The 144,179-nt window shown below is 47.3% G+C and overlaps 3 long non-coding RNA genes across 4 annotated transcripts; all 3 read left to right on the plus strand.

Annotated features, from left to right (window-relative positions):
• The first annotated feature begins 21,415 nt into the window (after positions 1–21,415).
• LOC107317840 lies at positions 21,416–47,353 on the plus strand. 2 transcript variants are annotated; one of them, XR_001557055.2, is made up of 5 exons: positions 21,418–21,875; positions 31,601–31,722; positions 37,324–37,412; positions 41,573–41,717; positions 45,146–47,353. It is a non-coding gene; the product is annotated as an uncharacterized LOC107317840 (long non-coding RNA). The 2 variants fall into 2 exon arrangements; XR_001557054.2 differs by having other exon boundaries at positions 21,416–21,875; positions 41,573–47,353.
• Positions 47,354–50,741: 3,388 nt separating this feature from the next.
• LOC116653854 lies at positions 50,742–55,216 on the plus strand. The gene is made up of 2 exons (XR_004308422.1): positions 50,742–52,384; positions 52,680–55,216. It is a non-coding gene; the product is annotated as an uncharacterized LOC116653854 (long non-coding RNA).
• Positions 55,217–71,454: 16,238 nt separating this feature from the next.
• LOC107317836 lies at positions 71,455–80,587 on the plus strand. The gene is made up of 4 exons (XR_001557053.2): positions 71,455–73,314; positions 78,491–78,584; positions 78,705–78,811; positions 79,412–80,587. It is a non-coding gene; the product is annotated as an uncharacterized LOC107317836 (long non-coding RNA).
• The last annotated feature ends 63,592 nt before the right edge of the window (positions 80,588–144,179 follow it).

Below are 144,179 nucleotides of genomic sequence, written 5' to 3' on the forward strand. Positions count from 1 at the left end.
GTTTTGTGTAGACCCAAGATGCAAAAGCTTGGAAGCTGCTGTGCTTAATTCCCACCCTTTAGACTGAGGTCTATGACAAAAGCCGGCCTCAGCATAGCTGTGCCACTACCAAAAGGCAGAAATCTGTTCTCTGAAGACATTTAGGTGATCCTTCCTAAGGCTCCAGTTTGAGGATGGGACAGTAAAGCATCCAAACAGAAGATCCCAACAACAAGAGGTCAGATTCACCAAAACTGCAGCCATGGTGGGAAGGATATATAGGGAATGAGAGCAAATGTGCGCCCAATTTGATGGACCAGGTTAAAAGAGGTTTATTGGTTGGCCTTTGCAAGATGGGCAAATCATGGGCCCCTCTTAAAAACTTGTAACTTAACCTATTTTTTCCTTAAATCTGGAGCAAAAAGAAAAAGGATCCAAAGCAATTTTCCCAAATCCCAACTTCAGGCACATGTATATATAATTAAGTAAAAAACTGCTGCGGTTTAGATAAGAACTCCTTGCTTTATCAAATCCAATTTACTTGGTTCCTATTCCACGTACAGGCTCAACAGATTAGGTAAGGTGGTATTTAAAAGGAAAGGAATAAAAAAGTCCAGCTATTGAAATAAGATGTGATTTGATTAGCAGAACCAAGGCTGAAAGCAGAGATCGAATGGGCTATAAACAATTTAAGGCTTGGGAGGAAGCCAGCACTGGCTGGGTATTCATTTATGGTCTGGTGTGCTTGCTATGTAATCCACTAGCAAAAATCAAGCAAGAACGGAGAAAATTGCTGGGTAGAGTAATCTTTCACACTGAGAGGTCATCATGTCACCTTCAAAGATTTCTGAGCATCTCTATGTCCATCTAACACTGAGTATGTACTTAAAATACTGAAATACTGGAGCTGGATATTTCTTCAGCCATCCTACTCGGCCACGTACGTGTGTATTTTATTCATCTTACTTAAATCCTGTTCTTTTCATTGCATTTGCATCCAGGTGAATTGTAGGAGATACAGCTGTATGTGAACTATCAACACGCTTCATGATGCCATGGTTTAAGTATGACTTTAAAGGAATGCTTGCAATCATCTGGATCATCCAGTCATTGGATGGAGCTACCTGGTCTAGCGCCAGACCTGGAGGATGGTGGCCTTGCTGTGGCAAGGGGGTTGAACCTTGGTGATCCTTGGGGTCCCTTCCAACCCAAGCCATTCTATGATCTGCTTGCTTCCTTCATTGACCTATTCCTGCAGTGTTGTTTTTCATGCTGTTGCAGAGTTTACTCAAATTTTTTATGGAGGATTTTTCTGGGTGCATGAACAGACTGCAGTGCTCTTTTGAGGTTTCCTGTGCTGCTGACTGGATAGGCATGCTAGGGGCTCTTACGAGAACCAGTATTTTCTTACAGCACTGTTTCTGGGAATTGACTGTTTATATAGCTTGCATTAAAGGAAAGTAAGAGCTTCTGAGAAAAAAGGCTGGGAGGTGAAAGTTGGATGTACTCTGAGGCTGGGAAATCAGGCCAGCACTCCCTCCCCAGGCTTTTTGGATGCTGAGTAGTGGGACTTCATTCCCCCATTTAACTCAGGGTAAATTAGGTGGGATAAATACTGAAGCTGTCTGCAGGACCTTCGTGCTGAATATCACTCATGTCGTTCTTCTTTTCCTTCATTTTGGGGCAATATTGGAGTGGAAGGGGTTACGTTTATCTTTTTAAAGTGTCTGCTTTTAAAAACATTTTGGTTGTCAAAGGGAATGTTGTTTCCCAAGTGCTTTTTTTTTCTGGCGATGGTTTTGCTTACCAGCACCTCCAGATGTGAGATACCAAAATCCTTTGCAGAGCAGAACTCCTGTTTGCTTGAATGCTTTTGATCCCCTTTGTAAATCTGTCTGGACAGTCATTTTTTTCCACTGTTCTTTATTTTCTACCCTGATTTCTAACCTGTCTTCTAATTTGTTTTATGTTCCTGTCCTTCCCTGGTGATGGCAACACCTCCTAATATAGCTTGGTCTGCCAATTCTATTATTTGCTCTTTACTTCTTTTTCCAGCTCGTTAATATAGAGGTGACAAAAGATGGGTCTCTACCAGTGATCTCTGCCGAACCCCACCAGGTACATCTCCCCAAGCTGACAAGCTGCTGTTTATCATTTTGCTTGGTTTATTGTTCCTTACCCTCTTTCTGAGGCACGCAGCATCTCTCATGTCCAAGCAGATTTGAACAGGTGCCTCAGAACGATCTTTCACGGGTTGCTGCATCAAATGTCTTTCTGAACTTGAAATACAGTTTTCTACTCAGTTTGGCTCCGAGATGGGGTAGGCAGGGAGAGGGGTTGGCAGGGGCAAGCAGCGTTTCTCTGCTATATCCCAGTCACAGAGAACAGGCTGTGCAGTTAGGGTGATAGCTGGGGACACAGACAGGAGATGCAGTGTGGAGGCCATTGAGCAAGCAAAGCAAGGAGCAGAGGTTATACTGCAGTGCTGTTCACCCATCTCATCCCACCAGAGAGCTTCCTTTTGTGAGGGAACTGCTCTCTGACCACCTCGTGTCTTGCTGGGCCCTCTCAGGGTGTGATGAGGTGAGAGAAAGGCCATGTATTTCCTACATCCAGCCTCAGAAAGAAGCATGCCTTGACTTTCCTGCTTCTCCTTTGCTGGGATGAGGTTTGGGCATTGCAGTTCCTCAGCCTGGCCCTCCTCAGACCTATCAGGATATCCCAATGTGACTGTGCTCCCTTTGCTCATAGGTTGGCACAGGCAGGATTTACCTTTTGGCATCAGATTCTTTCTCCCTCCTCCCTAATTGGTTCTGTTAATTTATTGCGGACAGGAGCTTGTTCTGCCAAGTACTAATTGCAAAGGTTATTGTTTCTGCCCTTTTTAAAGCGCGACAGGAAAATCTTCAGTTCCATCCCATGAAGAACAGAACATAACAAAAAAAAGCCAAAAGTTTTTTGGGCTGGATGTAGACTCCTCCCATGCAGTGTTTGCACTGCAGAGCGTGTGCTGCTTTGCCACAGCCTTCCTGTTACAAGGAGGATGAACAGATGGCTGAAGCACCTCACCTATGAGGATGGACTGAGGGATTTGGGCTTGTTCAGCTTGGGGAAGAGAAGACTCTGGGGAGACATCACTGTGGCCTTTCAATAGTGAAGAGAGCTTACAGTCAGGAGGACCAACTTTTTACATGATCTGGTAGTGACAGGACAAGAGTGCAAGGCTTTAAATTAAAAGCAAGGAGGTTTAGGTTAGATGTTAGGAAGAAGTATTTTACTCAGGGAGTAGTGAGGCCCTGGCACAGGCTGTGGATGCCCCATGTCTGAAGGCATGCAGGGCCAGGTTGGATGGGACCCTGGGCAGCCTGATCTAGTGGGTGGCAACCCAGCCCATAGCATAGGGGTTGGAACTAGAAGACCTTTAAGATCCCCTCCAGCCTAAGCCACTCTGTGATCATTCCCTGGATGCTGGTGTTGTTTGAGTTGTTCTTGGATTAGCTGAGTTGGCCACAGTCTTTTCCTGGTGGAGGGACATAGACACACTTCACCCTTTGGAACCACTCTGGAAGAGTTTTCCTCTTTTTCCTGGCTAGAAAACCTGGGCTCCTTGGGTGAAGTGAGCTTTCTCCAAAGCCAGGCATTTACCCAACATGTGAAAAGGGAAACAGTTTCTTCTTCTCTGCCTCTTCTCCAGAGCTGCCATTTGCTGCCAGAGCTTCAGCATCTGCCTGGATTTTAGGATGGGCAGAAGCCATCTAGCCCAAGCGCCTGGCATTGCACTACTGCTGCTGAAGGTGACAACCCCCTCTGGCAAAGCCCGGAGCCTTTCGAGAGGATTCCTATAACGCTGTAAAACTTGGCTTGGAAAACTTGGCTCTCCATGCTGGAAAACTGAATGTTGAAACCCTTGAGGCTACAGCTGAGGAGTTCTTCCTCCTTTGCTTGACAGTAGGTATTCAGAGCATGCACAAGGCTGTGCTTCCCTCGTGTTTTGTGTGGTGTCTGTCCCTGGTGGTTCTGTATTTGCTAGCCCAGGCTTTGTTCCCACTGCAATATTTATTCTGGCTTGTTTCCTGTTTATCACATATCATGGCTGGAGTTTGTTTTTGTTCAGCAGCTCAGAAGCCTTTGGAAATTAGTGTTTATAAACAGAGGGATGTTTGGGATTGCATTTGGATCCACAGTAAGTCGCCAAACGGCAATGTTGTTTTATGCCGCTTACGGATGTGACTTTGTACTGTTTCTTTTCTACTATGCCCTCTGTCCCAATATCCTTCTCATTTGATCTGCTCTCCTGTATAAAGCTCAGACTCTCCCTTTAGTGCTGCCTTGCTGCTGGCACTCCCCACCCCCTCACTGGGTAGATGTGCTCATGGTAGCAGGTTAATGAAATATTTGGGCAGCATTTAGTTTCCTCCGCACAACAAGCCTGGGTGGCATCAGTGGGCAGCACTTCTGAGTGAAGGAAGCACAGTTATAATCTAGATTCTAAGGAAAGAAGGGTATATATCATATTTAAAGGAGATTTTGAGCTTACAATATGAGGGAGAATTATACTTTATGTCGTAACTTTAATAGCAGAGGAGCTGTATCTCAAAGTGCTTTACGAAGGGATGAGGCAGATAGTGATAGTTCAAGCAACGTGTAGGAAAATGTGCCAGCCATATGCGTAGCTGTATATTCACATGCAGTCTTGGAAATAATTTATTTTTATTGAAGGGATGAATTTGCCAGAACGTCAAGGCTGTCTTCTGCACTTTTGAAGAAGTGCCACGTTGTCTTTAATCTACAAAGGCTGGTGACAGGAGGGCCTGCCTCACCAGCTATCTCCTTCTCTTTCCAAACTGTTCCTGCATGTTGGTGAATGGGGGCCAGGCTCAACATCAGCATGTGTGTGAATGAAGGTTCACTTTTTCCTGTCAGGCTTCTTTCATGCTGTCCATCCTTTCTTCTGCTGAGCCTCACAAACTTCAAGGCCAGGCTGGATGGGGCTGTGAGCAACTTGGGCTATGGGAGGTGTTACCTACCTATAGCAGGGGTTTGGAACTAGGTGATCTAAAAGGTCCTTTCCAACCTAAACCATTCTATGATTTTATGAAACTCACATATGTGTTTTCTTCCTCAATCTTGGCTGGGTTTCCCTGTCCCTTGCGATGTGTTCTTTCCTTAGGCTTAATACAAACACCTGGCCAGGATGAAAGTTTGATCCTACGAGAGCCAAGCAATGCAGCAGCTCCATCTCATTGGCCAGAAGATAAGCACTGCATGTGCAGAACTTCCAGATGTCCCAGGACTTGTCCCAGGACTCTTCATACGTCCTCCAAAAGCCAGTTGTAAGGGAAGGGCTGCTCCATGCGATGCATTGAACGCGTTTCGTTTTGTGGGCCTCAAATTGAGCAAAAAAGTTTGTAGGCCAAAAATTGTATCGCAAGTAAATCTTTCTTACTTATCCAATTTGTGCAATATCCTATTATAGGGAAAAACAACTGTTATCTGCCTCGTAAAGGTTAATGTAATAATAAGCAGATGCTGACTTCTATTGAGACAAACACGATGATTTATTGACCCAAGAGGTAAATATGCAGTGAAGCAAGGCAGGGTCAATACTTATCATGAGGAGAATAAATTCTTATGTTTTTGTTTGTTTGTTTTTCTATGATATGGAAACCATTACAAAATGGTCACCACTGAAATGTCATCTGCTTTTGTGGTTACCATTTGCAAGAAGGCAGCTCAGCGTGGTAGACGACTACCAGGTGCTTCACCTTGTACTTTCAGATGAAAAAGACCATTTAAAAACATTCCCTTTTGATGCTTTTAAATACTTAAGAGAGTGTTATTAAGAGCATAAATACCTTCCTGAAGGCAAAAAAAAAAAAACCAAAAACCAACCCACCCAAACACAATAACAACCAGTCTCAAGGGTTATAGTGGTTTTCAGTGGCTGGGTATATTTTTTTGGGTAACTGTTGTAATTTTATTGTGTTTTATTTTATTAGAGAAGCATTCAGCTTCCAATTTATAAACCTGACAACTTTCAACCAAATTGGAGATTTTCTGTACACGTATTCATTTTGATTGCAAAGCCATTTTTCATTTAAGAAACGCTTCAACATAGAAATGTCAAGCATCTCTTGTAGTTACCATGGATAAAGACAGGCTCTGAATGTTGGCACCTGCTTCAGTGCTCTGTTCCCTGAGCAGGATTATCTTTTTCAGACATCAAAATCAAGGGGAAAGGGTATAGCACTGTTGTCGTCACCACATCAAGGCCCCTAAATCATCCCGTGGGGAGATACTGGAAGAGTTCGTGCTGTTGAGAAACGTTGGACAGATTGAGTAGCATGAGGAACCTCCTGGCAAGAGAGCTTTGATGTGTCCTGAAAGAGCAATACGTTCACATAGTTTTTATCTCTTTTTCCCCAGGGCTGTCAGAGCAAGGCTGCAGGATGTGGGCTCTGACCTTCACACCCTGCTCTCTCCTGTTCTCACTGGTGCTGTGTGATGAGGGGAGGCTCCTGCAGCAGCTGCCCTGGGGTAAAGCATCACGATTTGTTCCTGTCTCTGCCTTCAAGGTCTGTACCATTCCACGTGGCTGTTTCTCTAGGAGAAAGCACGTGTTCAACAGTGTGAACTGCCTCCACAGAGCTGCAGCCTGGCTGAGTGATGCAGTCCTTCACCTCTCCTCTTGGAGAACAGAAGGGACAGAAATGCACTGACAACTAGGGGCATCCCATCCTGGCTTTGCTGCTGTAACGAGCCCCTTTGCTTCTGTCAGAAGGGTTTTACATAGAAGATAGGCTGTGTTTGCCTGGGATGTGAAGAGTGACATCCCTTTACAAGCAAAGATGAGCTGTTTAGCCTGCCAGGCAGTGTGCTTGGAAGCTCCACTGCTTCCTCAGGATGTCCACTAAATGTCATCCTACAAGATGGCACCAACCAGCTGCTCCCACCTGGGTGGGAAACATGAGTCACTGTGTGCTCTGCCGACCCTATTTGCAGCAAGGGGCACTGGTGTTGTGAATGGGAGAGACCTTAAATGCAGTTAGAGAAGGGAGGGAGAGGAATTGCACCATCCGTTATCCAACTTGAGCAAAGTGACGTGAACATGGATATTATTTTAGAAAGTTTATCTCTTTAGTATCTATGGTGACAAGATGCTTATCAGAGTAAGACAGACTCACAGGCTGTCTGCTCCTTGTTATCTCAGTGTAGGATGACAGTATAAGTATCACGTCTAGAAATGTTATCTATCCTTTATTATTTCACTTGTGAGGGGCTAACAGGAGTGTTATCAGGGTGTTTACAATCAAAACACGTGCAGCTCAAGTGATAAAAAGGAGAACAGCCATCCGATCTCCAAGGATATGAAGACAATACAGCCTTCAGCAGGAGGAGATGGATCTTACTGGAAATGGTTTGTTGGGCTGGGAATGGACAAGCAAGCCCGTGTGATTGCTCACATCATAAGCCTGAGAGATGGGATGGGGGAGAAGCATGCGTACGAGCGCACATCCTCTCACAGAAAATGAGAAGGTGATCGTATCAACAGCTCTCTCAGCTGAAAGAGAAATATTTTCCTATAGTTTTGTTATGATTTTCCTGTACTTTCCTCTCTCTTGGAGCGGTAATGTGGCCGTCAGGACCAGCAAGTGCTGTAGAGTTGCTTGGAGTGAGTCAGAAGCTAAGAAAGCTTAGCCAGGCTTGGAGGATAGAGAGCGGAGAGCAGACAGCTGCTAAGGTTGCTTATCAGGGGTTTCCGTTAGATTAGCACAATGCTGGCCCAAGCTTCTGCTTAGTAAGGAATCAATTTCAGGGTTAGCGGTGACTATAAACCTTATCCTAGATCTCCTTAGGGTCAGGGAGGCTAAATCCCTTGTGGATGGAGGTGTGCAAAGATCTCCCAGACATCAGATTCTCATTAGTTTACGGCGTGAGCAAACCAGGTGCTCAGTGGTATCAAATTCTGATTCTCTTACTTGGCATGAATGATCCTCAGTTGATAAAGATAGGGCTGGACTGTGCAACACTCCATCCAAACCCAGATCTTACTCTTTGTGTTCTTGGATAGATAGACTTCATTGGATGTTTTCTTCTTCAGTTGCAATTAAAGTCTCCACTCTCCTAAGATATCACAGTTCTCTTAAGCCAAGCAGAGTGCTTTCATCCCACAAGATAACATGGAGTATCTTTTGGGGGGGTCATAGATGGGGGCCAGGCATGGTGAGGTGCAATGGGTGGGCACATTGTGGCCTTCTGGTGGCAAACCCACCTCTGAACATCTCTTCCTAACTGTAAAGCTGGCTTCCAACAGGAGGTAGGTAGCTTCTTTGGGCAGGGGGTAGGGAAAGAACACAAACATCTCACCCGCAGCATAGTTCTGCATTAGCCTGACTGCATAGCTCCGTATTTATCTTGAGCTGAGTATCGCATAGAGAGAACTGCTTTCAACCTGTCTAACTGTGTCCCCCATCACTCTCTAATGGCTGTCAACTGCAGGTAACCCTTCTTCACCTGTGGAAACTGGCAGCAACACCTCAGGCTCGTTTTTGAGGAATTATCTCTGGTTGTGATACACGGTGCATTATTCTTTCTTTCAGTTGAACCCCTAGCTTAGCAGGGCCAGTGGGGCTGTTTTGTATGGTAATATATGACCCATCGCTCCTCTCCTGCCCTTCGTCTCTCACACCTTTAATTGCACTTGTGTTTCTGAAGCATATGGAATTCATTATTCAGCAAGCAAGGTCCTTTGCAATATCAGCCTTAATTAACTGTTCCCCTCTGCATTTTCTTGCTCTTATCCTCTCCAAATCTACACACCAAGACAGGCTGATGGCCCCCCACATGCATCAGTGCCGGCCAGTGAGCCATGACCAGATAAGAAGAAATGGAATTCCTTATCTCTTTTTTTTCCTTCTTCTTCTTTCTTAAAATACATGCACACACTAACCTGGAAAAGGTCAAGGTTACTGGGAAGGGAGAAGGCACTTCAAGACAACAAAACCCCCTTCTCTTTCAAGTCTCCATAGTAACTCGATGGAGCATCATGGGATGTCAGGATGAGAGAGGCCTATTCTTTTCGCGCAACACTCTTTCCACTTCATTAGACTCTTTATCAAGTATCTCTGCTCTGGGCTGAGTATATTTTTTTGTGTCAGGGAGCAGTGCAGATGACTCAAAAGCACACTGACCTTTTCAGTGGGACCCGGGAGTTCCTTGTGGGAGCTGCATCCTCTTCCCTTGCCTTCCTCCCCCACAGCCCCTTGCCTCCAGTTCGCATGACCTCTCTCTGCCTGGCCTTCTCATCAAAACCCCATGGCTGGGGAGGGATGAAGGGCTTCTTTAAAAGGAGAAAGGGGAAAAAAAAATAATAATAAAGAGAGCAGAGTATGAGAATGTCCTTTGCTGGCACTGGAGGTGTCAAGACCCTGGTTGTCAGAGCTGTGCATCTGTGGGGAAGATTAATGACTCTTCTCAGAGAAAAATCCAAATAAGATAGGAGAGAATAAATGCCAAGTGACTGTGGGGAGGATGAAGGGAAGAGTGAGGAAGGAGCAAGGGAGTGTGACGGGGCAGAGGTATGCCTCAGTCTCGGAAGTGCTTTAATTCCCCATGGAAGAACAAGTTAGCATAGGAACGCTCTTTAGATTTCTCCCCGTGGTCTTGAAGGGCCGTGTCTGTCTGTGTGCATCGGGGTGTGAGCATGCTTATAAAGAGCTGGTTGTACTGAGGCACCAATGCTGTGTGTTTTTATCTTTACTTCCTTGGAAAAATACCCACCGTAGAGAAGTCTTTTGTTTTAAGCTTCTCACCACGTTAGCCCTGTTTCATCCTCTAGATATCCTGAATTGCTTTGCAAATCAATGCGCTGCTTGTTCTTGGGAAACTTCAATGCCTGTTTTATGCTGGGCAGTAGCAAACAGCACAGCTCGGAAGGAATAAAGGGGCTGCAACTGTGCTGTGGTTGTGGGATTGCACTTGAGCTGCAGGCCCTTAGACCTGACCTTCTTGAGATACCGAGGTGCTGTAAACTGCCTTCAGCTTTTAAGATGATCCTTTGGATTCTTACTTCTTCTAGGGAGCCATTCTGTGATGGTTTGCAGCTTAATTTGAACAGACTTCACGCTTTGAGAGCCCAGCTGAGCTTCTCACCATAACAGCACATGGTGTGAAACTCCGTATGTTGGAAGCCGCGTGCATTGGACGAGGAGAGGGACTTGTTAGCGTGGATGACTGACAAGGCCAAAGTCATTTAACCAAGTGTTTGTAAAGAGCCTTGAACCTGGACATGCTTAGACTGTGCGCTCCATGCTAGATGATTTACATGGGTGATTTTAGGAGGAAAAACTGTAGAAGAAAAAGCTTTGCACGTACAGTAGGAATCAGGGTTATGAATATCCCAGTCCAACTGCTTCGATCCTCAGAGGAGTAATTCTGAAGTGGGAAATCCCATTAACTCATAATAGGGCTCTTAAGTAGTTCCCTATGATGAATTTGTAGCACTCTGCAAGTCTCATAATTCCCAATATACAGATGAGGAAACTGAGGTTAAGTGACTTACCCAAGGTCACGTAGGAAATCAATAACCACTGCAGCCCGCTCCGGCAGCACCTCTCACTGACTGTGAGTGGCTCTGAATTGGGCAATGATTTGTGTTGAAAGGGGCCTCAAAGATCACCTGGTTCCAGCCCCTGCCATGGGTTGGTGGCCACCCACGACATCAGGCTGCCCAGGGTCACATCCAGCCTGGCCTTGGGCACCTCCAGGATGGGGCACCCACGCTTCTCTGAGCAAACTGAATGGTGATAATTGTCCCCAGTGCTTGATGTCTGAACCTTGTATCATGTCATAGTCCTAAAGAATGACCCAGGGTCTCAGGGGAGGCTTGGCCATGCAGAGCTGGATGGCTGGGACTCTCCCATCAGAGAGCAACGCTGCTTTGCTGTTCCTGGCAGATGGGCATCCTCTTGTTCTCAGGATCCTCAAATATGGATGCTCTGTAGTCTCCTGCTGTCCCAGTTTATCCCAGTGCCCTCTGCCATCTGTCACAGCACTGTTGCTTTCCCCGTGGCATGGCAGGCAGGAGCCCGAATCCCACACGCTCCATCTGTGTCAGGTGCTCTGGCTGTGCTCAGCAGTGTGTTTCTTGTGATCTGAAGCTTATGTCTGAAAACACAGGCAGAGCGCGTCTGTGGCAGGTGTGTAGTATTGGGGGTGGGATCCTCTCTCCTATGATGGCAGGAAATTGCCTCATGCAGGACCTCTCTGCTATGGTGAGTGTGAGAGCCTCTGCCAGCACCTGTGCTGTCAGCCCGTGCTCCCTCATGCCTACTGCTGATTGAGCTCACTGCTCGTGTTCCAGCTTCTCTGCTTTCATCTCAGGTTTGCAGGGGAATACACTGCTAACATAGGGGTGTTCCAGTGCACACAGGATCGGTGTGTTCAATGCAAGCTGCCTTACCGTGTGTGGTGGGTCCTGCAGTCCCTGGTGCTTCCCAAGATCCAGCCTGGGACTCCTCACAGTAACACTGACCATCACCTATGGGCTTTCCCTATTGCTTGTTGCTCTTTCCTGAACTAGCAGCTGGTGTGACCCAGCAATGAGACGTGCAAGACTGGGTGCAGACACCCAGCATCACTCAGGTCTTCTGCAGGAGTTTTTCTTTGTCCAGCTTCCCAGTTCTTTTCCTATAGTTTTCCTTCAGCTAATTCATACCTATTTGAATTGCTGATTTCACCCATACTGTTACTGTGGCTCAGTGCTAATGATCTGTCTCTATTTCCTTCCCAGGTAGTAAAGCACAGAAATACTCTGGAGCCTGCTGTGTGAATGAGCAAGTGCTGGGATTAACCTGCTGCCCAACAGCTTGCTGTATTTTCTTAGTGCTTCCTGCAGCCGCCAGTCTGACAAGCCTCTGAAGGCTGAGGGATGTGGTTAGTGATAAGGTGTTGTTCTCAATGCCCACTTCACTTTGAGGCCTCATGAGGACAGCATGCCAATTCTTGTATGTCTCCGTTTTCTTATCAGCATCTTTATATGTATTTGTTGCTTGCCCTCGGTCCTCTTTGACTCAACCTGCTGAGAAGGGAGGATGCTGAGGAGCATGCAGGTGGAGCAGGAAGCTCGGGGCTATCTGCCATAACCCAACCCAAAGACCACTCTGCTCCACAGCTGGTGCTCCAGCCACCTGCATTGCCAGCGCTGAGCTCCAGCTCCATAACCCAGTGGCTGTGAGCAGTTTCCTGAGCTCACATAGGGCAAAGATCTCAGCACTCCATGCAAAAGTGGGGTGAGTGGTCTGGGAGAGGTGTGACCATGTAGACCTCCCCTGTTTTGCAACACATGGCAGAGCACTGGTGTCTCAGGGACAGTTGTAGCTCAGGGGATATTTTGTACTGCAAACTGCAGCTTTAAAAAAGCACTCAATGTTGGTTCAAGGTTTCCTTCCCAAAGCCTTACGGACTGAATATATTTGCTGTGTCCTTCTTTATTTGCAGGTTTAAGGCAAGACTGACTTGTTCTGCTGATTATTCTGACTGCGGGTATTAGCTGTTCCTTTGAATGAGGAATGACTTAGGCCCCCACTCGCTGCTGCTGCACGGTTTGATTTCACCTTCATTCGTATTATGGCAGTTCTGAGAGAGCTTCTTGTTTTATAGAGCAGCTGTGTTGTCTTAATGCAGCTGTAATGTGTGTTTGTCCAGGCGTTGCCTTTGGGGGACAGCAGGACTAGGAAGATGTTTTATTAGATCATTCACAAGTCCTAATAATCTCTGAGTCTCTGTAATATCTCTGGATGTCAGCTGTGCTGCTTTCTCTGTGTGGTATGAGGTTGTAACCTGAAGATGGGAAATTGCTTGTGTATGATCCCATATTGGTTTCACATCGGTTTTAGCTCTCCCCTCCTGGCTGTTTCGGCAGTCGAAGAGGAGTTAGTCCTTGTATGCAAAATCTTAAGCCACGTGTTGGGAGCTCATGCATGGAGCAGAGCAGCGGCATCAGAGGGGATCCAGATCAGTTGGAGCTCTGCTTATGTGACTCACTGGTGGCACTGAACACCTTCTCCTGCAGGCTGGATCCCAGACAGTGTTCCCATCCTTGCACCTCCAACCTCAGTGGCCCAGGTGGTGGTAAGTCTGCAGCTTCCTTGGTTCCACAAAGTGTTTTGTGCATGACATGTTGCCAGAGCTAGAGTTTGTCGAACCCTTTTGCTCATATTTCCACAGGCAGTTGTGTTTGGATGAGAGCTCTCTGACCAGTGGTGGACTTGCTCTGTGGCATACAAATCTACTCCTTGCTGGGCTCCATTGCCTCACAGCTTACCCAGTGCTGGGGGACTTTTCTAGACCAGAAACGTCTATTTTGTTCATTACTTTGTGTTGTTTTTCCTTTTTAAATGTAGCACATCCCCTCTATATATTGCCGCTGTAATGTTCTGCTGCATTGCCTTTCTCTCACCAAGTTCTTTCTTCTTCAAACGCCATTCTCTTTGCTTCTCATTGCTTGTGCATCTGCTGTGTGTTCATTTGCTGCAGCTTTTGCATCACATCTTCATGGATGAAGCAATACTTCAGGCTCACGTAGTAGCTTTTGCACTACCTGTGCCACTTAGTGGTTCAGTCTCTGTAGTTCCCCTTGGCATTCAGCTTACTGTCTTCATGGCATTGTCACTGGTAGAGTCATTTTAACTCGGGTCTATTTCATTTCATCTTTGCCTCCTTCCTCACAGAGCACCAGGGAGATCACTGCTGTCCAGCACAGTCTCTGATGTTATTCTTTACCACTTCTTTGCCTGCTTGTTTGTGTGAACTGCTGGTTTCAAAAAGCTCAGCCTAAAAATGGATGGCTGCCATCGCCCTTGGCTGTTCCAATCTGAGTTGATAGTATACATGTGCAGCACTGCTTTGTCCAAGCAGCTCCTTGCCTTATGCTGTTTTTACCATGTTTGGTGTAATGGTCATTTTGTTCCCCTGTTACTCCCTCAGGGAATTTCCTGCTGCTTGTTCACCTATTGGGTTTGTAGACACTGGGCATTAAGGAGCCGTGAACACCCTGGAGTAGGGAATGGATAGGAGTCATATAGACATGCCCCTAAATGGTGAAAGCCCCATAACAGTTGTGATTCGGCCCTAGGAATGATAAAAGGCCTGGGCAAGAGGATGGAGATCTATGGAGACACATGGGCCTGTGCAGCTCGGACTTGGGGGCATTTTTGGGGGTCTTCACTTCAGGTTTTTGCCTCTTTTCTGCCTATTGTACACCAAGCAGATCAATACCTCTTTTGAGGTTTTCTTCCTGCGGTGGGCTCTTAATGCTGTTTAGCAACAGAAAGACAAATATCACATTCTGTCTACAAGGGCTGTGGTGACACCGTTTCAGGTTTCTAGGGGTCAAAAATGGCTTTGTGGAGCCTACAGGATTTGACATCTTTTGTTCCCCCCTCCCTCCCCCCCCCCACCTCCTCAGCTTGCTGCTGACATAAACACAGGCTCTTGCAGCACAACACAGCCTTTCCCCTCTGCTGTTGCTTTTTCTCCTTTATCCAGCCCCTCTTGTAATTGCCTTTTTTACTGTAGTGAGTTAAGAGTGCTCTGTGGCTGAACACAGCCCCTTTCAAAGCCACCTGCTTAGGGATGGGGTTCAGGACTACTGTCGTGATTGTGGTTTCCTCTCTTTGTTTGGGTGTTCTGCCTTGCCACATTCATCTTTCTGCTTTGGCTTACCTACAGGAGCCAGCTCTCTTCTGACTCTGAGTTCAGTCTCCGAAGATAAAAGAAGAGAAAGTCAGGACAGAAAGACATTCAGCCTTTCTTCCTTCCTCCACACCTGCTGTTCTCACTCGTCAAGCACTTCCTAAGGGTAGAGTTCTCCAAGTTCCTAGTCATTACCCTTTATGTAAGCATAATATAGTACTGTAACACTCCCTATGGGGAAGCTATCTATTGTAGCAATCTGTAAAACAAAGGCTGGATTGATCCTTCTCCCATTGCTCCCCCAAAAAAGCTGCACGCTGTTCCTCAAATGGGAAGCCTGAAAGCCTGAAAGCCTTCATCAGAGGGTAATTCATTTTTACACGACGTTTTTACACTCAAGCAAAACTGAAAGCAAGGCATAATTTGAAGCAGCTAAGCTAGCTGTTAGAGCAGAATCACACAAATAAAATGCCTACGACGATGTAGTTGAATATATTGCAGTTAAAAAAATGACAGTGTACAAGGAACAAGAAAAACTAGACAGATGAATGTGAGTTAGTGAGGAGCAGACTTCCAAAGCAGGGAATGAGGATGTGAACCATTATATGCAGAGGAATCCGACAAGGAGTACACAATACTGTACCTTAACAAAGCAGGTTCTCCTGCCTCCAGAGGGGGACAGAGAGGCCTGGCTCCCACTTATGTCCATCCCGCAGCTGTACGAGATGTTATAAGTTGTTTTCAGTGATGTGAGGTTGAAATTTCATCTGTTCTGACCTGGAGAGGGAGAACCCTTACAGCAATTATAGCCCAGATGTTTCGGTAACAGAGTTACAGACCAGTCTTGGTTGGGTGTATTACCTGAATTGTAAAGTTCTCTGGCAGTAGTTGAAATGCACAACCTCTTGATAAGCTGGCACATGCTTTGTAAAAGGTGAAATTGATTTGATAGGTCCTGTAAGTACCACATGATGATTCTTAGGTTGGTGGTATAAAAGTGAAGGAAATGCATTCTTTTATTCCAGGTTTGGACACAAACAAGAGCAACAACTGATCAGGGCATGGAAATGATGAGGCACGTCCTGTTCATCAACTTCTGTGCCATTTATTGTTGGCTAAGACTGAGCACACATAGATGGTTACTGTGGTTTAGCTGGGCCATTGTAACTTGTTGTCTAGGTGAACCATCCTCTCCTTCTCCCCTTCATTCTCTAATAAATACTTGGATTTTTCTCGAAGGCTTTTTGAAGGCTTCATCACGCCCAAGGGCTTTTGCTTCTACTTTGTTGTCTCCTATCTTCAAAAGTGATTCTGCATCCAGCACAACTTGTTTGCTGTGAGATGTTGCAGTGCCTGCTCTGTCTGAGATGCTGCTCTGTACAGCAGTTCCTAAGAAGAGCTGTGTTGTTTTTTTTCTCCCCTTTCCTATCATTAACTTTAGTTTATCCATAACAAGTGCTCTGTCTGCTGTAAATGTTAGTTGAAGCCTTACCGAGTGGATAATGTTTTACAGTCATCTCTATCAGCACTTTTTGGTCTCCAGTGATGCTTATGGATGCCTTTCCTCTCGTCTCCTCTAGCAATATTTTACTTGCTGGCCATTTGCTCTGTGACAGTTTCCTTCTGGTTTTTGGAAGTGATTTTCAGCGAATTGACTTGGGAGTTAATACTGACCTGTTTCTTCAGCCTCAACAGCTGCTTGTACCTTGGCTCATCCTGATTTGGAAACCAACACTGTAATGACTTTTCTGTCAACCTTTTGCAGTCAATATTCTTGGCCATACGTCATTCTTTCCTGGAATAAGCTGCCATGTGATGTTCTGCAAGCAAGCTGAAACGTGCATCCAGCCCAGTGGTTCGTTTGGGTCCTAATGGGGGGATTCTTGTGATCCAGCTGTAGAGATAAGATGCGTGGCACAGCTCTGCCTTCCTCCCAGCAGAGGACAGGCATGGATAAGGCCTCACCCTACAGGGCCAGCTTGGGACAGCACTAGCTACGAACCCATGTCCTCTTAACTCCGGAGCGTTCCTAGGGGACCACTTCACCTTCTGCAGAATGATTTAGTAGGATGTGCGGGGTACAGAACACGATTCCAGTGTGTTATTTATTACTTCTGCAGTATCTTCCATGCTGCTTTCCTCGGTGTCATGTTGATTCTCTGGGGACAGAGGAAACAAAGGAGAGAAGGCGCTCGCAGGAGTGATAAAACAGGAGTATGACTAATATCTCCTCTCTCTCTCCGCAGAGGTGGGTTTTTTTTTCCACAGATCAAAAATCAATTAAAGGTGAATTTCACTGGGAACTCTTTAAACAATGTAATATTTCATCAGAGATTATTCCGTGTGTTTAGTGCGAGCTGTGCAGCTGCTGCTGGGGAAGGTGTGCTTGTTGTCCCTCCCCACATCCCAGCAGAGAAATGAGGCTGAAGGAATGGGCTTTGTAATGGGATGGCAATCCCTGTTGGATTATTGCTCCAAAGGAGATGGAAACTGAAGAAACCAATAGGCCGGATTCTGACAAGAGAGCGAAATAGGGACTGTGAGATGAACAGATTTGTTTTGTTTTCCCACCCCTCCTCGAGCTGTCTGCCTTGCTGTCTAGCACAAGCCTCTGCCTCATGTTGCACCCTGGCCCTGCTTCTGTCATTTGCAAGCTCTCTCCTGGGTTCTTGGGTATGTGCCCCCTATCTGAGCTCCATAGTGCTGGGTAGGAACACCAGTAGGCTCCTGGGTTCCTCATGGTGTCAGCTTTGGACTCAGCACTCTTGCCTGAGGGCCTGGGATGCTGGAGCAGCAGGGTTTGTTCTGCTCCACTGCAAACTCCCCCTCTTAGCCATTCATCCTCCTTGGAATTTGCCCTTTTCAGGATCCATCTGCTACATGATGCATCTTTCCTTATTCCACCTGATTACTGATTCCTATTTGGGTATCACTGGCTTTGCAGAGACTCAAGGAGTCAAGATTTGAAGGGAGAGGTAACATCGGTTACTAGAACAAGTGTGACATCACCGTGGTGGGGGTAGGAGATGAACTATGGGATGCCCAGAGCCCACTTCAGATTTTCTCACAGACTTGATGTAGTGTTTCTTTCCATATCCAGGAGGATGGCTGCCTTCCTCACCTGAACAGGTGCTGCATGTGAAGATGCTCCATTTCCCTGTGGACTTCACCTCTTCTAACACCGACACAGCTACAGCAGCACAACTGCAGCTCTCTCCTCTCTCTCACTGGATGCCAGTTAGACTTGGATTCGAGTAGTAAGGACCACCTGTACCACTGTGTCTGTCTTCCTCTCTCTGCACCTTGCTTTTCTGCCATCACTTGGCTACTCTGCATGCTTTTCCTTCCAGGTAGTTCCCCCCTTCTCCAGCAGAGCTGTAGGTTTAGCTTTGTCAGGATGATGACAGGACCCAGTAAAAACAGTTTGCTTTTAAAAACGAATGGGGAAAATAAAAATAAAATCAACGTGGCAGAAACCCAGTGGCCATAATTGCTTTCCTAGAGGTCAGGAAGAAGAAGCAAGAAGTTTTGATACTTCCCTTGAGTACTCTCTTGGGCTCCAATTATTTTCATCTCAGGATGTTTTCTGTGACAGATAAGAATTGTCTGTCTCTAATCCTCACTGGCTCTCCCTTCCAAGTGCTTGCCCAGCCTTACTCTGAACTCCCTTAAGCTTTCTGCACCCAAATCATCTTGCAAGCATCTGCTGCCTGTTACCCAGTGAGCCATCTCCTTTTGCTTGCTGGGGACCTGCTTCTCATTACTTTCCTCTGATACTCCAAGTCTGTGGGCTGGACGAGCTGGTTAACAGGAAATCCCCACCCATCCCTGCAGTTGATTTAGGATTTTTCAGACCTCTGTTTAATCCTCCTGATGCTCCTCCTTGCTGTGCTGAAACATCCCCACCCATTGGCTGTTCCTCATATGGAAGCTGTTCCAGACCTTACTCTCTACTTGTTGCAATACAGTGAAGCTTTCCCAGCTGTATTCCTGCTGCTTTGCACCAATGCAGCTCTGTGATGACACAACCCATGTAGCTACCTGGCTGCATAAAGGAAGTTTACAGGCACATTGTGTTGTTGGAGCAGCCAGAATTAGCTGCACGTTTAGGAGAAGCCGGCCCTTATTTGCAAAGGCTTCATTTTGTGATCCTTTCCAGCAAAACTGCAATTATTTTGAATCCTGAAAGAGGACTCTGCAGCTTCCAATTACAATTCTGGCTGCATCCGATTTGAATGTCATTTGCTATTTAGGGAACATTTGAAAATGCATTTTAGGAGGTGTCTTTCATTTCATTTATAGAGGCTAACATTACTTCTAATGCTAAAGGAAATTAAAAAGTACTTCCTGCTTAGAATCAATTAGTTTTAATGAAAAAAAAAAAAGAAAAAAAAAAAAAGGATAAAATAAAAGGGTTGCTGTATGGTGGCCACATGGCAGCTTCTCCACTGAGAGAAGAAATCAAAGCAGCAATGCCAGGGTTGTGCCTGCGCTGCTTTGCAAGTTCAGCTGCACCCAGAGCTGCTTGGTAAGTTTCTGTTGGCTTTTGAAACAGGAGACATGAGCAATTGCTGCAAACCAAGCCAGTGCTCATAGAATGATAGAATGGCCTGGGTTGAATAGGCCCACAGTTCTCATCCAGTTTCAACCCCCTGCTGTGTGCAGGGTTGCCAACCACCAGACCAGGCTGCCCAGAGCCACATCCAGCCTGGCCTTGAATGCCTGCAGGGATGGGGCATCCACAGCCTCCTTGGGCAACCTGTTCCAGTCATTAGCTGCCAGCTGATGTGTCGGCAGGTAATTGAGCTCAGATGGGTTGATGAGGTCATGCACCATTTTCTGACTTCACCTGTCAGAAATTCAGCAAAATCTGAGGGGTAATGGCTGAAGAGACTTTGCTTTGGGTGCTGTTGTGGTAGGATCAGGGACCTTCTGGTTAATCCAGCCACATGCATTTGATTCAGATCAGATGTTGTCATATTGTTTCACCTTTCTTAGATTATCCAGATCTCTCATTGCGTGGATTTATATTGGCTGAGGGGAAGGAGCTGACCTGACACAAAGCTTGCTGTGATATGAGACAAAAAAAAGCCTTATGTTGTGCCGGGAAGGGTGAGGCTGCAGACTAGGAAGAATTTCATAAAGCAGTGAGGTAGGTGGGGAATCACCCTTGAGTTGTCCCAGAGCTGTGGGGACATGGCACTGAGGGACGTGGGCAGTGGGCACGGTGGGGTGGGCTGGGGATGCACTTGGGGATCTGACGAGTCTTTTCTGTCCTTAATGATTCAGTGGTTCTATGGCTTGAGTGGGTTTAGGCCACCATGAGAATCTGAACTGGGTCAGCATCATGTTCCCAAGTGAGGAACAGAACTCATAGTACCATCAAACAATGCCTAAGTGTGCTTTCTTGTGCCTGTGTTTGTAATTGCTCCTTCCTAAGTGGAAATATGCACAAGCAGATTAAAGAAGCGGTTTAGTGGCTTCTAGCATTTAGTCAAGTGACTGTTGGCTTTTTTTCAAGGGTTCACCAAACTGCTGAAAAGCAGGTTGTTACGTGTTAGTCTGGAGCCCTTTTGTTCAGCTTTAGATGTTTTTATTCTCTTTGGGGCATCTACTGAAAGAACAAGAAGCAAATAACTCAAGGTTGCATCACATAGAGATTTCACATTGAGAATGAGAGTGCTACGTTTTGGCTTTTTGGGGAGCACAAGTGTGGTGCTTTGCCCCCCCCCTTTCAAGTCAAGTACCAGTTTAAAGGCAAAGAAAGTAAAAGGAAAAACCCCTCAGTTATAATCCTGCTGAAAGCAAACACTCCATTGCAGTCTTCCTCGTGTGCATGTGGGGAGAGGTGATGGGGGGAGGCTGGCTCAGTAGGGTGCAAGAGAAGCTGTTGCATGTGACAGCTGTTGGTTGTGTGGCTTGACACTCATCCCACACTCACGTGGCATCAGCAAGGATAAGGAGACACAGGGATGTAAACAAAACTGTAAATAATTGATCATAATTGAACTTGCTCATCCAATCCACTTCTACCTGATCGCGCAGCAGAAGTACTTTTATTATTTAAATTTAAGATGCACGTCTTAAAGGAATAAAGTAGAACATATGTTTAATATCCATGAAGTATTCCTAACCTGGTTTGCAGCTCAGAATCCCCAAAGCTTCTTGACTAGGAAACTCCATTCTTAACTGTACGTGCTGGACCTTTGCCTTGATTTGGTTGATGTTTTTAAACTGAGAAAGAAAGCCATGTGTTATGTACAATGGATTTTGCAGGCAGAGAATTTAATAAGGGGGATTCATTACGTTTTGTTCGATGGTGCTGTTATCCATATGCCACTTTTCAAAGCCTGTGTGCTTCCTGAAAGCAGCTCAGCGTGCTTTTGTAGGCTTGTCTGGTGTTTTGATTTTGCTTGAAAATGGAGGGCAGAGTGATGGTTATTTATGATACTTAGCTCTGACTTGTAGTACTGAAGTGTTCATTTGGGAATAGATGCACGAACCGAAATGATGTCCATTTTCACTCCAGAGTGACCGATCACTTAAAGCTCTCACAAGTGCATCCGTGTGTGGTTAAAATGAGCTGAAATCTGGAGCTCTGTGGAGGTGATTAGAAAGATTTAATCAGGCACTGCATTATGTTACATCATCCTGGTGCTGATATCTGAACCTGAGAGATGAGAGTCTGGGCTGCCCAGCAGCAGTGGGGATCGGGGATGGGGTGGGATGCAGGGAGAGAAGCACTTGCTTGGACCAAGAACAAGTGAGCCCAGTGTGGGAAGATGAGCCTTTTCCCATGATGGATTGAGCCATGGAGTGTGCTGCAACCTGGCATCCTGGCTGGAACGTCCGCTTAACCCTGGGGGTTGCTGCTCATTTCTGTGTTCAGGCCTTCCTTCCCTCTTGCTTGTTTAAACATGGATAATCTCCTTGGTACAATGGGTATTTGTTGTTGGACTTAGCAGTAAAGCTCCTGCAAAGCTCGGGGTGAAGGCAGGGAGCAGCTGGCAACGTGTTCCTCTGAGGGCTTCTGCTCTTGTCCCCGCTCACCTCTTCATCTCATCCCTTTCTTTGCACTGCTGTCTCTTGGTTCTCCTCATTGCTCTCCCTTGTCACGTCTGTGTTCCAGGTACCTGCTGTCCAAACTGCATGGTTCCTTGCTGTGACACCAGACCCTCACGGGGCATCCCTGCCCAAAGCAGGTATGAGGTAGGACAGATGCAACCAGCAAAATACCCCTCCCTTTTTTGTTTCAGACTTCTGAAGTCAAAATGGGTGGCAAATCCTATTTCTGCTCATTCTTTCTAGACCCCCAGGGAAAGTGCTTCACCCTCTCCATCACAGGGAACTTCTCAGAGCGATGTGGCTGAAGCTAAGCTCCCTCCTACATAAAAGCACAGAGCTCCCACGAGCGCTGTCTTCTATTGCACATTCTAGCCTCAGGTGGCACATGCCCCTCTCTGCAAGCAGGGCTGCCCAGAGACATGAGTCAACACAGGGCAAGCCTGAGCTGCCATGCTGCACATTCACACTGCCTTGAGTCAGGTCAACGTTAAATATGACCACAGACAGCTCGCTGAAAGATTTAAGCGCATCAGCTCTTGCCGGCCATGCAGGTGAATGAAGGCTTCCCTCCCTCCCTGGCTCTCCATAGAGACCAGCTCCCCGCTGCCTGGCTTGCCAGCCAGCCACACGCTAATTGGGGCTGTCATCAAAAGAAATGAGTTTCCAGGCGAGCTGAGTTCAAGCAGGTCTGGATCTGAAGTGTGCAGCTGCCCATTCCCTTTTGTCTCCCTTCCCCTTCTGTCTTTCTTTTTCTTCCCTCTCCCCTGTTTCTTTTTGATTTTATTACTGTTTGTTTTTGTATGTTGAGGTTACTCATGTAAATGTGCTCCCTGAGCAGAAGCAGTGGAGCGAGGCGTCTGCAGGAGCACATAGGCAATGCAGGGCTCTGCTAACCAGACTGAGGGGTTAAGGCTGGGGATGGGATTGTGATTTTGGGCATGGAGTATCCAGCCCCCAGAAAAGGCTGGGGAGGAGAAGGTGATGGAGTGGCATCAGGTACGGGGTGAAGACCTCACATAACTGTGTGCTTAGAGGGCGATGGAGCTGCTGACAGTGCCAGGAGCCATCAGTGCCATGCACAGCCATGCTCAGATGAGGATGCATCCATGTGCCATAGGAATCCCCTTCCACTTTGCACCTCCAAATCCCTCCAGGTAATCTCTGCCTGCTCACTTGAGGATGCTGTGCCCCCCATCAGGGCAGTTTGACCCTTCAGTCAGGAGAGGGCTTCTCTTTGGCCTCTCAGTTGGTCCTCAAAGAATCAGACCTGAGCATCAATCTTTTGTACCATTCTGGTCAAACAAGTCACGTTCCCTCACTGTGCAGGCAGTACCGCTAATGGAGCTGGGCTCAGGATGGATTTTTTCCCTATTTCATCTTATATTGTTAGGCATTAACTGCAGGGCTCTGCTGCTGCCCGGAGTGACCAGGACGGATTATTCCTCTTTCAGACTCCCTTCTCAGTGCAGTGCAAATGTAATTTTTGTCCTCAGAGCATTCCCAGTTTTAACAGCGCTCTTATCACTCAGTTGTCTCATTCTGTCACAGCTACAGTAAGAGTGGAAGTGTGATGAGACTTTTTGTGGCATGCCCATAAGAAATTCAGGCGTTCTTCATTTCCAGCCATTAGCTATATGTCCATTCTGAGGGCAGTGCTCCAGCTATGAGGGCTGGGATTGAGCTGCAGAGGGTGGGCTAGAAAGACAAGGGTGGATCCCACCATGGTCAATATGGGGCTACTTTCACTTAGTCCTGTGCTGAAAGCTGTGCAATGCATTGAGAGAGAGGGGACAGAGCAAAGCCTGGGCTCTTCTGCTGCCTGGCACCAGCTGATGGGAAATGAGCGATGGCACCGCTAACTCAGACCTGTAAATGTTACCTTTCTCTTGTGACTGCTTTACCCTGTGTGTCACCACACTAGGATTGGGCACGACTGGCAGCATCTCTCCAAAGCCCAGTTCTGCAGGGGAGGGCAAACAGAGCACTGCTTCTCCCATCGTGGGGCGTTTCTTCTGGCGAACAAAATTCATGCTTGGGGAGGTCATGGAGCCAAATGCCACCAGTGGGTTCCATAAAGGCTTGGATGATTTTATGGCCAATAATAACGTTTGTAGTTATACATGCTACAGTAAGATAAGGCTAATCAATTCTCATGCTTCAGGTCAGCCGCTGATTGCTGCAGGGGTCAGGAAGGAATTATTTCCTCCCCATTTAGTTTTATTTAATTGGCCAGATGCATTAAGAACCTTTTAATTATTATCTTTTTTTTTTCCTCTTCCCTCCTCTGAATCATATGGAATTAAGCACTTCCAGAGACGATGTTCTGCACTGGTAGGGCACCACTGCTCGTCTCGTAGGTCAAACTCTGCCTGTATTAATAATCCTTTTAATGCTGGGGTTTTTGCAGGAAGCCAGAAGGGAGTTTGGACTCCCAAAGAGGACGTTTTCTGAGAGCTTCCTGATAACTCAGAGGAAAATACATTCGTTTCTTATAAACAAATGCTTTATGTGGGACATGCTCACAGTTTGGATGGGAATTTTCCACCCCTGTGCTGGTGACACAGGTGTGACAACTGCTGTGAAAAAAAAAAAAAAAAAAGGAAAGGGGGAAAAAAAATAATAATCCAACTGAGGGCAAATCCAGATTGAAGAGCTTTGTTTTGAATTGAGTCAAATTGTTTGCTTTCAGTGAACCAAAGCCTGCAGCTCGGAGCGAATGCAACGCTAGAGAGCTTCTGCCAGAAGTGATTTGGGGGAACTGTAATTGAGATGCTCTGTTCCTTGGCGTGAGCTGTCTTATTAGGGTGAGCTCATCTTCACTGCACTCCGCTGTCCTACCCTCACCCATTATGGAAAACACAGCTTTGTAGGAGCTCACGCTGTTCACGTCTAGCTCTGAAATAACTTTGCACCATCCTAATGAAGGTAAAACCAAGCTTTTCTTCTTTTCCCAGTGAAGCTCGCTCCATCAGCTGCTGGCTGTGCCGGTGGGTTGCAACCTACCTTCAGGCCAGCCCTGGGCTTGTTCAGAATCCCCACTCTGTTTTAGCAGGGAAGAAGATGGATGCAGTCCATCAGAACCAAAAGTCAGAAAGGCTTTGCCTCTTTAGATGAAGCCTGCAAAAGAGTTTTTTATTTCACAGGCTATTCAATGAAAACCTGCTTTTTTTCAGGGAGTAGTGCTGTTAAAAAATTCATTTTCTCCTTTAATTAAAAAGATGAGAAAAAAAAGTAATCTGGGTTGTTTGAAATATTCTCTTTCAAACTATAAGTTCCAATTGCTCTCTAGGGCTTCCAGGTGAGCTCAAGTTATCCGTTTCAGACTAACTCACTGTGATGTTTGCGATCAGATTTCTTTCCTGGTATCTTTTTGTTTCACTTTTGGGGCAGATTTTAGGATTTGATGAAGTTTTGCCTGATTTTTGGGGAGGCAAATGGTTGCAAGATTTGACTTTCCCAAGGAGTAGTAAGGACAGAAAGGGCTGCATGCAGCTGAAAATATCAGTGATTTGAGCAGGCAGGAGAGCACTGCAAGGGCATTGATGCTCTGAGCTGATGGCAAGACCTGCTGGGCTGCCACGCTCCAGCAGTCTGCAGAGGGACGCGTCCTGCTGTCCCTCTGAGTCTGAGTGTGCCACAGCATTCAGTGTGCTCCTGGCTGGGACACAGCCCTGAGCCAGGCTGGCCCGTTGCTCACAGGACGGGTTGGGAGGTTCACCTTCACAACCTCAGTCTGTACCCAGTGAGAGATGGTGATATATCAAGGGTTATTCATTAGGCTGATTGTAAAATGTGGGTGTGAATTGCTCCCTTCTTTCTCCATTTGTACCTTCTTGCCTTCCGCAATCAATTAGCTGCAGCCTGTCAATATTTCAGCCTTTTCAATGCCAAGGTGGTAGTGATATTGTTCGTGCACTGAGCTGCAACGTACAGACCTAGAAATCATTACTGCCCTTGCTTTAATGTAGGTTGGAAAGAGTGGGGTTCACCCGCAGCTCCATGAAAAATGCAAGAGAAATAAATCATGCATTGCTTTATTGCTTTCAGCAGTGGTTTGCAACCTGCTGAACTGAGGGGGCTGAGGGGGGTGTGAATGTTTGCACCCCTCAGACACCCAATGGGGCTTTTCGAGTGATGCTACCTCAGTTTCATCCCCCATAGCCTCAGCTCTGTCCCATCTTTGAATGTGAAGTTTGAGTTATAGCCACGCTCCCTCTCAAGGAGCTGCACTGTAGAGAGGGAGACACACACCTGTTCTCCCCATTGGAAAGATATCTGCTGTTATTGTTTAAATGCTGAAGCTTTAAAAATGCAAACCAGTTCTTCGTTCTGCTACCACATACCACGCTGTACAAATGGGAGAAGCAACGTGACTAGAAATTGCAGGCAAATTCAGTATTTTCTCTAATTCTTTCCATAACTTGATTTACTTTTGAAATACTCTGTGGATGCGTCGCCCGTTTACCATCTCTTTGCATCACTATCACTTTTTTCTGCCTTGGCTGATGAAGCTCATTCATCATTCCTTTTCATTTGCTGCGGACAAATGCAGTTGCTCTTAGTAGCAGCTTGCTTGAGAAAGGAACGTCTGGTAAAACGGTGAAACAGAGTAAGAGATTTACAGGGAAAAGGCAGAAATAGTGTCAAACTGAAGAAAGCCGTCTGGTGACACTAAGCTTGCTGCCAGCATGCTGGGACTGCTTGGTGGCTTTCCTGAGAGCTCTTGGGGAGAGGGAGGCAGGGAAAACTCTTGCAGTCTGTGTGGGCAACCAATGTGGGATTCCTGCACCTGCTGTAGTTTTAAGAGAAGCTGCTCTTGCTTCAGACCCTTCAAATGTGTTCATCCTGTGGATGCTGGGGCAGGTGGGTGCAGGAGTGGTCAAGCAGTCTTGCCCCTGTAGGACTCAGAGTAGGCGTGACAACTGGGATACCCACAAGCTGCTGCTCATCTCTTGGAGTCCATCCATATGTGCCTGGAGTCCATCAAAGCTGTATTTTTCTTAAGATGCTCCAGTAGCTGCTGCTGTTCCTTAGGACAGTGGAGTGCCACAGAGCTGCCTGCCTGCAGCAAAGGCTGCCCAGGGACTCTAGTTTGATTGCATTTAATTTTGCCGTGCAAATAACCTAAAAAGGCTGAAATAAGTGCTTCAGAGATGACATCTTGATTGTAAGGCAGAACTGGGGGGCTGCCTTGGATGAATGTTTCCTGAGCGTTTTCTTTGGCAGTCATCATCCCAAAGGCTGGTCTCGGAGGAGGGTCACAGATGAGAGTTATTAGCAGAGGTTTTTACGAATGTGAGACTCGCACTCGAATTTCAATTCAGATAAAATATGCCAATTGAAGTGTATCTTCCAGTGTCACTTTGTGCGGAGAGAGATTTTATTAACACCGATTGCATGGAAACAGAGGTCAGCTGTGCTGCCCTCGTGGAGATAAAAAGACATTAATGCATTTAGGCTGTGACAGCGAGGAGCGGCTGGTTTTATTTTACGTTCCTTTTGACTTCAGTGGGAGTTTTGCGTGAGCAGTGCAGGGCTTCTGGACCTGAGTTCAGTGACAGCGTGCTGGTGGAAATACCTGGGGAGAGGATGTGGAGGAGCAGCCTGCTGTCAGCACGTTGGTGGCAAGATTTGAGTGGCTCCAGCTGCTGCAGCATGGATTAATGGTATGGATGTTGGAAGACTGGGAGTGGATGAGACCTGAGGATGGTAAGGTGAGCTCAGGCGGGTATGGTGCAGATGCTCACCACGTTCTCATCTCAGTGCTGTTTCAGAGGGCTGGAAATGTGCAGCGGTGTTCTCCCACCGTTCAGCCACCAGCCTCAACCCCCTAAAAGCCCGAGGTATTGAAGCTCTGCTGCACGCGTGGCTCCCGCTTGCTGCAGCCAGCTGTGATGATGGATGTATCTCTCAGTCCTCGGCAGGAATTGTACAACACCTCATGACTGCGCTGCCCGATCGATTAGTACATCTCCTTCCATCAAGCAGACTATTTTGTCTGAGCCTCGAGCTGCCTCTCCGAGCTGTGGGCTCCCACCTGGAGGCACGCTTTGCGTCGACCGCCTCCCTGCTGGAGTGGTTGGGATTTCCTCCTGTAAAAGCTTTTTTCGTCACCTCATTAGAAGCTTTCTGATAAATAGGCTGTTAGACATTTTTCTTTTTGATATAAAGGTCAACATCCTCTGATAGACTTGAGGATTTTAAGATAAGTGGAGGAAATGGCATTGGCAGGCTGATTTTGATAATGATGCTAATCTGGATGTCTGATCTTTGATAATGATACTAACCCTTCGGTGCACTGCTCATATCTCTGCAAATGTAGCTGGTATCTGTTTTGGCAGAACCAATACCTACTAGTGCACATTATCTTTACTGCAGCCTTTTCCTCGTCTGTTGGCTGCCGTAGAAGATGCGCGCGATGAAGCTTGAATAGCTTTCAGAACAAATTCAATCAGAGCAAGCGTTTTTGTCTAAACGTGGTTACAACCTCCTGAGTCAGCTTTCTCAAACCTGTTACAAGCCTGCTAATTAATTAATAACAATTAATTAGTCATTGGAAAACATGAGAAGCAGTTCAGTGCAGGGCTGCCCTGCATCATCCCGGGCAATGATTTCGAAGTACCTTTCATGCATTGTGTGTCAGAGGAGGTTTCTGTTAGGGGACAGTGGAAATGAACTGTTAGAACTGGGGAGCTTTGCCTGTCCTTCAGTCCCAGCGGCTGCAGTTCCTGGGATGCAGAGATGGGGGTTTAGACCTTCTCGGGCTATCTCATGAGAATGCTGAGGCTTACGTTACCCTTGTCTACACCCTTGGGATTGTCTCCTTGGTTAATTGCCTAATTGGTTTGAGTTGTTCATTTGTAATTGTGCTGCCGTGGTCACTAATGCATGGAGAAACATCCCGCCTGTGTTGTCCTCTCTTTGGTTTGACATTGGCTTGGGTGTTTCTATTTTCTCAAGGGCTTTGTGCCCAGCATTAGAACATAGTTCGCCTGGGTCTGCTTTCTCCCCTGTGTGATTTTGGTGTCTCCGTGCATTGCTACATGCATCCTGCAGACCCCATAGCCATTATCCTCTGTATCTGCATCGCTCTGCCTCAAGCCAAGGGCACATAGATGCTGGATTTCTTTTACAAGGTGACAAAGTGACTTTCTGGTGTCTGAGCCAAAACACTGGAATAAATGCTTTTCCTGTCTCCTACCACACTATGCTCTGAAATCCCAGTAGAAGCGACTTGTTTCTGGGCCTGTTGCTGCGGGGATTTGTCTGTCCTAGCAGAAGATAGTCTGCTTTCTCTGTGTTTGCTAGGCTTTTGCAATTGCTTGCTCCCTGCAGGGAGAGGTATAAAACTCCTACCAGGTGACATTTGCAGAAAGAAATCAATTGTTTATCAACATCCCCGGGATCAATAAATGCAGTGTTAGGTGCAACTGTCTCTATCAGAGCTCAGCCTTGCTTGCTAAGTTGGCAAAGAGCAGATCTTAGAGACTCCGGGCATGCAGCCTTAAGTGAAGCAGTGCCCACTCACACATCTTATGATGCCCTAAGGATTCCTCGCTATATCTGACATGCCCCCATGCCCATCTTATTTTTCCCCTCGCTGATTTTCTTGTCAACATGGCTTAGCCTGGAAGAGAGAGGGTGGACAAGGACCTCATACGAGGCTTAGGTTCCCAGTGGAGGGCCCTGTGTGCCCAGCATTCCTGCTTCAGAGCTTCCTCATCTAACCTTATATTTGCATCCTCCTCCTGCCCACCATATGGCCAGGATGCCCTCTTACAGCAGACACCTCTTGGGCTGGAAGAGTTAACATTGGCAGCTCACAGACACGCCAGAGAGTTACATCATGTTGCTGTGGAAACTAACTTTCTGAAATCACAGTGATGTATGGTAAAGCTTTGGGTCAGCGGGTAATAAATTCTGTTTAAAAAGTGATTTTTTCCCCATCTGCTGATGTAAACATCATTAAGAGAAATGACGGCTGAGAGATGGATTTCTTTTTATATCAATTTTCAGACAAAGAAAATAATTTTTTTAGCAATAATAATAATAAAAAAAAAAGTTGCCAAGGAGCAGAGAGTGCCATAAATAACGAAATAAAGAAAAAACACTGGTGATGGAACAGAAATTTTCCCTGGTGATTGGTTTACAGCTTTGTGTGATTTAATGGAAACTTGCAGTTACCTGCAGTGTGTGGTGCAGCCCAGCTACCTCCATGGAGACCCTTCCTCAGCCATGCAAATGCTGGGGATGCAGTGTGGGTGAGTATTCTCAGCATCCCAGCTTCTCTGCTCACTGTCTGGTTGGCCTGCTCTGCTTGCTGGCATTACAAGCAGCAGCCTAAACCTTGAGCCTGGAGAACTCCAGATCACTGCAATGCAATTCTTCTGTGCTGTGCATTTCCTTGGCCTGCCTGTTGCCACTGAGGGGCATGTTTCCTACCTGCTGCACTGTCAGGGCCTGCCCTGCTGCTGCTGGGATACTCTGTTTTATTATTATTATTATTATTATTGTTTTCTTGGTTTTGTTTCCACCCTTCAGAAGCCAGGAGGGTCTGGAACAAGGCAGAGAAACTTGCTCTGTTTAGACAAAGCAGTGTGACAGTCCCACCTAACAGCGGCTATGCTACTGGGAATGCAGACAAAGGTGTCACTGTGATTAATGGGGTAATTAATAAGCAATTAATGTGCTTTAGAGCATGGCTCTGCCTTTTATTCCAGTCACCCACTAAGCACTGCTCCGCTCTCTCTGACGACTGTCAGAGTGCAGAGCAGCTTGGGCTGATGAAGATGATGCCCGCAGACTTCAGTGCCTCCAAGAGCACCTTCGTGCCACTGCATTGGCACAGCAGGGAGTCTGCCTTGGAGAGAAGGAAAGGAGGTTTCTGTTGGTGCTTTTTGGATTGGTTTTGGAATGCCCTTGATACAAATGCTCTGAAGTTTCCTCCTCTAGTAGCTTCTCTGTTCATATCCCCAAGCTCAGCTGCAGATACCCCAGCTGGCACCCCAAGCCCATGCTGCTCTGATCTACAGGTCCCCCACTCAGCCTGTGCCTTTACATCTCCTCTCACAGTCAGCCCAGGGCTCTGTTGAGCCTGGGTAGGTTCTCTCAGTCATATGAAACCCCATCAAGGTCCTGTGTTAATGGCTGGAGCTGAGCAAGGAGCGTATTTTCCATTTCCTGGCAAAACTACTGAGTTTAATTTAAATGCTTTTTTGTATTTTTCTTTTTTTTTCTCTGAAATGTCCCCGTGAAACCATTAAAAGTTGTTTACATATTTTGAGTCGATCTTGGCATTTTGAAAACAATCGGAATATGAAAGCAACTTCTAAGTGAAAAGTTGTGTTTAAATGAAAATCAAAGCATCGCGTGCCCTCAGAATAATGAAACACGATGTTTTGATGTTATCAGAACACCTGGGTCACCAGTTCATGTGGAAGCAGGAGAACATTGATACTGAAGTGTTCTGGCAAAGCATTTTTATGTCAGAAATCAGCACTTTCTGGATGGGAGATCCCCAGGCAGCTCTGGCAGCAGCCAAACCTGGCCTGCTGGTGCGGTGCCATCCCTTCAACTCCCCATCCCCAAAGCCTGTGCTCTGTGAGCCGTCACCAAGGCTGATAATTAATCAGCAAAGTGACCCCATAGAGAAAGAGGGAAGATGGTAGCACAAAAATAATGTTAGCAAGCAGCGGTACAGCCAAGGAGGGGAACGTGGCTCACTGAAGCACCCAAGGATATTAGAGAGTATGAATGTTATATTGTAGTGTAGTGAAAAAGAAATGAATGTGATAAAACATGTTGACCAGGTCCAGGCGCGCACGTGGCCTTTGAACCCTCTGATGTGCTCTTCTGTTTGTAGGCACTCATCTGAGCACTGCATCCAGGAGCACAGGTTGCACCTCGCCCTGCTTTTGAAGGCTTTGACTGGTGTGAGACCTGCTCAGGAATGGCTGGAAGGAATTCAGGGACAGAGGCGATAAGGTAAGGCAGCTCTGACACGGTAGAGATGAGAAATTTTGCACTTTGTCATAGGCTAATGGAAACAATAGCAGGAATGGAAGCTGACTGGTTGCTTTTTAAAAGCAGAGAAAATAAAATGATGCATGAAATGGCAAGAAGCATCCTCGCCTGAAGACCAGTGCACGTGTCATTTGAGCTCGGTGTCTCGGTCATCATAGTCAGCTAGGCTGCCTCCAGTTATGAAGAGCCAGTGCAACTCCATGTGCTGCTCTGATGGCTATTTCTTGGCAGATAGAGGTGCTTAGTTGGGACAACAGGGTGGTGACGCACTGGAACAGGTTGCCCAAGGAGGCTGTGGATGCCCCATCCCTGCAGGCATTCAAGGCCAGGCTGGATGTGGCTCTGGGCAGCCTGGGCTGCTGGTTGGTGACCCTGCACATGGCAGGAGGTTGGAACTGGATGATCATTGTGGTCCTTTTCAACCCAGGCCATTCTATGATTCTATGAAAATGTTCTTCTCAAGCATTTGGCTGAATTCAGTGTGGTTCGGACATGTTTATCAGCATGGAGAACATGGGGCCCCAGGCCCATGGCATTCCAGGGGGCTCTGATATTTTAATGTCCACTTTCATTCAGCCCATGCATCTACCAACACAGCTTGCCCGCTGTAACCAACGTGTTCATGTCATCATTTACCACTCTTCCAATATTTGTGTCAACTGTGATCTTTTCTGGCAGCAAGCTCGTGTTTTGCCTTCCAGACAGCAGAGAGAAACCTCCCAACTCTGCAAAAATCTCAGCACCAGGCTGAGAACAGAGATCCTGCTGCCGTGGAGGCTTCTCTGCTTGGGAAGAGCCAGGATTAATAGTCAGGTCCCCCAGTTCTTCCACCTCCTTCTTGGCAGCATTGATGAGAGGGCAAGAGTTCTTTCTGCCAATGCTGTGAAAGCCATTGTATACTATCGATATTTTTAAATCAGGACTCCCCATTCCCCTCTGTGTCTTGCTATGGATGCCCATCCAATGCATGCCCACCCAATGGAAGGGGCTGGATGTGACACGCTCAATGACACCTCTTCACTGCAGGAACAACTTGACTTTTATTGCCAGTGCCGAGACCATCTACAAACATAGATTTAGCATCAGCCTCCAGGCTTAAGATACAGCTGTTGTATTTATTTATTTTTTTTTCTTTGTTCTTTTATTTATTTCTCTTCCCTCTCTCCTTTGCACTAATGCAATGCTTATTTAGGAACCGCAGCCATCTGTGTCTGCTATGGATGGCACTGTTAAATTTGCTATTGCTTTCTTTCCCCTGGTTTGATGAGACTCTCAGTGCATAGAAAATTTCCCCGAACGGTGGAGACTTTCTTTGATTGCTTTTTTGATTCCTTCTGTAAGAGATTGTTCACAGTGCTCTTTCTGTCCCAGAAAAAAAGGTCAGCAGCGGGGAGAGCTGAAGATCCTGCCTTACATTGGGTTAATGAGGTGAATTTATGAAGAGCTGGCCAGACAAGAAGGCTGGTGATATTAGATGAGAGGTGGCGGTTTTATCTGCAAATAAAAAGGGAGGGGAGGAGGAAGGGCTGGGACCAGCGCCCTTCCTGTTCCTCCGAGCAGCTTGTGGCTGATGGTGAGACAGCTCACATGGGAGTTGGGATGGCTGCTGTACTCCAGGGAATTTTCAGTGTTTTTCAAGTGGAAAAATTCTGCCTCGACAGATGGACGAGGCCCTATCCCAAGTTAACAATCTGGCGATCAACGCGCGCAGCGGGAGGCTCAGGCACAGCTCCGTTCCAGCCAGGCAGAGCAATGATGGGTGTGTGGTTTCGCCATCAGGCACTTGGCTATTTTTGTCAGGCGAGGCAGAAGCTGATTTCTTCCTGTTTTGTCGCTGAGTTACTTTGCAAATGGCTTGTGTGCGCCCTTGTGAGAGGAGGTAAATCTTAAAAATATCTACGGAGAGAAGCAAAAACATCTCTCATTTAGGTGAGGCACTGTAAAGAACACTGCTCTGGACGGAGCTGCCTGTCCTGCAAGTTATTTGCATTCTAAGACCCTTCTCTTTGATTTTGTTTAGCTTTTCTCAGTTAGCTATTCCTTTAAGCCTTTCTCCGTGGAACCACAGCTCCACTTTGCAGCCCAGGCCCTCTGCCTTGCTAGCAGCCCACTTGTACTATGATTCCTAGTGCCCAGGCATCAGTCGCTGGCATGAAGTGCTGCTTTTTGGTTTGTAGGAGTTGAGAAGCTGGGACTTTTCTGACCATAAACCCTTTGGATGATTGTGTTTGAGTACCACGTTCATTCCTTGACCCCTGTCCATGCTCCTCCTTCAAAGCAGGCTGTCCATATGCAGGATATGTGAAAGGGCCTTGCTACTATCCCCCCTATACCCCTCCACGGAGTACAAGGAGTTGTTTGAAATGGCGATAATTAACCCAGTTCAAAACCACAACAGGGACTGCTGCAGTAATGTGGTGGTGTAGGCGGAGAAGTTCCAGATGTCAGAACTGTTGGTTTAATTCTATGGGGATCTCCAAGTTACAGGCTCACTGGAAGCTTGTCAGCTGTTCCCCTGCTTCTTCGGGTGGCTCTCCATCCTTCCAGAGCATGTGATCCTTTCCTAGGGCTACCAACATGCGTCCTTAGAACTACTCCCTGAGATTCACTGCCAGGGTGTCATGGAACCCATGGCACATTCAGCTCCTGCACTGGCAATGTGGATGTGTACCTGCAGTGCTGAAGGTGTGTACTAACACCACTAATGCTCAGGAGCTTTGCAGTATGGTTTCGCAGCTGTCAGCATGATGAATGGATGTTATGTTGTATTTCCTGCTTTATCAAATACTAATTATGTATATGATAATTTTAAGCATCACAGTTACCTTTGGCTCATTTGGTTTTCAGTTTCCAGAGACATAATATTTCAACACCCCCACTCCCGTTCTTGAAATTCTGCTTTGATTGCTTCTCTTTGCCTTTTGCTTAAGGTTCCCTGCTCTGATGGGTCAGTGTATTGATCCTGCACTTTGATAAGGTCAGCGGAGATCAACTGTGACATTTCAGAGAGATATGCTCCTCCCCTAATGGGCTCAGTCATCAAAGAGTTTTTCAGGGGACAGGGTAAGGAAGAGATTGGATGTAAACTCTTACATATGTTTATTTAGGCAGCCCTGCAAGGCTCTGAATGTTGATATCAGTTGAGAGACCAGAGCGTCTGCTGTGCAGGTTAAGAACTCTGCACTTATGTCAACAAAAGTTTATTGAGCCTCTGTGTTTATGACCCTTGTTAGGGCAGATGCTGTCCAGGTAGCTGACTGGGTGAGATAGCTCCAACAAAGCCTCAAGGGTGGGCCATGGCCTCATGTTGCAGAAGAAAAGGTTACCCAATGCCCATACCTGGTACTGTTGCCTCCAGCATGGTGCCTCCAGGAGCAGCTGAACCCTGGTGATTCGAAGGAAGGTGAGAAAATGAAATAGCTAGCAACATCTGTCTGGCCAATTGAGCCTGGAGGAGGAAAATAAATAAGTGAATTCCTTCCTTATGTCTGCAGGCAGCCAGCTGAGTTCTTGGAGAATGAGGTTTGGCTATAGCTCCCAGTTTAATGAGGAGCTTCAGGGCTCAGCAGCAGATAATGCAGAATTTCCTGTTCTTGTCATGTCTGGAGGAAGAAGGAAGCTAACTGGGGCATGCACTGGTTCCCAGGCCAGAGGTGTGCCCTGCACCATCCAGCCCCACTCCCTCCAACCCTGGGGCTTGGACTTTCTCCCAGGAGCTGGATTAAAGCCTAGCTGTTCAAAAGTTATCTGCTGCTATGCTAATGATGTCAAATGATGAGGGCCCACACCCTTGCAAGGTCTTCCAGTGTTAGGTTTCCCTCCCTGCTGGGAAACAACGCTGTATTTTGGGATTTATCTGACCTGAACTTCCAGGCATTGAATCTCACCATGACTTTGTCAAAGGCTTGGGAAGTCCCCTGAAACATAGGAAGTTTCCATGTTTAAGATGCCTGGGCATCTTGTGATCTCCCAAGCATCTCTTCAATAAGCTGAACAAACTGAGCTCAGTTGTGAGGTTTTCCATCTTGCAGCCATTTGTGTGGCCTCCAGTTGAATGCTCCCTAGTATTTCCCTTCCTTATGAGGACACCAGTGGCTGGGCACAGGTAAAGCTGGCTGCCTGCACGTGGTTTATCCTGGAGCACCCCCAAATTACTTTGTTGTCACCCACACATCCTGTTTAACCAGTTCCTGAGTTATTCAGTGCCATTGGGAGGTCATGCAACCACCGTTGAGCCCACACCTACAGCATTCTAAGGTAATCTCTTCTGGCAAGCATGCTTTCCCATAGTCCTACAGCTCTTGTGAAAGATGACTGCTGGTGTCCCCTGCTGATGTCCTCTGTCTCTGAAAGGAGGGACAGTTGTTTTTCTGCCTAAGACATCCCTCATTTCCTGGAACTGCTCTGCAAATGCAGAACTCTGCTATGGCCTTGTTAAAATCCAGAATGTTGTGGTTTTTTTTTGCAAGGAGTCAGGCAAATGAGGGTAAAAGAGGGAGTAAAGAGGAGCAAAATGGAGGGTAAAGAGGGAGCAGATGCAGATGGCCAGAGAAAAAAAACAGATGAATATTCACTTATTCCACAAAAAGCATCTTTAGTCCTCATGGAGCTGATGCTTTCTGAGGTAATCTCTCCCATTGTAAGTGACTGTAATTTGCATTCTTTGTTCCCAGGGGCGTTCTCTTGCATTTGGTTGCATCAGAACTTATTTCTTCATGCAGCAGTCATGTAAGTAGGCAGTGTAGTTTGGGGATGACCAGCTTGTGGCTGAGGGCCCATGTATTGTTGAACAAAACTGCCTCTGTGTCCCATCATCTGCTTCATCCAGGTGTGGATCCATGCTTGGTCACACATGGAAGGGCTGTCAATTGCAGGTGGGCTCCATTAGCACCTTGTAGGTCAGGGTGGTTTAAATGGAGGCCATGAGTCCTGCCTGTTGTATCTGCTGATTTCATTGACCCTCCTCTGTAACCTGCTTTGTCCTCATTATGTGACCTCACTCTCTGCTGCCTGTAAATGTTCCCAGCCAAGAGCATCGCTTCAGCAAATGGTGGGTAAGGTGCCAAATGGTGTGGGCAGAGAGCAGAGCATTGGTGCTGATCTCAACTGTCCTGAGATCCCTGTTGATCCAAGAGCAGAATTTTTTTGTTGGTGTTTTTGGGCTATGAAGTCAGGCCATCACGTTTTTGGGATATCCCAGGCGATGCCAGGGCAATTTCAATCAGGTTGCTTTATCAGATTTTCTTTGTCTCTTATCTTTCCCCTTTCTTTACTGTTAGGATAAAAAAATCTTGGCTCTTAAGAGTTGGTTATGTGTTGCTACAATGGTCAGCTGCAGCTTTTAGCACAGTAAGCAGATACCAAACTATGAGATAGCATAAAAATCCAGCTGCATGTATGTCCAATGACACATCTGGCCTCCAGGTCCTTCCCAGCTCACGTCCTGCACACTCTTGTGCCTTTCCAGCATGGGGCTTAACCTCATACTCCCCCAGGAAGGGAAGGACGTGCATCCTGCCTGTTCTGTGCATACGATGTTCCTCTCCATGGTCTCTTTCCAAGGTGTTGGTCTCCAGAATGCTCCTGGCTCTGCTCTTCTTGGAAGCAATGGTGAGACATCTGTCAATGTGAGCCCACAGAGGGAAGCTGAGGTAGGTCACTTTGTAATTACTTCAGCTGTCTTATTTTTTCTCAAGTGGATCTGAATTGTCTCAAGGAAAAACGTAGCTTTATAGTGTTCTGGATGTGGTACCAGCCCTATTTCTGCAAATGTGGTATCACTCAGTTAGGAGAGGGTAGTGTGAGAGTGGGTGAGGCAGCAGCTCCCCTGCAAGCTGGGATGCCAGCATGTCATGCAGATGGGTCTGGTTATATTCTGTGCTCAGGTTAATGCTTTGTAAACACTAATGCCAGACAAGAAGCAGCAGCTCCAGTAATGTTTAAACAAGCTTAAAATCTGGAGATGAATTCTGTAGGCTTTGTGCAAGGAGCAGGACAGTGGAGCACTCAAAAGTGGATTTAAGCCATTTAGCTGCTTTGTTTTGGGCTTTGTTGAAACAGACTGCCCATGGAGGTAGTGGAGTCACGATCCCTGGAGGTGTCCAGAGCTGTGGAGATGAGGCACTGAGGGATGTGGTCAGTGGGTATGGTGGGATGGGCTGGGGTTGGACTTGGGGATCTTAGCAGTCTTTTCCAACCTGAGTGATTCTGTGATTCTATGGTTGTGAGGTAGAGCAGTCACAAGGTTCCCATGATTCCGAATTTGTCCGAGGTTTCTCAGTGTCCCCATGCTGAAGGGTAATGCTTATGCTGGGGTGGTTGGAGCCAACCTGAGAGCCTCCCCACATGCCATGGCATGGTGTGGGCTGCACTGGCAGAGGAGATGTAATGGGCAAGCAACAAAGTGCAGAATGGGCCCTGAAGTGCCCTGGGACACTGGTTTGCCAAACTTCTGTGTCAGTGGTGCTGTCAACAACTTCCTGCCAAGAAGCATCAGCAGGCATGCAGCTGAGATTTCCCTTTTCCCCCTTCCTTTTCTTTCATTTCTATTAGTCCTGTTAAACAATCTTCACTGCACTCACCCTAATGGTGCCTCATTTGGTTTATGTCCTTCAAACTCTTCCCTTTAAACACTTAGTCATCACTTAGCTAAACTACTATATACAAATATAGCTCTTTTGATCTTCCTACGTAAATCAATACCTCCTGCCCTTTAATCTTCCTAGTGGCTTTCTCTGAACTCCCTTCAATTTACTACCATCTTTGAAAGTGAGATGTCTTTTTGGCTTGATTCTCTACAGTTTCAGACCTCCTGAAGTCCCAGTAGCTGCCCACAGCAGGTGCACACGGTGGCTTTCCACCACTTCATGCTGAAATAATGCAAACATTGCATACAGAGCATCTTGGGTGCCTTTAGGCTGCTGTGGCTCCCCTTGCCACAACTGAGTAATCATGCAGCGCAAGCCCGTGTTCCTAAAGCAGGTCTCACAGGATGCTAAAAGCCATGGCACAAGCCATTGGGTGCCATTTGGAGTTGAAGAAGGGTTGTAATGGTTGAGTTATGGAGTTTCTGTAGATGGTTTAAGGTTTATAATGGCAATAACCCCCTTCTTTTAGCAATAACCCATTCTTTTAGCAATAACTCCTTCTTTTAGCATTTCATTATGGGTCAAATAAAAGCAGATCAGAGCATGAGACAGAGAATCTCACCACTCTGCTTGCCCCCAAAGGATAAACATAGTAGTGCTGCTAAGAGCCCTATAGCTTAATTAGTTGCTATTCTCTGCTGTTCCTAAAAGGATGGGAAAAAAAAAACACCCTTGCAAAGCCTAGGCAGGCTGTCTGTGTCATATTTCCTGTGTTCTTAGAGGTGTTAATGAATTCATTAATCACTTAATGGCAAGGGGGGTCTTTGGGGACCAGCACTGCAATTTACTGCTCCCAGGAGGCAGACTCTGTCACTGATCTAAAGTTTCAGCTCCGCTAATTTGTGCCAGCAGAGCTGCTGAGCTTCTGCCTGCAGCCCGCAAGCGTTGTGGCTACTGGGAGCATCGCAGCAGCACGCAAAGCATCAGGGTATGCTCACTTGGGAAGGTTTTGCAACGAATAATGTTCCAGCTCTGAAGAGTTCAGAGCCCACACGGAGGAAAGGAGGTGTTCCCCCAGCCTTGCAGTTGTGTCGCCTTAATTCTTTTCGTTGGGGCAAGCTTGCTGCAATCAACTGGGGAATGCAGCAGGAGCCGTGCTGACTTACAGGAGATGCAAGCTATGGAAGCGTGGCTGTATAATCTGGTCTGGGACTGTGGGCTACACAGTGAAAGGAGCCTGTGAATCTCTTCTAATTGAAGAGCGTCAGGCTGATGTATTTTGACTGAAACTGTCAGTTAAAATGTGAATTTGAATGTTTGCATTTCTGCTCTGCAGAAAATGTTGATTATTTCAGTCTCTCGCCCTTGCTGCAGGAGAGTAACTTGTGCCAAAGTTCCCTACAAAATGGCTCTTTTGGCTTCTTTCTAATCACACGGCAGTTCAAGGAGAGGGGAACGTGAGCAGAACCCTCCTCTCCACTAATTCCATTCCACCAGCCTGTCATCACTTTGCAATTGCACCTTTTAAAAGATTCTTTTCCCTTGCTTTTCTGTGGCTGAGTTCCCCTTTCTAACTTCTGTCCATCTTTCCTCCTCAGTCTGTTGCTTTCTCAGACTGGGAGTTAGGAAAGGCAAAGTACGTCAGATGTGAGCAGGAGGGAAGGCAGAGTCCATGGATCGTGGCTGTCTGTGTGCACGTTCTTGCCTTCCACCACTGGTACCCTCCTTGGAGTCATTCCCACCCTTGTGTTCTTTGCTCAAGAGTTACTGCAGGGAGGAGAGAGCTGGGAGGCAGGACAGAAGCTACATGTTGGATTGAGGGAGAGAAGGCGGGAATACAAAAGCACTTCATCGTGGAAAACAAAAAGGGAGACAATTTCAATAAATGCCAGATGGTCAAAATTAACCAGAGACGTGTAGAGCCCTACATGTCCAACTGTTTGCTTTGGCAGAGATTCTTCAGCTTTTCGAACAGGAGTCTCCCAGGCGCCCTTTTCTTCCCCTTGGCTTTCCTCTTCCCCTTTGCTCATCCTTTGGACTCCTCTTCTCACCCCACCCTTGTTCTCCTCTGGGTCTTTTTCCTACCTCTCCTCTCCCGTTGCTGCCTGTGATTCATGTTGTACCTCAAATGCCAGCTTGTGTTACGGTGAGGGAAGACCACTACAACCTCACGCAACGACAGACTGGGAGGGCATGCATGGTGATGGCTACAGCTGTCAAAGACCACTGCCAGCACAGCCCTGTAGAAATGCTGGAGCACTTCAACCCTGTGCTTGTTGTTGCTGTGGGTATTAATTTATTCCTCCCCTCCCAAGGGCCTTGAGTCAGCTTTGATTTTTTTTTGTTTCAGCCAGGAATCCAGAAGGAGCTCTTACAGTTCAGTAAGCAGAGGAGCGTGCATGTGTTGCTTACCCTGATGGAGCAGTGGGATGTTATTTTGTTGGGGCAGTGGGATGCAGCCTTGTTGGGGCAATGGGACATGGCCTTGTTGGGGCAATGGGAGATAGCTTTGCTGGGGCAGTGGGTTGTGTCCTTATTGGGATAGTGAGACACGGCCTTGTTGGAGTAATGGGCCATGACCCTGCAGGGGCAGTGGGATGCAGTCTTGCTGGGCAGTGGGACATGGCCTTGTAGGTACAGAAGGATGCTGTCTTGTTGGGGCAGAGGAACACAGCGTTCTTGAATCCAAGCCAACTGCATGACATGTTCCTCCAAACAATGCAATCAAGAGGGCCCTTGTATGGCACAGACGGAGAGCTCCAGCTAACGACGGGCTCTTTTGTGTGTGCGTGTGCTCTCTGCATTCGAAACATTTATTATTCCAAATTGCCTTCTGCACATTTTACAATAATTACGACTAGTGTTTGCCTTGTTATCTCCACAGTTACTAACAAGAATGCCATCATTATTCCAGTCATTAGCAAAATGGATGTTGTTGTCCAGAGTTGCCGGCTGTGGGCCTGCTTTCAGAAGGAGTCTCATGCTCTCCAACCTTGCCTACTCCATCTTTCTTCCAGGGGAATATTGTTGTTCTCAGTAGGTTTGAACCTGAGCAGGCGGAGGGGAAGCAGAGATTTCATGAAGAAGAATTGCTTTGAGGGAGTGCCGGTGGGTGTTAGGATCCACAGCGGTGAGCACTAGGAAACTGTTAATGGCAACATCAATAGGAGTGAGAGTAAAAGCAGCCACTTCCTTGTGCTCCTTATGTGTTTGGTGTGTCTTAGGTCTGCTCCTGGCACTAGGATCCCGTAAACCTTCCTGTAAGAGTGTGTTGCTTGGATGTGAAGAGATGCTATCGATCCGACAATGGAGGTTGCAGATGAAGGAGAAAAGGTTGGAATTGAGCTGACAGCACTTAGCTGCAGTAAGGTGAGTCCAGCAATCTGCAATTCCACTGCCTGCTCAAGAGAACTCCGGGCACCTCTCCCGTTAGCAGTTGGAAACCCCAGCAGATATCATGGACCTGCCAGGTTTCCTTTCGTAAACTGAAAATAGGCAATCTGAGTGGGTTGTCTTTCAATGAGGGGGTGCAGCTGTGGGCTCCCTCCCAAAATCTAGCAACCCTGAAACCTTCAGAAATTCTTTTAGGCTTTGCCCGTTTCAGAGGAAGGAATGGAAGGAGATTTATAATCCGGCAGCCTTCCAGTTCATGTTATCATGAAAATGGAGAACTTCAGCTTTCAAGTCTACCAGCAAGATTTACAGGTGACCGAATGAAGCATTTTGATTTGGAGTAATATGTTTCACACAGAGTCAGGTGATTGTTTCTTCTCATTTTGGTAAAAAGGGGGGGAAAAACATCTTACAATACTTCAGGGGAACCAGAGCTGTTGCTTATCTATCTCACCATGAGACTCTAGTGGAGAGATCTGATTTGCTTAGAGCGTAAAGACAATATGCACAAACGCAGAGAAGAAAATAGCAAGAAAGGCTGGTTTGCTTGTTTTCCACCACGTGCTCATCTTTGGGGCCACTGTGTGAGAACTGTGATATTCTTCCATGGTTCATCCTCATGAGGCTTGGTTCCTCACTGCCAGCTTAACGGCGGAATCACACTGGTTGTCCTTATATAGCTTATATATAGCTTATATAGCTTATATAGCAAGCAAGGGAAAAGTATGGGCATTTTCCCCTCCTTTCTAAATACAAACTATTAATTTAAAGAGATTTTCCTGATATTAGGTATTTTGAGGTGTGCTCTCACATAAATGTAGGCCTTTTTCAGTTGCACTTCTGAAAGAAAACCAATTTTCAATGGAATTGTATTTGTTGGATGCTGATTGAACTAAATAGTAGAGTTTATGTGGAAAATAAGGTAGAAAATCACATGTGTGACTTACTGATTTAAACTTCTGCGTATCTTAGAAAAATATCACCGGATTAAATCGTGGCTATGATTAAATATAATTCATAACACAGATAAGTGGATGATGTTGCTTGTAATGAAAGAAGAGCTTTTCATGTTCTACCAAATTTGGGTTACAGGAGGGCAAATAACATACAAGTACAATGAAAGGCCCAAATCTGTGACAGAGCAAGTTGTATGTCTGTATGTTCAATTACCCCAACATGTTACATGTAAAAGATAGTAAGATCTTCAAGCCCTATGTAAAGTCAAAAGAAAACGTGAAATCTGCTTTTGCCCCTGAGTCAAAATTAGGGCAACTTGGGTGATCGGGTAGCTCAGAAAGGTGCCTGATTCTTGGCCCAAATCATAGAGCTTTTCTTCTTTGGGACATCTATGGAAGACAATCAGATTCCTCAGTAATTATGGTTCCCATCAAGAAAACCTGTTCTACTCCATTCCTCCTCTCAGCCTTGCAGTGTGTGTTACCAAGCCTGGTAGTATGGTTTCATCAGCTGATATGACCCTGACCTCACAGATACTGTGACCTTGTGCCTAGACATCAGGTGTCTTGGTGGCTGAAACTCAGATTGAGATGGTGACAATGCTGGGAGCTGGGGAAACTGCTTTACATTTGCAGCTATGAATGAGGACAAACTGGAATGGTAATGGGGTAATAATGGCATTGGAGAGAGGATTGGTTGGAATGATGGCAGCAAACTGGAGGTTTGCTGCTTTTAACCTTTCCAGTTCTGTGCATTTACTTTGCATTTCTGTGGTCTCCCATCATAGTGGGAGTGAGTCTGGGTGCTGGTGGAGGGCAGGCATGGAGCTGTGCTGAACATTTACTATGGAATAATAAGGGAGGGCTAGTGGCCTTTCTTTCATCTTAATATGGTCAGCCATTACAGAGGGACATGGGCAGAGCTTCAGTGTTCTCCATTGGAATTGCTTGGCTATTGTAAAAGAGGGCAACAAAAGCTGGAGCTTCGGTAGGCTTGGAACATCTGCAGATTGAGCTGCAGTGCTTTAGTGATTCATTTTGGTCTTCAGAAAGTGCTCACTCTTCTTTGAGGCAATAAACCCAACTCCAGAATCTGAAAAATCTATTTGCAAACCCTTAAACCTGATAATCTACCTTGGCTGATAATCCCAAGTGCCTGGAAGGAGACAGGTCTACCATCTGTCAACAGCATTTGTAGGGTGACCAGTGCTACAGAGCCTCCCGTGTTGTCCTGCAAAGCTTCACTCTGGTATTTGTATGGCCTGGGAACATCTGAACATATCCTTTGAGGGGCATTGGACTTAGTGACTTCAGCATCCTGTACCAACCCAATGCCTTTCTTCTGCCATTTATAGCACTGCTATAGTATTGCAAGGAACAGATACTCAGCTCCTGTCACGCTGGACTTTCTATGCACTTCTATAAGAGCTGTTCCTAAGAAATTATGCTTAATTAAACAAGATAAAGAGGGCAAGAGAAGCAGAGGGATTAAAACTAGGGCTGAGGAGCTGGGGGTTGCCATTGCCCTTGTTTTTGTGGAGTCTCTCCATGGGGGATGTTCTTCAGTTTGTCTCAGCATTCCAAGAGGCCTTTAAGTGAGAGGCTGCGGTTTACAGAGTCAACAGATTTAAGCAGGCTATGAATATTAATTATTAATTGCTCTTGGAGAGTGCTATACATTAGATTGGTGAAGTAGTTAACAGCTATGCCTTCTCCTCCCCACAGGCACGCTCTTGCTGTCAGATTTCTCTCCCCAGCTAAGACCCTGGTGCTAGAATCAGGCCAAAAACTATTTTCCAGTCGAGTGGCTTTTAATGGGCTCTCCAAGATTTTTCTTTGCATCCTGTGAGTGACGAGATACGCGGAGAGGAGCGATGGTGGGATTGATTCGTACCGTAAGAAGTATGATGGATTTAACTAAGTGGGGCTCAGTGCTGCTAGAGCTGCAGGAAGCCCTTTGGCAGTTGTATCTTGCACTCCAGAAGCAGCTGTTAATTATCCACAGCACTGGGCAGCGCTCTGGAGGAGCCCACCTGCTGAAAGGCAAGGCTGTGGTCTTTTGGGATCTTCTCCATGAGGAGCCCTGGGCAGCCTGATTTAGTGTTCGGCAGCCCTGCCCATGGAACATGGGTTGAAACTAGATGGCCATTAAGGTTCCTTCCAACCCAAGCCATTGTGTTCCTTCCTAACCCAAGCCTATGACTGGGGTACTCTGGGTCTCTCATGAGCTCATATGGCTGGGAATTCCTTGACCTCCTCAACAAGAGTGAATGAAGTGTAATGAGCATAATGGTTTGGAGGTGGTTGTGTGTTTCATCGAATCCTTAGAGTTGGAAGGGACCTCTGGAGGCCATCTAGTCCACCTAGTTTCATCTCTCTGCAGATGGTGAGGTGTCGTGGTGTGTCTCTTACTGCTTTTAAAGCCAGCTCTCCCTTTTCTCCTGCCAGACATAGCAGAACGATGGCTTGCATAAAGCCAGAGGGCCAGGCTGTATGGTCTGGAGCCTCATGGGGAGTCCTCTAAGTGAAGGATGAGCCCTGATCTGCAAAGGAGATCCACTCCCACTGAACAAACCAGGTTCCTCCACCTCCTGAGGTAAGTCCTGGCATGGCAGTTTGGGCATGAAGCACCATCCTCATTCTGGAAAGCTCTCCAGCAGCAACAAAAAGAGCAGCGAAAGTAGGTTTGGGAGCTATTTCTGCAAGGAGGAGTATTGTGATCTGTTAGCAGCTGACTTGTTTCCAAACACCTAGCACATTTTGTTCGTGCACTGTATTAAATAGCCTGTAGAATTTAATTCCTCTGGGGAATAAAAAAAAACAAACAACCCAACCCAAAACAAAACAACCTCCCCACCCCCAAAGCACAACGATTTTGTAATTGGACTGTGACAAAGCTGAATGCTGCCTGATCCGGGTTGGGGGGGGGGAGCTATTGTTTGTAATTTCTGCTTCCTAACAGGGACATGGCACGATCCTACATCTAGGCAGACAGTTTGGCATGGAAAGTCACAGCTGGATGGTTCCAGCTCCCCCAAGCAGGGGCTTTTAGAGAGAAAATGCTGACAGATCCGTAGCAATAGCAGGCAGGACTCTTCATAATTTATTTTTAATGCCACGCTGTCTTTAACTGTGCAATTTCCTCCGGGGTGTTTCTTTGAGATTGCGAGATAATTACATCTCAGAAACCAGGCTAATTACAGTTAACAGCCTGAAAAACGAAGCCCCCCCCATTTCCCGCCCCCCTGCCCAAATTTTCAACCAGCTTTCCCCATGCCTGCCCGCCCAGATCGTGGCAGCATGGCCGAGGAAGTGGCTTTGGCAGCCCTCTGGGATGCTGGCTTCCCGTCCTCGCCCCAGCGAGGTGATGGCCCCATTGATTTGTGTTGGGTGGAAATGTGGCAGCCCTAGATGGACTGCCACAGAGGGCTCGATGGTGAGAAGGTCAGTGCTGGTGCAGAGGGAGGAGTAGCTGGCACTGGTAGGGATGGCCAAGAGGGGTTAGTGGTGTGGTTAGGAAGTCCGTGAGTTCAGCTGATGAAGAAGGATGTTTCCTTCAGCCCGGTGGAAAAAAGACCTGAATTTTCCATGCCTCACCAGACAGCATCCAGATCCAGCACCATGCATGCGTGCAGTTAACTGGGCAGCATGTTTTCTTCCCCTATCCTTCATACCTGCTTCACACCCGTTATCACCTGCAATTACTTGTGGGTATGCAAGAAAAGAACCCCACACCTGATAAGTCTGTGGGCTTGGAGCCATGCTTGTACCAGAAGCCCAAGGGCAGCAGGTGGTGGTCCTGGATGCATGTGGTGGTGTTGGGATGGAGCTTCTGCTCACCACACTCAGGATGAACTCACTGTGCTGCAGCCAGCAGCTCCCTTACACCAGCTGCAACACTCAGCTCAGCCCATGATCTTTTGGAAATAACTCTGAAAGCTTGAATGGCTCAGCCTTGCTCTATCACAATGTGATTGCCAGGCTCCTTGGAGAATGACAGCACAGAGCTTCAAAGCAATACAACCCCCCCTCCACCTTCCTTCAGCAGCCTTGGATGCTGTTTGGCAGAGGATGAGTACACTTGCTCTTCGTGTTTCTGCACGATCTGGAGGTTTGGCCCCTAATTCTTGCAGTCCTGAAGAATAATTCGTTTTCTCTTCTGGGATTCCGGATCAGGGATTAATTTAATGATTTTTTTCTTTCCCATTGTTTGTTTTTAATGATTAAGGTGATAGTTATAAATTGTTAACAAGTTCTGGTAGAAACGTGATCCCTGGGAACTTTTTTACGCTGAATAAAATAACAGTGAGATTGATTTAGCACAGGCGAGTGAGTTGCTGTGTCTTCATGGATTATCTTAGTTCTGCACGAAGGGCCAGCTTTGGAAAGATACTTAAGCCTAACCAAAATCAGGTGCTTAAGCACCTTCCAAACGAGAGGGGTTTCTGTCAGTAGGGAGTGATAAAACAGTGTGTTAAATCAACTCATGCATTAGTCCTTACCTTCTTGGCTGGGTGACTTTTTCAGGCTCATGGTTTTAAGTTGAAGGAGGGAAGATTTAGGTGGGATATCAAGTGGAAGTTCTTTACCAAGAGAGTGCTGAAACAGCTGCTCAAAGAGCTATGGATGCCCCGTCCATCCCTGGAGGTGTTCAAGCCCAGGTTGGATGGGGCCGTGGGCAGCCTGGTCTAGTATTAAATGTGGAGGCTGGTGGCCCTGCCTGCAATGGGGTGGGCTGGAGCTTTATGATCCTCGAGGTCCCTTCCAACCCAAGCCATCCTATGATTTGATGATTGTTTCCTCTCCCAGGCTTCTGAGCTGATGCTGGGTGGTTTTTTAATGAGGCACCTGCCTTTGATGGAAGCAGCACGTTGCAGTGGACATTCCACATGACGTGGTACCTGGCTCTAAGCTCGTGTGGAGCTGTTGGTGGTAGGAGTGGTATTGGCTCATTTTGCTCCCCTGATTTGCTTTGTTCTCACTGTTCAATGTTTGTTGATCTACGACATGACCTTCTGACCATTATTCCAATGAGTCAGGGCGAGCGGCGGCTGCTGGAGAAGTGTCTTCCAAGGATGATCTTCTTCCTATAGAGGTTGTAATTGTTTAATGATTTTCTATATGGGTTTCCATGGGCTGCAACAGGACAGCTGGTGCTGGCTTGGCAACGGGCACTTTCTGCTGGTGTTTGCTCCAAGCTGCCCTATCTCACCCCAGAACTCACTGGGGGGGTGGAATCCAGCCCTTAGGCTCCTGAAAATTATCACAGTCTTTTGATTTACGTTCGCCTTGTTTTTTTTTTTTACTGCTCTGTTTCAGACCCAAGCCTCAAACTCGTCACGTTTTTCCAATTAAATTGGTTGACCTTGTACAAATGGATTGTTGCTCCCAGCACACCTTGTCTCTCTGCCCTCCTTGGTCTGCCATGGCTACAGCGGTGCTGTTTTAAAAGCAGAAGCACTGCTGCTGCAGAACCCCCAGGCCATCAAGTCCTTCTCCCTGTTATTGCAGACAGCAAAGCTTCTCACCCCTTCCTGAGGCTGAAAAACCCTTTCTTATTGAATTGGCTTTCCCCTCTAATTGTTTGGACAGTAAAACACCTCATCCTAGTTTCTCACCTGAATTTATTCATGGGCTGTTTGTGACCTTTTGCTGATGTTGTCCTTTCCCCTTCTCTTCCTTCATGTTAAGCCCCCTGATACATGGAGAGAGAACAATTTTATCACCTCTCCACCTTCATTTTCTTAGACTAACAAGTTGGGCTTTCCCAGCAGCTGACTCTTGTAAAAAGGCCACCTTTGCTCTGCTGCTCCACATAGCCTTCCTCTGAGCCAGTTCCAGTCCAAGCTCCCCATCCGTGACCCCAATCTGGGGTGACAAGGATTGCGTGGTGCCTCACAAAGGTTCTCTGCAGACTGTGTGTGGTGACCCCTGCCCCCTCCCCCCTCACAAAGCAGATGGTCATGAAGCCTCAGTGTTTACACTGGGTTCCTGCACAGTGCAAGACTATCTGTTTGAGGGATGGGATTTTAAGTGGTTTGATCCTTTTCTCAATGAAGTCGCAGTTGAAATTCCCATCGATCGCTAAGGTGTGTGTCTGGGACTTAATAAGTTGTGTTGCTCAGTGCCAGAAGTGGTGAACTCCTCTGACATGACAAATCACGTGCCATAGGCATTGATGTGTCTGACAGAGAGCTGGTGGGAGCAGAAGTTCCAGGATCATACAATTCATAGCAGGTGATGGAATGGTGGGACCAGGGATGGCTCCTCTCCTCCTGCCCCGTTTGCTTTGCCCAAAGGGAAAAGATCATATACATATATAGAAAGAAAATGTGAAGTTAAACCCTTGGCATTATGATGGAGGGAGGGAGGATGTCCATGGATGGGGGCAGAACATGTTATAGAATGGCTTGGCTTGGAAGGGACCTCAAGGATCATGAAGCTCCAATCCCCCTGCCACAGGCAGAGCTGCCAACCTCCATATCTGATACTAGACCAGGCTGCACAGGGCCCCATCCAGCCTGGTCTTGAACACCTCCAGGCATGGGTTAGAGGATAAAGCAAGAGTTTTCAATGGGGCACGGTTGTGAAGGCTGAGCAGGAGGAGGGGTTTGGTCACAGTCAGTGTTGGGGGCTGTGTCTGAGCTGTCTGAGTCCATCTAGAAGGGTGGGAGTATAGGCAGTGGGCAGTCAGGAGGGCACAAGGGGATCCTCCTTTTTGACCATTGTACACAATGATGGGAAGCACAGCTGAGTGCTGAGGCTGGCTAGAGATCAACCAGAGATCCTGTATGATGGAAACAGAATCCTGCTGTTTCCTGATCTAAGCTCCATAACACAGAGCAGATGGGAAGGTCCAGCCACAATCAGGAAATCTGCTGTGCGCGAGGTGGAGGCAAAAAGAAGTGCACCCAAGTTAAACAGAAGTGGCTCAATACACATCTGCAGGCAGTGGCCCTGGGGCTGCATGGCCCCAGCAGTGTTCACCGCATCCCCCTCTGCTCCTGAGCTGCACTGCTGCAAGCTGAGAAACAAAGCAAGGGGAAAATCAGGCACAAGCTGTGCAATTTGCTGATGATCTGTGTACCTGCTAGCTTGTAACAGATGTTTTCCTTTGCGTGACCGTTTGTGAGCTGCTTCCTTGTCACAGTGTGTAGGAGCTGTAATACCGCCGTGAGTGATACCTTACACCTGCACAAAGCAATATTCCTGCCTATAAACAAGGTTTGCAATTCTGGAACGCTCCCATCGCGCTGAGTTTTATATCCAGTGCAAGCAACAACAAAACAAAGCTGCGTAATATTTTCAACACATGCACTAGGGAAAAAAAAAACACTAGAAGAGGGGATCTGCAGTGCTTGCACAGCGCTGACCTCTCCTAGCGATGCCACAAGCAGCCGTTGCAATGGGAGGTGCAGCAGAAGGCAGATCCATCACAGGGTATCATCTCCAATAACTGGAGGCTGCCTGCCATATCAATAGCACTGTCAACAGGCGTGTTGGTATTTAGCTGTCGTTACTCTGGCTATTCTTGTTATCCACACTTCCCCTCCGAAATGTCACAAATTCTTGGCCGCAGCAGCTTCCCATGGAAGTTTGCTCTGTATTTAATTATGCATTGTGCAAATGCAGTGTTTCCTTCTGCCAGGCCGTGCCAGGTGGTGTCAGCAGCACAGAAAAGCTGGGTCAATTATTATAGGGCTGCTTCTAGCAGCAAAACATCAGCACGGTGCAACTAACTCGCACAGGAGCAGGCTCTGCCAGGCTTTTCAGACAGGGCTGTAACAGATAAAAGGACCACAATTGCTCATCTCCTGGGCAAGCTGGCAGGTGAATGGAAATGTGGTGCATTCCTTTGGCTTGCTTGCAAACAGAAGGGGGTCTGTGGCTCAGGAAGACTGATGATTTTTCACTGGCTCCCTGGGAGCTGTACCAGTGACTTGGGATTTGGGATAAATCATAGAATCATTGAATGGCCTGGGTTCAAAAGGACCACAATGCTCATCATCTGGTTCCAACCCCCTGCTATGTGCAGGGTCACCAACCAGCAGCCCAGGCTGCCCAGAGCCACATCCAGCCTGGCCTTGAATGCCTGCAGGGATGGGGCATCCACAACCAAAAGTTAAATGGGGCTTGAGCACATACCTTTGTGATGGGAGAAGGATGCTCTGGTGGAGAAACCAGAGCTCACCCTGCCAAGCATGCTCCCCAAAATGCCTTTCTTGCCTGTTCCTTGATGCCTCTTGAAGTTTTCTCCCGTGCTCGTTTTGTGCCAAGTTCCCATGTGGAATCACCTGCAGAGATCTGTGCAAACTTGAATTCCCCACGGGAGTGCTGGAGCTTGCTGCAGTCTGTCGGGAACGGCTGTTTGCCATCTGCTTGAGATGGGCAGCAGAGAACACGTGGCCATGACAGGTTTGAGTGAGGAACCTTAAAAAGCAGCAGCCTCCAATAGAGCTCCATTCAGAGCAGCAGGATCAGGTCTCTTGCAGTAGCTGGGACAAGACCAGAATTTAAATTAGCTACATACAACAGAGAAGTAACCCCTCTTTGCTCACGGAGGCTTGGTGGGAAGTGGGAGATGTCACTATGATTCTGTGTATACGGGTAGCTCAGCTATTTGGAGCGTATTTGCAGGCCCAAAGTGGGGATTTTATTATCCTCATGATCTAAACACACTGGGTATGGCCATAGGTTTGTTGTGCTGCTAGTCAGTGTGAGCTTGACTTGGTGGGGATGCTTAGAAACTGCTTGGGTGAGATAGTGCTTCCTCTGAACCAGTCTGCCATGACAAGAAACCCCAGGGGACTGGGTGAAGGTGCTGCCTGATGAGAGCAGAGATGAGTTAAGGGTTGAGATGAGGTGAGGAGGAGTGCTGGCTGGTGGCTGGAGCTGCTGCTGTGGGGACTCTCAGTTGGTGCATCCATGCATTGGAAATAACAGGCTTGCAAAGCAGAACAGGCTTGAAAAGCAGGGAACACCCAATGTCTTGGGAGAAGGTAAACGTGTGTTTTTGCTGGAGCTTTGAGGAGCTGGGATGGCACAGAAGCCAAGATAAACCCTTAGAGACACAGCTCTGGGTAAGGGGATTGTCTCATTCAGATCTCACAGCTGTCTTACCTGAAAAGGCCCAAAGTCACAAGTTGACTGGGAAATATAGGGCAAAGGTAGAAAAATGGGGCAGCAATGGCACAGGTTGGGGCAGTGCTGAGGGGCTCAGCTGTTGGAACACACCTTGGCTCTGCATGCAGGGGGAGTTCTTCATTCCTTCCCTCTCATGTTGTCAGATGCATGCCCAGCCAACTGACAAATCCATCTCTTCAGAGATCAATTACAGTGTCTGGCTGCAAAGCCTGGAAATCCAATTAACTCCCAAATATATATTTTTTTTCTGTTAAATAAATAAATAAATAAAATGAAAGAAGGGAGAGAGAAAGACAGAGGGAGAAAAATACATTCAAGTGGGGGCATAAATCACCTCGGAAACATTCCAAACATTAAAATAAACAAGGATGGGTTTCAACTTCATTTGTCTTTTTGTGAAACTCTGTCACTGATTTATTTTGCTGCTCACAGCCTCATTTTTGTCTTTGCTCTCTTTCAAAGTTGCCTCCCTGCCTCTGGTGAGGAGCTCTGGGGCTCTGTGCCTCCTGTGGCAGTGCCTTCTCCACACCGTGATCCCCTCAAGTGAGGTTTTAGGGTGTTAAATTATTTCTGTCTGGTAGGACAATTAGATGGTTGGAGCGAATGGTTGAAATGGATGGTTGAAATGGATGGTTGAAATGGATGGTTGAAATGGATGGTTGAAATGGATGCTCAACACTGTCTGGTTGGGGATGGTAGTTTGGCTGAAGAGTGTGACCCACTTGGCAAGAAGGATGCAGCCCTGCTTCTCAATCACTGATTCCTGACTCTTTCACAGTCACCCAGAGAGGTTGACGTTGAACCTCTCCATCTCACCATTATATCATTGATATTTTAGGGGACTTCCTTCTCTTGACCGGCTCTGTCACCCTCAGGAGGAAACTTTCCTCTACGCAGTGATGCCCACATGGAAACATCATGACTGTGCATTTGCTTGGAAGTAAGCAGGGCCCAAGTGTGTCTCATTGAGATGTTAAGAGAAATAGTGAGAAGTATTGCAAGGAGTTTAGAGGAAAGAAGTGAGGGCTGATGTATTTATAACATTTCTGATTTCTGGAACTGGTCAACAAAGGGCCAATGATCACTTTGTTATCAAAACAAGGGAGCAAGAATGGTAATGAAGGAGCAATGTCATGCACACATGAGGTGAGTAAATCTCCCTTTGGACTTTGATGAAGCTGCTGTCACCAGGCCTGATGGTTTGGCTTCAAAGGTGAGTACCTGGGAGTGGCTGCAGTGGGATGCAGTGTTGCTTCTGGTGGTGGGAGTCTGGTGTCTTGTGTGTGACTCATCAGGTGTAGAGATGAGGGTGGTGGATATCCTAGCCTTCCTCCTTAGGATTATGCCTTAGTGAGGAACACAGGCACTGGCAGTCCAGTGTTTTCACTTCAATCTTGATCACCGTCAGCTAATGGTGTCAGTAGGAGTAGTTAGAGAGAGAATAAACACTTTCTTGCCTAAATAAGAGGCTCTTCTGTCTTTCAAGTGCTTGTTATTTGGCTAATTTATCCCAAGTGAGGGTCATTTGTTAACCTCCTCTTGAAGAGATTCTGATAGAGCTGAAGAAAGGGTGACAATTCCTCTTCACTGCCAGCTAGGAGTGCAGGCACCTATCCACAGTGGTTGGTAACAGCCACAGATACCAATCATCTCTACAGTAGATGCAAATACAGATAAGCATCCTTGGGATGCTGATGCCCATCTGGAGTGGCAACAAGCTGAGAGGAATACCCTCGGACAGCCCAAACAGAATGAGGTCCTCGTGTTTTGGCAACTGAATATCACCCATCTGTTTCTAAAGAGGGCTTTTGAATTCAGAGCTCTGTGTGGAAGGAAGAGAGTTGAAAATGGAGCAGAGAGTGAGCTAGTGAGCCTCAAGAGCAAATTCAGGTCAGCCCTGGATTCTGGAGCTGGAGAATCCATCTTGCTAAGGCAACAGAGACGTGATCCCTGCAGCATCTATGCTGCTGTCTGCAGTCCCTGTCCCCCACTTTCAAGAAACTTCATTTTTCATTCCAGATGAGAAAGAATAATCCTTGGGGGTGGCTGTGAAGAGGAATTGTCACCCTTCCTCCAGCTCTATCAGCAACTCTTCAAGAGGCAGTTAACAAATAACCTTCCTTTGGGATAAATTAGCTCTGAATCCCAATTCAATAGCTGCTCATTTTAAGATGTCCTTGTTACCTTGTGTGAGTGGCTGATCTTCCTTTGAATCCTGCTGTGTTTTCAGACCCCGTGATTGCTACGAGCAATCACGAGTTCCACGTTAACAGCTCATGCACTGATTGCGCTGCACAGTCCCAACACAACCCTTTGTGAAAAGTTTCTGCAAGTTGAGCTTTGTGTTCCGCCATCAGAAAGCTACACAGTTCTCACTCCATCCCATATTCAGGCAACTGACTTCAAACGGAGACCGGCTTTGCAAGAGGCTGGTGTGCAGACAAGATCCGTGCTTCTGAGTCCAGCTTTAGAAAGAAAGTATTTTAGACATCGTCAAGGAAACCTGGTGAAGGCACTGAGTTGGCCAACTGTGCCTGCGGGCAGCCTGGAGCAAAGGCTCTGAGATGTGCAAATAATAACGCAAATGGGTTTATTTTTTTCTCCAACCCCAGCGTTGTTGCAGAGGAGGAGAGTGGCATAGCATGGCTGCAAAGGAAAGAGGTCTGCATCAGAAGGAAAACCTCCTGCCATGTCAGCTTGATCATACCTTCCAGTGCAACAGCCTTCCCCAGCTACGTTAATGGCTGCTTCCTGTGGACTGGAAGTATTGCCAAAGAGTGAGTGATCCTTACTAATATGCATCTCCAAAAACAACAGGCAGTCTTGCACAGATCCTCTTAACACGTATCTTTGGATTTTGAGACGGTTGAGAGCTATTTATTCCCTCTCACACCAATATCATCCATAGTGCAAGATGTCTTGAGCTGATTAAAAATCTCTTTAATCAAATACTGGCAGGGGAAATGTTCAAAACATTAGAAGAATGACTTTGACAAGCTGCCCCTGAACTGAGTGACTTCATCCAGAGGTTGGCCGGCGTGTGATACAAAGCCTGCACTCACCTTCATTTCCAAAGCTGCCAACAAACTGCAGTGAGGATGCTGAGAGCCAGTAGGGCACTGTAGCCCGTGTTCGGTTCTTTTCTGTGAGATACTGCCCCCCCAAAAGACCTTTGTTGCAGGCAAAATCCATTGCTCAATTCACCAACCAGTACCTACGCTTGAAATTCCTATATCCCAAATCCATGGGAACGATTTTGAACATGAACGTAGGCTGGAAATCATTGCTGTGCAGATTGTCTACAGGCTTTTCCCCCCTTTTCTATGGCTGAAATGGACTTCAAAAGGATAAGTAAAATCCATTCTGGTAGCTCCCTCTCCCCGTGAGGAGTGTATTTCTTTGGAGAAAGGGTAAAAAGAAACCTCCTGATATATTGTTCAACCAGAATTAAGTGTTTGGATTTGTGGGAATTCAGCTAATTTTCTTACTCCTCAAAATAGGTCAGCTTTGGAATAGAAAATGTCATGCAGAAACAACAAAGAAATGGAATAGATTTGTTTAGTAAATGTAAGATTATGTATACATACTTTGGGAATTTTAACAAGCTTATGAATGGAAAGAAAGCATCCAGGTTATTTCTTATTCAATTAGACTTGGATTTGGGAGCAGTTTTCACTCTCCATAAACCGCATTTCGTTTTCATTTAGAAAATCCCCTTCCCGATACAAGCCCCTTCCCCTATCCATTGCTAAAAGAAATAGCTGTAGTAATAAGCTGGAATTAATACAGCTACACTGAGTCAACTAAGAGCTGACTTTTTCTTTCTCAATGCTATCTGGGCACCCAGACGTGCTCAATAGGAAGTGTTGGCACTTGGGGCTGCATATAGAAAATCTTGTGTCAGCAGCCTTCTCCTTGTGAGTCTTCTCCAAGCTTTGTCTCTATTCCCTCATCCCTCTGCAAATGTCCTAAGCCACAGTTCTACTTCCATTATGACAAAAATTGTGCAAGATATTCATCTTGCATTCATCACTATACATACATACATATATATATATATATACATATATATATGTATGTATGTATGTATAGTGGCATTTCCGTGTCCCCACACCCTTCTCTCTTTGTGGCGTCACTTATGGATGTGTAAGCAGTAGGTTGGTTTCTATTCTCACTCTGGGGGGGTTGGGTTCCAAACTGTTTATTGAGTAATAAAAAGAGAAAATTGCGAGTCGTTGCCTAGGGATAATGTGCTAATAATTTTATGACTGGACAAATGGTTGCAACAACCCACAAATGGCAGCAGGCAGGAAACCTGGTGTCTATTGCTGACAGAGCCACCACCCCCAAGGAGATAAAACCTCTCTTTTGGTGATCAAAGTTGATGCGACAACTGTGATCTATTAGAAGTGACTTTGGAGATGGGTAAGGCAATCATTGCTCCTCTTGGAAGAGAAGTGGCAGATATACATTTTGGGAAGTGTTTAGAAGAAGTGAGCCCTACATGGAATGAATGCAACAGACCACCGTGGCTGATTGCGCTCGGAGCCATGCGGCACGCAGCTGCAGGGCTGCAGGCTGGGGATGCTTGGAAAACCAGAGATTAAAGGGGGGTTAGTGCCATCAGGCAAACACGAATCATCCCAGAGATAAGAAAGGGTTGAAGTTTCTTTCGACACTAATGGTATGGCACTCAAGTGCGTTAGCCTGGCTTTACTGCTGTAGAGGATGGAGCCAGAATGGCTGCTGCAGGGCGTACACTGGGATACACCCCTGTCCCGTTGTGGGCTGATGTCCCCTGTCTGATTTCTCAAGGAGGATGTCCCCTTCCTGGGGATGGGGCATTCTTCATACCAGCACCAATTTCTTTCCATTGGTGTGGAGTTTGGTAGGGAAGGTTGAGCAGGGCCCTTGTGAGGTCTCTCTCTGCCCGTCTCCCAGCAGGCAGGAGGAGCTGTACCTCTTCCAAACCCGCAGCAGATCCAGCCCTCGAAGTGGGCAGGAAGCCATGTGATGGGGCGTAGCTGCTCGCAGCTGCCAAGACCTCACATTTGTATGTTAGTGATGCAGATAGGATCTCATAAACCCGTCTCCATACTGCTTTACTGCTGATTTAACGATCAGAGGAAGAACTTGACTGTTTATTAAAACATTAGACAGTAAAGTTTAACAATAGACAGTAAAGGGTTTTGTTTTTCCATCCCTCTGATTGTTAAAGCAACAACACATAGGCCTGGAGAGGAGCCTGCTGCTAACCTCAGAATGATGGTATGGGGCCATGACGCTCCTCCAGAAGGCAGGATGGAGCAGCTGGCATTCTGATGAATCCCATATCTGAAGCAGGAAATCTGTTGTAGGGTAGGGGTGCATGCCCCATCCCTGGAGGTGCTTAGGGCAAGGCTGGATGGGGCCCTGGGCAGCCTGAGCTGGTGGGGGGCAGTCAGCTCGTGGCAGGGGTAGGACTGGGTGGGCTGTAAGGTGCCTTCCAACCCAACTGTTATGTGAATCTATGAGTCTAACTGTGAGAATGGGCAGTCCAAGTTAAGGGGAAAGAAATGGAGAGTAAAACAGGCTGCCATTGTGCTGCTGGGTGCACCCACAGGGCATCCCCATCCCAGGTGCTCCCCGTGCTTCTGGAGTCTGTTTCTTGGGGCCAAGGGAAGCTAGAAGAGGAATTACAGGGACTCCATAGTGGGAGAACTTGAGAACATAGCTCGAGAACTTGAGCTGAAGTGGACAGATCTGAAGGAGAAAATGAGAGGAAGAAAGCCCTGGGTGGCTTGGGGGAGTTGGATGTGGAGCTGGACAAGCATCTGCTCTGCATCTGTGCTAATGCTATTTAGAAACCCCAGCCTTGGCTCTGCTTGAAATTTGGTAATGCTGAACTGGGACAGCACCCAAAAACCCCCATCCACGTTGGACCATCAGTAAGAGGTGGTACATCTGACCAAAACCACGTTGCCGTTTGCTTCCTTGACAGCACATCCTACCTCATCCCTTGGCCTCATCCAGCTGACCTCCGTTCTCAGACTCCCTTGCCCAATTTCAGCAGCATCTTGGGAGGCCCCTTCAGCTGTGAGCCCCTCACTTGGGAACGAATGTGGGGCTGGAGCGGGCTGGGGGGGGGCAGAGCCCAGGTGTAGGCTGGGGCAGCAGGTAAGTGCTTTCCAAACGCTGACTGCTGTTGGTGTATTGCTGCTGGTGTGGATGCAGCTGACAGCGTTTGTGTGCGTGTGTTTATACACACACACACACACACATACTCACCTCCACATGAGTACATGACCAAAATACATACATTTCCTCTCCCCACGTCTTTCTGCAAACTGCAAAAATACAAAAGAATAAAATTAAGTCTCTTATCATTGCTAAGTCATCAGAAACTAATATTACATTTACCGGGCAGGCTTTTTTTTTTTTTTCCCCCGAACCATCATCCTAATTCAATGATTCTTTCTGTAGCTCTTTACGTTCTATTATTTATAAGAAACAATATTCAGCCCTCCCCTGACAGTATTTGCAGGGCTGCGGGGAAGCAGTGCGGCAGAAAGGTGGTAGAACAATTTTGGTTATGTTTCCATAGCTACCTAGCTGCTAAATGTGGTTTATTCCATTTTAAAGTCAACCAACACGCACCCGCATGCACACGCACAAACCACCAGATGAAGTATATTCAAACTAATCCCTGGGCTGCCTATTACAGCCTAATGTCCTTGCGATTTGTATGTTTAAAGGGATACTTGCTGCAGAAATAAATGGCAGGGCAGCGCTCTCGCTGGCTAGAGCAGGATGATCAACATATTGTTTCTTTCTTGCTCTCCTCTCCGACGTGTGTGTTCCACTCGATCCCTGTAATATTATTATGGATATTTATACCGAGGGCTGAGCGCTGAGGAAGTCGGAGGTAGGATGGTGTCCTCTCGTGGCAGTCAGCATCTCTGCAGCCTGATGGCAGCTGTGCCAAGAGAGAGCTGAGCCTGGGCTCTCCTACACATGCAAGGGTGTCTTAGGGACAAAATTCTTGAAGCAGAGCTTCCCACCTCCCCTAGTGCACACAAAGACAAAGACCCTCCTGCTCAATGCCAGGCTGGAGGCTGCTGCTTGCTCTTGCTTTCCTTGTGTTAAAGAAGAACCTTCAGGAAAGGAGTGATGGGTACCAGCTTTCCAGAGTGGAGCAAGTTTGTCCCATGGAATTGTGCTTATCTAGAGAGCTACTGAGCTGCTGTGGGTTGGTGGAGAACATCTCAGAGTTTGTAATCGTGAGTACCAGCACTGCTTGTGCCTGCTTGAGAGGGTGGGAGGGGGACTGAAGGTGAGGAAGGTGAAGGAGGCCTTTGGCAATGCTGAGCCCATCATGGAGTGATGCCATGGGGAGCAGAGCAGAGAGGAGGCTCTCCCAGTGCCCAGCACCTGCTGCTCCACCTGCACACCATTACAGCTCTGGCTTATCCTCAGCAAAGGGCTGTGAGGAGTACAGAGCTCACAGTGCTGCTGCTTTGCAGAGTGCATTCTGATGGCTCAGCCTGACACACCCTGCAGCGGGCAGTAGCTGCTCCTGCATGAGCTGAGCTGGCCATGCAGCTTTCCCAGCCCCCTTGACGAGGAGACACATGCATCCAGCATGCAATCAAGGCACGAACTCGTGGTGCTCATCGTTGACTACCCTCAAAGTTTTTGGACGTTTCTCATTGTTTCTTTCTCTCAGGCGAGGGGGGGCCTTGTTGTGAATTGATTCCCAATGGCCGCAGTGCTCTCCTGTGCTGTCATTATGTGTGATTATAAGCAATAACAACAATCACTGTGTCACTGCTTCCCAGGCAGGCTTTGTCTCTCTGCATTGGCACCCTTTCATCTCCAGCTCCCCAGCACGCTGCTGCTGGCAGCTCAGTGTGTTTGTTGGGTTGGTGGTGACAGGTGAAGCCTGCAACATCTCAAAGGATTGCTCTCCAGCAAGCAGCTGAATCATTTCTTATGCCTTTTCTGCCCCTTCACCCAGCAGTGCTGGGCTGGGGACTCACAGGACCTGATTGAGGTAGATCCCCTTTCCATTGCCCTGGGGAATGGCAGAGTTTATGCCAAAAAGCTGCAGCAGCACATCAGGCTGAGACATCCGCCCGGCCCTCCATTCTGGATTAAAAGAGGCTTCTTCATTTTGTTGCTAATGGGTTCAGTGTTTTACAGCTAACATTCAAATAGCAGCTTAAGAGCTTAAAGAACGAAACAGAAGGATGTGTTGGCATGTCGGGATGTCCTTCCTCCACCTGCCTGCCATGCTCTGCTTGGTGCTGACCCAAGGAAAAGTAGCACATCATTGTCCTGAGCATCCTCTGAGCAATGCATCCTATTCGTGGCATTCCTTCTGTTCTTATCCATACCAGCCCAAGGGTATTGCTACTGCTCTCACTTTATATTTGTATGCGCTCAGCCACCAGCCTTTAATATTCTGTAACACGAGAGCACACCTTCCTGATCACTTTCCTTCATTAAGAAAACTTCATTTCAGTGTTGATGGGGAAATGAATTGGGTGAAAGAAAACAAACCACCCTAACACAACCATAAGCTTTCTGGTTGGATTAAATATTAAAATTAATAATCCAGCGCTGCATTCAGCCTTGTATTTATGTTAATATTTAATTCAATAAAAGCCCACATTTTAGAACACTTTCCCATTTGTTTAAAGCTACAGATGAAATTGTGGTCGCAGCATTATGTAGAACAATCTGCAGCTGACTGCTTTATGGTAATGAGGAGGAATGGCAGCTCCGGAGCCTTCCACCCAGGCAGGAGGGGAAGATCCAGCAGTGAGAGGATATGAGGCTGCTGGGGAATGCAGTTTCTGCTCGGCTCTTAGAAGAGAGGCTGTATGATGGGCAATGGTGGTGGCAAAGCCATTAAAATCCATTAGAGGATTCGGGGAGCAATAGAATTGTTAAGGTTGGAAAAGAACTCTAAGTCCATCACCATCATGCCCACTAAACTGTGCCCCTAAGTGCCACATCTCTGTGTTTCTTGAGCACATCTACACATTTCTTGAGCACCCCTGCTGCTAAAGAGAGAAAACAAATAACATTTTGATTAATTTTAAGCTTCCTGACTGTTAATTTCATGGGGGCAAGAGTAGAACTCCAGGAGGCTTCAGTTTGTGTCATAGTCTTCCCATTCATCACCTCCTCAACGAGTCCTTGCCCTTGGAACCAGTGAGTAGACAAGTCCTGGGCTGGAGATGCATCTCAGCTGTCAGGACTGATCTGAACAAGGGCAGGACAAGGTAAGAACCAGCATCACTAAAGGGTGGTGAGGTTGGACCCACGCTGTGTTCTCCTCCCATGGTCCTGGGACACACTCTGGGCTGGTTCAGCCTCACACCAGGTGAGATGCTGTGAATGCTGAGCTTTACCAGGACCAACCCACCCCTTTCTCCAGTGCTAACATTTGATTGGGGTTTAGCTCAGTGTAGAGACCATCCATTGCCCTGGAGGGCTCATTGTGCATGCAGAAAAGCAGCTGGGAAGGACTTTGGGGTCATGCTTGGTTGACCTTGGTTGGGGTTGTTTTCCAAGGGACCTTTGAGTAGAGCCCCTTGGCAGAGGCTGATGATTGGATTTTGCCATTGGGGAGATATTACCAAAGAAAGAAAGAAAGAAATGCTTTCCCAGGATGGCTGCAATTGAAATGCAGAATAATTATATTGCCTGACATCACATGGAGAGAGAACGTGGAGCACGTAGCAGTGATCAGTAAAAATTAAACGCTTTGCAGGTGGAGTACACCTGAGTCTTCTGCAGTTCAGATACGTACTCAGACTTCCTTGAATCTTTTGGGGCCTAATTAAATTCAAGGGGATTTAAGCAAAATCTGCATGGAAGATAATACTTTTCTTTCTATTAAGGAACTGCTTAGTAAAACAGATTATGTGTAAAATAGAAATATGGGCCCTGCAACAGGAAAGTGAAAAGACACTAATGAGCAGTGTCTGAGTGTTAATGAATTGTATTAGCATGCCATTACCTGCAAATATGATAAATAGAGAGACTGGCTTTGCATTCCCTTCTCTCCCAAGAACTATATGTGATCTCTAGGAGTGGCTGGATGGGTTTCTGGGAGCTGTGTTCACCCTTCAGGCCTACAGTGGAGGTGGAGATGAGAATGCTGACTTTTCATTTCTCTACCTTATGCATTCCTTTGGGCATTCTGAAGCCACCAGGGGAGAGAAGATAGGGGATATTGTATTTTATTTGGGATTAGCCCATAGGCCACAATGGGAAGGAGACAAAACAGCTGAGTGCTGTGGAAGGGTGAGATGGGATGGGGTCGTGGCAAACCCACCCCTGTGCTTTCCCCATCACAGCGATGGACATGTCCAAGGTAGAGAAGCTGGGAGGAGATGCTACTAATAATTGGGAAGGATGTCAGGAAGAAATTATGTATTCAAGCATATGGACAGGGATACCTTACCCCTTGCCAGCCATGTAAGGGTTAGGTGTGTGCTCATTTTACTGCTCTCTGCAGTCCATGCAGAAGCAAGTTTCGGGCAGAAGTCTTGGCCCAAAGGGGTGTTCATTGCAGGTGGGTTCAGAGGTTTTCTGGAGGGTTCTCCTCCTTTTGATAACAGAGAGAGCGCAGGCAAGTTTGAGACCCAGTACATGACTTTCAGTCGGTGCTGTTAGCAGAGACAAGCCCTCTTCCTTCCTGGACCAGGTGCAAATAACTGTAATTCTGCAAAATTCCATGTGGGTTAGTGCTCATTTCTTAAACAGCCCAGGCTGCCAGGAATAGCTGGCAGATGTGTGTGAGGAAGGTGGGCCATGGTTGTAAAGCGGAGCGAAGGAGCTGCTGCTTTCTGGCTGCAATACAGATCTCCTGCTTTGACTTCGGAGCCAACATCCAGACCTCCCGCTCTCCAGGGACTGTTCCACTGGGTGCTGCAGACCCAGGTGAGTTAGGAGCCATCTTCCCATCGCCCAAAGAAGAGTCATGGTCTTAATACTGCTGGCTCTTTGGCCCCTGCACCCCTAAATAACATGGACAGATGGATTGGTGTGTTGGGCTTGGACAGAAGCACCACGACCCCGAGAGGTGCAGCTCCTTCCATGGTGAGGAGAGGCTCTCACTTGGCACTCTTGCTCTGTTTTGCATTTCTTTGTGAACACATGGGGAGAAAAAAAAGGCACGGCTGACAATATTCTGCCTTCTTTTACTGCTGGAAGCAAGGATGAACAGATTTGCTTTACCAGACACGTCTCTGCAGGCTGCTGGCAGGTTGTCCATGGACCACAGCTTGTGGTGGCAGTCCTGGGGAGTGTGGGGGCTGGGGCTGTGTGTGCTCTGGGGGATGCTGGTGCTCCCCTCTTCCTACCCATTCAGCTCTGGGCAGTTCCCTTTGCAGTCAGGACCCCCTCCTGCTTCCTGAGGGCAGAACACAGCATCCCTCATGGAGCTGCAAGAGGATGCTCAGGTGCTTTTGCCCTGGAGCTCACCCAGCTTAGCCTGCCATGTTGTCTATATGGTTCAGCCTGGGCTCCCAAGCTGCCAGTGCCTTTTCCTATGCCAGGTCACAGAGACACCTGCATACAGACACTTCTGTCTAATCCAAGGTGAGGGTCATTGCAGCAACACATGGCGACAGCATCCTAAAACACCCATAGGATTCTAAAAAAGAAACAACTCATAAACCCCTAAAAAACCCTAGGATTTGGAGCAAGCAGCATCCTTCCCCCTGCAGAAATATAGCAGAATTGTAAATGTCCAACCCCACGAGGATTTTGTTACGCATCCAGCAGCCCTGCACTTTCTTTCTTTTTTTCCACCTTAGGGGTTTTGACTGCACAGCGAGGCCAGTAATGAACTGTTACTCTGGAAAATAAGACTTTCATTAGGTTAGGATTCTTCCAGGGTATTCGTGTCCCTTTGTAATGAACCGTGATGAGCGTGGCGTGGAGCGGCTCATCATGCTGCTCATCAGCACCATGATCCGTCACCCCCACAAAGCACCATGCCTGGACCACAGGCAGAACTTTGGGGTTCGGTGAGGGTTTCCAGCTCATGGGGAAGCTTTTTGGTGGTTCCCATCCAAGGTCAGGTCATAAGTAGCCCTGCCTTCTTGTTACCTACGTCTTAAGAACAAGCGTTGATTATTTCTTCTTTATGTGTTCATTATTCAAAACTAGCAGGTACTGAAATTACACCACGCTTCTCTTCTGAATTGGAAACATTAATAACTGCTTTGACTAAGCACAGAGAGATCATTTATTTTACAAACACGCAGAAAATTCAGGCAGGTTGGGATTAAAGCCCGGCATTTCTTTGCAGGCAGTGGCTTCAGGGTAGATTTTACCATGCAAGAGAATTTGCTTTAGGCACATACAGACCCGACTGGGCTGGGTGCCCACTGCAATCAGCTATGGGATAGCAGAGAGTAGCAGAGCCAGCTGCAGGGCATGTTCCTTCTCTTCTCCCTGCCCTCTGTGATTGCAGACCTCCCCATTCAGAACCCTTGGAGGTCTGATGGCCAGAAGGGTGGATGAAGGCTGGGATTTGCCTTGTCCAAGGCATGGGCATGGGGTCTGGTCCAGCCTTGCCTAGGGGTCTAATGGGGCAGATTGGATCCCCCCCTGTGTCTTCCAAGGGGATGGGCGCATCCCAGGACCACTGAGTTAGGCAGGAGAAGACACCTGAGCCCACGATGGTTCCAGACATCCTTGCTCACACTAACACTTGGACTGAGGTTAATGCACAATTCAAGGTTAGCAAACAAAGCAGGCATGCTGCCTTTCAGTGCGATGAGAACGAGGAGCCCCTGTAGCTCTGTGCAGAGGATAAGAAGTGTCTTCTGCAGTGTCTCTTTAATGCAGCCCCCTCCTTCCCAGCATATCCGGATTAGCAAGAGCAGGCAAGCCAAGAAATGGGAAGCAAGAGCAAGGCCGACCTCTTCCCACCAGGCCCATTCATGCTTTGCATTTTGCAAATGGAGAGTACTCATCGGTTCAGGGCTTCCAATTAGAGTTGGATAAATGAGAAACTTCCCAGCTCGCTACCCCCCAAAAAAATTGCAGCCGAGGAGTGATTTTGATCCATGCACAGTACAGACCCTTTGATTTTTATTTTATTTTATTTTTCCCCTACCAAAATAAATCCTTCTCCTCCCACCCCGATTAATTTTAGATCAAATGAAATGTTTTATTCCATTTCAGCCTGAAATGTCACTTTGGCACATTATCTAGAAGAATATTCCTTTTTATAAAGCAGCAGAACAAAATAAGTACAACTTGTAGAGAAGTTTTCCCCTCCATTGGATACATGGAATTTGTTAACTGGAGACCCTCAGGGTAGGACCAACCCACAGGGACTGAACAAGGCACAGGTTGTCCAAAATCATCTTGTTTCCCCAAGCACTCCCTTCCTACATCCCTTACACATTCCCCTTTCATCAACTATTTAAAACCCAACCTAGGGAGTTTCATCACTCTCTGTAGTGTGGCTCCTGCTTGGAGCAGTGGGTCTGGGGTAAAGGAGGAAGGGGTGCATTGGGGGCCCAAGCGATAATCTGATTTTCCTGGAGTCTGAGTCCACGTTTTCATGTGGCTACAGCTCACATCACAGGCGGGTCTGGAGGAAGAAACTCCAAAGGGATTAGTAAAGATTTATTTTTCTTTTTCTGGAGTGAGATGAAAAGGGGGAGGCGGGGGGAGAGATGAGCAAGGAGTCCTACAGAAAGGAACTCATTATTTTTTATCTTTTCCAATGACCTTGTTTGTTTTATTCTGACTTGAAAGAGGTTTCTTTCTTGTGAAATTTGGGAGATATCTGGCCAATGAGAAAAGGAAATATGTGCTCGGCAAAGGGAAGAAGCACAGAAAATAAAGAGAATAAATGTGAGCGGATCAAGAAGGACTTCTCCAAGGAGAAACACTTGTCTGGGTCTGGACTGAGACCAAGTACCATGTGTGGGGAGATCTGTTGATGCTGGGGGGGAGGATGGCTGCTGTGGGTCTGAATGGGGTACAATGGAGAACTTGGGATTGCACACGTGTGCTTTCATACATGCACTTGCATGCAATCTGGGCAAGGATGTGTCTTCTATGCAGAGAGTGCAAATGCCTGTGGTGCATTAAGGGTATGCAGTGCTCCTCAGGATGGGGCTGTTTGTTCTACAGTCCACCTCCGCCCATGATCATTGCTGTCCTTTGGGGGTGAGGAGAGCTCCCCAAACCCACTGCAAGGTGCACCGTGACCCCTACAACCCTCATGCTGCCTTCAGCCCACACAGCCCCCAGGCCTGGTTCACTTCTGCCACCAGCTCTGCAACTGGCCTTAATCCTTGAGTTGCAAAGACACAAACACACATTCTTCCACGCAACCACATTGACGGCCTCTTCCTTTGCACTGAACTGGTGATGTTTAACCTTTAACTCATCCTGTGAAGAAACAGAAAACTGAAAAACAGTCCTTCCCATGTTGCATGGACAGCGACTGGCCTGGAGAGAAGTTCCTCTCACCAACACTAATTTGAGATCAATCCCAACCCTTGTATTCAGTTGGTGGCTTCAGTTGATCTCCTTGTGGTTACTCATGAATACTTATGAAAATGCTTCAAGTGCCCAATTTGCATAGCTATAAAGTCTCATAAATAATTCTAGGTACTAGTATTTAATTATCTGACCTATATTGTGGCAGCACTTTTGCCTCATTTATGGAAATCAGAGATGTGCTGGATGGAAACCAGGGCATCATGTGGACACTGAGTTGCTGTATAAAGAAGAAAGGGATGGAGACCCAGCCCAAATGCTTACCTGCAGCTTCATAACAATACTAGCACTAACTGAGGATAGTTTAGCTTAACTTAAACCCCCTGGCTGCTACTGGGAGTCACATTTTAACCAATCAACTCAGAGAAGACCTTTTAGGAACAGGGCTGCTTTTCCCAGTAATGTTGAGGTATGTGGTACATGCCGGAGACACTTTCTGCTCTGCTCTGCAAACTGGGGGATCCTGTTGCTTCTAAATAACATGCTTGCAAGGACACTAACCCTAACATGGGGTAAATCAACAGGAGCGATAGGACAAGAGATAATGGCTTTGAGTTGTGCCAGGGTAGGATCAGGGGCTGGGGTTGGGCTTGTGGATCTCAGGGGTCTTTTCCAACCTGAATGATTCAATGAGATCAATGTATCATAGTAGGGCCTGTGCTCCAGATGCTGGCCAGCGGTGTGTGTGAACCGTAGTCAACCTCCTGTTTCTGGAAGAGGGAGTGAATAATTCCAGCCCTTGGGCTGCCAACAGGGAGGTGTTCTGGAACAAATATAAGCCTCACGCAGAAGAAAATGATTTTTGTCTTTTATGCAAGGGGAAAATCTCCCTGCCAGCATCCAACTTCCCCAGCCCTGCCTGTCTGCAGTGCGGAGCAGTGAGGGCATTATAAATAATTTATTCTCTGGGCAGGGGGAGGAGGGGAAGAAAAGAGAGTGAGCTTTTAATTAAAATGATATCTTACAGATCAAATAAATATGAATAAGATGCCAGGAACAACTGTACAAATCCCAAACATTCTCTTGTGTTTTAATTATTTGTGTTGATAAAACAAGAGCGAAGGCGTTTTGCTCTGTGTGGAGAGCAAGGAGGCAAAAGGTTACGCTGGCTTTTTTTATGTTCTTTTCGAGGAACAAATGTTTCAGAAGCACAGATCTGACAAACTATAATTCATATCAGGAATTAAATTGGAATTTAGAGAACAATTGTTAATATTTCAAAGTAATTGTTTAAGAAATTATCATTTTCGTATCTGCCTCGAAAATAATTACCCACCGCTAATTTTTCTTTTTCAAAGGCTGCTATTTGTTGGAATAGAGGCGAGATGGGGATTTTTTGCTGTGGGCTATTTATGTAGTTCAAATGAGGAGATAAATAGGAAGGGACTTTTATGTTCGTAGGCAAATGAGTCTGACTAATGCACGGCTTCAAGCTTAAAAGTGGGCTCTGCATTTATTTGAAAATCCAGGCAAGTTCTTATGGATGGGATTTGCAAGTCACAGCAGGCAAGTGGAGAATCAACCCCTGTGCATGTTAATTAGGGATGGGGCCCTGGAGGAACCCCTGCCACGTGGAGAAACAGTGCACAGGCACAGAGTACCCATACTGGGGGTCTTGCTCTGCGCATGCGGACCCCAATAGCACAGCCCCACCTTGTCGTTCTTTGTTCCATGTCCATGGGAAGGTAGAATATTCACGGGTTATGTGTGTGCTTTTAATGCTGGCTTTGCAAACACAGCCAGTGCAGCCTCCCAGTCAATGGAGATGGGATTGTGGTCTATAAACATACTGCAGTCACTGTGGAATATAAATGAGGGATACAGCTTTCACTCTCAAAAGAGACATGGAATCATAAAGCTTGGAAAAGGCCTCTAAGGCCACCCAGTCCAATTGCCCACCTACCATCAATGTTGCCCAGAAAATCATGATCTTTAATACCACATCTAAAGGTTTCTTGAACATCTCCAGGGTTGGTGACTCCACCACCTCCGTGGGCAGCCCATTGCACTGCCTGACTTTCAGAGAAGCTTCTCATAATACCCAATCTGAACATCTACTGTACAATGCCACTGCACAGCCCTACTGTGCAACTCTACAACCCTACTGAACGATCCTACCCTACAACGTTACCAAACAACCTTACCACACAACCACACTGCTTTTGCAGCAGCCTGGCATGTGAGGGCAATCACTAGCTCTTCTCTATCAGGTCATCAGCAGACTGAGATACCTTTAGCCTCCTGGAATGAAGGATGGATACTTGAGCATTTAGATCATGGGAAAAAAAAAAATTGGGTAGAAGGGACCTTGAGCATCACGCTCTGCATCCCATTGCCTTGGACTGGGGTCATCTTTACCACTGCTCTCACAACCTGCCCCTACACTCTCCTGTGCTGCAGTGCTGTGTCCTTCCCTTCCCTTCAAACACTGCTTTCTTCAAAGGAAGGAGACAAACTGCACTGGTGACAGCACCAGGAAGGATTCAGCAAACAGCAGTTTCAAGGAATTGCTGTAAACTTCTCTGATCAGAGATTGCATTAAAGAGGGAACTGCTTCCATGAAAACACGTTCAAAGTGTTTTCAAATGGAAGACCATTTTTATCTGTTTTCTTTTTTCTTTTTCTTTTTTTTTTTTTCCTGCCAAATGATTAATCCATCTTTGTTTGGAACAATCCTCAAATGCGTTCTGAAATATCTCTCTTACTGACGCACTCTTTTTCTTTTTAACCAGCTCCTCTTTCTCTCAGCACTGCTGATGTTGATGCTAGTTTTCCAGGTGCAGAAGGAGAAGCAGGATTTTGCACCAGGCCTTCTGGGAAAGGCAATTTCTCCCCACAGAAATAATTTTTCTCGTGAACTTTTTGAACTACCCCAATGCCAAAACACCTTTTGGCTTCCCCAGGAGCTGTCTGCCCCAGTTGTCCTCTAGGGCTGATGTGTCCCTTCATGTTGGTGCCTGTGAAGGACCCACAAAGCTGTTCTTCAGTGTCCTGCAGGAAGATCCAACAGTGTTTGGGTTGCTCATGCATCTCCCACCCACTTCATGCAATACCTCCCCCTTCCCTTAGATCTCAAGGACTTCACAGTCTCCTGAAGATGCTGGTCTGGAGGCTAACGAGGAACACACTCAACCTTTGCAGACGCTGTGATTAAAGATTACTGGAGAATGCAGGAGAAGAAAAAAAAAAAAAAAGAAGAAGAAACGAACCCAAAAACACCAACAAAAAACCCTACTCCTTTTGGTTTCATCCTCCCAGCTTGTTGCAAGCATCCCAATTACTGAGCAGATCACAGGGGCTCTGCTGGAAGACACTGGTATCCACAAATTAGCAGGCTGCGGCGGCGGGAGCAGTAATTAAGGAGGCTTTGTGTTTGCAAGGGTTTGGGGCTGTCACTGCTGTTTGTGTGCTGCCTGGATCCAGGGTCCCCTCGCACACCCGAGCTCTGAGATCCTGCTGTGTGATGTGGCAGTTTGCGTTGGTTCTGCCATGACTTTATAAATAATTGCTGTGTTTTAGGAATTAATTGTAGTGATTGCAGGAGAAGGACAAGACGCAGCCAAGTGGTAGCGTGCTCAGCAAAGCACTGCTGCCTGCGGGCAGGTAGCATCCTAGGAAATAGGAAAACATCCTTTCCTCCCATTTCTTCAGGTGGAAAAGGGAGGACACAGGCAACCAGTCACCTGCTGGATGGGGCAATTGGGAAGATGTGGAGAACCAATGGGCATCATCTGCTGCTGGAGCATTGCTGCTCAGGTCCGTGCTTTGCTTTCAGTGGGTCAGGGCATGGGATTTGCAGTACCGTCTTTAGGAATTTAATTTGTAGCATGGATCTGTTCAAAACAGATGCCTCTGCCAGGAAATTTCCACCTATTATGAAGCCAATATTATCCTATTCTTAATTTAAACCTATATTACTTGTCATGCAATTGTGTTGAGGCATTAAAAAAAATCTCCTTTTCATGTTGTTTATCATCTCTAAATATCAGAGCTAACAGCCTGAGTTTCCTCTGCTCTTTACAGAGTGCCTCATAAATCACTGCTGACTGCCGGGATCGCTTTGGCCACTCTTCCCCATCGTCCTGTCTGCAGAAATGGGCTGCACGTTTCCACGTGGATCGGGTCTGAATTGGCTGTCTGAACCCAGAGATTAAAGAAACAACAACCTCTCTCTTTCCTATAACTCATTTGTTTCACACAGGCTAAAAATGGCATTGCCTAATACAGTGCAATAATCTTTCCCTTCCCTTCCCTTCCCTTCCCTTCCCTTCCCTTCCCTTCCCTTCCCTTCCCTTTCCCTTCCCTTCCCTTCCCTTCCCTTCCCCTTCCCTTCCCTTCCTTCCCTTCCCTTCCCTTCCCTTCCCTTCCCTTCCCAGAACCACAGAGCATCCCAAGTTGGAAGAGACCCATAAGGATCATTGCATCCAATACCTCTTCAAGCAGCAGCAGGGGTTGGGTTTTGAAGCACTCCTGCTCACTGAAGGATGCATGCAGGGTCAGCTGGGAGGAAGCTAAGAGAAATCACATGTTTTTTTGCACATTTTTTTCCTGACAACTCAAATAGTCCATAAAACACAACGCCACTTCCCACTGCCCTCTACCTAGGAACATCCTTTCTGTACTTGACGCTGACACTCTCAGATTCCCCTTTTTATTTCTTAAAGGCTTTATAACAGACTGACTAATTCATGTGCACCTGGCTAGGCCTGAGAATCCATGAGCATCCACAGGACTCTGAAGATAACAGTCATCCTGTCTATATCCAAGGCAGGTCACCACTAGACAGGTAAGAAAATGGAAGAGTTCATCCCTTGGCACCCAGAATACTTCATCTGCCTTCTTATATGCTCATAAATGTCTGTAGTAAACCATGTTTTCTCTTCACCAAAAATACAAAGCCAACAGAGATGCATATTTCTCTGCTGATGCTGGTCATGCTGCAGGTCCCAGGAGGGTTGCTGGGTAGTGAGGGAGCTGCCCATATCTTTTTGCATGCAGGGGAGGTGCTTGCAAGGAAAGATCTCTAATTCGGGGGAACATATCTGAGCTCCGTAGGCTTTTGGTGAAGTATCTGAGAAAGGCAGCAGATGTTGCTGAAATTATTTTTCATCTGTTTTCCCCCATTTTCTTACTATATTTTTTTAACATAGTGCATCAAATTAAAACTCAATAAACAGCTCACGGCTGCTTATTGGGGAGCACAAAAAACTTGCTCTAGATTAAAGCTGGTGCCTCATCCAATGCAGAGTGGATTCACACTCCACCAGCATCCCTCTGCCTTACTTGTGAAAGCCACAGATTACCCAGAGTGTTCAGCAAGGGGTTGTCAGACTAACCAAAATGTGTTGTAGCACAGCCAGCCCGTATTTCTCCATTGGGTCTGATGTCATCTTGGTAAGTACATCATCTAGATGATATGGATTTGTATGGATCTGTCTTGTATCACTCCTTCATCCTTCAGCTCCTCTGATAGCCAGAAAGCTGCCAATCAGGCTCCTCAATGCAAAAACCAGCAGAGATGTAGAACAGTTGTGATGATCATCCAGAAGGTCTCATGGAGGTATCTGGCTTCTTCAGAGTGGCTTCAGGTGAGGGAATTTTGAAGACAAGGACCTGAATCCAGGTGTGATCTCTTCAGTTCTAAAAGGCTTAAGAGACTGAAAGCCCCATTTTGGAAGTTTGAGCCATAAGACACAGTGTGTGCACAGGCAGCACAATTTGAACAGAGAGCAATCACAGACCTGTCTGCCTGGAGAGCCAGCCCAATGATCCATGGAGAACCACCTACACAGACTGGACATCAAATGCTGTCTCAAATCCAAAACCACATGGTTTTGGTTGTAGAATCATCAAAGTAAGCTCCTATATGAGTTTGCTTTTCTTATTTCAACCCAAAATCATCTACAGGAAGCAGCATTCAAGCTCACTGGACAGGTCAGTTAATTATGTTGAGCAAGTCAATAGAGGGATCAATTTACCAAATGATAAACAGAGATTCTGCTTTCATCAGGGTAGTGAATATTAATTGATTTGACAGGCAGAAGCTTGGTAAAACAAGTAGAAGTTGCATCAGGGCATCACTGTATTAATTAGCCATGTTGAAGCTGCTTTTAGCTGCTTCCGAAGTTTAATCAATATGCTGCATTTGAGTCCCAAAGGGCTTATGGAAACAGCCTTTGAAATCCTTTAAATTGCTGCCTCTGTGAGGTTTTAGGCTCTTTGCTTATTCTTGTTCTGCTGTTTTTCTTCCTTATTTTTTTCCCCTCCTGCAATCAATAGTGACCCACAAGAATTGGTAGGGGTGGGTTTTCTTATTTGTATCACAAATTTGCATTGGCTGGGAACAGAAATAAAATGAAAAAGATCTTCTGTTTTAGTACAATAATAGTAATAATCCTAGACATTAATGAGCTGCCCTCTGTCTTCCAGTTTCTATATGCAGTAAATTACCTCTATAGACTTAATCTGATGTGAACGAGCAAGGCACCAGTTAAATCATGTTTTCCCGAGCCCTCGCATACTGCTCAGACTTTGATTTAATACAAAGTAAGATTTGAGCTTGCTAATACATTTTACTGAGTGGGAGGAAGGAGAAGGTGGAGCTGAAAATGAGGCCAGAGAACTAAATTATGCAGAGATGGGGATGGAAGACTGCTGGATGCAAGGGTGGTGGTCTGGGACTGCCCTGGGAGAGCATGGTGTCAATGCCACTGGCCAGCTCTGTGTGTGTATAGTAACTGTTGAGTCCCAGCCTGACCCACTGATTGAGCACCTGGGGAAAGGACCCAGTCAGCCCTGGGAGCACAGGTAAAGGCAATTGGGGTGGAGCCTGGCTGCACCTCCCTGACACCCTATTTAAGGGCTGACTGCTACCAGGGAAGGATCTCTTTTTGGAGATCCCTCCTTGGTGAAGCTTTCCTCTGCAAACTGAGACTCTTCTGATGCAGGTAAGCAATCTTTTTCCCTTTCTTTATAGCACCTCTCTATCATGCTGGTTCTTCTCTCATCACATCTTTGCAGCAACACCTTTCCCATTGTACTGATCCAATTACTACATCGGGGGTCTTTCTGACAGCTGAAGTTTTTGGTATGCCTTCATGATGTGAAGGACCAGAAGGCCACAATCAGGGCTTCTGGTCACCACCCCATCAGACCTGTGAGCATGCAGAGATCTGAAATAATTATTCAACATATGAGTTTCTGCCCTCGTAATTTGTGGTGGCTTTTTGCTATTCAGACTCCTCATCCCTTTCCAAGACAAAATATCCTCAGATATACCCATAGTGGGTTTCCAGCATATTTCCCCTCTGCCTTCAGCACTTCTGTGCATGTTGACTCCCTGAGGTCACCACTACAGATGCCACACCAGTGCAGTCAACACGGAAAGACCAACATTGCTTGAAACATTACTCAGGGCCCCAGCATAATTATAACAATTACAGAGTCAGGCCCTGAGCTGTGCTTTCTGACGCACACATCTGCCACGCGGGCTTCACTGCATGTGCAGATCCTGTCGTTAATAATGGAAGATGCCCCAATCTCTCCAGGGGTAACAGTCTTTGCTACGGGCAAGGTACTAAATCACACTTGAAGTTTCTAGGCCAAAATGTTTCACTTTTATTTTAGAGGAATTAAGGTTCCAAACAAGTGTGAGGTAAATTTCCAGGCTTGTTTAACCTGGCTCACCTGGTAACGTGGTGAATGAAGAGCAGCCCAGTGGGAGGTGGATGTGGGACCATCCTGTAGAGATGGCATAGAAGTAGGATTAGTAAAGTTAGTCTTGAAGAGCTCCTAAGAAATGTGCGTGCCATCACACTACAATGCAGAGTTAACTCTTTCTGTATCTGATCAACTTCCCAGCAGTATTTTTGAAGGTGCTGGCAATTTCTCTGGTCATGGGCCCTGCCAACCTTCAGTCTTATGAGCACCATGGGCCTTTGAGCCAGGAGAAAGCACAAAGCCAATTTCAATTAGTAATGTTTTGCAGGCCTAGGTTGGCCAGCACTTGTTGATGCTGTCTCTGCTGCCTCAGTTATTCCCTACCACAGTTGCAACAGATGGAAGCTCCTACAGAAGGTGACTTGAAGGAACTCTGACATTCAGGCCTGTATATCTTTCCAATTCAAATGTTCCCCTGTCTTTCCATTTTTTTTTCCTGTGCCTTTATCCAGAGGATCAGGGGTGTGGCTGCAGTGTGCATGCTATAGGGTGCATCTCAGAGACATTCTCATTCTTCCCAGCCTTGGGAAACAGTGATGGAGATGGCCCATCAGGTCCCGCTTTTGAGCTATTCTACCCACCTCTTTTTTCACAGATGTCCTCAGATTTGGTGACACAGCAAAATCTTTCTGTGTGGGATGGCAGGTTGGGAATCTGGTTTGGATGCAACTTACACATGCTGGGGACTTCTCTGAAATTGTTCCACTTGTGAATGTGGGTACAGAACAGGCTGTGTAGAGTCAGGGCTCCCTCCTGAGCTGCTAAGAATGGCAGCAACAAACATTAATAACTTCTCCTGAATGAGAGAGTGTGAATGCTCAGAAGCCCAATTAGTCTGTGACTTCTACAGAGGCCTCCCACAGAGGAGGACAAAAACACAGAGCAGCGCTGAATGGGATAGAGGATGAGGAAAGAACAAGAATTAATGTTCTGCAGCCAAACGAGCCCCTTATTTGAGTCCCTGTGAGGCCAAGGAGCCTGTGAACCTTCAGGACTTTTGTGAAGACGTCTGACTCAGCTTGGTGGAGGTCCTGGCAGAAAGCCGAGAAGGGGCACACCAGCAGGTTATCATTGCTTTGGAATGGGATGCAGAAGGCACTATAGCAAAGTTCTGTGTGGGCTTCAAAGGATCAACCCTGCTCATCTCACCTGGGCCTTGTGTGTGAACTGCTGGGAAGACAGGGATTGTGTCGGGAACACCACAGCATGTGTGGAAATGAAGGAGAAATTTGAGCAGGAGGCACTGAAGGAAGCTCAAACGGTGCTAATGGCTTCCAACAGCACTGCCCAGAGCGATGCTGCTCATACCTACCCCTTTGATTTTCTCCAGAGACCCTTAAAGTGCTTGGTGGTGTATTGAGGAAGGTTCTAAGCAAGAAGCAAAGCCACATGGTATGTGGGGTATGTTCCTTCCATCATTCCAGTGATGTCACTCCCACGAGCTGAGTTTGACAGAGACCCACCTTGTTTGTGGAGTTAGAGCTTCCTCTTCCACTCATTCCCATCCTCGAGGATAAAAGGCCTTTTGTTAAATAGAAAAAAAAAATACATGCCTCGTGTCACTGATAGCTTTAAAATTGTAATGGAAGCCTTCCGTCAGTGGTGACACAATTACCTGCCCATTTTTCTGCTCCACCTCATTAAAAGGAAAATGTTACAATTAAGGCACGGGCGGGAGGAACAGATTAATGTTCTGTTTCTAATGCATTGATGAATTGGCACTTAGTCAAGGGGTCTAAAAATACTAAACCCTTGTAAAAGCCATCCCAGAAGGGGAGTGTTCTCTGCTGAGGGGCATTTCTCAGTGTGGGCTGTTGGCTATCCATCATTTGTGTTAAAGGTGCACAGTGGGAGCAGTATTTGCTTAGGTTTGTCTGCTGGTGTTCCATGGGGTGGCCACGTGCTCCATGGAGGATCTTCTCTAGGTGTTTCCCTTCACATTGAATCAAATTCGTTTTCAGTGTGTGTGGTGTATTGTACACATAATTGGACATCAGCTGTTCTTCTTCTTGCTTTTCAGTCCCTTTTCTTTCCTTTTGGCACGTCTTTGTTAGGCATGGCTTTGTTCCACTGAATGTAAAATTGCTTTAGTTTTTTATTCCTGTCTTCATACCAGATCCCTGCTGCATGAAGGGGGTGGTGAGCCTAGCAGAAGCGTGGGCTGGGCTATTGCCAATCCCCAACCCCGGATCCCACTTCCCATTGATAACTCCCCAGCCTTCCACAGGATCCACCCTGAAGAGCAGCACACATCTCCAAAACTGCTCCAAAAGGGCCACAAGAACCCCATACCCACATCTCACACCCATTTCACAACCCTTTCAATTTCAGAGCTCTTTTGTGGTCTTGAGTTTAGACTTGGGGCCCGCCATGCCCACATTTGCTACACCGCCAGCAAGTCTCAGCCCTCCTGTAATGAAAATGTCACTAATGATAAATATTTATAGGGATGCTTATCTTTATATTTACTACCTTGACCTTTATCTATTTGGGTTTTATTTTAAATTTTATGCGGCTTGCCTTTGCCTCTTCCCAGCCGTGTGGTGCCGCGGAGCAAGAAGCTCTGCAACGGCTCCAAGATAGCTGCTGCATTATAAATACGTGCACAGTACATACAATTACAGAACTTTAATGTCTGGTATAATTACTGTCTGCAGTTTGCATTAATGCTCGGGGTGATATAGTGAAGCAAGCCGCTCAGACACTGCAAGATGCACGTCCCAAGGGGCAAAGGAAAATCATTGCTCGCGATCCTGCGATTAATTATTGTGCCTTGCGTGGAGAGGCTGAGATTTTTCCCAAGCACTTCTTGCACCCATGGTTGATTGAAATGCCTACGCAGGAACGACACTGCTGTGCGTAGCCTGCAGGCAGGGCTGTGCTTTATAAGCAAGCAAAGGTCTTCAATTTTATTCTTGTAATGTTGCGAGGGAAAATTGAGGAAAGCAGCAGGAATGAGGAGGAGAACATGAGTTGATGCATCTTTATAAAGTGATGTGTGTTCACTTGCAGGAGGCTTCCCCCATGCATCACCTGGCCCAGGACCCAGGGGGATGTGCCAGGAGATGCTGAAGACTCACTCTGCTCCAGAGTTTATTATTGTTAAACTTAATTAATCATTTAATTGAATGAAATTATTGATGGAGTTCAGCAGATCCATGGGGGCAACTGGATCAGAGCATCAGGGATGCTCCAGGCTGAGCTGCACAGGGCACCAACCTGTCACAGTTCTGTGGGGTCTTTGAATTGGATGCCAGTGTCACTGCCCATTGCCAGAAATGGGCTGAAAAGTAAAGAACTTGCTCATTTGCAGCTTGTCCTTACTACCAGTGTGGGTGTTAAAGCAGTGCAAGAACATACAAATGTGTCCCTGATGGTAGGGAAATCAGCTACCTCAAATCACCCATGTCCAAAAAAATGAAGAAAACTCACTAGATCAGCCCTTATTGGTCACAGTGGTGTCAGATGTGAACCCTCTTGGCTAAATGTGTTATCACAGCAAGTGAGTGGGTTTTGAACACCAGGGGCTGCGATGGGAAGAAGGAAGGAGAGGAACCCTGGAAAATTCTGTTGTAGAATGACAAGGATGGGTGACAGGATGCTTCCAGGTAAGGAGACAACCCAATGCCAGTGCTGGGAGGGCTAAGGACTGGATTTAGCCAAGAAACCCAACAGCCATCAAGGACCGGAGCAACTCCCATGGCTATGTGGAGAAGGGAATTCCCAAGGGACTCCTGTGTGGAAACCTTGGTTGAGTCCCATAGATGCTTTTCTTTTCAGGGAAGGGGAGCAGGGGGTGGGGAAGAAATAGAAGAAATAGAAGAAATGAGATAATTGGCTTGATTGGGTTTTGCTGAAAATCTAGAGAAGAAAAAAGGGAGGAGAAAGTGCTGAGGCAGCTCCTTTCTGTGTCTTTGAACTTTAGGCTTTGAAAAAAGGTGCGGAAAATCTTAAGGAATTAACGAGGACTACTGGGAAATCACTCTGGAGGAACTTCCAGTGCTCTCAGCTCAGAAAGAAATAGGGAAAAAATCCTTTATACATGCGTACACATGCATACATACACTTAGATACATACGTAGCTGAGAGCATGACCCCTTCAGCCTGCCATTAATCTTCATCCCTGATGTTTTCATGCTGCATTAATGATGGGTGTTGCTGACAGAGTGGCTGGAAGGGCGAAAGCTGCATTTCCCCATGCCAGGGGCTGTGGAGAAGGCAGAGGCAGATACCTGGGGCTCCCTGGCAGCATTTGCTGAAGATGAGCCTTGATCAGAATAGGTCTTCTCACAGGAAATACCAACTTTTTGTCAAAAAAAAAAAAAAAAAAAAAAGCCTAAAGATAAATATTCTTGGATGAAAACCTATAAAAAGCTCAGACTGACAAACTATTTTTTTTTTTAGGCACTTCTTTTTCTCCCAACAAGAATATATCTGTCAAGAGAAACAGATGTTCTCTATGAAAAATCTTCTTTAATTACAAGTCTGTCAAAAAGAGGTGAGATAGATATTTTTTTTCTTTTTTTTCCCCTAAGCCCATTAAAGTGCATGCAATTGGCCAAGGTTTAAAGTCATGGCTCCTTCCAGAGTACAATAGTTAACTTTCTCTGTTGTGCAGAAGCAAAGCCACCAGCCAAAATGCAGGGGCAAACCCACAGCCAGCAGATAAAAGACCCCTCCAGAGCTTAGGACATCTGCCCCTCAGACCAGATGTTGTATAGTAAGGTAAGAATGTTCAATATCCTACACTTCCAGGTGATTCTTGGAAGCTTGCGTTATTTTTTTGCTCCTTCTATCCATGCATCCAGGATGTACTTTAGGAAATGCATGTGGACACTCACCATCAGCCCTTGCTTTGAGGCCATCCTGCTTTCCAGTGGCCTTCAGGCAATGGGACATAAATGTTAGAAGAGGTTTCTCCAACGCTGTGTTGTTGTTGTCCCAGTGTTGACAGAGTGTTATCCAGGGGAACAAAGTTCTGCTGGGATTAGGAGTAGGTACACAAGGTTGATATTTCTTTATTTCTCGGTTCCAGTAATTGGCTACTATGTGGCTGAGTAGCTGGATGAAAATAATCAATAGTTCTTGTCCACTAATGAATGATTTTCCAGCAGTTGCCAGTGTAAATAGGTTTCATTAAAACAGCAAATCCTCCCAAACAAGAAAATTAATGAGAGCTTATGAAATCTATGAAATTGCATAGGTCTGACAGTGATGACAAATATCTACTATTGTTATTTTTGGTAAACAGATTTTCTTTTCAATTTTCCAGCCTTGTCACTTAAATAATAATACTTAGCAAATCCATTTTTTTTTTCCCCCCAGAAATATTCAAGTGTCTCAAGTATGTGGATGGTTTCAGCTCCGGGCAGGGAATCGCCCCTTTCCTGAGCAGCCCCTTCCTCAGCTCTTGTCACATCATCCCTGCACTGATAAGTTGGGAGTTTTTAGAGTTTAGTTTTCAGATGATCCTGTTTCTAATCAATGGAGCTGCTGCTTTTTGTGACTCCTGGGAATAAGATGGCGTGGAAACAACCCACAGCCATGCCCAAGTAAGAAAACTAAAAGAACTACTGGTTTTGGTCAGCGTGGAACATGGCTCTTTTTACCCTGACATTTTCCTAGAGGAAAGTGAAACTCTTCATCTACAGGTTCAACAAAATCCCAGAGGTGCTCTGTCAGATGTCTCCTGACGTGCTCTCTCAGTTATTGCTGGATGGATCAGAAGTTCTCCGGGGAGCAGTGGGTTGCAAAACTCAGCTTTAAATCTCAAAGGCTGAAAATACTCAATTCCGGTGTCTGCTTTTTGCTTCCAGGGGAGCTATCTGCTCTTTGTCTTCATTGCCATCTTCTTCGGCTTTGTCTTCATCATCTTTGCTTTGTCCTCCTTTATTTCTCTCTCTTCTTCCTTTTTCTCCTTCCTCCAGCTTCTAAATCCCCACCTTCCCTTGACCTCCCCTTCTTTCCTTCTCCCCACCATGCACTGCATGCTGAATGGAGGAGGCTCTCAAAGGCAAGATCAGTGTTGGGACACCCTTACCTAAAACATCAGTGGTGAACAGAACCCAGGTTTTCAGCCAGGAAATTGCACTGGTAATCTCCTGCAAGGGAGGCATTCCCATTTTTCATGATGGTTGGCCCTTGCGGGATATGGATGAAAAGAGAAAGCATTTCATTTGCTCTTTGAAAACCGGAGCTATAGATCAAGGCCCTGCTCATTCCCCTGAAGACTAGAAATGGGATTTTTGCAAGAATTGAGGCTATCCTCTCCGAAAACTAAAACAGTTATCTACACTTTCATCCAGAGGTCAGCAGTAGAGATTTTTCTCCAACAGTTGGATAAATCCAGGCTGTTAGTGACTCTCCTTCCCACTCTCCTCTGTTATTGCTTTTCAATGCGTGAAGGGTGAGGAACAAGCAAATACCTCTGCTTCCCAGCTTTGCCCTTGCCTGTACAAGCAGCCAAGTATTTCCTTCTAACACTCAGGACCCAAACACCTTTGCTGTCTGTGGTGTTTCTCCTTGGATGCCATCATCTGGATGCAGATGCCCAGGGCTGCTTAATCCTAGCAGATGGCGTAGAAATGATATCTATGGGCACTCCTCTTGACTGGTATGGATGCCACAAGACCCATGGCATGCTTTGTTACCTGGACCCAGTGTGATCTTCCATAACACTGGGCAGGAGGGTTTGAGGAATCACACTGCATCCCTAAGCCTTGCAGCTATAAATCCTTTGCTTCTGCCACAACTGTGATTGAGCCTGCTTGGCTTAATTTATTCCTCCAGAGCCATTGCAGTTATGGCAGATGTGATTGCCTGCTCAAGGAGCAGCACTTGGGATGAAATCTTTTCCTCTTGAGAGTGCTGCTGGAAAAACAAGACAGCATCCATGTGCTGCCAGCATCCCTGTTTAGGCAATGTCTTTGCTTGGCCACTTCTTTGAGGTGCTCTCATCCTTCCTGACTTCTCCCTTTTTCTCCCTTTCTCTCTGCTTCCTTCTGCCCGTGTCTCTTCCTGTTCAGGTTCCTCACTGGGTTCTGGAGCTGATTGCAATGATGATCCAGCAAATCACAGTAGTGATGCTGCTGATGGAATTACTCCTTGGGGGTTCCATGCAGTTGCTGTGTGGGCACAGAGTTTCAGACAGCAGAAAAAGAGCAGGGATGCTTAATATTTGGGTGCATCAACCAGAGCTTTCCTCCTCATGGAGGTGGGTTTTGGTGCCCTAGCAGTCTGTCCCCCCACTATAGACATAGCCAAATACCCCCAGTTCCTTCCCAAGCACTGCTACCCAGAGAGGTGCTCTGTCCTGGTTGTGGGAGCTGGGCACAAGTAACTCACAAATAATGGACACCTCCACCATGAGCCCCCAGCATTGGCACAGCTCAGAGCCCCTGTGAGAAGCGCTCTCTCTGCCTTGTTTGTCACCTGAAGCACTTGGAAAAATTACATGAATCCATCAAAGTAATGAATCTTCTCAGCAGTGGCAAATAGACAGAGACAGACAGGCACTCAGCTGAAACAAGTCATCTTTAAAAATTAATACAAAATAAACAGCTGGCCTTTCGCTCTGCTTCCAGGTGGTGGCTGCGTGGTTTGGGAGAGGGGTGGGCAGGGACCAGTGATGGCTCCCAATGGGAGCATGTCCCTGGGGCAGGGAAGTATCCTCTGCTGGGTCACTGCCACAGTGTCGCCTCCATGTCCTGCTGCTGAAGAAACAGTGGTGCAACGCAGCAGTCGATGCTGCACTGAGTGAATGACTGCTTAAGGAACAGCCAGATCTGTGAGAGTGCCAAAGCCTCATCACCTCCCTACAGCCTTGCCAGGCTCCTGCCAGGCTCTTGCCAGCCCCCTGGGTTCCCACATCAGTTTGTCAGTGTCTGATGGAGCTTGTACGCTCCTCAGAGGACAGGCTGAGCTTGCTCTCCTGCTTGTCACGATGTGGGCTCCATAAATAATTAACAACGATGCTGCTGTTGCCCCCAAGCTTTCATTTCATTACCCAGGAATAACAAACCCACCTATACATGTGTGTACGTACATGTCTGCATGTAATACACCTCCATGTGTACTTATATTGCTTAAACATCTGTTTCACCAGCCAGCCTCCCTGCTTTTCTCTCTCTCTGCTGGTCCCAAGGGCAGGTAAGCTGCACAAGGCACTGCTCTCAGCCATGAGCATCCCACCAGTGCTCCAGCCTCTCCTGCTCTGAGGCAGGGCTATTTACGAGGTACCCATGGGGCTGCCCTTGCTCTGCAGAGTGTGGGGATGGAGAGCAGGGAGGAAGACGGATGGATCCTGAATTGAGGCGAATTTATGAGGCTCTGCGATTCCTGCTGCTGTACGTCTCCGCGAAATGACACCGCCACTTCAGGAACGGAGATTAATCTGAGCCGGCAGGAGAAGGACAAAACAAATCATCTACTGCAGGAATCTCATTTGACGCCCGTTAGTAAAAGCACCGGGATGAATGGCTTTTGTAAAGACCGCCCTGCTACGGGCTTTTCTTTCCTTTTCCCCTCCCTTTTCTCCATTCATCTGTAAATTGAGGTCTATGAGGCGTGTGGGTGAGGGTCACTCATGGACCAGGCGCAGGACTAGGACTCCCAGCAGCTTTGTACACGGTAAGAAACAAAAAGAGAATGCAAAGCTTCCAGCACATCATATCTAAGGAAGGGATCCTTCACTTTTTATTAACAAAGGGCATGAGAATTAATGTCCTGCAGAACACGGAGGTCAGGGCAGCCTGCAGCCCCAGACAGAACATCCCAGTGATGCTCTGTATCCCAGCCAGCAACAGCTGGATGCTGTCCAGTGGGAGCAGTAGCAGCACTGAGCACTCTCACACACTGCTGTGCATCCCAGCTCAATACAGAATCAATCCAATTGATCTCTTTTTAAGGTGCAGCCTCCGAATGGCTGAGACTGTGAGAGACTCAGCTAAGCATGCACTTCCACAAAATAATTTGTCAGGCCCCGCCGTAGAAACCTAATGATGGCTGTAATTTATTGCTGACAGACGATATTTATCACCGCAGCATCCCCTCTTTCTCTTTCTCTGTCTCGTTAGGAATAGCATCAATAATGTTTATTGGAGCTTTTTAATTTTTTATAGCTGGTATTCTTACCTGCGCTGCTGATGGCTGCAGGAGATGGGAAAAGCTTCAGAGCAGATGGAGGTTCAGCTCTATGCTGAAGGTTGAGTGATGAAGGCTGGAATTCCCTCCTGCGTGCCCATGTAGTGCCAAGAGAGCACCCCAATAACAGGGAAAAGCGAGCTGTTCCCATAAAGCTCACCCCCTCCCTTCTGAGCCTTTGGACCAGGGGATGCTCAGGCCCAGCAAAGCAGTTGCATTGCATTGTTTTTCCCCAGATGCTGCTCCCACGTGGAGCTAGAGAAAGAACATCACCCTTCTGCTGCTGCACCTGCATTGCTGTGATCACCTCACGCCTGATGATGCCCACAAGCCCTGGGGTCACAGAGCTTATCCCTAAAAACAACCAAAACCCTGACTCCAATCTTGAAATCTCTTTTTTTCTTCTCATTTTCCTACAGTTTTTCCTACCCTTGAGGAAATGTGCTGCACCAGGTTCTGATGCCCTATAAACCAGTGCTTCCCAGAGGGGATTTTTCCCCCCTTTCCAGACATGAATAATTACCCAGGCAGCGGCTGTTCCAGCATCGTTACAGGAGCCTCTCAGACTAGCTGGTCATTTACAGATTAGATAGATGTTGCCCACGTTGTTCATAACTGATTATGGGATTGGCAGTTTGGCTCTCACCCAAAATTCAGAGTCCTGATTTAGCATAATTGGAAGTGAATGGCGGAGCAGGCTGGGGGATGGGGACTGTGCCTGCTGCTTGTTTCCTAATGCCGGCTTTGGGGATCCCTGACAAGCTGCGGAGTGCTCTTTATAGGGCAATAACGTTTATGGTGTGGGTTGTCTGGGGGAGGAACTCCTGTGATGGCAGTGGCCACCTCCTGCACATCCCAGATCGAAGCTGAAGAAATCAAGAATTCCGCAAGAGCAACGAGGATGATATTAAAAAGTAATCCCTTCTGTGTCAAGGTGTGGGGTTTTTTTTTTGCTCATAGAAATTGTTCTTTTACATTAATCTGTTCTTCTTTGTGCTATCCTGCCCTTTTCTGTTTCTTCCTTAGTTTATCCCACTAACTGTTCCCGCTGTTGACCCTTTGTGCACCCATAGCCTTCCTTGCACTTGTTCTCATAACCCCTCACTGCTGGAAGCTCCAAGAGCACAATTCAACCGGGGAATTTCTGGGGGCATTTTGGGATGGGGTGAGGGCTTTTCTCGCCCCCAGCCCTTCCCTCTGACTGCCACACTTGCTCTGATGCTCTGGCAGAGCTCTGCTTCCTGGTCCTGTGGCTTTGAGCTCATTTGTCAAACACGGAGATCTTCATGAAGGGCTGTTAGCAGAGCATTTACTTCCCATTTCTCATCCTACGCTGTCATTGCCTTCCAAGATTAATTAAGGGAAGAAGACAGGACATCTTGCCTTCCACTGGTTTCCTCCTTCCCTACCTTTTGTACAGCCCCTTTATCTCCATTCATGACCTGAGCACCGCTGGGGAGCAAATATGCAACACTCAATAGTTCCCTCTTCCCTCTTGTGAGTAATATATCAAATTGGTTGTGGTTTTTTTTTTTTACCTCTTTGTAAGTAGAAGTGCTTTGGTGAGCCTCGTCCTGAACATCAATCCTCCCCAATGGCCTCAGCTGCCAACGCTAAGCCAGGAAACATCCCAAATCCATTGACTTATGGCTGCTGTAAGTGCTCATTTCAGGCTTACCACCCCAGTCCCTGAGGCCAGTGTAATGGCCGTGCTGCCGGGCTCACACAATGCTCTGTGTTTGGGTCACCCTGTGGCAACTGGGTGCTTTTGTTCACTATTTGTGTTGATCGGAAAATGTGACCTATGGTTATGATAGAGAAGCGGCGATGCTGGCATGCTTCACACTCTTGCTGGCAGCACGGAGCCTTCAATAAGCAGCCAGGATGCTCCCACTGGGCCTCGCTTTGGTCCCGCCTTTGCTGATGGATGGAGGAGATGCTTCCTCATGCGTGTGTCAGCAGTGATCCAGAAAAGATTTGAGGAAATGCAGGACCAGCATCTGTCAGCTGCTGTTTGCATCCCCCAGGTACCCACAGCCTGCCGTGCTGTGCGTTCACAAGCCGCATCCCTGACATTTTACCTCCCTGATATGAGTCAGCCAAAAAGAGAGAGAAAACTCACCCAGATCGGATGGTGGTTTCCCAGTGGGATTCCCAAGCTTGGCTGGTGGGTGCAATGGACACCCCCATGGCACCTTTCACATGGTACCTTCCTTTACCATGGCACGAGAGCAACAAGAACTGTTCCATCTCCCTGAAGTGAAGCAGGCAGGAGGAGGGGATGGAAGCATCCCAACCAGTTTACCTGGCTCTCCCAGTGACTCATCCCAATGAATGTCTCTCCCTGACTTTGCTGGGCTCCAGGTGCTGCCTTAGTGCCTACCTGATCCCATGTCTTTGTGAACCATCGCACCCTCAGCTCAGCAACCCCAAACCACACACGGAATAAAGACACGAAGCAGCAGGTCCTCAGCTGATGTGCATCAATATGGATCTCTCGCAGCCGCCGGAGCTGACTTACAACCAGCCAGGGAGGTAACCCAAAATGCTGCTCGTTGGAGCAAAAGAAATTTCTGCAGTAATTAGATCTGGAGCATGATTACCCAAAGGGAAACAAAAAACAAATGTGGGTGACAGATATTTCCAGGATAACTGCGGTTATTAATGCTTTTCTCTACCAGTGACAGGCACTAGGGATTAGTATTGCCTGAAAAAGTCTGGTTTACTGTGGGAAAAAAATGAGGGCTGGAAATGAAGCAAGTAGAAGGCCATATGCTGCTCGGTGTGCTAGGGGGGTCCTGAGAGGATAGCTTTAGCCAAAACAACAAAGGCAAATATGTGAGGCATATGTGAGGAGAAACATGAACCTGTTGCTTGTAAGTTACCAGTTTGAAAGAAAAAGGGAAGAAAAAAATAGAGGGAACCTGTTATTCTCAATTGCTCAAGCTCGCCCTGAATTAGCAGCCCTGTTTGTGAGTGCTGAGGCACTGATGGGCAGGGTCTTGGGCTACAAATCTTTAGGTTAGTGTGAGCATGAAGTCTTGCTTGCCCTATGGCCATGTGCATGGTAGCACGAAGCAACAGCCGTGCATCACACACCACAGAGCCTTTCCCTCTGTTTGTTGTGTGAGCTGTTGTCCTTCTCAGTATGGAAACAGTGGGAAAGGCACCTTCCCCAAGGAAGGGCTCGCATTTTGGCCTTGCTGCACAGCTTGGGTAAGCAACTGCGAGCTCCAAATATGACCAAGAGCACAGCTGAGAGCTGAGAGCTGTGTGTGGGCTGATCAGGGTGTGGGAACGGCACGGGCTCAGCCACCCCAGGGTTTGCTTTGGGCGTGCGCCTGTGAGCATCTCCCTCTGCTCCACGCATCAGTCAGCACGGCTGGCTGCCGGGAACCACATGGGCTCCCCCAAAACCATCAGATCCTGCCTCACTAAGAGGTTTGGAAGCAAGCAGGGCTAAAACAACAACATGGGTTAGGCATTAAAATCAGGGTAAGGATGGCTTTCTTTTTGTTTTTTCCCTTTTGAATGTAAGGAGTGTTGACATTTGGGGAGAAAGAAGATTAATTTCTAACATGTTGGTTTGCCAATAAGGATAATTTGCAGCAAATTGTTTGTGTTCTGATGTCTGCCCTGCCTCACGATCCCCACGGGTGATGCAAAGTGCCAGACCAGGCAGGAGGTCCAACAGCTTACAGCCCCCATCTCCTTCTGCAGGTCCTGGGAGAGAACAGGACCTTTATAGCAGGCAGCTGAGACAGCCTGCCCACAATGAAGCTGGAAATCAGATATTTAAGAAACTACCCAAATTACATTGACAGGGCAAGGGGAAATGGTTTCAGACTAAAAGAAGGGAGATTTAGATTGGATATAAGGAGATATATTGGAGATAAGAAGACTGGTGAGGCACTGGTACAAGTTGTACAGAGAGGTGGTGGATATGGAGATAAGGGGGTGGAGACATTCAAGGTCAGGCCTGGGGGGCTCTGAGCACCTGTTGGAGCTGTAGGTGTCCCTGTTCATTGCAAGGCAGTTGGACTCGATGACCTTTATGGACCTTTAAACAACTCCAGGATTCTACAACAAATGGCACCAATCAGGGCTCCTCACCATGTTCTGTCTTCTTGAGGGCTGAAAAGCCACTTACATCCTCATTTCTCTTATGGATTGGGTAGGATTGGTAGCTCCTCAGTGGGGTGTGTGAATGTTTAAAGCAGAATGAAAGCCCCTGATTAAAGCATCTCACCTAAGAACATCCCACCGGCACTGTTGGGGATCCGTGCCTGGCTGATGAGGTGACAATGAGGTGTGAGGTGCCACCGGGAGGTGGGAATGGCCATATCTTAGGACAGGATAAGCACTGGGGGTGCACACAAGGGAAAGCAAACAGGAAACATCCCAGTGTGCTGAGCAGGCAAAAGCTGCTGCCAAACACACCTCAATTGGTTAAACCTTGATATCTGTCCTTCTGGGGGCATTGCTTAACAGTATAATTGAACGGTATACTTTGACCCTACCTATGGACTTTCTCCCATCACCCATAGTGGACTCCTCCACATTTCCATCACCCAAGATGAGGATAACTCAGACAGCTGGGAAGCAGCACTGAGGTAGGTAGGAGCCCTTGGAGCAGTTCCCATGGGAAAGCAAGATATTTATTTAAAGACAGGACTGAATTCTAATAGACACAGGGAAATGTCAAAATATTGCAGAAGCAGGAAGAGGAACGCATACAATTGTCTCTGCAGCCTGAGCATAATGAATAACTTAGCACCTGGGCAATGCAAAAAGTTATAACAAAGCAAGTCAAAGGAAGGCACTGCTAAATCATTGTTGGCAGAGGGGAACAGCACTTTGATCCTTGGCCCAACACAGTGTAAACAGAGTGTTGTTAAGGTGGATAGAGAAGAAAAACATAACAGGAGGAGGAATCGGAAGCACTGGGCAGCCCAGTGCACCCTCTTGAGTATGGTCAGCTGGAAGCAAGCACCCTGCATGCAGAGCTGTAGGAGGCTGCAGTACCAACCTCCCTCTGAAGAACAAGGGAACCAAGGCAGTGGGTTTAAGCTTGATACCTCAGGTCTGAGAGGCTGAAGTGAGGCAGATGCCCACCCTCATCAGTGTGGCATGAACGACTTGGAGCTGAGCACAGGCACATGGCAAAGGAAAGCCTTTGGGAATATCAGCTGGAAACAACTGAGAACTGCTTCCCAATAGAGATGCATTTACAGGACAGCAGCATTCAGGGTTTATTTTGGAGATCGCTAACGAAACCACATACAATTAAACTTAACTTCAGCGCAGAGGGGTTTAGTCCTGCCAATTCCCATTATAATGCCTTTGTTTATTCTCTTTTAAGTTTATTCTCTAAGCAGGAATTGTCCATGGGCAAAGTTCTGTTCAGCTGCCTAAGATTTTCACTTCTCAAAATACTAAAAAGAATATTGAACTCGGCTAAAACCACAAGATTCCTTTTAAATTCTCAGTTTTTCAGACATTTGCTCTTTTTTTGCTGAATCTTCCTGTTCCCCATGCTGCATTCACTCTAAAGGTCACATCCAGCCCAGATCTCATGCACTGCACACTTTGACTCCAGGGGTTCCTTGTATGGGAACAGTGAAGCATGCTTGAAATCCTGAAGCTCATTTTGGGATGTGCAGACAGGAGAACAACTGGCTCATGGCAAACTGCATCTGCTTTTTCTCATCACCTGTGAGCTGATGGCATGCCATGGGTGTAACAAAGATGAATGCTGCTGCGACACCGGAACCCAAAATAGAGACCACAGTGCAGGGTAGAGGGGGGGATGGAAGTTTTCTGAGCCTTTAGCTCTATGGATGGGGATGAGACTGATGAAAGCAATGTGGGTCTCGCTGCTTCCTATCAGTTTGTGGAGAGGTTTCAGCTGGAGACTTCCCGGCTGCCTGGTGTTGGAGAGCTTTGCTGCGTAAATCTAGAAAGGATGAATTAAAAAGGAGGACAAAAAAAAAAAATAGAAACGGTGATGGATTAATCCTTCCCTGTGGCATTAGCACAACCCCGCACCTCTCCTCCTTGTCAGTGGTGAAAAATGCCTCCTCTCTGCCAGCAATTACCCTGCCTTGCCTCGGCCCTACAGCCCAGCCCGCGGTGATGGATGAGCCCCAGCCCTGCGGCCATCTGCCACCCCCATCCTGCTACTGCACTGTGGATCAAGGGCGAGCAGGGAGAACGTGGTGGTGATGAAAGGCGTCTGGAAAAGCATGAATTAGACTGGGAGGAGAGGAGATGAGTGAAATAGGGCAGGGAGAGGGGAATGGGAGGTGGAAAGGTGGGCAGGGGACACAACTGGGGTCAAGCTGCTGCTTGGCCAGAGCACTCACTGCACACATTGCAATGAGGTGGAAGAAGGGTAATGCTCACTGGGGTTGGAGGCCTTCTGAGATCAGAGCAGAGAGACCAGCAGGATATGTGCAGGATGGGACTGTATGCAGATGCTGACATAGTCTTCCCAAAGGTAGCACCACCTCCTCCTATAAAAAAGAGAAAAAAAACACTGTATAAAGCATATATTACCTTAAAGCTAGAAGTAGAAACTCTTTCCACTCTAAAGGGCATGGGACAATGGTAGAGTTTAACAGCCTCACTATTTATCTCAGCAGCAGGAAGCCAAACTTCATGTCTGGATTCCCCTTGCGTTTCGTTCTCCAAAGGGATGCACTGGGATGTTTGTGGGTGGGTAGTTTTTAACTGGAGGAATACATTGGGAACCTCCCTCCATCCTTAGGGATAGAAGCTGTAGTATTGCTCAGGGAGTTCTTCCAGGCTGGGCAGAAGCACACTAGAACCTGGATGTCCACCCCTGGTATTGTCCAGGTCTTATCACATCTGTGAGACCTGCAGCTTTGACAACACTCATTAAAGCAGAATCACTTGGGACGGTAATAGGTTATTTGCACCGGGAACTCCAGATTCAATTTATAAGGCTAACAAACCCATTTTCTTCACAGGCTTGATCCCAGATTTGCCCCGTGCCGCTCAGTTCAGATGGAGCTTTATGTTTGAGCTGAGATCCTTCTTCAGCCAGGATTTACAAACAAAAATAATACAACAGAGGAGAGGGCTGGTGCTTCTGAAGATGCTCCGAAAACGCTCACACAAGCAGAAAGGGGCCCACAAGAATTATTCCCCATACAGCAGCCAAGCCAAAGCTCAGGACATCGTCCTTGCTCCATCTGTCAGCCCAGCTCCTGAAAAAGAACAAATCTCATAAATGGTTGCCATAGATTACGACGATGCCGCACAAGGGCCATAACGCGGCGAGGCTCTTTAAAATGGGAGATAAACCATTCTCAGCTTCACGACACGCTGGGCTCAGGAAGATAAACAGCATCTCCAGGGATGCTGGAGGAAGTGCACGCCAGCAGCACGCCCACATCTTGCTTGCTGGGATGAGACCATGAGTGAGCATCCAGCGGCAATAAATGATAATTTCCTATGGATGAGAAGAAAAAAAAACCCACAACTTTCCCCAACTTAATGTAATTATTAGCATTAATAATTATAGAAGAGAAGATGCCAATTAGCAGAGCTAGCCCTGTTTGCAGGTGGGAATAGCTGAGTTTACTCTTTTCTCCTTTCATTTAAAGGCGGATTTAGCAATAAGACTATGGAGGAGACATCCAAGGGCATGTGTGGTGGCTCCTGCAAGGCCAGGATTGGGAATGGCTTGATGTTATTTGGGGACAAACACCACTGGGAGAGAAACGGGGCTTAGTGATAACTGAATAGGTGGAGTCATGGAGACACAGAACCTCTGGGTCCATCTGGTCCAACCCCCACTCAAACAGGGACACCCAGAGCCACTTGACTAGGGAACATTGTATTAGAAAGCACCAAGTGGGGAGTAACGCATTCAACCCCAGCACCTCTCCACCCTCTGCAAGCAGCAATGGGCAGCATAGTCCTGTTATAGTCCTGCTGGAAAGCAAAGATGCTAAGTGCTCCCCATCCTGGAAGGCCATTAACATCCCATCCATCCCAAGATAGAACAGATTGATGGTTGGATTGGACAATCTTAGTGGTCTTTTCCAACCTTAATGATTCCATGGTCTAGGATGCTGCCTGATAGCACAACCCCACCACAACTTGGGCTCAACTGATTTCCAGCACCCCACTTCTCTGGGGACCTGGGAGCAGTGAGTACAGCTTTCATTGCCCTGAGATCTTCTGACATTGGGAGAGGAGCATCCTGGCTGTCTTTGGGCCCAGCTGGATGGTAAACAGCACCAGAGCCATTTGCAAGCCTTCAAAGTTCCCACATGATTATGTGAGCAAATATTTGGACTGGAAGTGCTGTTAGTCATTATTTGCAGTTCATTTTCTCGTATTTGTTCTCTGTCTTCTAAATAAAGGGAAAAAAGGAGAGAAAAAAAAAGAAGAAGGAAGCCAAGGCGACAGCTCACAGCACTCACATCCAGCAGCACAAATGACACCTGTTTATTCAGCTTTGCAGATCCCTGGGCGATGCTGCAGCACAGCAGCCTGTGCCGGGCAGTGCTTCACCCCTTGTTTGGAGCAGGGTCCTGAGCATCCACCCAGGCATCTCTGATATCAGCCCGACTTGGTTGGCTGCACAGAGGTTTTCTAGATTTACACCCCAGGCCACAGAAACAGGAGTTATTTTCTCTGCTTTTTTGGCCTCCCTGGATTTGAGGGCTTTCCTGCTTCGTTGCTATTTGGCACCTCATTTGGAGGTCTGATCGTGGCAGCAGCTGTTACCCAGGCTTGGGGCTTAGCACTATTAATCATGTCAGGAGGCAGCAGCCTTACCTCCAGTGGGACACGATGCAGCTGGTGGTATGTTTGCTGAGGGAGGGTTTCCACCTGCCCATGTAAGTGCAAGGCTCCCTGGGCACTGGAGGCATGAGAGTAGTGATTACACATTGCAGGAGCTCCTTGTCAGTGCTGGCATCCAAGCTGAAAAGAAAGCTTGTTTTGGCATAGCTGGTGACTGAGGAGAATACTGGAGCCAGGACCCAGCCCTGTTTGTGCCATTTTCTGCACCAGGGTCATCCCAACACCATATTTCCATGGCAAGGGAAGTGATGGAGCTACTGTCCCTGTAGAGATGTGGCACTGAGGAATGAGGCATAGTGAACACGGTGGGAATGGCTTGGAGTTGGATGATCTTAGAGGTCTTTTCCAATCAGAATGATTCTCTCATAGTTTCTGGTTTGGAGTGGTTTCTTTCTCAAAGGAAAATGTAGACAGAAGACATGCCCAGCTTTTCCAGCACTTCAGTCCTTACAGAAATCCCCAAGGAGGGAGCTCCTTAGGGTGAAGGTTTCTTCTCTGGCACCTACAGAGAAGAACTGAGACCACCGGATTTACCAGTGACAACAGGGAGCTACAGCCCCTCCATCTCCTAGCAGATATTCAGGGCTTTGCATGGTCTCTTGTAGAGATGGAGAAAAGGTTTTGTTTCTGCGGAAAGCATAGACTTGTAAGCACTCGTGCTGAGAACAAATGGGGCTTTCTGCAGAAATGACTTCAAACATCCTCATCGACAAGAAGGGAAAAAGACTGAACTGGTGGAAATAGGTGGCTGAGTAGAAATCAAGTTAATGTAACATGGCAATATCCCAACCAGCCTCTGTTTACCAGATAGTCTCTCCTCTGAGTCACGCACTGATGTGACTATTAATAATGCGCTGTTATAAAAATCTATCCTTGTAGGAGGAAGGATGCTGTCAAAACTCGAGTAATTTCTTGTTTTCAGTGAAATATGGATAACATTTGTGCTGTGTTTCCAATCCCTCTTTTCAGGTTATTTTCCGTTTCCACTTTAATAATAATCTTTAGGGCTAAAATAGCACCTTGCTTTTACAACTGGACTGACCTTTAGTATTACACACTGATTAGCTGGAAACAAGCAACTTGTTCAGTTTCTGGTTGGCAATAAATACTGCGGCTTCCACCTCACTGGGTTTCAGCAGTTGAAGCTGGTTTCCACTATTTCCAGTCTGCTGATGGGGAAACTGAGGCTGGGGACAAGAGAAATCACTTACTTAGCATTGCTGGGATGGAGTCTGGGAGAAGAGCTGGTGTGGAAGGATTATTTTCCCAACCAAAAGTAATAAATGCTCTGATGGTTCCCCCTGAAAAAAATCAGCGTGGTGCCACTTGAAATGCCTAAAGCTTTTGAATCAATGCTCCATTCACCGACACACACCAGGGTTGACAGACACAGGGCAAAAAGCAAGACTGCCATCACATCTACAACCTTAGTCAGCCTACAGCTTCTTGGATAACAACCCATAGCTACACAGGGAGCTCAGTATTTCTTTAACAAAGGTTTCAGGGCTATCCTTAGAACACAGAAGGCTCTCACCTCCTCCAAGAGGCAGCCACATGTTGGAGGGCAACCCAGTAATGAAACTGCTTAACTGGAGCAAAGAGAAGAGCAGGCACCTTAGTGTGATGAACTGTGGCTCCCAAGAGTTCAGAAACCTTCAGTCACATCAGGGAAGCTGACAGCATAGCTTAAAATGAAACAGTTATTAAGATAGCAGTGGAATGCTGTATCTTCTGAAGAATAAGAGGACAAAAGACAAGAGAAAATGTGGCACCTGCAGGTGAGAGCATCATGGTACTGTTCATCAGGTCTTTACCTGCTCCTGCGATTGCTCAGATGGAGTTTCAGCTCCTTGCCCATGGGGCTCAGCTTTTGAAGTGGTTTTCCATCCTCTCTTCAAACCCTTGGGCTGGAAACAGATACTTAAATTGGACAACTGGAGATATGCACTCACTCAAGGCCAGGCTGGACCAGGCTATGAGCAACCTGACTTAGCTGTGGATGTCCTTATTCATTGCAGGGGAGCTGGGCTATATGACCTTTAAAGGTCTCTTCTAGCTCTGAGGATTCTATGATTCTGTGTGCAAGCAGCACCCAAGTGCAGAGCATTTGAAGGGCTGCCAGAAAGCCCTGCAGGCCTCTGCACCCCACAGCCACAGTTGGCTGTGATGATGTGATAGAGAGAAGTCACTTACAGTGACAAGATGCAAGACGGCAGCTGTACCCTGCCAGGCTGCATCTTCTCAGCCTTACCCAGGCTTCCACACAGCAGGATCTATTTTCTCACCTGCCCTTTCTTTCACATACAGACCCATTCCCCTTTTAAGCAGGATTGAGAGCCATCAGAGCTGAGAGATGTCTATTTTCTTCCATGATCAGGGGGGTTTTCTCCAGCGTTAGTTCTTATATTGTCTCAATGTGAGGAGAGTGACTGCCTCTCCTACCTCTCCATCTCCCTTGCACAGCTCCATCCAGGCATCCCAGCTTCCTGCCACCCTAAGGACACCCCCTGGAACCTCTGCACTTCAAGAAGGGTACTTGGAGGACAACAAATTGCTCCCAACCAAATGGGTTCATCCCACCCTGGGTTGTGGTCTTCAGGATGCTCCCAGTCCCACCCTGAGCTGGAACAACACTGAACCCAGCCAGGAGCTGGCTGCCTGCACTGATGTAAGAGTTAATTTTCACCCATGTTAAATGCTTCTTTGAATAATTTATTGGTTATTTATTCTGCCTGAGAGGAAGGTCGGGCCATGCATTTCAATGGAAATGTTCCTTGCAAAAGCTACAGAAAAGACCAATAATGATCACTAGCTCTCAGTTGGACCAAGTTTTAAAGACAGGCTGATCAAGAACTGACAGATGGTGTTTATCTTGGGTCAGACCAAGCTTCACCCCTGCTGCTTTGCAGAGGGTTTTCCAAAACATGCCTGAAGTGCATCCCATGTCCCCAAATAACCCGCAGCCAGCAGTGACCCCTGCTCACCACCCCTCCCACAGAGGCAGAAGGGCTTCTCCTCCCTTCAGCAAACAGCAGGCTTGCAGAGCTCTGAGGTTGAGCCTTGCCAGTCCCTCCCTTTTCCCACTGCCACAGAATCTCACGTGTCCCCATCCTGAGCCAATGCTGCTGCTCTTTGACTTTCATCATCTGCACAGAGCGGACAGCCAAGGCACTGCCCTGAGCAGGCAGTTACAGGAGGGAAAGAAGGAGCAGAAGGCTGAAAAATGGAACAGTCTGGTCAAGTGGATCTCAGATATACAGTGCATGAGGTGCTCCTGCAGTGAAGGAGCACAGGCCTGCCCTGAGATGCTGTCAATGGAGAAGGTCCACAAAGGTGCCCAGCTTTGTGATAGGGTGAAAGCCACACGAATAAGGAGCTATTTGATTTTCCACTTGCATCCCTCCAGAAGAATTATTTTGTGCCATCTCAAAAATGAAAGGCCTCTCCAAACTTCGGTTTACTGAAGAAGAAAATGAAATAAACCGGCAGCGTTTTCCTATCTCTTGACTGACTATTATTTTAAATGTATTTTCCCATGGAATTCGTGGCATTATGAATGATCAGGCAGGACAGCAGGGAAGACTGAGGTCCCTAAAACAAACCCACCACTGATGATACTCATCTTTGTTACCCTGAAAGTGAGTTTTTTTCAATCAAAAAAAGAACTTTTCTTCTTCTCCGGAGGAATCCTGCCAGCTCCACTCACGCTGACAATGCCAGCGTGTACATCTGCAGTATAGATTTCTCCTGGGACTCCTGGAGAAAGCCAGACTTGGGTGGGTTTGATCACGTTAAAAAATTGTTTGTTAAAGTTAATAGCATCTGCTTTCCTCCCAGAATAATGTCTGCAACATAAACGATCCTACTGGGGTCCATATGAAACGGCAGCGCCATATAATTAACTGGGATACGGTGGAGGTATTGGGGACTCAGGGTGATGATATTGCAGAACTGTTCTCTCATACCGACAAACAGATCACTACATTATAACGGGGAAAACACAAAGGATATTTATTATTATTGTTTCCAACCGAAGCTTGGTTTAATACACAACAGCGGATGGAAAGCCACGAGTGAAAGAAAAATCATCTAATTCACATCCTCACTGCTAAAACTGCAGATAAAACAGTGATCCTGCATGTGCAGAAGCCCAGCAAAATAGCAGGGTAGATAAAAGTTATATATATGTGGCTGAAATCCAGAGTGCCTCAGACAAACCCTACTGGAAGAAACAGTTTACCATGAAGGAGAAGGGGAGGCAGCACGAAGAGGCCACAGCAGAAGAGGATGAATGATTTTATGGGCTTTGATACTTAATGGTCCCAACTGGAAATGACACAGAAGTCCCTGACATGCAAGGTGACCGGGCTGAGCTGCCTCCAGCCCTGAGCTGTCCTAGGGAGCTGCTGGGCATGAAGGCAGCCATCCTGCATGCCTGGCCCCAGCCCAAACTCTTTGGGCAAAAAGGTGGATTTTGGCCAAATTTCTGCTCTGTAGACTGAACTCAAAGAGCTTCTTCATGCTTTCTGAACTGGGATTAGAAATTTGTTGTGTTTCAGTCCCGGCTGTGGTGGATTATTATCTAATTTATTCCTTTTTTCCCCTTTTAACCTGAGATAAATCCTATTTTCCTGGGCCTCCCAAAGCCATGGGTAGGAGCAAACCTGTTTCTATGTGCCAGGAGGGTGCTGTTCTCCCACTGCAATTGCTCCAGTGGCATTATTGGCTTGGACCTAGAACAGTTATCAGTGGCTCCTATCATTTCTATGTCTGTGACCCCCAGCAGCTTGCCCTGACTGTAGGGCAGGTAAGGCTCAGCCATTTCTCACCTGCCGTCCCCAGCTTCACTCTGACACCTCCTGCAAACTAGCAGAGGGATCCTGCTTGGTCACCTCACTACTACCCATCCCCTTCTCCTTTGGTGGGAAACTGAAGCCCCACAGAGTCACCAGGACCCCTCTACAGGCTGCTTTGGCCCAATGCAAGCTGTTGTCTCCCACAGGTGGGCAGACAGACTGCAGGGCTGACAGGGATCTGGCTTGACATCTCTGCTCTGCATGGAAGCCCAGCATGGCATGGATACCTCCTATCTCCTTGCCCAGCAGCCTTCATCTACACAGGCCTCACATCCTCGGGTCCTCCACCACCCTTCAGCAAAAGGCTCCTGGGCTGGAACAGCACAGCCAGAAGACAAATAAAACCCACATTGGTGCAATGGAAATCACTAGTAGAGCCCTCCAGTCCGCTCCAGGGCCTGCGAGTGCTAATTGCCAGCAGTCCGATTACATTCATGTCTCCCGATGGATTTAATTGCTGAGCCGCTGAAGAGAGAAGTGACCTATTATGGATCATTGTTTACAGCAAATTAGTTCAGAAATCCCCATCCCTCAGCCTGTCATGCTCAGAGGGCAAACTCCCTCAGCTGTGCCCTGGAGGACTTGGCTGGCTCATTCACAAGAAAGCACCGAGCAAATGCACAGCCAGGACAGGAACACTGCTGACTGCTTGCAGAAGAAAGGGCTGAGATGAAAGGGGTCAGGCAGAGAAACCAGCAGTTCAGCTGCAAAATCTCAAAGGAAAGAAGCTACAGAGGCTCTGCAGCAGCAGCTGGGGGATGGCATAGGCACACCTACAGCATAGCTCAGGTCAGGGCTGAGGGCTCAGAGCTGAGTTAAGTGGAGTTGGCAGGGCTGAAGATGGGTGGTGTGGGTCTCAGGTGAGGTCATTCTGAGTAATTAGGGCTGCAGGGTCTACAGCTTCAGAGAGAGGATGTGTGCTTCTTGAAGAGTGTCTGAAGGAGGAGAAAGAATCTCCAGGCAGCTTGAAATCTATAAGTGAATAAAAAGACTGGGGAGGGCAACTTTTGCCTATGCAAGACATGGATAGGGCTGGGCTGTGAAGGTGCTGAGAAGAATGTTATTATGGTCTTGCAGAGCAGGCACTGGGTAGTCACCCAGCCCATCAGGATGCACAGGGTTTTGTGTGCTGCTCTCTGGGCTTCGCTGCTGTTGTGCGTGGATAAATACAGTGCCAGAACCGCATTATCTGGACTGTTACCTAGAGATAAAAAGAATTAAAGCAGGGGAATGCAAGCAGCTTAAAAACAGGCCTGCCCTTGACTTGGACAATATATTTCAACAGACCCATAAAAAGATCAGGGAATTCACTCAAGCATGAATAGTTACAAGCATAAAAGAATGGTGGTATTATATTTATTATTAAAGCCCTTTTAAAGCCCCCTTATTGCAGATGGATTCTGAGCCTCTGGGGAAAGTCAGGGACAGGATATTTAGCAAAAAATGTTATTAAAAATAGAAATTGTTTCCCATGACTTAACCTTATTGCCTGGGGGGAAATCACTTAGGTGATGTTATTGGAGATCATGCAGTCGGGAGACTGTGATTGTTATGGAAGACTATGCAGAAGGCTCCTGGAACGGCTGCAGCATTTCTGCTTCAAGGGAAACAAATTTACCTGTGTCTCCTCTCCAAAACGGAGGAAGTCTTTCTCCCTCAAGCCCACATGCCTTCATTCAAGCTACAGCTGTTTCTGCAGCTCAGAGTTGGCCACGGGGTGCCCCTGAGGATGGGAGCACTCCATACCTCGTGGCATGATGAGTAAAGGGCTGGCAGGGCTGTTGGCAGCTCAGGGTGAACACAAAGCATTTCTTTGTCACCTGATTTATCACAAGGATAGCAACCTTGTGTGTCATGTCTGCAGCCCCAGGATAAGCCCAGTTCATCCTCCCTGGTCCAGAGGTACCTTGGAGTGGTGGTGAAAGGGAAGCATGCAAGATGGTACCTTGGTTTGCTTGCGGCTCTAATTCTAGCCCAACATTATTAATAGCAAGCTTATTTTCTACCTGAATTTCCTTCAGCACTGTGAAAAGGTCCGATTATGACAAATCGGTGTTTTCTGACAGAAAACCTCCTCCGTCCCACAGCCATGGCCAAAGGCTCCTTGTCAAAGCAGCATCAAGTGCGAGCCAGGCTTACATTCTTTGAGAAATACGGCTCCAGAGGCCACGGAAATGCCAGCAGACTGCTGAGCTGATCAGATTGTCCCCTGCCTTCCTCCTGGGATGCATATCAAGCAAGATGGGCAGATATCAAACATTCATCACAAGCGCTTGTCCCTTCAATGGCTGACATTGGTGCAGCAAAACAGTTTTTGATCACTTGAGCTTAATGTCACTGCAATCATTGCCTGGAATGTAATTTGGTCTTTAAAAAAATAAAAAAGAATGAGGGGAAGGAAGGTAACAAATGAGACTCAAAGGTCTCCTTGCTGGAGAGAAGCTGGCTCTGAAGTTTTGCTGTAAGCACCAAATCTCAGCAAATTCTGTAAGCTCCCTCCCGCCCCCATCCCCGTACTTGGACACTTTCCTCTTGCTTAACGATATTCCATCCATTACATAACTTCACAGATACTAAAGATCAGTATTAGGGAGTTCAGCTTCATTATTAGTACAGTTATGGTCCTTTGGAGACTGAGCTAATGGCCATTTGTCTTCTTCAATCCAATTAACAACAACCCTCTCTGGACACCACATAGGCTTACAACTTGGCGACATACCACTACATCCCCTCCTCCACCAGGACACGACCCTGCCTCTGCAGACAGGAGCTGACTGCCCTCTCACCAGCTGCACGCTATACATTCGAGCAGTACATCAGGAAATGGCATGCTAATTTATTGAAGAACTCAACTGGGCAGAGCTTCAGCCGAGAAAATCCATTTATCGATGGCCATTCCCCCTCTGAAGTGCTTGAATAGGTTGACGAAGACAGAAATGTGTCTTTCTGACCAGCCATTATAGCTCTTTCCAAGGAGGACATGATCGCATCCTATTGCAAAAGGTGAAGGGTAAAAGCTGAAAGTTAGGGCCAGACCCAGGAAGAGTCTCAGCACTTTTTAATAAGAGTTTATAGCTGTGCACAGCTCCACTGCTCCCTTATGTCAGTGTGTCTCTTCCGTACAGCTGCAGACCATGGTACATTTATTTCCCTCTTATCCCTGGCCTCCACCCCATGAACACTTGTGTAACCAAGCTCCAGAAGCCTCAGATAGGAGCTGCTCAATGCAAACATGTTCCTCTGTTACATTCCAGCCTTTCAGCACACCAATAATCCCCCTGGTTCTACAGAGCTATAGCTTGCCTTTGCATCCTCATCCTCTTCCCTTTCCAATTCCAGCTCCATAAGGATCTGCACTACTGCCAGATTTCTGCTAGAGCAGCGCTGGGTCAGCTTTATAGATGGAGATGGTCATGGGGATGTGGCTACTGACCACTGACCTTAGGGCTGTCACATATGGTGAACAAAGCCATGCACCATGCCCAGCTGCCAGCAATACCTCAGCAGCATGTAGAGGTCAGAGCCAGTCTGCCCCCATAAATAATCACGCTCTGCTCCTGGCACATGACAGATCCAGTGGAAAGCATTAATTGCTGGCAAATCTCTCCAGCAGCAATTCAACTTGACAAATCCTTTATCAGATCAAAGTTTATGTTGACAAGGTGTGGGATTGTCTTGTTATTTATGGGCGCAGGGTGTTGGACTCACCAGGATCTGTCGGGAAGGACATGGAGTCTCCTTACTGCTCCACAGCAACTGTTCCCTCCAATTCCACCAACTTCTTATGAGAAGAGCAACCAGTACATGCAAGGGGACACCTCAGCCTAAGCACTGGGGTTTATTTGAGGTCCAGATCCTCCTTTTTTGCTGAGCCTTTTGGGAGCGTGGCTCCCTGCCAGCCCCAGGATCCCACGGGATGGAGCAGGCAGAGCCCTGTGCTGCTGCTGCTATAAGCAGCGGTGATGGGATCACTGAGACGTAGCAAGATTTATCACTTGCTCCTGAAGAATGATTGCCTGCTTGGTGTCTTCAGTAAATAATGCTCTGCCTGCATCATCTGGGGACATCATTAACCCGGGAGACTGTGACACCACTTAACCCTTCACTGCTCTGCGTGGCTGCCTGAGATGTATGGGTGCTCCTTTTAATGGACACGGGGAGGTACACTGCCAAAATCTCTGGCTAGAAGGAATGCAATGCAGATGTTTGATGCCATGTAGAAGAGAATGCAGTATTGAGGAGCTCCTCCATAGGTTTTAGTAGGCATCTTCATGGCTTTCCTTACCTAGTGGTGCCTCCTTGCTACTCACAACTCCCTGCTACTCACACACTATGGCTGTGGCTGAAACACTGGATTTATCAATGCATTTTTAATTAGCAAACTCAAGCTCAAAGGGAAGCTGTCTGGCATGTCAATGACCCTTGCTTTGAACCTTTGCCAGTGAACTCCATACTGCCAATATTCATTGCAGCCCAGCCTCTTGCTGACCCCCCCCCTCTCCCCCAGATGGGGCAGGGGAGGAATGCACTGCATGGACAGAGACCCAAGTGCAGAACGAGCTGGTGCAGAGTTATGAGACGCTCATTTGGAAGTGAAAAAGTTGTAAAAAGCTTACAAAGCTTCTTGTTGGAGAAGTGCTGCATGAAACACTTGCTGGAGGGGTTCATATGCTCCTGGGAGCTGGGAGATAGGGCAGAATCTAAGGGGACAGCAGTCAGCTTGCCTGCACACAGCAGCCCTTGGTTCTGGGCTGATAGGCAAGGACTGGGTTATTTTTCCTTTGAGCCTTGTTCGGGCTGGTTCACCACCATTGAATCACTGTCTCCCCAGGAGGTGCCTTTCTGCAAGCCACATCTTTCAGCTTGTAGTATTAGGGGCCTGCAGAAAAGACCTGTTTTATCCTAGGAGTCAGTGACATTTTAATCAACTCTTCTGCACATTTGAATGTTACACTTTTCCTCCAGATTTCCCCAGGCATTTAATGGTTTCAATACAGTTTCGCTGCTTTCTGTATCCTTTCAGTTCCAGCCTTCATTTCAAGCCAGCCCCTACAACTGAGCTGCTCCAGGCTGATGAAGGCTGTGAAAGCCCCCTGCTCCTTAGCTCGGTGTTTCATTCCCTCCTCACCTCTGAGGGCTGAAACCATTCCCTCCTCCCCCTTGCTTTGGGCAGGGTGGGGAGCTGTCAGCATCTTTTCACGTTATTACTCCTGCTCTTTAGATCCACATCTTCCAAATGTACTCGGCAGTGATGTGTGCCCAGTGCCAGATGCTGCATGGCTCTCTGGCTGCATGGATAAGGTTTATTTTCACCTCAGAACGTACATTAACCAACTCTGACCACTCCACCCTGACTTCCCCTTGCTACAGACACATGGCCATCCATTTGCCATTCCATAGGCTCCCAGCACACCCCAGCCAGTGAGCCAGGAGTTCAGTAATCCTTCCTTATCTCTCTTGAGATCAGATCAGCGCCTTAAGCTCTGCTCCAGGGGGCTTAGGAAACAGCTTAAGCTCTGGTGCATGACTCAGTCCTCCCCCTTAGCTCTTCACAGGGGAAGAATGAACCTTGTTGCTGCCTCCAGCAAGGTGTATTGCATGGTCCTGCAGTGCCAAAGCAAAGAGCATCTCCAGCTTCCTGTCCTCCATGTGATGCTCCCTTGCTGGCACCCATGGTCCCCTGGGGCTGTCCAGTGAAGCCAGACAGACACAGTGACAGCAGGACAGCATCTGGGACAGACAGAGGACAAAGAGCCTTTTCTCAGCCTCTTTTCTCTGGACAAGGAGTGATCACTTCATGGCACTCGATTTCCTGGGCTGCTTCCACAACCTGCTATTGCCACACTGTCACTTCTCTACATCACCTTTAGCAGTGATCAGCCCAATCCATCAGCAGCACTCCTGAAACAAAGCACAGGCTTCCTATACAGCAGCTGTATCCTTGGAAAGCTCTGGGAGCCCTGCTTCCCACAGCATAAACCCCCATAGGCTGCAAGGCTGGCATTTCAAACCTCCACTTATTATCCCCCTTCCTGCAACCTCCACCTCCCCAAGCGCCGACATGCAGCGTTTTCTCTAATCCAATTCATCACTGGGTTGTTTCGTCCAAGTCAGCAGATGCCCCTCTGCTCAGGTTACTGGCAGATCGATCTGTGCCGTGGTCTCAGAGCTTTGATTCCCCTCCTGACTTGGTGAGACAAGGGAAGGGGAGGGCAGAGCCCAGGGGAACAGCGAGGGATGAGGACATCCCTACACACTGCAAGGGACTGCAGGGAAGGGACAGGACCTGCATCCCCTGGGAGCAACACAGCCTGGGGGCTGCAATGAGCAGGCTTAAGGTTGAAAGCAAAGGCAGATGCAGGCTCAGAGGAGCATGCAGAGCTTGACAAGTAGTTACAGGGTCAGCTGAGGGGGTGACCCTGCAGTCTGGTGACAACAGGCAGTGATTGCTGGCACACAGAGGCAAGGGGCTGCTATACCACCCAGGCAGCTGACCTCCTCAGCCCACAGTGCGAGGATGCTCAGGAGAAGCACCATGTTTTTCAATGCATGGAGAGCATGGGCAGTGCTGAGATTTAACAGCCCAGCACTACAATGAGGACGTTCAGCACGTTTCCCCTTTGAGAGCAGCTCTGGCATTTCTGAGGAGGAAAATATCTGGGGGTCACAACCCAGGAGCTTTTACACTCAGGGTCCTTAATGGATTTCTCCCTACCCTTATCATCCTGCACTACATGTGGTTGGTCCAAGCTCTATTTTCTCAACCCACAAGAGTGTTTGCTGAATTCTCAATTAGATAATGAAACCTCTTAAGTTGTGAGACAAAGCTCCCCAAAGTGGTTTTATGACATCCAAGGCACCAAACCCTCCTCCTCAACAGAACTCTCTTGACAAAGAGTCATTCCCTGGCTATCCAAGTGCATTTTCAAACCGAAGCCTCAGAGAAGACTGGCCTTCTACCTCGCTTCTCTGCTCCACTTGGAGAAGACCCACAAGGAAACTAAAGGGAAATCTCTCTATTTGTTTTGCCTTCTGTGGTGAAAAGCTGCCAAGTGTTGTGGAGGTGGCTACTACATGGCTGGGAAAGGTGGTGTTGTCCTTAACAATAGGGCAAAAGAATCAGCTTGAGTAGGGCACCCCAGCTTTGTGCCTAGTTTAAGGGACATCCTACTCACCTCTGAATGAGAAAGGCAGCAGCACAGCAGCACAGCAGCAGCAAGGGGACAAAAGCTAAAATAATGTCATTGCAAAGACTGGGACACACGGCATCAGACCTGTGCCAGAACTGCCACCTATCAGCAGAATCCAGTGAGATAAAGAGCTGCAGCTCTGCACAGTCATGGTGCATTAAATAAAGGTGCCTGCCCTCGAGCCCTCACTCCTCGAGCCCTTCACCCTGAGCCCCATGGGAGGGTCTGTATGCATCATTAGGATGGCAAACCAGCCCCAGACCTGGCGGGTCACACTGCCTGGACTTGGTGAGCTCAGCACAGTGTAAGCAACTCCGCTCAGAAGCATCAGAGTGACAGTTAAGGTCTGTGCCCTTTCCATTAGCTTTATTTTAATTTGAAGCCTCACTGTTCATTACTTCCATCACATCCAGCCTGAGCTGACTTTGCATAAAAGTCCCTGGAGCCCTGGTTGCACACTGGCCATGGAACAACCTGACCAGCACTGCCACCTGAGCACTCGTACTTTTAGGCTCAGGTGCCCCAGGTCTGTTAGGACACTACTCCATCCCTCCTTGTATGGCTGTTGCTGGTTGCTGGATTAGCAGAGCAGGCACTGAATTCTCCTTGTAGAGCTCTGAGGGATGGATGCAGGGTTCTGGTGTCACCCTGGGGTGACAGCATTCTCCTAGAGCTCTCATTGAAAGGATGTGCTGGGAGCACTGGTATCTTCACAGCTCATCAGCTGCGCTCTGATGTCAAGCTGGGTTCAAACACAGCACTGTGCAAATAAGGAAGAAGCTTGTAAGGAAGCCTGACACCAGCATCAAGACAGGTTGATCTAAGAAAGATTTTCTGCTTTCCTTTGATGTAAAAGGAGGAAGTCGTGAAATATAATCTTGCCTTGGTAAAAAATGCTGGTGTGCAGCTCCTGCCATCTCCAGTCCATATATTTACACAGATCCTTGAGCAGCGACAGAGCAATTTGCAGGGATGAGCATTCAGGAAAGCAAAGCAGCAGGTTTCCTTGCACATCCACACACCAACCAAAACACATTACATCAGGCTTCCCCTCACATGGGGACCCAAAGGAGCCCAGCAAACGCACAAGGCTCCAGTCAGGAAAACCCTGATCTTGCTTCTTTCTGCAGCAAACCACTATTGCCACTCATTGCACAGTTATTCCTTTTCACTGTGGGTAGTAAAGCGGGTCAGTGCTGGGCAGAGCCTACAGCAGGAGCAGACCCCATAAAGCATTGACCCAGCAAGGGCCAAAATTCGAGTCCAACGCCCAGCAGATCAGTTATACTGAACCACTGACAGTTAAAGAGCCACCCCAAGCAACTATTTTTCATCATAATTGCTTTTCAGGACCTCAGCTCCGGCATGCAAGATATACACTCATCAATAAGGTTACATATTACACGTTACTCTGTAAAGGAAATATACAGACCCCCTCCCCACCAGCACTGCAGTTTAAGCACAGAAGACCAGTCAGGGAAGTTGAAAAGCATCAACAGAGCTTCTGAAATAGAGCAGATAAGGAGAGATATCCCAGCAATGTTAAAAGGTTTTGTGTTTTAGTAAACTATGCATTCTTGTTTTGGTTTTGTATTAGAGTATTTATATATTGTTAGTGCAATTTATTGAAGCTGTTCCTTTGCTTGCAAAAGGCTGGGTTTAGCAAACATTGGCTGGTTAACTACGTTGTTACTTAGCAACCCTAATTGGATTTCAAATTGGAGATTTTGTTTTGGAAATATTACCTGTATCACTTAGCACTGTGAAATAAGTCCCCAACTCCATAGTGCAGATAAACCCAATCAGCATTCCACAGTTTGCAGGGGTTTAATCTTGTTTGCACACACCTCTGACAGCACTGGTGGTGAGGAACCCAGGAGCCTGGGGACCACAGCAGCTGTCACCTTGTTGCTGCCTGCCCCAGAGAGGGGAACACTCTTTAGTCCCACAAAAGGGCTGAGAAAGGCCCCTGAGAGACAAAAAGGGGAGCTGGTTTCTATAGGACCCAGTTAAATGATGCTCTTGGTGTAGGTGTGCAGGACCTGTCAGTGTTGCAAAGCAAGTGGCACACAGGGTGTTTTTGGGACATGCTGGTGGAGGACTTGTTCTGGCCAGAGGGTTTCCTGCAAAGCCTTTGGATTAACTCCTTCATCTGCTGCACAACAGCAGAGATAAAGACTGATGATGAAGACCTGCACAGAGAGAGGAGAGGAGATCACAGGGAGGTGTCAGTCTGCATAGTCAGCTTATGGTGGTGCTCTGGAGATGTTAATTTCCATTATGAGAAGAGGTGAAGCAGTGTTCTTTCTATGGGAAGGGCTCTGAGAGGACAGGAATGTATGGGGGTGGACAATGTCCTAGGGCTCACCTGATGGGATGAGGCCAGTCCCATTGCAGCGTGATGCCACCTCTGAGGTTGACACAGCTTCCAGCTTAACAGGTCTGGCCTAGGCTTGGGCTCCTTCCCAATGAATAAGACCTTTTCAGGAACTCCAGTGAGCAATTTGAAGGCAGAGGAAGATCATATGAAAGGAGAAACAAAATCCCATCCATTGGGTGCTCCTTTTGAAGCCAGGCAATGTGCAAACCTGTGGGCACCATCCTGGCGTATGGAACAACTGGGTGGTCAGGAAGGGCTGCTTCCTTCAGAGGAATAGGACCATGTGTTGAGAGGAGAAACGAGCAAGGAAAAGCATCATTATTCTGCTAAAAACATAAATGAAAGTAGGTTTATTTTGCCTTTGTTTAGATTTCCTGAGATGGTCGAGATGGTTGACTTACGTGTTGGAAAAGCCAAGCCCTGAACCACAGATTGTTGTGCTAAACCTGCCACTTCTCTGCAAAGCCCTCCAGCAAATGAAGCGTGATGGAGGCTGCCGAATCTTCCTTGGCTCCAGCCCCACTCTGTCAGGTTCCAGAAGCATTTTGCAGCGGTCGAGGGCTTTTTATTGTTGCTGGAGGATTTTAGAAAACCAAACGTTGAAGGAGAACAGATCTGATAGTGCAAACATTCGTATGACAGAGCTCTGCTGAAAACTGTCGGGGTGTTTTCAACCAGGATTAAGTTACAATTATATGGGATCTATCTTACCTGTATATTAGTGCTTCTAAAGCAGTGCTTGCTGTTTGCTGGGGCTGCTCACGCCTGACACCTGCCATGCGATCCTCCCTCGCCATGTACCTCAGCAGCTCCTATTTTAAGATCTTAAAATGCGATGAAAAAAGAAAGCATTAAAGAGAACGAGCAAAGCTCCTGCATAAACTCTGCCTTTACAGCCCTATCAGCATTCAGCTTGCTTTCCAAATGACCCCGATCGGCAACAACGTGCTGTATATTCCCACAATTAAACAACATTTGAACTTGTGTTAATAGCAATGGAACAATTATCTGGAACAGCCAGCCACTGAATAAGCAAGCCATATCATCAGGAGTCAATCTGGGTGCAAATAAAGAGGGTAAAGGAGCGAAATCTTCTATATAAGATTCCTTTACTAGTGGCACCATAAAATCAGTAGGCAAATGATATATTGAATGTCAGAAGCAGGTATCTACTGAAATACAGGTGGCATTTGGCTGCTTAATTGTAAACCTTACACTTTCACTGGAAAAAAGAGAATCTTTAGTATTCTGAGGCTGTAAGGAGGTATTTGCCTGGTCCTGGCATCAAGAATATCCTGATTACATTGGAGCTTTGTGTGGGAAATGCAGAAGCAGCACAACAGGATGTAATAATGTGTTTCCTCCTGAAAACAGAGGAGCAGAACCTGGCTCTGAAAAAGAGCCATGACCTGAGCACTCCAAGAAAGGTGCTGGAAGCACAGAGCCCTTATAAATGTAATAACAGCAAAACTGGAAACGTTCCTTCAGATCTTTTGAACTGGGCAAGTTGTGCTGGATGGAGTCCTGTAGCTGCATCCATTTGGGTTTTGGAAGTGCTGCATCTATGCCCCATATGGTGCCTGCCTCGGGTATGGGGTGTGGGGTTTCTTATTGCATTTCTTACTTCTTATTCTAATAAAGCTCATTGCTCATTCCTGGCTGGAAGAAGACGTAATAAAAATGATGGGAGGAAATTGAAGGCTAGCTGGGGTTAAGAGAGACAATAACAGCACTGCTTTTACAGGGTAATCTGCCATCCTTTGGTAGCTAAAGCTAAAGAGGGTTTCTAAATCAGCAAGAGAATTAAAAATATTGCGATCAGCTAAAACATTCCTTTCCTTTGCACATCAAAGAGGATACCCACAGGGACAGATTTGCTGCTATAGAGTCATTTCCATCATTTTTTACAATAAAAAATGAAAGCTTTTTTTTTTCTTTTTTCTTTTTTTAGTGTCTCTCTCCCTCTTTCTTTAGTAGAAAACCACTGTGCAGAGCAAAATCCCCTTTCTCTGCTCCCGGAAAGGCCTCCAGCTGATGCAAGCAGTGATAGTAACTAAAATGTGGGGGATCTCATGCTTTACCTTGGAATAAACCTTCTGTGGATGCTCTCTCTGGAAGAAAGCAGGAAAATCTGCATGGAACGGGTTGGTGGGAGTGATCTGGGGCTTGTCCTTGCATTTAGAAGAGAGGTTGCAATGATGAACTGGGTAAAACTGAGCACGTTTCTGCCATAAGCAAACCATACCCAGAGCTCCAAACTGGCCCCAGCCCATCTTATTGACTCTTGCTGAAAAAATGGCATTGCTCAACATCGGGCGTAATTCTTGGGCCCATCCCTCAAAGGAATTGAAGCTTTGCCTGGTGCAAGGCAGCCACCAGGCTTAAAGACCCCCTGTTTCTTCTGCAAAGCAGCCCAGTTCCCTCAAATCCTGTGTCAGGAAGCTGGCTGCAAGCACTCCTCTTGGCTGCCCTCCATCAGTGCTGCCCTAAGGCACAACTACACACTCTGCTTTCTCCTTTTCTTTCCTGCCCTGCTTCCCATCTCCTGCTTTCTTTTGGATTCAATGAGCAGTTACTTCTTGGGCTGGCAGATAGCATGGCATGGTGTGGTATGGCATGGAGGGCTGGGTGCTAGCTGCTAAGTGTGCCAAACAATCCAGATATTACTGCAGCTGTGGTGGGGACACAGGAACCCGTGCTTCTTGGTGGCCTCCAAACAAGCCCTGCAGCACGTCCCTTATCCTTATAAAAGAGGAGCTGAGCACGGATGCCATGTGCTGATATAAACCAGACAGCCCCAGTGAATTAATTGCGATTGGAGCACATAAACACATTGCCTCTACACAGCACAGCCACCCTGATTCCCCTTTATCACTACCCCTGAAAATAACCAGAAATGACTTACAAAAGCACCACCAGGCCCACAGCCGGATGCACACAGCACACTCCGTGCCATCACCAACCCCAGGCCTGTCCTCTGGGTTCATATGTGGTTGAACCCAACCAGCTCCTCTCCTTCCTCACACCACAAACCCCTTGAGACAGCTGTCACCCCTCCATCTCTGCACTTCTGTACTGATATCCCCAAGGACTTCTCTACACCATCTCGCCACCATTGGAGACACTAATTAAAGCATTCAGAAGTCCAATAAAAATGCTTTACGAGAGCTTCTGTCATTGTCTTTGGCAAGGATTTAGGGAAGAAAATTAGGCTCTTCCACGAGCCAAAAAAGGAGGTATTTCTCTCTCATCAGACAGACCCTTTATAAGTGGCTTCTGGGTTCAGGGAGAAGCCCAGTGGAATCGGTTTGCCAGTGGTGGGAAGGCAGGGGCCTTGCTTGGTTGCATCAGCAATGCAACCAATTAGGAGGATTAACAGCAATCAATAAATGTATATTTTTATGGTAGCAATACCACGATATCCCAAGGTGTCTTCATCCCCAGTGTGGCAGTGTTGGGTCACAAGGAGCCATCAGCTCCCAGCACTGCCCTGCAGCCCTGCCCCAGGATGGAGGGCTCACTCATTTCCCACCCCTGCACCCCAAAGGACACTCTATCACATACACCCAATAGAGGAGCACCCCAATGACATCCATCACACACTCTGTGCTCATGTCTGGCCCTCAGCATTTGCTAAAAAATGCTTGCAAAGGAAGGGAGGGAATACCTGGGCTGGGCAGAGAGAGTTAAGGAAAGCAAATATCACAGGGCTCATGATGTAAATACTAAGAGCAAGCCAAACGCTCTGTGATTGCTCTTAATTATGCAAGTAGGAAAGAGAAGGAGCTGCACGGGAGACTGTTTTCCACCCAGAACAGGGAGTGCTCGTGCAAAGGTGACTGCTGGCACGAAATCTTTGCAGCATGAAGGCAAAAAACATAAATCCATACAAATATGAGATATCCCTGTGGATGAAAGCCCAGAATGATCCAGAGCCACTCCCGGTCTCTGTTTGTTCTGCCTGTGTGGGGCATTGAGCTGGGTGTGGAGCCCGCAGAGCATCCTCCTACTCCTGAGGAGGAAAGGAGAAGAGCAGACAGGGAACTTCATTTTAAAGGGATGCATTCCTCTTCGCTGCGGGAATGCAGACGTGGGGTCATCCCTTTGAGTCTGCTGGGAAGAGCTGCTGAAATCAAGCTGACTGCGGCAGTGCCTTTGTTCACAGAGCCTCCTGCTAGGAGGGACTTTTATTTTATTTCAAAGGCTCAGCAATTTGGATGGGTTTAACCTTTCTTACGTTTCCTTTGCACAATAGCGCAGATGAGCTCCAGAGCCTTCTTCGAGAGCACAGGTTGACACAGGAGATTGGGGAGGAGGGAGAAGGCACCAAGCAAAGCCAAAGGGACCGGTGCTGTCATTTCCAGACGTGATTCGCTTACCAAGCTTCCCTGGTATCAAGAAGAACAGAGCTGGTTTTCCACAAGCAAACATCACAATGTGATCCTCCCACGGGGCCATGGTACCCAGTGGGGCCACCCACCCCCATTCATAGGGAAAGGCAATGGCACATAAGCAGTTCTAAAATACCCAAAAGAGAGTGATGATCACAGTCTAGCTTAAGAAAAATTTGCTTACTCATCCCAAGGATCAGGGCTTGCTAAACACTCCCATCCTATTCCATCCTATTCCATCCTATTCCATCCTATCCTATCCTATTCCATTCCATTCCATTCCATTCCATTCCATTCCATTCCATTCCATTCCATTCCACTCCATTCCATTCCATGCCATCCCATCCCATTCCATCCCATTCATGGGCTGCGTGTGCCCCAGGTCTGAGCTGCAGCCCAGCTCTGCTCAGTGGAGCACAGCACCACAAACACCCCCAATCATGGGGAAAAGGCGATTTCTTAGCAGAGCAGGGCAATGTTCCTTTGATGTTAGAACAACAAAGGCAGGCGCGCAGAAGGGAAGGGAATCTAAATGCCGACGAACAGCAGGCTGCGTTTCAAAGCAACATCAATAGCTTTGAAAATCAATTTCTCCCAAGGAAGCAGACTGCTCCTCCTAGGTTCCTCCAGAGCCCCGAGTCCTGCTCTCCCACTTGCAAAGTGCTGGAGCCTTTCTTCCATAATGCAATTGCTGGAAATCCTCTATGGAAGCACAGAATCCACTGCCTGCTTAGCCAAGGCAGCAGACAGGGCAGGGTGCATTCCACATCATATCACCCTCACAGCCCCAGTGCATAGGGGGAACCTCTCAAAAGCAATTGTTCTGTGGGCAGTGGGTGTGTGCTCCTTACTTGCTGCCATCCCATGTGCTCAGGGCTTTGGAGATAGGGCATAGGAGCAGTCATTACTCTTGCTGCTTAAATATTGTCATTGCTTACTTTGGAACAGTTCCTTAACAAAAAACCATTGGTTTTGTGTCAATATTTCCTAAGCAAAATATTTTGAGTATTTTGATTCTTTTATTTGCAGTACTCGTTTGCTCAGTCTCTTAAAACCAGATGCAATTAACATGATCGAGTAGCAAGATCTCACAGTTGTTTCTTGCGATCATGAAATGCTTCGGTTTTACTTCCTCATCTGCTGAGCATTAACAAAGAAAAGAAAAGAAGAAATAAACCAACCCACCTCTATTGAATGTTTCCTATTAGAAATGGCCAAATTCTTACACAGGATACCTGGTGCCACCCAGCTCTGCCCTACACCCTCTGGCACTGCTCCTCTGTTCTGCACCATCTTCATAGGGACGCTCCACCAGGTCTGCCATTACCCAATTGCATTGTGTTTTAGTGGTTCATTATTTTGATTTTCATGCAGAGCAGCCTGTTCCAGCTCCTCATAACAAAGACAATTATGCTAACTTTATTGGATTTGCATTCAGGGCTGATTTGTCAGAATTGTATATTGGTGCTGGGAGATAGAAGGGGAGGGAGAAACGGTGCATTGGCTTTTTGTGATTACAAAAAAAAAAAAGAAGAATAAAATAAAACAACAAAAAAGGACAAAACTCATCTCTGTTTCACGCTCTCTTGCAGCCAGGCCCTTTCCCAATGCTCAGAACCACCGATGCTGCTCACAGCCCTCAGCAAGCTCTTGTGCTGAGCTGCACAGGTAGGAAAGGCTGCTTGTCCATAGAGGAGGTGAAGGAGTGATAGGACAGAATGGTGAGCAGCTCTAAGGAGATTTTACAGCACCAGCAGCCAAACTCCAGCCTGCCCCACCAGCCACTTGCACAAAGCACTTATCCAAATGCAGTTAACACCACACGTCCTCCTGCAACCTCCTTCTGCTGAGGAGAACTGTGTTTCTGTGTAGGGATTTCCTAACCCAATTTCCAATGTCCCCATAAATCCCTCTATGCTGCATTTGATTCTCCAAGCCACGAGTCTCCGCAGGCTGCATGCACATCTCCTCACTGTGCTTCTATCTTTGCCATCCCAGCAGCTCCCATGCAACCCAACCCATCATGATGCTCTCAAGTTGATGCCAGCTCCTCATTGCCATCATGCCACAAGTGGCCAGGCTTTTCCAGCTGTGCTGCTCAGTGGGGTCTCATGCCCACAAGGCAGGGATAGAAACATGCAACAGAGAAGTTGGTGGGAGATGGGTGTTTGCCTCCCACTGCCCATCCAGTACATTGCACATACCCAAAAAAGAAATGGCTTAAAAAGGAATCCTCTCTCTCTCTTTTTTTACTCCCTTCCATTACAAGACAGATCTCTTCCACCTGCGCTTTGTCCAGATGTTGTGTGCATAACTAAGAAGTAACGTTTTCATTGTTTACTTGTTACAGGTTCTGTATTCAAAATCACCATGCTAATTTATTTTGCCTTTTGGAGCTATTGGATGCCTGCTAGTGATGGCAAAATATCTGCTCTTTTTTTTCAGGCTATCTCACATTCCTCACTCCAATTTCATGGAAATGCTTTTGGGGGTATATATTATCCAAGACTCTCAGTGGGAAAACCTCCCGTTGCCTAGAGAAAGGGCTGAAATCCGCCGCAAGGGAAATGACCCACAGAGCCAAATGACGCGTGCCAGAACCTTGAAAGTGCTCATTGAGCACCCCAACATGCTTCTGGCATCATGACTCCTGCTGAAGAGATGGGTTTGCCAGTCCTGCAGTGAGGGATGGATGCAGTACCAGTGCCATGCTGCCCCCTGCATTGCTGCTGGTGAGTTGCACTGCTGTATTCCAGCCTTCAGCATGATGAAAGGCAAAGCCAAATGCAGCCCCCTTGGTGCTGCAAACCCTGCAGAGCCACCAGGACTTGTCACCTGTGACTGGTCAGAGTGGCCACTCTCTCATCCAACTCTCATGTTGTGCATGTAACCAGCTGTAAAGCCAGCTGTAATCCACCCTGGCTGGGTGGCTGTAACTCATTGCATGTCTCCCATTCCCTCTGCAGGAGTTGTTCTGATGGGGCCATTTATGGCTCCATCTACAGTGCAGCACACTCAAGGCAATTTTTTCCACCATCTGAAGCAAAGCAAAGCCTAGAGAAACTGATCTCTTCAGAGAGCATGGGGCTTCTGCTAAGGAGCTTACATTCTGTGTGCTTTCTGCACTTGATGAAATACCCAGATCAACTTGTTCTGCACAACTTGGGCTGCGGGTTGCATGCAGACACCACCAAAACCCAGAGGAACTCCAATATTGAGTGATTTTCTGCGGAAGATTTACATCCCACTGGCGTATGAATTTGTTTTTCCATTACTGCTGTGCTGGGCATACAACAGAGCTGGAGAAGGCATTTCAGAGAGGATGCTGCTAATACTCTTTTCTTGAGCACTGATGTGCATGAACTCTAGGATATGATGCCAGTGTCCATGTATTTGTTCCCATCCCATAACCAAAGCACTTGGATTGAATGGATCTCCCTGCCCCTCAAGCCCTTCCCAGTCTTCCCAGCTGGAGCATTAATGGAAAGGAGACCCATCAAATATGCTTAAATAGACTGAAAATGCTTTAAGTAGAAGTGAAATGATACAAGTGAGTGATCTGAATAATTACAGGCTGTGGGTGGATCCCATAGAAGGAAGAAGAACGGGGGCTGAGCCAATTGTGTCCTGCTCTCCTTCCCTTGGGGACCTGGTCCCCAGCAGCCCACACAGCCCCATAACCAACCCTGCTCCTTTCCTAGCTCTCTGCATCTGCACTTGTATCTCTTTTGGGCTGCAGCACTGTTCTTCTTCAGCTGGCTCCATACAGTGCTGCTTGCAGAGGCAGCCACTTCAGCAGCTGAGCACAGCAGCTGCTGGGGGATGTCGGGGTGCTCATGGCCTGGATCCCTGCTGTGAGTTGCTTCTTCAGAGCTGTTCCCAGCTGCTCGCCTGCATTAACGTGAAGGAGCCAACAGTTTGGCTCCACAGTTTATTAAACTTTGCATCTTTGTGACAAGGTGCAAACCCGCACTCTGCATTAATTTTCCAAAGCTTTTACATGCCAGGGAAATTACCAGCCCTGAGCCCTGAGCAGCAGTGAAAAGAGCAGGTTTCACGCTGGGGGATGAGCATTTGGTGCTGGCCAGGTAGGTGAGCAAGCCATGAGTAAAGGAACCTCTGTGTTACAGACCCTATCGAGGTCTGGGACAAAGGACTGTCACCTCTAATTGTCACATGTGGTGTTACAAAACACCCCAACCTCTTTCTCTGGAGCTCAAGAGTTTGTGTGGCATGGGGCTGGGGCTCTGTGTGGGACATGGTCAGGGGATGTCCTGCCTCCCTTGGCATGCACGGAGCTATGTCACCAACGGGCTGTGGAACACAGGTGAGGCCACAGGCCAGCAGGGATGGCCATGTAGCATAGAAGCTCACCTTCCAGCTTCCAAACTGTGGATACCTGGAGAGATCTCTGGCTTCCTGCGACCCCAGACTGAGCTCTGTGCTTGGAAATCCATGACCCAGGATTGCTAACTGAACTGACTTGATGCCTTTGATAGCATTCCTTGCTCCTCAGATCTACCTGGTTTCATGGATGAGAGGTAATGGGTTTACGCTGCAAGTGGGTTGAACACTGGGTGATATTTGCTCTGGGATGGTGATGGTGGTTGGGCATTGGAAGAAGCTGCCCAGGGACGTGTTTGGGGGGCTGGATGGCTGATGGTTAGACTTGATCTCAGTGATGTTTCCCAATTTTAACAATTCAGTGATTCAATGATTCATTGCTGCACATCCAGCTTCCTGCTTTCCTCATCTCTCTGCACAGGTAGACAGCAGGGAGATACCACTCTTTCTGCCTCAGTCACAAAACCGAGAACTTTTTGTGCTCTATGTTACTGTTGGCCCAGCTGAAAGAGCCACGCAGGAGCCCCGCTGTGTCAGGGTGGGCTTTTTCCTGACTTTTCACATGCTATATTAATTTAACTTCATTTTGGCAGTTGCAATAATAGAGTAAAAATCTCTTCTGACATATGCTCCACATTGAGCTATAAGGATTTCAGTTACAACACTTCCTTCCCACAGGCCTAATGCACTGCTCAGACATCTGCGGGTACTGGGGATGAATAACTTGCCCTAGTGAAGGACCCCCTGTTCGAAGGGACAAGGCAGAGTTCATACAGTGCCAATAACCTCAGCTAGTGTGGATGGCAAAGGGAGAGAGTGGACTCAGCACCCCCTGGAAGGGCAGGACCATCTTCTAGAGATGCCTGTCTCTGATTGTATGAGCCTAGGAAACCAGGTTTGCCTGGAATTCTGACCTTAATGAGCCCAAAACTGGTGAGATGGATTCATCTTCAGTGTGGAGGTGAGCTGGATCTCATAGTGATTTCTTTGGGGATCTGGTATGGGAGTCCTTTATACTGATCCTACATTTGACTCCCTTATAGCATTTGTGGTGTGAGTCAAGGGACATTCAGAGCAATAATCCCCACAGAGAGACCCAGCAATACCTTTTTTTTCCCCAGCAAAATAGCACAGAGAGAGCTGTGCTGGCTGCATTCACTCTGTTCTGGTCCCCATTTACAGTGTTTCATCTGTTCCTCTGCTCCACTGAGACTAAATCAAGGCCTGAGTCTATGGGCCCTGGTCACGTTCCATTTCTTCAGAGCAGCGTCTACAACTGAGAGCAAAACCAAAAACTGCTGCTCTGGATGAAGTCCTGGAAACACATCCTGGACTCCTCGGTGCACCACAAAGCTGCTACATGCCCAACAAATGACATTCCTCTGCTGTAGGCCACCTCAACCTGTAAGTCTCATTAAAAATCTGCAACTCGTATAGCACATGGGGACCACACCGACTCCAAGACTCAAACAAGGATCACTGTGCACACAAGAGGACTTGCACCAGAGGAGATGAGGTTCAACGATTGCAGCAGTTTTGTCACACAGACCTCAGACTTGTTATTGTGGTACAAAAGCCCTTTGGAAAGCCAGGGTATGGCCAGTGGACCATCACCATCCCCCTCAGAGCTCACCCCATCCTGTCCAATGGAAATTACTCAGCTTGCAATGGTCTTGCAGATATTTTGAAATTAAAATGAATGGAATGTCAGCAAGTAACTGCTGGGTTTCTGTCAATCTCTCTCCAATAAGGCATTTCTGCCTCTCAGATGAGGGCATTTTGGAAACCTTTACAAAAAGGCACCGTTTGCTCTCTTCTCTTCAGCCTCATTTTGCCCAGTCCCTGCTTACAGCAAGTGCTTTGGCAGCTTTCATTTCTCTGTCAGGCTAATCAGATCCACCGGGACCCAAGAAGGAGGATTAAAGCGAGGTGAGGTGCTGACAGTTCAGCTTCTTGAGTGGCTCCTCACAGGACCTGCAGAAAAGTCTTCTGCAGCCTGCTCTCCTTGACATGGGATGCATACAAATCCCTGGAGCTGCTGTTCTCACAGCATAACCTCTGTGATGTCCCTTCCTGAGCTCTGAGCTGCAGAAAGGAGAGCGCTGCATGGGGAGGAAGATGCTAATCTCAATGCATAAGGGATCCCTTATGCACATGGAGGACGTGGTGGGTTTAGGAATATAACAGAGGGAGATTAAAAAAAAGAAAGAGTGGTTTTGGCTGTATTGAGATGCCTATGTGGTAGCTGTGCACTGCACAAAGTGAGCAGAGGTCAGCAGGCAGAGATAGCACCAGGCTGGCCTTGCTGTGTGCAGGAAGGCCAGCATGGCTCAGGAGCAGCCAGATCTTGTTTGAGAGCTGTCAACCCAGATGCTTTCAGGCAGTAATCAATCACCTCCCAGGATAGGACAGGTGGGTGGGAATGAGGGAAAGCTGGGCAGGTTTCCATGAGGCCCCATTCCCTTCACATTAAGGGTTCTGGAATGAGGCTGTGCTCGGCAAAGCCTGGTCTGTCACAAGCTGCTCAGTGTGCTCTGCAGAGCCCTCCTGCATCCCTGGCCACTCGCTCCTGGCTGATGGTATAGGAACAGATGTGCTAGAGGGAGACAGAGGCTAAAAATAAAGATAATGAAAGCAGTGTGTCACAATCCACACTGCTGGCTGATAATGAAAGAGCGTGCAGCACCGCTCTCCTGCCGGCACAGTGGCAGGGATCCAGCAGGCGTGAGGACTGCTTGGAGGCCTTCCTGGTGGGATGCACCCACATGGCGGCAGGAGCCTTCGCTTCCAACACTGAGTTCCCTCTCCAGCCCTGCTGCAGAACCAGCAGCAGCCTGAAGATGGTCAGATAGGATGGATCCAAGCACCAGCTGCCTGCAAGAGGCCTCCTGCCTTCCCATATGACTGCTGTCAACGTGGGCTAGAGCCTGGCCAAGAGCAACATCTGGGTGAAGCTGACTCAACGCGATGCTGGTAGGCAGAGAGGAATGCTGGAAAAAGCCTGCAGTCAGATCTGAACTCTCCAACCAAAGTCTCCTCAGGAACATGAGCTGCCATTACCAGTGTTTTACACCACCCCGGGAACAAGACAACAGCTCCAGGGGTCAGGGCCATTACCTGGGTGTGTTTTTTTCTAACAGGAATATGAACATATGTAGACATTAGCTGTGAATAAATAAGTGGAAAACAAACCAGAAGTCTTCCCACACCCTCCTGCATTCCCTTCTCCTGGGGAATTGGATGAGCAAACAAATCACATATAGCAGACACCAGCTGAATTGCTCAAGGCACTACCAGAAGCTGTTCAGGTAGCAAGGTGTTAGGAACAGGAGCAGACAGCTGGATAACGCAACGTACTGGCATCATAATGAATTCTGCCAGCATTCAAAACCTGCTGGGTAAATCACTTGCTTAGAAGCAGCCTGCCCAGCCCAGAGCTCCTGGGGAAATGAGATACGAGCTCATTGTGGGTTGCAATGTGCCCAGCTCCAGCAAGAAGGTCAGCATGCAGCCTCATGGGGTGTTCCTTCAGTCCTATGGGAGCTTTGAGCAGGATGGGAAGAGCCAGCATGCAAACAATGTTTCCTCCTTTCTTAACACATCACTGATTCTTCAGCCTCTGTGACCAAACTGGCTCAAGCCACAGCACAACACAGGCTGCAACAGGGGACTGTCTGCTGCTCAGACCATGTGGTGTGCCCCTATAGCCCACAGCCTGCCAAAGTGCACTGACTCATAGAATTAGAATTAGTGGGCCATGTCCACTGCCTGCTTTGGGCTCAGATTAGTGGTTATAACATTAACAAAAGTGGTGATGCTGCATTTTCAACAGGTGCCAGGAATGAGTCGCCTGTTTCATATGGTGGTGCATGAGACAGTTTCCTCTGTTTTTGGTCTCTCCCTGAGCTATGGCTGTGCACCATGGCAGAGCTGGGTAGGCTGCAGTACCCTATGAGATGAGGTCATGGGGATTCCACCCTATTAACCCATCTTGTGGGAAATAATACTGGGTGGCAGCCAGCAGAGCTTGACACCTCTGCCAGAAAAGCTTAAATCCTTACTGTAGGAGGCTGGGAATCAGCAGCCTCCAAGATGGATATGACAAGTAACTGGAAAGCTAAATTGCACTCCTAGGGATGGGTGGGAACAGGCTGCAGCTGCCTGCTATGATACAGTAAAGTCAGATGAAACCCACTGCATAACTGCCACAACCACTGTTTCATGACAGTGCTTCAAGCAGCTGTAGTGCAGGGTGCGAGGCTCTCCCTGCTATATCAGGAAGGAGTGGTGATGCTCTTTTCTCACACTTACTCACATGGAAGTGGTTGTGCAGAATAGGACAGGATTCCTGTTCCCCTCTCCCAAACTGCCTCACCTAGAAATGTGTCTAGGAGACCAAGAAGCCCTGAACCCCACAATGAGAAGGAATCAAGAGCCCTAACCCCACAGAAGTAGAGAAGGGAAGGTTGCAGGTACTGCAAATGCCTTGAGGTGCCTTATGTTTAGGAAACCAAGGTGGTGAGTGGAAGAAGGTTTGATTCATCTCTCCTCTGCTTCCCACAGATGGCTGTGCAATGGATTAAAAGACCACACTTAGTCTCCCAGCCTGCTTTTCACCACAAACTCCAATATCACAGGCTGTGAACAAAGACTAGAGCCTCTCTGTGCACATTTCTGAACTCCTAGCTGGTCCCTCTGCCATCCCACAGAAGGAAACGTTGAGTCAGAGCCAGCAGAGCCAGTGGCCCTGTGACAGCCACGTTCTCTTTATGCTTAATAAACTGATATGAATAAGGTCCTTCTCCAGCTCCCAGAAGCCTTCTTCATGCCTCACTGACTTACATCAGACAGCAAGAGCTTCACCAAGAACAGCTGCACTGAGTTTTACAGAGCTGGTTTGGCAAATGTCCTTCTCCTCCACCTGCTAACAATACCCCCACCCTCTCCCCCCTGCCCTTGTGCATGCAGCATGCTCCATTTCAGTCCTTCTCCATCCCCATCACTAATGAAGCTGATGGAAAGCAAGGAGTAATTGTGTTTGCAGGTGACAGGGTTGGAAAGTGCAGTGCTGGGAAACACATACTTGGCAAGAAGTCCTGGTTCAGAGGTGAGGGAGGGCAGCCAATTGCTAAATCCCTGGCAAAAATGTTTGTGTCAAAGCAATGTTGCTCTGCTCAGCCTAGCTGCCACAGAAAATACAGCAGGAATGTGCTTACAGGAAAGCAGCACAGTCAGAAAGCTGCAGAGCTCCAGAGAACCTGACTCCAAGGCATGACGAAGCCTCTTGTGATGATGGCTTTGTTCCCAAAGCGTGCCCAGATTGGCCCACAGCTGCAGGAGTCACTCTGTAGAAGACACCATGTAAAAGTAGGGTGACAACAGCATGCCTAGAGATGTGGGAGATGAACTTCATCATCCTGTTCTGTGGCAGAAAGTTGAGCCAAGGTGGTGGTGGCCAAGGATGCTCATTGCTGGGGGAAACCTGTGGATTCCAGCTCTGTACTCCAACCTGCACAGAGTTCTGTGAGGTGTGTGAGATGTGTGTTGGTGTAACGACAAATAAAAGCTGCCAAATTCTGCTCCGGGGTACTGCAATGCTGTGAAAATAGCACCTTTATCGCGTAATCCATCTGAGAACTCGTTCCTCAGCCTTCAGTTCAGGACGATGCTGTTGTCACTTGCATATGCACCATGGGAGATGCACAGTCATGAGGGATATCTCATCCTGAGAGCTGGGTGCTCACAAATGGGCCTGTGCTTAGAGAAAAAGATATTTACCCACATGGCTATGGATTCCCAGGCGCTACACGGCTCAGTTTCCTGAGCTGGTTCTCCCTGCTGCTTCCCTCTTTGCCTTTGAGTTAATGCCTGGTATTTCATCCATGAACAGGCAGTGGGGACTGAGGCTAAATTATTTCTGCAGACAACTCTTTCTCCATCCCTGAATGCCAGTTATTTATCAATATCATGCTATGGTTTTGGCTGGAGTAAGGGTAGGGATGCTGTGACCTCTTCAAGGCGGGGATATTGTCCTGTGCTCGCTGTGAAGTGCCACACACATTTATGGTACCGTAGCAATAATAAATAATAATAGTAAGTCATCAAAGGAGTGCACCTGGGGGAGGAGTCGAATCCTAGACCACAGCGAGGAGCTTTCACTTTGGGCATAACTATTACACATGAGCTGGTTATTGCAGAACGATTTCCTTCAAGGGTGCATCGCCTGAACTCTATTAAAATGGATGTTCTGGTGGTGATTTATGAATTTAGAAAGCATGAGCTGCGCTCTGCTTCCAGCTACACAGATGGAAATCTGGGGTGATGCCTCTAACCTCATCCACGCACAGAGAGAGCGCTTCCAAGTGCCAGAGCTACCAAAATCCACACTGCCAGAAGCACAAAGCTTCATCATTCAGTTGCCAGACACCGTGTTGCCCTGAATCTGCCCAAATCAGTGGAATTTGCAACAATACAGAGGACAGATGCTTCTCTAAGTCACGCTGCTGCCTGTGGTCATATCAGCTGCCGCCTCTGATGGCATTTGGGTCCCAGGAGCCCATCATTTCAGAGGGCTTTGGGGGGATAACAGGAGTTGAAAATGCACCAGAAATCCACTCTAGATAGGCTCTGCTTTATACAGCTGTTTCTGGGAGACATGAGCAAGGCTGGAGCTTCTGGACCTGAAGATGCCTTGCAGGGTTGCAGTGTAAGTGTCTTCTCAGGGCATGGTGACTTGATGATGGATTCAGATTGCACCTGAAGGTCCTTATAGAAGGAAAGTTCTTTCAGTAATCATAGGAGGGAAAAGCAAAAGAGGCATCCTATTTCTGTATGTAATGCTAACAGTGGACTGCATGAATCTGGTCCATTGGCTAGAAGCCTTTAAAGCAGCCCTCAGACAACACCCCTCCCTTTTCCTCCTCTAAACCAGGTTAGAGGAGCACTGGGCACAGGACTGGGAGCAAGGGAGGAGCTGAAATTCAGCTTCACATGTAGACGAATTAACAAAGTTAATTAACAAGGTTTTCCAGATCATTAATAAAATGAGAGAAGCCGAGAGGTCAGCAAAGATGTGCCAATGGGGCCCAGGAAAGGCAGTGATAAACCTGCTTCTGGATGCAGCAGGCACCCAGAGCCTGCTCCTCCTATATTGCACCCAGAGAAAATGCCTGCATGCCACAGCGATGCTCACTGGCACGGATAATCCGTGCTACTTTCAGAAACAACAACAAAAAAAGCCATAATCCTCTCCCTTCTTTTTCTTATTAGCCATGTGCAGGCTGCCATCTCCTAATCCCAGAGCTGCGGAGGGGCTGGTGGGACCCTGTGCAGCCAGCGATAAGTGGATTCCCCCCTCCTTGCTCCTCGCATGTGCTGAAAGAACTCAAAGTAAAAGAAAAATGAGAGAAGGAAAAAAGGAGGTAAAGGGGAAAGGAAAAGCACAGTGCAGTGAGAAACATTTAATTCTCAGTGGTGGCTGCGAGTGAGGCAGATAAGGCAGTGCTGGCTGCCCTCCAGCACTGGATTTCCCCCTTTGCGGATGGATGCAGGGGTGGGAGTGCTGCCCAGCTCACCTCTTGCTGCAGCAGGAGGATGCGGGGGAGGATGGCAATGCAGCAGAGATTTTGTGAAGCCCAGCACCAGGCAGAGTGGCACCCTCTGTAACCTCCCCAAAAGGTGCCCTCCAGCCTCACCATTGCTTGCATGACCCATAAGCACTCTCCTAGATCCAACCCTAGCTGCACATCCCTCTCTCTGTCTGAGCACTGAGGTCCCTGCAGCCCAGAGAAGGTTCCTGCCCACCAGCTATGGGGCTTGGAGCACAGACAGCTGAGTGCAAGCACTGGATGCACCCAGGAATACGGATGGCAAAGCCCATAGTCAATGCAAGTAAAACAACCACACTGCTGCAGAAGGAAGGCCACAAAAAACCCTCGCCCACAGAGCTGTCAGAACTGGCTTCAATGTGGGGCTCAGTGCCTTGCTTCCAATGGTCTACCCTCCACTACTGCCTGCTGTGACTATTTCTGTCCCTTTCACAGCAGTGTGAAGCATTATTTCTCCTATCACTTGGTTGAGATTGCAATTAGAAACAATCCAGCCCCATAATGGCTGCTATCATCCCTGGAGGGGGTCCCAGCAGCTTTTCCAGTGCCCTCAGCTCCAGCTTTGCTGCCATTTTGGGGACAGCAGGCACAGAACTGTCTCCTTGCTCATCTCTCTGAAGGTCAGGGCAGAGCATGGAGCACCCAGAAGCTGCAAGAAAAATGAAAAGAGAATGATGGTTGCTGGTGGGAGGGGTGGACAGGTGGCACAGCCAGCCTGAAGGACAGGGACTGATTTAAGGAGGGGAAGAGGTAGAGGGAGATGGGGAAGAGCTTTCTGTTCCTTCTGCTAAGCTCTGTGGCTGCTTGACGAAACCAGGCTCCAAAAAACACCGAGGATATCAGCCCAAAGCAGATGCTTTTTTCTCTTATTAAATGCGTATTACGTGCTGCCCAGCCTCATCATGGAACTTCATCTGTTCCCCTTTACTTGCTGCTCCCTCTGGGCCAGGGAAATGCAGAAAGAAACACAGGAACACCTTCTGTTGGCATTGAAAGGGCTTTTGGATGGCAAGCATGAAATGACGCATCCACCGCCTGGAGGCTGCCAGGAGACAATGCAGGTTCCCACTGAAATTCTGGGCTAAGAAAGAAAATGCTGATGCTGGAGCAGTGTGGGACACATGGCATCCAGAGAGAGGGAACAGGTTAAGTGCAGCAGGCCCGGATCCTCAGGGACAAGAACAGGAGGACATTTGATGGAAGGATAGCAGTCGCTCTGGGTTATCTGTGCTGGGGTGTTCCTGTTAAAGTTGACGCAAGCAAGCAAATGTTCTTGGCAAACTCCATGCTATCCAGGACCAGTGAGAGCCTCCTGAGTCTGTAGCCTCATAAAGCTGCAGTTAACATTAAGCATATGCCTAAACCCCAGCTGGCTGTAGGAAGAGATAGTTGCACATGCTTCAAATTAGACATGTGGTTAATCACCAAGCTGCAGGAAAACCCAGCCTGAACCCCTGTGCCAAGGACAGGAGCCCTGAAGAGTCACTGAGGCCCTTCCCTTGGACCCCAAAGCCAGAGCACGGAGCTGGACCCAGGCAGCTTGTGGGATGCTGGGGGCTGCAGATGCCTCAGCACAGGAGGGGGCCACAGGCAGGGATGTAGTTCTTTAACTTTCTAGCCTTGGCCAGAGAATGTAGATTTGAAGCAGAAACTCTTGGTTTTGATGGGAAGTTTTCCTGAGCTGCGGGTGACAAAGATGAGGGAGAGACAGACCAAGGAACACTGCGGGGATAACAGGAAAGCCAGAGCCAACTCGGCTGTAGCACGCCTGGAGCATGGGAGACTGCCATCCCCTGTTTGGGGCTCTTCTGCCTTCTCCACTTGATGACATGTTGGGAAAGAATGAGGAAAGCTCCTGGCCCTGGAGATGGGAATGAGGCACTGACGTGGCTTCCTTCACACGCCAGCACTGGTTCCAAATTGAACGCAGCAGTTCCTCAAGGCTTCTCTAGGCAGGAGGCTCCCTGAGGTGCTTTGTTACCCTTTTTGCTTTGTGTGAGACCTAATAATCCAACACAGAGGAAGTGCCAAAGCCACGAGATACTCCACTGTTCCCAACTCCTGTTCCTTGCCCAGCTGTCCCCAGGGGATGGAGGGTGGCACTCAGCTGGCATTCCAGGTGAGGGGAATTTTGGAGGGGAGAGGAAGCACAGAGGGGAAGGGTAGTTGGATGGCAGAGGCTGCATCCCATCCCTCATTGGCATGGCGACGTGGGGTGGAGATGCAGGATCGGGTCAGTACTGCACGTGGGATGCCCCTTGAATGCAGACCTCCCCCTCCCCATCTCGTTAACATTCCCCTCGTAGGGCTGCCTCTAAGCAGGTTATTGTCTAACATGGCAGGTAGAAAGCACTGCTTCCCCCTCCTTCCACCAGCGGTTCAGCAAGCTGTAGATAAAGTTAATATAATGCAGAAGCAGCCGCAGGGAGGGAGGCTGTCGTAAGCCATTACCATTGACTTTGCCAACATGATAATGTTGTCCTTCATCAGCAAGGGGATTAAGAGCACCACGGACCATGAGGTGTAATGGATTAATGCCTTTTGTGTTCAAGGTCAAATGTGGGGTTTGGTGGAGTGGGGCTGAGTATGTGTCAGGGCTGAAACAGCCACAACTACGGCAAGTGATGGGTGCATCTTTGGTGCTTTCCTCCATAGTCTCACAGCTTTTCCTTGCTTTTGGGGCTGGAAGGAACCAATGGGGGCAGTGGGAGCACTAGGGGCAAATGCAAGGCCTGGGGTATGGGGAGCATCTCATATCTGCGGAGTAAAGGGAAATATGGGGGCACACTGCATTTCCTCTTCACCTCTGAGTTAGCTGGTTTTCAGAAGCAGAGCAGAACTCTTCAGGGGTTGTTTGTGGTTCTGCTTTCCAGCTTGCCTAAAAAAATATCTTGTTTTTCACAACGCAGACGTGTGAAGTGGCAGGAAGTTTTCATTCCCTAATTGTTTATTTAACAGAAAAACTACTGCTGCAGTGAAAACATTTACTCCAATGACTTCTGTTTGGTTGCAAGAGACAAGTGCTTTCGTTAGGGAGGAAAAACAACCAGGAAGGGGAATACAAAGCATGCAAGCAGGCAAATCCTTCCTGCCAAAAAACAGCTCTGGGCACTGTGTTAGTGCTTCAGGAACCTCCCATTGCTTATGACCACAGCCCATAACCCTACACCGTCCTGTGCTTATTTGTGCCCAGAAAATCCAATCCATCACAGCAGAGATTTAAGCAGGGCCACCAGCATCCAGCTGAGAAGCACGGGAGAGCTGTTAAGTTTGGTGACATTAAGGAAGGGAATAGAGACCACAGTGTTGTTCACATGGGGTTTTCACGTCAGCTTTAAGACAAGCTGATTGGGGGCACCATTCCTCTCCTAAAGCGTTAAAAGGAAAATAATTTAACCTGATTTATTAACCAGTAATTCTATTTTCCCATCACTGCGCTGAAGGATAAATGGAGCCTTGTTCCTGTTCCTGGAGGACAGAATTTAGCCAGACACAAATAAACACATCTCCCCTCTCCCCCTGTAATGCTGTTAAGGGATCAACATAAAGACGAAGAAAAGGACACACGTACACTTGAAACAACGGCACGTGTTGCTAGTGAAGATGCCTCTCCCATCCCTTCATTCCCTTTAAAGAGCTGAGCAAAAAGGGGAGGCTGAAGCTGGGAGGAGGTGAACCTTAACCTTAAAATATGCTTTAAACCTACAAGCTTTGACCTCTGAAGGATTTTTGCAGCTTTTTTTCCCCCCTCCCAATTCTGCCCCCATTCTCACCCTAAACCTTTTCCTGTGGATTTTTTTTTCTTTCCACTATAATTTTTTTTCTATTTGGTTGTAGTGATTTCAGTTTTTTTTCCTGAGTGAGAGAGGAAAGAAGGAACATGAGCTAGATTTATAGGCTGGGATGTATGTTCAAGCTGCTTTTTCACCTGTGGTACCCACAGAATCCCCATGCCTGGACCACACACTATTCCATTACTACATTCTATCACCCACATGAGATGGGTGAGTGCCATGAGCCTTCTCCCTACAATCAGGGTCCCCTTGTGACTCACTTCCACAACACCTCAGCAGCTCCTGCAGCCAAAGAGCCACCTCCATGCTTGTCTCCAAGCCAATTAAACTGACTTGTACAAATGAAGGGGCTGTTTCATCCTTCTCCCCAAATTAAGCAGAGTGCAGGGACTGGGAGCACTTTAAACACATCCAAAAGGACTTTGGGGCTGGCCAAGTTCATGGCACTACTGCTTATGGCTCTGTATTGTCTTTGTTCAGGGCTTGATGACAATGAGCAGCCATTGATGGGTCTTAACCCATCTCTGCCTTATGCATGAAGAAGGCAAAAATACAGATTTAACACCTTCCTCCACCCCACCCATATCTTCTTAAGACAAAGAGATCCTGGAGCATGTCTGGAGAAGGGAAACAAAGCTGTGAGGGTTCTGGAGTACAAGTGGAGAAAAGGAGGCTTAGGGGAGACCTTGCCACTCTCTACACTGGCCTGAAAGGAGGTTGTGGTGAGGTGGGGGTTGGCCTCTTGTCCCAGGTAAAAGCAACACGGCAAGAGGTGATGGCCTCAAGATGTGCTGGGCAGGTTGATTCTATGACTCTATGATTCTCTGCCTCAGAGGATGCCCCAGAACTGATGGTTTCAGGAGGAAGCTGCTGGGAAGGAGAGGGATTATAACATGATAACCATACAGTGATAAGTCAAGATACTTATGGGAGGAAGGTGGAGGACAAATCCATGTTGGCCTTCCCATGCTCTGCACGCCTACAACAACAAAAGTCTCTCTTTGTACATTTGTACAAACAAAAAACATTTGCATGGATGTGGTTGGATTGAATCCTGAGCTGGAGCTGGCAACCCTCTGAGTACTTCATTTACAGTGCTCAGCTGAGTGCAGCCACATGTCTCAACAACATCAGCAAGCACTGAGGATTTACAGCTTCTTCGACTCTTGCCTTACTCATGCAAAGAGTGTTATTTTTATAGGACGACCTACATCTGACTGACATATCTACCTGCAGAATTAATAATAACGATGATGATGATGATGTCTTCATCATCTTCCACTCTATCCATCTGTATATACCCATGTGTTTAACAGATCTTTTTCTGTATGGGAACCACTTCGACTGCTATATAGATGACTATTACATGTATAAGAGAAATGTATAGATGAAGGAAAGGCACCGTTTTGAGGGAGAAATGCAGCATTTTTATGTATTGACACGTACTGATTGGAAAAGACCCCTAAGAACCCCAAGTCTCAACCCCAGCCCAGCGTGCCCATTGACCACATCCCACAGTGCCACATCTCCATAGGTCTTTAACCCCACCCATGGATGGTGACTCCCTCACTTCCCTGGGCAGCTGTGCCAGTGCCTCACTGCTCCTTCTGACAAGGAATGTTTCCTACTACCCAACATGACCCTGCAGGGTGATACCAGGGGGTGATCCTTCCTCACCTCTGCCAGAAGCAGGGCTGTGAAAGCAATGGCCAGGAAATTTGGAGGATGACTAAGAGTAATGGCTGCTATCAGCTGGTAGATGCAAGCAGGTGGACTAATGACTTGTACTAGCAAAACCCAACACTCATTATTTATGGACCAAATGCAGTTGTTGGCATTTACTCCCGCTCAAGGGTCAGAGCTCCCTCCTCATGCCCAGCATCCAAACCAGCACCACAAGCTGTGTTTGCATATAAACTGGAAAGTGACCTCGGTTACCGCCGTGTGGCAGGAACATATTTCTGGTGGCTGCAGCTGCTTGGTGTGGTTTCTCACCTGATGTATTCATTAGAGACTAACTGCTACCTACAACTCTGCTCGGGACCAGCCTGGCTTCCCATCACATCATTAGCAAGGCATGAAGAACCTGCCGGGGGCTGTGCTGGTTTTTTTTTTGGGTAGAGTGCTGATGTGCAGATTTCAGCTGTACCTTCACCTTCAGGCAGCAGCACCCTCAGTGCTTCCTCCCAGGAGCAGCACTTAAGGCACAGGGAGGGTAACGTGCAGGATGTGCATGTCACAGGGATGCACAGCACCTTGTTGTGTCCCTTCCACACCATGCCAGCAATGGGCAGCAGGTCAGTTAGGAACGATGCCATCCATTATCCTCAGTGCTGCCTGAGCCTGCCTGCTTTTGGCTCTTTTTTAAAGCAGTGTGTGTGAATTTATTCATTATATGACACGGTGCAACATATGCGGGAATACAAAATGTATTGATTTGATTTTCCTGAGTCACACAGTGATCCCTACAAATTCAGGTGACCAAGAGAATCTGTATTTCAAAACACACATTAGGGAAAAAAAAATAAAAATCTAATTGAAGCAGAGAGACCAAGATAAATTTGTGTTTTCAGGTGTAGTTACCAAAGCAGTAAATCATTGTCACAGCGTAACCTCTTATCCATATTTCCATATTAACACCAACTTGTTCTCTCTGCTGGTGCTGCTACACATAAAAGGTGTCAGCAGGTCCTAATGCCGCGTGCTGAGGCCAGCTTCTGCCTGCAGGTACAGATGGTAACAGCACTGCAGACCTCATCCCACTGCCACCAGTAGTCAGATTCCCCCTACGCCCATTGAGATCCATGGTTACCAAATGCAAGCCGTGTCTGTTTGACACTGGGCTCAAGCACAAGCCAAAGGGGCATGGGTGTGAGCTGCTGGTGGGAGCTCTCCCCACCCTGATGGAAGATGAGATGAAGTTTTCTGCTATAAGAAGCATGCTCTTGGCTTGGTCTGACTGCAGGAGCATATGTTACAAATAACAATAAATGAAGCCAACATTTGGTACTACTTGAGATAATGGCTTGGCCATGAGTATGCAGCTCTACAGGCAGGAAATAAAACCTTTCAGGAGAAGACACTATCCCCCGTAAACACTCTCATTTTAGACTTACAGGACACACAAGAAATCTGGTTTAGTTACCAGCTTGAGCACTTCTCATTAGTGAAGTGAAGCTCAAACTCAATCTTCCCTAAAATAAGCCGCCAGTAAGAGACTGCTGGTGAAGGGTCGGGATCACAACTGTAATGGGGAATGGCTGAGGGAACTGGAATGGGTCAATCTAGAGCTGTGGGGATGTGGCACTAAGGGACTTGGGCAGTGGGCACGATGGGGTGGGCTGGGGTTGGACTTGGGGATCTCAGAGGTCTTTTCCAGCCTTAATGATTCTGTGATTCTATGATTCTATATGCAGAAGGGATCTAGTTGGAAAGGGATCTAGTTTTTGCCTATCATTTGCTTGCTTTATTTTAGGAAGGCAAGAACACGGAGGGTCTCAGCAAAGTGAGCAGTGCAAAAAGGAAGAAGCAATTTTTGGGCAAACTGTCAACTTTTCATTCAAAATGTCAAACATTTTTGCTGAAACCAAATGCTCTTTCCAGTAAAACCTGTTGGCTTGTGACAGCAATCTCTTCGCGTTACCAGGTCAGCACTTTCCCTGCATAATGTCCAAGCAATTTGCTGCTCCCTGATTGCTCTCCGATGGTTCCTGGCAGCCGGGGCTGCTGCATTCTGTGCTTGCTATGTGCGGTCCCGCTGAACAGCAGAGAGCAACGGGGAAGAAGCCAGCATACAAGTCATCATAAACATAATGATGATGTCTCATCAGCTCTGCAGAACGGGATACAGGGTCTGTACTCACCAGTATAAGCTGGGCAGCTTAAGCCTGATGTGAGCCCACTGTGGTTTGCAGCGCTGGGAGTGGATGATGCTGTATGCGTTCCATCTGCTCACCTGCACCTCCCCATGCTGCCACCAGCCCACCCTGGTGGTGCCCCCTTCCCTTCCTTTGGACTCTCCTAAAATTTATTCCCCCATTTCCTGCCTGAGCAGAAAAAGCCAAAGAGAAACTTGCTGATTGATTTCAGTCTTGGAAAGTCCCTGTCATCTTGTTTGATGACTTCATTGCAGAAATGAAATAGGCAAGGGAGAAGCAATGTTTTCAAAACAATTTGGAGCAAGAGGAGGAAGGTGGTAGAAGGGGAGTCACGGGAAGTTGATGGCCTTTATTCTTCAATTCCCATGTTGCGTCTGGCTTGCTGCGGGCGATAGAGAGAAAGCAAAATTGTTATGATTCTTATTAGCTTTTATTTTATAAAGCCTGAACTACACTCTGTAGGGGTTTCAAACTGGAGCTGCAAATCATCCGCAAGCCTGCCTGCCTGCCTGGCCACCTTATCTGTACATTAATGTACTACCTGTCTGCAGGGAAGGAAACTTCTGTCGTTTCACCAGTCACAAGCACGGTGGCTAGTTAGGTGGTGGGATCTGTCACATAGACCCTCCTGTATTTGTGAGTTAGGGAAATACTTCCAAAACGAGTGTTGTGCATCACTGCAGCCACCTGAGAACAAAGGCAGTGCTCCTAGCTTGCTTCCCAGTGCAACAGCCGTGTTTGGAGGGAATGTGGCACAAGAATAAGAGTCATGTTGCTCCTGCAAGCAGCAGGGTGCAAAGCAGAGGGTCAGCTGCAGTGCCGGGGGCATTACACTGCTTGCACTCTGTGCTGGTGTTCTGCTGTGCACAGTGTGCTCCTTCTTGCAGCTCAGTTATACAGTGGGTGAATATTAAAGATGAAGGGGTACATTATTTATTGCTTGTGTTGTGGCTGGAAATGACCCAGAGTGCCAGGGTGTAAAGAGCTGTGTGCTCATCAGGTGACTGCAGCCTAATGAGGTAAGAGACAGGTGGGGCATGGGGGGAGCCAAGAGCAAAAGCAAGAAGTCTGGTGTTCTGTATTCATCCCAAAGGTGGAAACAGCAGCCTTCTCAATGCAAGTGAATGGAACAGAGGAATACCAGCCAGGTTTTGCAGCACCTGGAGATGTCTCGTTGAGATGTTAGCAATAGCTTTGTCCTGCTGCAAAGAGTGGTCCCCAGGAGGATGAGTTCAAGAAGTAATGGCCTCAAGTTCCACCTGGAGAGGTTCAGGTTGGGTATTAAGAAATATTTCTTCTCAGAAAGAGCAATGAGGCACTGGCACAGGGAGGTGGAGAGCATCATCCCTGGAGGTGTTCCAGAGCTGTGGAGATGTGGCACTGAAGGACATGGGCAGCAGCATGGTAGGGTGGGTTGAAGGTCAGACTAGATGATGTTAGAAGTCTTTTCCAATCCTCAATGATTCTATGGTTCTGTGTCTTCAGAAATGGAACAGGTACCTTGAGCCCTGTGCTGGGTAAAGCACGCAGCCTTGGAGAAGCACTGGGACCAGCATTTCAGCCCTCTGTTCCCTATAGAATTGCACTGGAAGCGATGCTTACTGCTGCTGAAAACCTCTTCCTGCCCTTTTGGGCCATCCCACTGGCACTGAGCCTGAATTTCTGCCTTACACTGGCATACAGGAAAATAACCCTTATTCCAAGCAACCAGAGGAGGAAAAACACAATCAGGAAATATAACACCCCGCTTCCTTCCTTGAAAGGAAAAAAAAAAGAGGCTCAAGAAGATGAATTTCTTAATAACCGTTATTGCGCAGAAGATGTAGAAGAAGATGATGCTAATTGTTAACGTTAGCACAATGCTTGTTTCTCCCACTGCCTTTATCCCAGCACATCTCAGGGTACCCCCAGATACATTCCTGGTTGCTGCTTCCACTCTGAATGCTCTCATGCTGGTTTTGGAAGGATGCTGGCAAAGGGCATATGGTATTTTTTGGGGGGAGAATCCTTAAATTTGATTATAAATGAGGTACCAAGAAAACAGCTCAGCTCAGGCACTTTGTATGTGCAATAAAAGGGCAGAATTTCTTTCTGCGAGGGAGATGCAGCAAGATTCCTCCCAATGCTGCTGGCTCAGGAGAATGGCTCACAGGAGCCTGACAAAAAGGAGATGTTTTGGGGCTTGTAAGAAAAAGTAAAGGAGAGAGAATCAATAGCACCGCATTGCTATGCAGCGGCGCTGCATGAGGCATCGATCCACACGTGGTGTTGATGAGCGGTGCAGGAGGACCACTCCTACACAGGGGACTGTGAGCAGATGGGTGACAGCAGAGCCCAGGGCCACAGAGCCATTGGGGCTGGACAAGGGTGATGAGGGGAGGCAAAGGCTGTGACTCTGAAGAGCGGTGTGAGCAAGATCAGGGGTCTGCTACAGTGTGCTCGTGTAGGTGCCCAGATAAAGGGGAATGCACCATTAACCGAGAATGAATTACCAAAGCCAGACTCTGCTCTTCCACTTGCTGCAGGACCGCTCTTTGCAACCTGGTAGTATTTGCTGGGCTTCTTGCTGCTCCATCCAGCCTGCATCAACTGAACAGCAAACACTGCTCCCTTGCCATCCCCCAACTACATTCATACACGGAGCACAGAATGAGACCTCAGCACATCGATGCTAACGCTTCGCTTTCAACAGCTCTGAGAGAGAGCTGACGACACAAAGTCTCTGCTCCTTTATCAATTAAATCTTTACAAAGCCTCCAGACTCTCCCAGCAAATCACTCCCAGTCCCCAGCCACCGGCAGAGGCTGCTGTGTCTGCTCTGTGGCAGATAGAAGCACACACTGCACACGGCAGGCTGCAGAGAGCACTATGTGAGCCATTTTGTTCGCAGCCTGGAGCTGTTTCCTTTCTCCTTACCTGTCCCTGCATGTGGATGCTCAGCTCTGCACCTGCAAGCAGCACCCACTTCTGTTCCTAGCATTGGTCCCAAGTATGTGGAGAGGGGCACGGGTTCACCAGCACAACGCTATGCATTCATAACAGGAGTGCAGAGAGAGTCCTTGGAGACTGTGGGGACAAAGGATGGCGTCTCTGCAGGGCTTTTAATTAGAGCAGATTGCTTAAGGGCCCCGTGGCTCACCAGGCGTGGTCACAGGAGCCTGCTGCTGGACTTTTAATGTGCTGAATCGGATTCAAGCAGAGAGATGCACTGAGGTGAGATAAGATCTATCAAACCCCTGTAATAAAAGGGAAAGAAGCCTGCAGGGAATAGCTGATTTTTTATTTATTATTATTCTCCCCCCCTCCCCCTGCCCATGAAAACGCTGATGGATAAAATGGAGATCAGGAGAACAGTTACTTATTTGGATGACAACTTCATACAGGGCACTGGAACAACCCGGACAGCTGTAACTGCATAGGAGCAGTGTATTTATTTGCCATAGTTTAACATCAGTTCAGTGAGATCAGATTTTTCACGGCTCTTCACATCCTGGCAGGAGAGCGGCACCAATGCGCTCTGATGCCAGGAGATGAAAAATGGGAGAGATCTCTGTAAAGTGAGTCATCATCTTTAAGGTTTGGCCCGGTGAACTCCTGCCGAGGATTTATGTGGCAGAAGACTGAGCTATGGCTGCTCCCAAAACCATTCCTGCGCTTGCTCAGAGTGAGAACAGAGTTACGTGAGGGCAGGGCCAGATTCCTAATGGGCATCTTCTAATGCTCACACTGCTCTGCTCCACCTGGACACACCTGTATTCAATACATGCCTTCAGTGCCGTTTGTTTTCAATGAGACTTTGCTTTCTTATTTATTTATACACTTTGGCCTTTGGATCTCCACAGCTACAGAACACCAGAAGAGGAGAGTTTTCTTTGGCCAGGAATTGAGAAAAATGGGTTGGGTTGGAAAGAACCTCTGACTCCAACCAGGGTACGTGGGCTGGCTGTCCCCCACCAGCTCAGGCTGCCCAGGGCTCTATCCAGCCTGGCCCTGAGCACCTCCAGGGATGGAGCACCCACACTTCCCTGGGCAGCAGTGCCAGGGCCTCATCACCCTCCTGATGAGGGATTCCTTTCTACTGTCAAACCTAAATCAACCCTCTGGTAGTTTAAAACTATTTTATCACTTCATTAATTTTCAGATCTATAAAGCAAATAGGCATCATGAAAACCCTATAACATAACAACAAATATATATGAGCATCTCATATTGCTTAGGTTCAGTAGTCACTGAACCTAACAACCTGCCCCAGCAGCTCCTCATCTAAGGGTTTGAGACAGGGACGATCCAGAGATCAACACTTCACCAAGACTTCCATTTTCCAGCCAAACAACATCTACATGCAATGACATTTCATGAGGGGGTGAGATGGGAATTCGCCAGAAATAGGCTTAAAATTTGCCTTTAATCTCGCATGCAGTTTTCAACCACGTAATGTATTTTTAGCAGTTTGCATTAAAAGAAACCCATCGCTTCTGTTCCAGCCTAAAAGTTGCTATCACGGGTAAGATTTGGAATAGTTTGTGCTTGATCCTATTCCAAAACAGTGCAAAAAGGGCAACCAGAGGCTTGGCAGGTAGCAGCAGACAAAAACAAAACAAGACCCAGGCATGCAAATCTGATGCAGAGAGGATTTCAGAGATGACTTACAGCATGGGGAGGTGATGTCGATGGCTGCGTGTTCAACAGGTCTGAGTGCTGGGGGCTCTGAGACCTCCCCACTCAGCCCATGGCTGTTTGGAAGGAGCCTGCCGGTGCTAACCCTGATTTTGAAGGGCTGCAGCCTGGCAGAGCCCCATCTGCCTGCTGGGTCTCCTTGGGGAGCATTACATGGCAAGAGCAGGATGGCACAAGCCTTCAGGGGAGCAGAGGAAGTTAATAAAGTCTCTTGTCTCCATCTCCCCTTCACAATGCGCCTTTTGTTACAGTGGAAATTCAAGCCATTCTGGCTAATGCCTGGGATTAGATTGCAAAGAAGGAAAACAAAAGGGAGGCAGTTGCCCCGGTTAGGAGCCTTGTGAGCCAGGGTTGTCTCGCGTCCGTGCTTCTTGCCAGGTGTTTTGTTAAGTTCGAGTAAAACATCAAAGTTCATTATCCTCCACGCTTTCTCTTTTCTTCTCCCTTTTGCTCCCAGCTCCTCGATTCACCTCGCAGTACAAAATTAATTTGCTTTATTCCAGCACATGCGATAGCCGCCTATCTTCCCTGACTCCCTGTCTGCAAAGAAACAAATTTCCTCCTTAAGCACTTTCCACTTGACCTGCTCTTTTCTCCGCTGAGAAAATTGAGGTCAGGGAGCTGGTGTTGCGTGGTGGCAGCCGTTTTCCAAGTGCCCCGGGTGCAATTGTGGGTGCTGTGGCCACTCAGGGGTTGGCATCCCCATTCCTGAGCCTGCAGCAGCACCCAGCCAGGGCTCCTGTCTGCTCTCTGCTCCCACAAGACTTAGGTAGGTTTAGGAAGGCGACGGCAGCATTTCCCACTTGGTCCAATTATTTTTCAGGCTCTTTCGATGCTGTTGGAGAGGTTATGTCTGGTGAGCCCAATAAATAAAAATAGAGAGCAATGGGTGGAGTGGCTGTGAAGTCCAGAGCAGAGATTTTAACCCATTAAAGTGCAAATGGTACCTGACCATGCTGTGCTGTGGTGCAGGAAGAAATGGATTCATCTGCATATATTTTTTTGTTCCTTTTGTATTTCTGTACAGCAAAAAAATTGCAACTATCCAGCAGTGCAGATGCTCCTGAGCATCCTTTCTACCTGCCTCTGGGCTTATCTGGAGCCCTCAAATCAGCTTGGAGGAGATGGAAGGGTATTTCCAGCCCCATGGGATGAACCATGGGCTTCTCTTGCTGACAGATCAGCATAGTAGGGAATCTGGTACTCACTCATGTCCTTGTGTTGCCTCTAAAATATCTGCTGTGTGCTGGGTGGGTCAGGAGAAGCACAGCAGAATTTCTGAGCATTCCATCTGGAAGCAGGAAAATGTCTCCTTGTGCTACTGTAAGCTCTACATTGGGGATGGCTCATGGAGAAAGGGCAGGGCTGTCTCCCCATAATGGCAGTCCTTGTTTTCTCCTTGTCAATCTCCTCATCCTTTCCCTCTTTATCCTTGCTGTTCCCCAGCCAGGCTGCAGGTAGAGGTGTGAGAAGCTGCCAGTGAAACAGAAGGTCACCCACAAATGGATGGGAAGGACCCACACTTTGTGCATGAAATCCTATGGTGAGTGAGGATGAAAAGAAACCCAGTTCACAGACACAGATGGACTCTGAAAACTTCACCTTTAAGACGGAATCTTTCACCTTGAGTAGGAAGAAGCAGATCCCAGACAAGTGCTTTCTTAGCCCAACTCTATCAAATCATTTGATAATCCACAGGCAATGACCATTGGACAGGTTCCACATGGTCCTGGGCAATTGTAAGAGCCCACAGCCCACCAAGAAGGACCCCACAGGTATAGCAAAGAGCTTATCCTGCAATCATTGCTTCTGGAGCTAGCTGATTTGTATATGCAAATTAGCCCCACACCAGCAAAGATGTATTAGTGCCAGCTGTGTATCTCTAATGACTGCGGGTGTATTCACTGCATCTTCATTCCGTGCTCCTTTTGCTCTTGATGATGATTTATTTATGCCACGGCAGTGCCTGGAGGACCACATGAGGACCAAACGCCATTGGCAGGCACAGTGTGGGCACAGCACAGGGCAGCTTCAAGAGGGATCTTCCTTAGGGAAGGAGCAGGACACAGCTACAACATGAGTGGTCATCAGTGCAATACAGGAACTTCATCACAAAAAGAGAATCTACAACCCAGAAGCTTCTAGAAGCAACGGGAGGACACCAGAACTATCATCTCATCCTCAGATTATTCTGCATGTTTCATTTCATCTTACTTATACTGAAATAAACAGTTGTGTTTCTGAGCTACCAGATAAGTGGGTTCTTCTCTTACACCCATCTTGGGTTACTAATTCCTGGGGAAAACCTGCCTTGCTGGTACCTGGAGTAAGACGGAGTGAATAATTCACCAGAAATGATTTGCTTGCCAGATCCAGTCTTTTCTGTGCTCCTGGCATGTGCATGGACTAATTGTGGTTTCTTTCTATTGAAAATTATTCAACACACTGCCTGGTGATTTTGAGCCTTTCTTTTTCGCTGTGTGAGCTGATTTGGAGCAAGATAACCTGATGTAAATACTGGATGCTTAGAACCAGATGACTGCGACTTATTGCCTACTTTTCTTTCCTTTCACAGAAAAACAAATCTATTGAGAAGCTGCAGCCAGACGAGCAATAGAGAACGTATGCCAAATAGTCCCTGTCTTAACTATGAAGAATTCACTCAGGCCACCAAATTAAAAGCCTCCCAAATCACACAGAAAGGCCATTGTGCCAAAGGCTAATAAAGATCGCTAAGTGGCAATTATATTATAATTACCTATCATCTCATTTTCAAAAGCACAGGCAGCAAAAAGCCAGCAAATGAAACGACACCAGACTTCTTACACTTCCCGTGTGATGAACAAACGTGTTGCCCATGGCGAGCTCAGAGGAGCACATCTTTCATTGTGATAAAAGAGCCTTAACCTTGACCAACACATTGCTGCTCAGTTGGCTTGCTTGTCTTCGTGTCAGTTCCAAATCCCAAATATTTTGTTTTCAGGCCCTTTGATTAACACAGAATGATACGAAGCAACATATTTCTTATTCAGTAGTTGCACACAAGCATTTTCCTACTTCCTCAGATCTCTCTTTCTCAGACAATTCAGAACAGAAAACGTCTGGTATAAATTCACGATTGCATTGCTGATGTACAAAGGAGATCATCTGAAGTGAAGACATTCTGCTAATGGGTGCTGTATTAACATACTGAGTCGGGTTAAGGGTGCTACATAATAAAGATCTGTGGTGTGAGGCATTTTGAGATCACCAATTTAAGCACAAGGGTTATTTTGGTCAAAGTTTATGGATGCTTAATAGAATACTGAAGGTACAGAAAGTGTTGATTTTGGTCTCTTCTCACTGCTGACAGGTGACAGGATGAGGGGAAATGGCCTCAAGTTGCGCCAGGGTGAGTTTAGGCTGGATATCAGGAAAAACTTCTTTACAGAAAGGGTTGTTAAGCACTGCAATAGGTTCCTCAGGGAGGTGGTTGAGTCACCATCCCTGGATGTGTTTAAAAACCATTTGGATGTGGTGCTCAGGGACGTGATTTAGCAGAGGGTTGTTAGTGTTAGGGTCGGATGGTTGGGTTGTGGTTGGACTCGATGGTCTTAAAGGTCTTTTCCAACCAGTGCTATTCTATGATTCTATGATCTTTCGAAGCTGTGTTCTGTATCAAAATGAAGCAGAACAGAAAGACTACACGTTTTTCTCCCCCCCAAGTCTTTTGTTCATTTCTTAAATATTTGTATGAAGTTAATCAATAAGTAATTGCAGCCTCTGGTCAAAGCTACAAGCATTCCTTGGGTCTTCAAACAACACAAGTCAAATGGTCGTTCTGAGGACTGGTACAGTCTAAGGCCTGGTGCTGGATATGCAAGGAAGAATATCAACCATTTGTGCATTAAGTTCTTATTCCCTCTTTTTCTCGACATCAACAAAATTGAACACATTTTACAAAGCAGGAAGAGCTACTTCCCCATTCCAAAAGAGATGAATAAGCTGATGCATTTCAAGGACTCGATAGGCAGAAGTATCACCCTGCGCACTTTGCATTACAGTTTCCATTTTACTTGTCACAAAAGAAGAAGATATTAGTGCAGCTCAGACTAAATGAAAAAATTAATGGGATGCTTAGAGAAACCTAATCTTCAATGTTATATTCCTCAGTGATTAACTTGGAAAAAAATTCACCCCTCAGAACAAACTATTCCTAGGCAGGGTTGAAACCCCTCTGGGCTTTCCCAACAATGGCAGTGTGCTCCTCAATGCTGTGTTCTGTTCTCTGCCATATTTCCCAGGTTGAATTTTGAAGTGTGGAGCCCAGCAGCCTGCAGCACTATTGTGAAGCCAAGCAATTAGTGGGAAGGGACGATTGGGTGCACATAAAATGTGGTCCTCAGGTTCAGCTTTTACAGTTATTACCAGCAAGTGTGAGGCTCCATCCCATGCAGCGACAGTGTTAATGAGGAGTGAGAAGAGCTCTGGGTGTCAGGCTTGGCTTAGGATTCCTTCTTACCAAAGTGAAGCCTTGATTGTGGTTCACCCCATTTCCTGAGTACATTAGGGGGTTCCTTAGCAGGATGGAGACTGGACAACATGGCAAAAGGGAAGAGACACCCACACCTGTGGCCACACCTCCAGATGTCTGACTTTGGCCCTTTCCAAATAATAAGATTTACTAAGCAGTTCATCCCAGTAATGTGAATGAAAGGAGCTACCAGAAGTATCTGAGGTGTCTGTGAGTAAAAATACACCATGCTGAGTGCTTACACAGCTCCCCAAGTGAGGGATTTGCCTCTAAATGTGACCCTGTCCCATCTGACTGGAGATGCCATCAGACGCCTCTGGTCTCCCACCACTGCTGATAGAAGTAACTTGCATAATTAGCTCAAGACAGATGCTTCACTTCTGGGGAGATGAGATGATGTGTTTAGCAAAATGAATGCTGCCCTTAGAGTCTAACAAATTTCTGGTAATTTGAATACATTTTATCACTTATTTCACAAGCTTTACGGGCAGCCGAGTAACAATTGGTAATTCACGTACATGAGACTTCTCTGTTTATATCATTTCTGATTAAATTACCCTCAAGCAAGCAAATGCAAAGTGGCAAGGTCTTGCCACACATCTCCCAAGTACCCTGCCCCAAGTGTGGCTGCTGCAGTGACAAGACGCTGCTCCATAAGCATCCTGCAGGCACACAGTATGATGTCTATTCCAAAGGGAAGTGGAAAGCTCTTCCCAACTTGGCAGTGGCCCTGAGACAACTGCAAACCTCCTGGCTGCAGGATCTGTGGGTGAGCTGAGCTGGGTGACAAATCTGCTGCTGTCATGAATTGTACCAAGAGAAAGTTTTGCTGGCCTCCCCACAGTGTCTGCATAGAAACACTGGCAGCCCTTGTGCAGAACCTCTGTCCTTGTTCCAGTCACAGGGACCTTCCAGGAGGTGGCAAAATATGAAGCCTGTATGCTGAACACCAGACCTGACTGCTGACCCTGAACATCAGTCTAACATGATGTTGCCCTCAGCTGGGGCAAGCTCTACATGATCCAAAAGCCCCCCTGATTTCCCCTTTGTGATTGCCCCGACATCAGGAGCATCAAACTTCTGTTGGTGACATGCAGAAGCTGCTTATTTCTCAAAGGTATTTGCAATAGCATGCCCATGAGCTGCTCTGCTCCAATTAGCACCTTATAAGCAGGGGTGCAGCTGCTGGGGGATGGCTCTGAGTCTGCTCCCAGACCTTCATGGTGACAGGATCTGCAAGGATTGGGCTTGGAGGAGGAGAGTTCTCCCAGCAGCAGGATGACCATGTGGCTGGGAGCTGCTCAAGTAATATCTCTTACCAGGGATGGCTTCAGCTGGATCAGCTTTGGTTTTCATTCTGGATTTGCAGGCTGCAAAGTAAACTGGACCTAGCTTGGTGTTGGATTTAGAGCTGATGGAGCAAATCTTCCTCAGTTACTAGGGAGGGCTCTCAAAAACACTGCGAGCGAAAGGAAAGAAAACTTCAGATCAAAAGTGTGAACTCAAGCAAGGCAGCAGTGCACAGCCAGCTCCTCAGATCCTGACGTTCGGAGCTCAGGAGCAGCTCAGGCCAAGCCCATTGACTTCAATCCCTGAGCCACCCTATGAAGGATGTGCTGTCCCAGAGCCAGCCCTGGCAGCTCCGGGTTGCAGACCGAGCCCTCCTTTGCTGAGAGCTAATCTGTCACGGTGGGGACATGTTTACGAGCAGCTGACAGCCGGCTCTGGGAGGTGATTGATACTGATTTGAATTGTTATGCAAATACACTTGTGCTGGTCTCCCTGCTAAGGTTCTCCCTGGCTGTGATAGTGGCCAACTGCAGCACTGGAGGAGATGCTGCTCGCCTTCTCCAGGTTTTGTGTATTTATTTTGGGAACAGGTGAACTTGACTCTCTGTGGCCTCAAACGTTCTCAAATAGAGCAAATAGCGTGACAAACCCGGAGGAGGGATTTTTATCAGTGCCAAGCAACAGAAGTAGGGCTTTCATTTTCTCTTTCCCTGCCTGGTATGTTCCTTTGCGAGTATTTGTCACCCTCTGTTGATGGTTAGTTTTCAAAGGCATCAGAGCAACTCAAAGGACCTAAGTGCCACCTTCAAAGTGAAATTGGGGTTTCCTAAAGACACTGGCTTGCTGCAAAGCGGAACAAGGACGAAAAACACATTGATCAAAGCCAGTTATGTACCCTAAAGGCCCATCCTGGAGCAAAGCTGGGAGAAGGGCATTGAAAGAAAGAAGAAACAGAGACCAGTTTGTGCCTGGAGACCCCAGAGTGCCTTATATTGACACCGGGAGATGGTGCTCAGATGGCTCATCTTATACTTCATTATTCTATGGTGATCATCTACCCTGAGTCTCAAAATATTACATGTTCTCTATTGCTCCCATGTGCATTTTCTGTTTCTTATTTCTAGTAATCTTTCTTGGTCTTGGCCAAGCAGTACAATGATGTTGGCAGCAAGTCCTGCAGTTTGAGCTGCTGGGCTCACAGAACGCTTGGCTAACTACCTCTTGCAATCAGCTACCTGCTCTCCTACTGGTCTGTAGGATAAGCTGGTGGCTAACATGCTGACCAAACACATAGATGGGATTTCAGAGCTATGCTTTGCCACCAGGACCAGAGCTCTGGAAAACAAGGTGGGACTTAGGCCATGATGTATGGAAGAAATTAAACCCCCATGGCTGCTGCTGACCATGTTCCCAAGGCGCTCCCTTCCCTGTGCCCCCACCACACCATGCACACCCACCTCTCCCTGGTGCTGTGGAGGTACGTGAGCTGGGCAGTAATGAGAACCACCAGGACCCACCATATCTGTCCTCTACCTACAATTCCCATTGATCTGCTACCCCTGCTCTTTAATCAGACACCTTGTAAGGGTGGGAAGGTACATTTGCTGCCATTCGCTCTCTCCTCCCAGACAATCAATGGTTATTAAATGCATCTTTCAGGTGGGTAGACAAGGAAAGAGACAGAGATTCACGTTGCTCATCAACCCAAAGAAACTTCATTTTCTATTAGGTCTGATAAACAAGCTGGGAAAAAAAAAAGATCAGGCACCTGCTTAAACCTGACAGGCATAGCCAAGGAGCTCCATCTGCATACAGCACGCAGTGGTGAGCTCTACAGTGCTTACATGTATATTGCTTGTGCTGCTGTGCTTCTTGTCCCCTGCTGTCCTTCCATGCCCAGAGCTGCACTGGATGGCCTCAGTGGTTGTCTAGAGAGGCTGTGGGGTCTCCTTCTATGGATATATTCTGGATGCCTATGTGTGAGATCTATTATAGGTTACCTGCCTTAGCAGGGGTGTTGGATTCAATGCTCTCCTGAGTCTCCTGGTGTCTTCCAGCCCCAGCAATTCTGCAGCTCTGTGATTCTGTGATCTGGAAATGGATGTGTGTCCAAGAGAGGGGAAACCTAGTGGGTGACTGCCATAATAAGAACAGAGGGCACCATCCAGAGGCTATCATGAGATAAATCCAGGTGCTGAGCTCATAAAGACATGCTCCCCTTTCCCATTCTTATCACAGCTCCCATAGAACAAGCGCGGTCAGGCAACCTGGCTCCCGATTCACTCTGCCTATCCATGGGAGCATGAAACAAATATGAGCGTCTTCTTAATAGGAAATTTCAAACGCTCCATTTCACGCCCAGCTCTTCATATATTTCCGCTGCCTTTTGACTCATAGGCGAGCCTTCAAGTCTGAAAGAGAATTCTTAGAGATATCAAAAATGTCCCTTAATCACTGTAGTAATAAATCACACCTTATAGTAGAGGAAGTTCAGTCTGACAAAAAAAAAAAAAGAGATTTCTATAATAAACAATGAATCATTCATGCCTTCTGTTTCTGTGATATAGAGGGGAGTTAGATAATACAAAATGGCAAAGAGTTTCAGGGATTTGGTGGAGTGAAAGGAGATGCTCCAAACTGCTGTCATCAAAACAAGAAATGCAGCAATAAATGCACCTTGGAAAGCACACAGCCCAAGTGCAGTCTCTCCTCTGAGACATCAGCTATAACAAAGAAGGAGAAACAGACTGCTAATTCTGGGAGCACCAGGCAGGGCAAAAATAGAGGCATAATCAGCAAGGTGCATGAAATCCAGCCATGGGACTGTCCAAAATACATGCAGCCAGCTATGACTGGCAAATTCCCTTGTATGTACAGGTTAGTTCCCAACTTTGCTGGTTTTGCAATCCAGTTATAAGTACAGAAAGAAAAAACAAACCCACCCCACTAAACATGGTTAGAAAATTCATCATTTATACTAGTTTCAGTTAGCTGTAATGAAGACGCAAGACCTTTCAGCTCAATTCAGTCAGACCCATTCACAAGCCACCTTATGATCCATTAGTTCAATCCCTCCAAATTTGATTGCAGTGTGTTTTGATCCAAATCAATTGTTTTCGGCTCTTCTCCATTGATTTCCATGGGCTCACATTATTCTGCCGGTGCTCCAGTTAAACCTGAGGATTTGAAGC

This window comes from Coturnix japonica, chromosome 9, assembly GCF_001577835.2.
Source record: "Coturnix japonica isolate 7356 chromosome 9, Coturnix japonica 2.1, whole genome shotgun sequence".
NCBI classification, from domain to species: Eukaryota; Metazoa; Chordata; class Aves; order Galliformes; family Phasianidae; genus Coturnix; species Coturnix japonica.